The 142,529-nt window shown below is 46.2% G+C and overlaps 2 protein-coding genes across 6 annotated transcripts in view; both read left to right on the plus strand.

Annotated features, from left to right (window-relative positions):
- Positions 1–28,795: 28,795 nt before the first annotated feature.
- ADAMTS9 (ADAM metallopeptidase with thrombospondin type 1 motif 9) lies at positions 28,796–114,307 on the plus strand. Of its 5 annotated transcripts, none has more exons than XM_064453554.1 (40): positions 28,796–29,291; positions 29,412–29,800; positions 31,124–31,286; positions 44,475–44,761; positions 45,743–45,826; positions 45,929–46,050; positions 46,461–46,501; positions 46,621–46,726; positions 48,705–48,851; positions 49,706–49,847; positions 50,058–50,165; positions 54,812–54,957; positions 61,571–61,752; positions 61,855–61,991; positions 62,614–62,731; positions 62,996–63,091; positions 65,869–66,035; positions 66,144–66,273; positions 66,850–66,976; positions 68,714–68,924; positions 69,692–69,856; positions 71,032–71,196; positions 72,042–72,161; positions 73,915–74,019; positions 74,160–74,327; positions 74,514–74,798; positions 75,441–75,602; positions 76,199–76,375; positions 90,049–90,216; positions 94,826–94,999; positions 100,755–100,925; positions 102,208–102,402; positions 104,336–104,468; positions 104,715–104,809; positions 104,968–105,062; positions 105,157–105,290; positions 106,749–106,840; positions 108,814–108,918; positions 111,011–111,105; positions 111,436–114,307. In XM_064453554.1, the coding sequence occupies exons 1-39, from the start codon at positions 29,198–29,200 to the stop codon at positions 111,098–111,100; spliced, it is 5,796 nt and encodes a 1,931-aa protein (XP_064309624.1). In that variant the 5' UTR covers positions 28,796–29,197; the 3' UTR covers positions 111,101–111,105; positions 111,436–114,307. The 5 variants fall into 5 exon arrangements, 4 of the variants coding, with proteins under 4 accessions (XP_064309624.1, XP_064309625.1, XP_064309626.1 ...); XM_064453555.1 differs by having other exon boundaries at positions 50,061–50,165; XR_010373299.1 differs by lacking the exon at positions 111,436–114,307 and having other exon boundaries at positions 105,157–105,256.
- Positions 114,308–124,994: 10,687 nt separating this feature from the next.
- The window catches only part of PRICKLE2 (prickle planar cell polarity protein 2), a 108,423-nt gene continuing 90,888 nt past the window's right edge, over positions 124,995–142,529 (plus strand). The window contains exons 1-2 of the mRNA XM_064453558.1: positions 124,995–125,114; positions 125,438–125,523. Coding sequence (XP_064309628.1) covers positions 125,073–125,114; positions 125,438–125,523 — 128 coding nt within the window. The 5' untranslated portion in view covers positions 124,995–125,072. The remainder of the gene's footprint in view (positions 125,115–125,437; positions 125,524–142,529) is intronic.

Raw genomic sequence — 142,529 nt, forward strand, 5'->3', positions numbered from 1 at the left:
ACAAGGTCTGGGGAGATAAAAATGGGAAGGTAGTGAATTCACAACTAGAGGAGAGGCATCGTTTGCTAATGGCTTTCAGTAGGAGGTGGTGTGCTCACAATGTTTTCTCTTGGGGAAGTCTTCTTCAGGAGCATATTTCAGTGCTCCTGAGACTTGCAACCCCGGTTTGTTTTCCTAGATCTATTTGGCAAATGAATAATGCTTCCAGTAGCCAACAGTGCTGCAAATTTGATACAGCAGGGAGCCCTCTCATTAGGTAGCAGAGATCCAGACTACACTGGTTAAATCCTAGCACTGTAGTCCCAGTCCAGTGCTGCGGAAGGCCACTCTTAAGAAAAGCTTGTTTGCCAAAGGCTGACGGATGACTGTCTCTTCCTCAACAGCTAAACTCTTGTTTAGCTTTATTTCAAATGTTTACTTTTCTTCTGGGATTTCAATAAAAGACCCTTGTCTTGCAGCAGCAGCAAGTCATCCAGCACAAGAATGGGGTCTGTAAAACTGTCCTTGTTTTGTGCTTGTAAAGCTCTTTGAAAGAGAGTGCGCTACCCATCCTGTGTTTTTCTTTTGGAAGGAAGTTAAACATACATTATTTAAGTTATTTGTGTTATTGTTAGATCATCAGGACGAAGGGGCTGACTGGTAGCAAGCAAAAAACAGTTGAAATATATGCCCCTATGATGCTTTTTCCAAAAAAAAAAAAACCAAAGCAAAGCCCCAAAACAGGAACAGAAAAAGACATTAAGATCACTTGTTAGGTTTTGAGCTGCTTTGGTTTCTGAGTTGTCTTTTTTTCTTCTGAGCTCCTATTAGCCTATTGCATCTCAAGCTATCTCCAGTCCCCAGAAATAAGGCCACTTATTCAGTTTCTCTGGTAGAATAACTGCTCTTGAAAAGGAAATGCTGCAGATAGATCATTGGTATGTCAGGGCCACTGAGGAAAAGTACATCCAGCACAGCAATGTGCAATTGCTCCTCTTTGTGACTTTCCCTTCTGCTGCTGCACAGTGATCATCTCCCCATCACTAAACTAATGCTACAGCAGCTCTGGACAGGAGCAGAAATCTGTATTTTAAATTTCAATTTGCCCTTTTCCATTTCAAGATTTAAATGGAAAGTGAAAAAAGCAAGCTTGGCAGGCAGGCAGGAATAGCTCTCAAGCCCACATGCACTGCAGATGCAGCCCCGGGTACCTGTTGGGTGCACTCGGTGTTCATAGTTTCTGGAACTTTTTGGCAGCTTCCACCGCATCCAGCCCAAGTGCAATACTGAATTCATCTCTTCTCCTTGACCTCTGAAGAGCGGGGAGACGTGGAGGCAAAACCTGTGGGTCGTTCTCCCCCACTGGTGTTGACTAAGTCATGTGAGAGGAATTAAGAAGACCAGTGAAGCATTTTAACCCTGCTCTCGCTGCAAGAGCAGTGGCGACCTGGTGTGTTCACTTAATAACCAAGCATGTGTATCAAAGAGGCTGGTGTATGAGAGGGGGAACAAGGCGGAGTTTAACAAACAGCCCTTAATCCAGTTAGCTCTTGATGCTGATGGCGGGGTCAACGCTTGGAACTAAAAAGTTTGTGCTCCAGGGTCTCCTTTATGGGACTGTAAGAGCAATGTATTCCCTCTGGATGGCAAGCATTAAGGATCCTTTGCTGCTTTTTAGGAAGGCAGCAGTGCTGCAGCAGATTTGTGTGGCGCTCCCACAGCCATTCCCGCTCCTCCCTGGAGCTTTCTGAAACCCCTCTGTCTTTTGATAGTGGCCCAGCTCCCCAGTTCAGTGCCTCGTCTTTGTGCAGGCACCACAGAGTCCGTGCTGGAAGGGAGATAATACTTCCTGAAGTGCTCATTTAGCCCAGCGGGAGAGAGGCGGCTAGCAGCATCCACACGGGTTATTAAGCTGCACTGGAAAGAAAGAGCAAACTGCAGAGTTGTATTAGTTTATGTATTATCAGCATTTGTAAGGTACCTGTCGCCTTAGTAACGAGGAACAATGTATATAGCTTTGACCAGGCAAAATCACCCTCTGGTCAGGGAAATAAGAAATTCACGGCCTTTCCTCTGGAGCCACTCCTCCTGTGCTTAGGGAGGGGAGCTTAGGAGGCAAAAGAAACTGAGCTGGTTGTTACGATCATACAATCCCGGTTGCTGTTCATTCACTGCTCCCGGGAACCCTGCAGAGCTGCTAACAAGCTGTGTGTATACTGAGAGCACGTAGGGATATGTTGAAGGCGGGGGACAGAGGGGTGCGCAGGCTCGTGTAAGCGTGCATAGTGCCTTTGAGCGCAATGGGCTTGGGGTTATCCTGAGCTGTCCTTTAGGTGTCCCTCCTGCCCTCATCTCCAATGGACCTGTGCCTGGCTAGGGAGCATGTTAGTGATGCTTCTCCTGGACCCATCCACCCTGGGAACTGGACTTTCTCCACATGAGACGAGTGACGGGCTCTGCTATTTGTGTGGCAATTGCATGTGTTGCACTGTCCTTACTTCTCTGGGCTTAGTGTTTCATCATTAAATGGGAATAATAGTATTACCCTACCTGAAAGGCTACCATAGGTCTCACGGTAGCAATTACTCTTCTAATGTGGGCTGAATGAGTGCCTGCATTAGATACTGTTTGGTATCACAGGAAGGTCATCGTGCCATCGTGCTGGGCACCAGGAGCTCAGTGCTGGCATGGTGGTCCCACTGAGGTACAACAGGGTCACCCCACCTCTGGAGCAGTGAGCCTGGCCCAAGTATATGGCCCTCTGGACTTTCAGATGCTTGACACTTGGTATTTCCCTTACGGAAAAATAGTCTGCTCTGTACAAATAGTATAACAAGATAAACATTGCGCTCAGCATGACAACGAAGAAAAATACTGCAAGGTCAACTTAAAGGCTGAGATGGGTTCAGAAGACAATGCTGACTTTGTGTCAAAATTGGGGGAGACTCATCGCACAGGTCCTGGCAGTCGCGAGAGATAAAGCAGCACTTTCTATCACATGTGGGTCAGCTAACATGGGCTTGTTTCTTTTATTTATTCTATATGCTGGCTAATGACAATACAGTTATTGTTCTTACACCTGTTTGCAAAGGGAAATGAACTGATGACAGAATTTTAGTGCCTCTCCATGAGGCAAATGGATCAGGTTTTGGTTTTTTTGGTTTAGTTGGTTTTTTTTTTAACCATTTAGTGCAGTACATCTGGTGTCACAGATCTGAGATGCAGCCCAAGATATATATAAGCAATTCAGAGCTTTGTTTTATCATCTTCTAAAGGATGATAAAGTAATTAAAATCTCCACCAGGGTGAAATAGGAGGTGAGATTCTGATAGTTGTAAACCAGGCAGCCAGCTAAGATGAATCCAATTATTTGTGGCATTGCAGGTTTTTGCTGCAGGAACATCTCACATGCGGTAGCCAGCAGCACAAAACTTACTTCCCTTTGGCTCGACACTTGTTTTCACAATTGCTATACAAACAATGAAAATGCACCACCTATTACTGTTCCACCCTCCTATCACTCTCCTTTCGTTACATCAGAAGAGATTTATCTTCACCCTGTAGGAGCCACCACAGTGGTTGCTGCCACTATTACTTTGACTGTAATTTTAATTGCCTATAGATGCTGCACTGATCTTCTTTCTGACACTGAAAGATTTAACAGTGGTGTTAAGCTCCAAAATCGATGTTAGCAAGTCTTTGTTTGGGACTATTTAATAGACTTTTATAGCTACTAGGGGTGATTTACAAAAGTGACCTTCACTGACTGTCTCGAAAATCAGAGAATCAGCAAATATGTTTCTTCAGCAAGTAATGGATCCTCCCTTATTGGGAATCACCCCGGCCCCTAAGTCACAGCTACAGCTTTACCTGCCCCAAAGCATTACTGCTCTAACTTTTAACCAGATGATTTATTGCCCTGTGAAGGGCAAATTAAAACTAAACTTCTTGGTCAATACACTTTAAGATGAGGCAGCAGAGATGGAAGCAGCTGATTACTTGCAGTGCAGAGCCTCTTCCCGTATCTAGCCGGGCTGATAGTGTAGTTTTAAACATCCCAAGAAATAGGAGTCTGAACCAAACACTGTAAAAGCTATGGTATGGAACAGCTAGGCTTTGATGGAGACATGACTGGCTAACCTAACACACATTCCTTGGCTTTAATAACCCTGCCACAATGTGCAATGATTTATGTGGCTTTGAGTTCAATATGAAGGTTTCTGCTTTAAAAAGTGAATGACAAAAAAAATTGCATTGGCATTCTGTTCTGACAGACAATATGCCATTGGGACTGTGCTCCCCAGTGAAAATGACATAGGGACAATCTGTCTGCTCCTACCCACCACATTTCTTTCCACGCCAGTGGCTGGCAGGGCACTTCCATCCATATGCAAAATCCAGGCTGTCGACTGCAGCGGTATTTGCAAAATTTGCTCCAGATCAGAAAAGTCGATGAGCATTTTATGGCTGATAGGGTTGGGTGGTTCTTCTGAAGTGACTCAGCTGTGCTTCCTTTTGCCCTCTGATTTGACTGCTGTAGATGCTGTATGTACTTCAAAGTAAATGATATAATAAAGGGTTATTAAGCGATAGAAGTGTGTTAAGAAGTGCTAGCCACAAATCAGTATAAAATATTTCAGGTTATTATAAGACCCTATTACAAGAAAATTGAAGGGGTTTGCATCAGTTGATTAACCAGTTATGAAACTGTGCCTCTTATTAAACTTTCATATGACATATTAAATGTACAGTTGTAAATGAAAGGTGACTAGGCCATTTATTGCAAAACAAATGGATTGATATGATAAAAAGGGGGTTGTGCTTTTGTGTGGGGACACTGCCAAAAGGAATAGGAAGAGCAGTCCCAATCATAATGTGCTTTTACTCCAAAACTGAGTCCTGAATTTGCCCTGTTAGAAAAATCTATCGCGGGGACTTGAGTGAAATATTATCTAACCATCTGAGACACAGCCCTATAATTCATGGGTCATTGACACAGTAGGGAAGATCAGTTCTGTCTATTGTAGCAGCAGAGGGACTCTTAATCCATGGATTATTAACGTGGAAAATTGAAGGGGCTGTTACAGGCTTGTGGTTTATTAGACTATTGTGGATTTAGGGAGCTTTAATTTGAAGATTATGGACACAATGGAGTGCAACAGATCCCTTGACAATGTCAGTGGCAAGGCTTTTGTACAGGAGAAAGCTTCTGTCTGAATTCTGGCCTTCCCCATCCCACAGGATACTGCTTAGAGAAACACTTATGGAGCTGTAATCACCTTTGAAACTCATCTGATCACAGCAACTCAGAAACCCACTTCTCTGAAGATAATGTTCCCTGAGCTCTCAAGTCTGGAAATTCTTTTGTTCTAGGGTGTCTTTTCTTGCTAGTGCTTGATCTGTGTCCACTGTTGCTGTTTTGTCCTACAGATATTTGATGCTATTACATCGTTAGGTCCATGGGATGTTTTGCAGTACTAGTGAGCTCCATGTATGTCACATGTTAGGGAAGGACCAAGGAGTGAAACCTTGGACTTTTACTACCAACTGCTTTAAGAAATATTCTCCTGCCCCTGAGCACCACCTCCAAGGAACTGGGTAAGGTTATCTCTGCTTCCCATCCACCATGAAGGACAAACAGAGATGTGAGGATTTTCTGGGTATGGAAAGGCACAGTCAGGCTTGAACACAACCGTAGTTCAAAAGACAATCAGCCTGCTCTGTAACGGCCACCAGTGAGAGTTTCTCCCCTGCCCAAGTATTTTGTAGTTTGCATGTTCTCCTTTTATCCTCCTCTTTTCCAGAAGCAGGGAAGGGAACCAGAAGTTGTTACAGGAAACACTGCAAGGAGGGTTGGGCTCAAAGTGTCGTGATGGAGACTCAAAGCTGGCATTGGGGTAAGCTTTGTAACTCCAAATTTGCAAAAACTTGCAAACTGGAAATAGTTTACCTCTGGAGGGCATGATTCTATGTCACTGGCAGTATATGAGAGCAGGTAAAACATCTGCTGGGAAGGTCTCAGCAGTAACATGCTCTGCCGCAGAGCAAAGGTATGAACTGGATGGCATTCCTGCTTGATTCTCTGATTTATGTTTATGATAGAAGAGGAGGAAGCTGTGGACAGAACTAACAGAATGTGGCTCATTGGATTAAGGGTCTTGATGTGTCCTCTGAGAACATGCTCCGCTCGGGGTGTCTGTGTTTGCACAGATGGGATTTGTGGCTCTTGCATGAATATCTGCAGATGTGGGTGGACTGAGGGGGAGCAGGGAGGAAAGCCAAAATGCCATCTGTCCCTGGCATTGTTTGGTTTATTGTGCTGTTGTCCAGAAAACCACGATTCAGTTGTGGAGCTCCTTGCTGCTGGAAGTCAAGGAAACCAAAGCATGAATGTGATCAAAAGGAACTACACAAATCCATGGGAAATGGCTCATGAATGGCTTTTGAACGATGGCTCAGACACAACCTTGGGACCAAGATTTCTAGATATTGGGAGGATGGCAGGAGGAATAGGCCATGCTTGTCCTCCTGTCTAGATTATTTCCTTAAGCTGGGCACTGCCTACTGTTTCTACTTTTCATTTTAGGGCCAGACAAAACCTTAAAAGTCTTCCCAATAGATAAAAGACTGAAGAAAAAAAAGAAAACTGCAAAATAAACTATAGGGTACGTGAACTGGGAAAGTGGAAGAGAAGGGAAGTGGGGAGCTCTCCCAGGCCAAGCGAGGAGCAGAGGAGTGAATTGAATACTCCTCTTTCTGTCCCATTGATGTTGGGCAAGGAGTCATAGGCGCTATGTGATGGAGTTCATAGCATGAAGACAGGCTTAAGTCAGAAAAACTCTGTTTCTCATATTTGTGTCTATTTCACAAGAAGTGGATGCTGGAGGAGAAAGCATGTGCAGGACTTCAGAGACTAGCTCACGAGGGTTTCTAGCAGCAGCCCTGGGCACTAGGACAGGCTCTGTCCTCTGATGCTCCAATGTGCACCAAAAAGCTTGGTTTCTATGCAAAATCCTAGCAGTGATGTAGAGTCTTGATTAAATAGTTGTAAAATTGATTGAGGGATTTCACTATCTTAAGTGATTATTTTAATTGAAAAAATATATATTTATTTGAAATAAACTCTTGTTTCTTACTATGCTTACCTTACATATATAGCTTGGTTTATATTTAAATAGAAAATGTTTAATATTCAGGCTGGGAGTAGTTGTTTAGCACAAATAACTACTTCTTCAATATTAATTTCTACTTCAAGTATTTACATTTGCTTGCTTTCCCTCCCTTCCCTCTCTTCCATTCCCTTCCCCCACCAAAATTTACTTATATTTCCCAGGGAATATACGTGGTTTAGAGTAATGTAAAACAAATGATGGATTGAGTGTATTTGCAGTGGCCTTTGAAAGCTGTCCCAGTGTCCAAAGACTGCTCAGTTGTATTCCTAAGTGTTCTGTACTTACTGCTGCAACATGTCATCTACACAGCCAGGAAGTTGTACAAGACATTCAAGATTCAAGCCAACAGGATAAAATCCAAGTGATCTTTTAACCAGCTTTTGAAATGAATAGAATTTTGTGACCCAGAACTCCAGAAATTAATATTAACTGAGTGGTCAAACACAGATGGCCCATATAAAGTTTTCTGTGTAACTTCTAATTTGACACTGGAAATATTTTATATAATTTTAACATATATTGGGACTTTGAGCACTATGTTATTTGAGGAAGTGCATATTGTTGCAAGGGAATAAGAACTTTCTGAGAAGCTCTTTGTTTTAGAAGATAGCTAGGTTTAAACAGCTTTCAGAATTTAATATAGTTACTGAGTCAACATTCTAGCCTAATCTATGGATGTACCAGCAGTGAGGTATTCTGAAACTGCAGACTGTAAAATCTGCTCAGTTTGAAGATGTCTTACAAACTTTAAAAAAAAAATCTGATGTTTGGATTTGTGAAGGTAGGACATGGCTGCTAATGGTTTTGCAAACTCAGGTCTGTAGTCAGGCATCAAACTGTTCAACATTAAGCTAGGGATGTGGGCTAGGGCTCTTGCTGGTAAGGGTGCTGAATCAATACCAGGAAGTCAACTTGTGTGTACAGACCTCTCCAAAGGGAGGGAGAAGGCTCGTATCACATTGTGCCTGAGCCCCCTCTGACCTGCTCTGCTGAGCACACACATCTTCTGCTCAATCTAAACATGCCTGAACTTTTGGTAAGCATTGTACGTACAAGTCCATCAAATTCAAGCACCCCTTTTACTGGTGATGCACTGGACACCTACGAGGTGTTATGAAAACTTTGGTTGCTCTGAGGTCTTAAAATAGTGGGAACCTTTCCTTTGACTTCAGCAGATGTCTGCCACAAGTATGCAACAAAATGTTTGTCTTAATGTTAGAAGTAGTTTCTAGGTTACAAAATAGAAGAAGGTCAGAACTTCGTAGTATGGTGCTGAATGAACAATAGCTGAATAACTTTTATTTGGTGTTTGCAGTCACTTATTACTCTCCCTTAAGATATTCTCACAATTGCTTTTTCTTCCAGTTCTGCCTCATAAAGTGGCTGGAGTTTGGTAAACAGCTGAAGAGAAATGGATGTAGGAGGTAAAAACACTGTAAAACTGAGGTAGGTGAGATGTTCTGGTGAGTATATGAAAGAAGGAAGGGCACTGAGTTTCTGGAGCTCCAGGCATCACTCTCCCTGTGAGAAGATTGCGAAGTAATGCATATTTTAGTTATTTGTTTGTTAACATTCAGAGCAGAATTATATCCTAGTTGTAAGGTTTTTGCCAGCAGATGAAGCTTTCTTACTGCAGTCTAGAAAGCAGAGTGGTCCATTTCGACACTCACCTTCAGAGGAGGTACCTGGGGCTGTTTGTTGGACACAGACTCCCCACGTGGTGAATAGGGGCTCCCCTTGCCATTACGGTGTAAAACACTGAAACTTGTCCCCAGGGGTGCAGGGGAATAATGCTGCCTGGACATCTTCACCAAATTCCTCCTCCTCGGGCTGCTGCTCTCCTCTGTCTCGTGGCTTTCCTGTACAGCAAGGTCAGACGGAGAGCCATCAGGAGACTGCTGACACTGATTCAGAGCAAGCCTAGCCATTTCTTCTCCTCAGCTTTGCCAAGACAACCATCTCTGCTGTGGAAAGACAAGGTGGGAATTTCTTCTTTCTTCACTTGATCAAAGCAGTCAAATTACATCCTTTTGGAGCTTTACATATTAGCATTGCATAACATCTCTTTTCATTTAACTACTCCAGCCATTCATTATCCATTCAAATGGAACCTGTCAGCACTTTCTGTATTCAAGTTTTTTGGATCAGTAGTTAATATCTGTTGTCGGTCCAGAACTTGTCAGCTTTCATCTGTACTCACCCTTGCATGGAGCTTTTCCTTTTAAACCAGAATTTTTGTTTAAATATTTAAGCATATATTTATTTAAGTAGCAAACTGATGCATCCTCTGCTCATGTCAGATTTCACTAGACTGCATTTCTCTGGCTTTGCTTGTTGTCTTATGGCTTAGCAGATAACATATTAATGGCCTGTAAGAAAACTCAGCAGGATGTATCCTGGGGAGAAAATGGACTATGTCTGGACTTCTTGATGGTCCTTCACTTGGAATTGTTACTCAGAAACATGTTGTGACTCTGATGGAACAAATACAGCTGCTTCTTTGCATGTACTACATCCACAAGGAAAGATCTTCCATGGTCGCTTGTCTTGCATCAAAAGTTGTTGGCGTTTCCTACAGGAACACTAAGCTCTGTGTTTATTAGTCCAATAAGTGGCTGTCATTTAATGCTCCAACCAATCCTCCTTGTAATTACAATCAGCAGGGTTCCCGTGCTGTGCATCAATGATGGTTCGTGAACTTGCTTCAGTAACTTCCCATGAGTCATCAATAGAGTTGACACAGCTGAAGCAGACAAAGTCAAACTACAACTACATAGTTTGGCTTTTTGGGGGGTGGTGGTTTGTTGTGTTTTTTTTGGGGGGGGAAGGGTGTGTGTGTGGTGTGTTAAGCCTGGTTTCCTAAAGAGAAGGTTTCCACCATCACACTGTAAGTCAGGCTCTACATCTGAATATGTGGCTAAGTTTTATCCAAATTTGACAGACAGCTAGATATGTCAGTAATAGCAAGATAAGCAACTGAAGAAAGGAGAGATTAAATTCATGCCCCCGATCAGGAACAAAGGTGCCCTGTAATCTACAGTAAATCTCCAGACCCCACAAACTACTCATAGGAAAAGTATTTCCGCTATAGGAGATGTTCTGATTTGATTTTTGTGTGTTGCTACCCAGAGACTGGCCCAACCCTGAGCCAGGGAGCCAAAGGAAACAAGCCTTTGCTGCTTCTGTTGCTTACAGCTTGGCTTCTAAAATGCTTTCCTAACTTCACCATCATAGGTGCATATCAGCTTTTGGGTTTTTGTTTTAAATATACAAAGATGGTTATTCCATTAAATATTGTGCAACTGTCCTGGGAGATACATTTCCAGTACTTTCTTTACTAATAATTCTTGAGCGCAGGACCTGAGGGCAGAGGGCACAGAAAGCTTTATTGTATTAGATAGGATTGCAACTTGAGAACATCTCTGGTGTGGGACAGAGGCTTGCATAAGATGAAAATGCAAACATGCCAGATTCATATGGCATGGTACGATGCCTCCATGACCCCAGAACTCTGCCTGGAACATTGGCATTTGGACCATAATGGTCTTCTGATGAATACCGATAAAACAGTGAGTTTCTGCAGGACACCAGGAGTGTTACATGGTGGGGAACAAATGGGGGCTGTTTTTCAGGTCTGTGGTCTTGGTAGACCCTCATGACCAACTGCACAGCCTGTCATTGCTCAGAAAAGGTGTTGGAGCCGAGCCCCATTTTTCTCTTAAGCTTTCCTCCATGTCTGCACAAGCATTTGTTGCTACATGTAGAAGAAGGAAAGCAATGTATAGGGAGCAATGACACTGTATAGGCTCTAGGTAGCATTGCCTAACATGAGGACAATGGTTCTGATGATCAATATTTCATAGGTCATTCATGTCTGGTAAAGGTGAGAAGGAATACCTTCAACTTTTCATATTCCTTCCTCTATCTCCTTTTTTCAGCTGGCTTGTTTGTTGGAGCATCGCACTCCCCTGATCCTTCCTGATGAGGGAGAAAATCACTGGTTTTGCCATTTTCTAAATAGGAAGAGCTGAGGCAGGGAAAGCTACATCTCTTGAAACAAATTAGGAGAGAAAGAGGCACACAGAGCTATTCTCAAAATTCTCCCCAGATGTCCAGCTCCCCTTGGCACCAGGCATTAAAGAAATTCCTATAAGTTTTCTGTCTGCATCTTTGCAAACGTAAATCCCTCTGAATGTCTGGCACTAAATCATCTACCCATGGTTACAGAAGGAATTTGAAGTATCACAGGGAACTGATCCTTCTTCAGCAACAAAAATGGGGTTTAATTGCTGCCCTTTCCATCTCGTGTGGTGCGTTCTAGAGTTTGTCAGCTTGAATTGCAGTTCAGCTGTCAGTTCCTTCTTGAGGGAAAATCCCAAACTGGTTTGCATCAGGAATAAGTGTGTATATATATATATATAAAAAAAATACATGCTCTGTATACGCGCCTCTGTGTGTGTGTACAAAATATATTTACAGCATCAAGAAAATAAGACTTGAAGGAGCTTCTGAGATTCCCAATTCTCCTCCAGAGGACAATTATGCCTGTTGCAAGTGGATCATGAAAACATTTGAAGTGCAAGTGTTAGGTTGCACTATGTTCCTCCTAAAGCTTAAAGGTGGCAAATGAACACTAGTAAATTCCAAGTAGCTGCTTTTTTTTAAACTTATTTAATTTTTCCAGTAAACTCCCTCCCACCAGAAGCTCAGCTGGGACTGCTTACTTAAATTTATTTTGCTTAAAACAGGAACTGAGCCTTAAAACCATTATTAATAAACAGTTTATTTTTTACTGTGAGGCATTCAATGTAATTCATAAATTATTGTCCATTTAATTAAACATACTCACCTTTCCAGCTGTTTCTCTAATCAGCCTAATCCAAAGGCAATAAATTCAATGGGTGCTTTGCCAGTAATATCAGGGACTTCGGTGCAGGCACAAGCACAGGCACTTTCAGGGCTCCTCCCCTCGTCACCCCGGGTGTTACCAGTCCTGTGCTGCTCATTTGCAGAGGCCCTGAGACACGCTTGAGCTTGAGGACTCTGCCTCTTCATCAGCAGGTTGTCCAAGGCGGGGGCTACCATGCCTGGCCAATACAGTCAGCCCACCTCTCCTCTTTACTTTTTTCTTCTTCTCCTTGAATTCAAAAGTGGACCTGTGAGAAATTAAAGTATGTTAGACACAGCTATGCTAGAAGACCAAGTCTGCCATTGATGTAGCTGGCAACTCGCTCAATGACACTTCAAGCTAACAAGATCATTTCCTATGAAATGGAGTGAGATGTTTCAGGCAGCTGGTTGGAGAGTGAAGCCTGTCTGTGACTATTACTCACAGAAAAAAAAATAAATCTCATTTTCAGTCCTTTCTCCAGCTGGGTCTCTGTGAGCCTCCTGAGTTCAGCAGTAACCAAATGAGTTCATGGAAAATAATTCTACTGAGGGCTATGAAATACAAATATAAAGATACCACTCTGATTCCAGAAATCACCCATGAAGATTGTTAGAGAGGCTTCAGGAGAAATGAGATGGGAAAGAGAAGATAAAGGTAGCTGGGTTGGTAAAATTCATCCCGCTTTCAGTGACCTATAAAAGAGGGGAAAGTGGGTTAACCTTTGTTTATAGAGATGTGCATTTTTATTCTCTGCATCTCCTCTTTAATTGACTTCTATTTCCAGTCCTCGTATGCTCCAGTGGCTTCTGTGACATGATTCAAAGCAGGGTGAGAGACCCTGTGATGCCTGCAGATAGGAGAAACCAAGACATGTCAGTAACTATAGGTAGCTAGGTATTATTCTGAAATCATACAGAATACAACCATGTGACTCTCTCTGTGATCATCTCTAACTTTGTCAAGCATCAGAAAGCTGCCGTGATCCTGTGTTTATGTGTGCAGGGCAGAGAGAAAAAGGATTAAATGCTCATTATTCAATGTTTTTTCCAAGTGTTTGAGCCATCTTTGCTGACCAAGTAGCTGCACTTTGGTGACCATATCATCTGTACGGTGACATGAGCAGCATTTCTCGTTAGACTACATTTCCCTTTCTGAGAAGTATTATCTATTGGATTATTTCTCCAAGTAATTGGGAGGAAAAATACAAACAGGGAAGCTTTGCAAGGCTAGAGTTTGTTTTTACTTATGACATCCTTTAAAACAAAGGTTAACCATCTGGTCAGACAAGTCCTTGTAGGACTAAGGTTCAAAACTGAAAGTAACAGCCTGGCAGAGATGTGCTAATAGTAGACATAAGCGAGAGTTGTGTAGCAAGTCAGGGGATATGATAAATCTGAATTGTTACAAGAATCCATGAGGGTTTGGTTGTTGGCTATTTTGGGTTACTTTCACACTTTCTAAATTTTTTTATGTTATTTACTATTGCAGTCAGTCCAGTTGAGTGGTTTATTTATTCTTTATGAACCCTATAAAATAAAACAAAACGTTTTTAGGTTGGTGAAAGCTGGAAGAGAAGGATGAAGGCAGTCTGGGTGGCTGTCGCCAGCCCCTCCATCCGGGGGGTAGATTTCCTCTCTGCCATTTGACCTGGTTCGGGATTTTTCCCCTCGGCAGCCCTGCCCAGGGGCCATTCCCATGAGGCAGGATCACTAACAAAAGCCTGAAGGACTGTGTTGGGACCAGGGACTTGCTTTGCAAACATCCCCTTCATATACTGCAGCAAAACTGGAGCTGGTGCCACTTGACTGAATCGGGTCCTGCGTTTGTGGATTTAACTTTATTTTCTGCTACGGGCCTCCTGGTATGCAAGAAAGCAAATTCAAGCATGCCACTGTGTTCACTGAGGCAGCAGACTTCGGGGGGGGTGGGGAAGAAAATTCCCCTCCTTCTGCAGTTCATGGTGTTCTTCTAAACTATTTATAAATAGGTCTACTGTAGCCAGTGTTTGCATTTGGACGGCTTCACTGTTCTCATTTTCAAGGCTTCTCTCAGATCTGAAAGAAAAGGTCGGGTTGACTCCCCTCATTTGAAATAAAGAGGGGAAGAAAGTTAACCCTGTAGGCAGGTGGCTCTAATGCAGTAATTCCCAGGAACATGAGCGAGTCCTCTCTCGTGCGTGGCAGTGGCAGACTGAGCCCGCTCTCCCTTTTGCTCCGTTTTCATTTCCCTGCCCTCTTCATTAGCTGATGATAGTTCTCACTTCCTGCATCCTTTTAAAGAGATCCCCCTGCACATCATCTGGGATTCATGAAATGCAGAGATCTGGTAAGCAGCACAAATCGCACGCTTCTGGCCTGCGCTTGCCAGAAGCCCTGGATAAGTTTTCGGCCGAGTTTATACTTTACCTCCCTCCACTCTACAGAAGAATAATATATGGTTCCATTTGCTCCAGAAGAAGTTGCACCAAAACCCAACAATTTATTTTGTGAAGGATTATTGTTTGCTGATTGAGAGGTGCTTGGAGATGACAGGCATCTGATCTCATCTTAAGCCTTAAATTGCAGTAAATCCTGTATTTATTTACTTTTTACTTCAACCAAATAGGACATTATCCTGTCTTTGAGTTAACGCTTTCAGTGCTTGCCTTAGCTGAGTGCTGCACAGTAAAGTCATTATTATCTACCATCACTGGACAAGGAACAGCGCAGCACCACCAATTAATGTATGAACCAGCTAAAACACTAAATAGGATTACGTGGCTCATAAGACACAGAATCAGAACCAGCCTGATAAGCAGTCTTGAAGTTGTACTACGTGTATGTAACAATCATTTTGCTTCTGCACGGGGCAGCTGCAGGACATCTAAACCACTGTGAAATGGCCTGAGATACTGCGATGTGTGTATGGGCACAGGATGCCATGCCTCATCATCTTCTGGATGTTGGCATCCAAAGGCTGGGAGTAAGAAGGTTTTGGTGGATATTTTTTTGAGGTCGCAACCTTATCTGAATGAAGAAAACATAGCTTTGAATAAGGCTGTGCAAAAATTCACTTCTGAAATGGAAAACACCTCAGAATATATTATTTTTTACTTAAATAGATTATTTTTGACATTTACTTTGGGATGGTTACTAATAAATAAGAGGTTTTTAGGTGTTCTGAATGTGGGGAATGTATATAGTAGGTTGGTACATTATGAACCTAAACAAAGAAGACTTACATGACTAAATATTGCTTTATTGCCTATTTAAGACTTTAAGATGAAATGTTTGTGTAAAGAAGGTGCATTATCCCAAGACAGTGGTTTTATTTCTGCTATTACTAACACAGTGTTACAAAGACCCAAAAGGTATCTGTAAACTCTCTGCTCTGAGCTATGAATTAAGGCCAAGATGAACTTCTCCCAGTAAGTCCCAACCACTGAGACAAGGCACTCACCCTCAGAGAGGCGTCCTGGGCAATAAAGCTAGAGGTGGTCTGATCAACAACAGAGCTAGCTCATATGCATTTTTACTGATGTATGGGGGGGGGTTCACCCAACAATAATGTGTGCAGGTGTAATTTCTTTTAGCATAGAAGCACTAAAAAATCAATTGCTGTTCTCCTTGAATGTGTTCAGCGCCTCCTTGTTCTGAACATCCCACGGGCTCCGAGGGATGGTTTCTGTGAAGGCAGTAGCTGTTACTCTGGCAAATAAGTGCTCATACTCTGCTTAGAAATCAAATTTTCTTCCCTTATTTGTTGTGGGAAAAATTGCATGGCATTCTTGTCATAGAATTCCTTTCCTAGTTTTCCTGTGTTTTGCACTCTCGCAATTTCTGCAATTATCCTTGGCACAGCAATTATTATTGTACCAGCTCTAATTCTTGCAATAGGTGATCCTAATGAAATATTGCTGGGTCTCTTGTGAAATTCCAGCACTGGTAAGCACAGACCCCACCAGAGCTTTTATTATGGACTTTTGCTAAGTAGTTTGGGTATGCACATGAAAGCTTTGATGTAATTTACCTCACATGCTATAGCAGTGTGAATTGCCAGAATTATTTACCTCTGAACTGTGATATTTTATTGAGAAAAGTGCAGTTTATGGCAGGTGTTTAGGGGTGAGTTTCTGCAGTGTGTTTTTTCAATTGGTTAATGCCTCAGCTGAATGGCACAGGGTTTACTTTTATACATCGCTGACAAAAGCAAACTTATAAAGCACTCCTCATGAGAACTATCTCTGTATTTCGACAACAGTTTTAAATATTATAAAATGATTTTTTAATATATTATTTCAGATTTAATATTTTGTAGATCTATTTCAATTATAGAGCCTCATTATATATTTATGGAAGCCTTAAAATTTGGATTTGCTTTTATATTTCTTCTATTTACATTGACTAAATGTCATATACTAAATAATTCCCATTCCCATTAACATATGATTTGCCCACTAGTAATTACTTTGTCATCCTTACTTCCTCAGGCTATTTTCAACTTTAAGCCACTGTTAATCCATGACCTTAGCGCTTTTGTCTCCAGGTCTGAATTATATAAGTATTATGGAACAAGGATTGAAATGAACTACTTTTGGCTTTATTGTACAATTACAGTCAGCTGATTGGCTTTTCTATTTCCACTAACTAAAATAATAGAGTAAATTTAATTCCTTTATGAAAGGATCATAAGATTTTTTTTTTCCAATGTGGCAAGGCCAAATAAGAAGTATTTCTAAGGGGAAACTAAAAATGTCTGCTTTTCTGCATGTTCAGGATCGCTGCCAAGTAGACACAAAGACAGCTGAAGCAGGAGCGTACCCCGCACTCTGCAGTGGCCGCTGCAACGGTAATGGAATAAAATCCACTGAAAGTGGAGAGACAAAAAAAAAAAGGCACTTTGGTCATGGAGCTGAAATGGAAAAGTAGGTGCCTTTAAAGGACCTTTTTGTAGTGTGTCTCCTCAAACTCCTTCTTCCTCCATGAGACTACCCAAACAGTGTAACACCTGTTGAATGTCAGGTTTCTTTTTGGATGCAGAAGTGCAGCATCATATAGCATGGTCATGCCTCTAACAGGCTGGGCAGTTTGCTATTGCTCCTGTTCCAGGCAAGCCGACTGATTCTTGTTTGAAATGCTATCTTTAAGCAGCTTTTGTTCAATTCCTTATTTTCATGAAAGGTTATAATCAAAAGGCCAGACTTCTGGAAGAGTTTGGCTCCCTTATATGATACTGGTTACCAAATGGCATGTAAATAAGGGGTCACGTTTTCCAAAGAGAGTACTGCCCCACCATCAGTGCTGTGAGAAATCTGCTTTGCAGCTCCATGGCTGTATTTAGGGGGAAACATTGCTGACAGGCTGAGTCAGTGGCCCAAATTCTCCTCCCTTTATCCATATAACCACATGAAAGCTTGTGCCTCCTATCCACAGAGTGTGCATGAATAATTTGCTTGGCATGGGACTGGAGCTAGCTAGCACAATAACTATGCTTTTGTAGGCTCCATATGTCCCTTGCCTTGGAGCTTTTCAAATGATACAAAACTCTGGTACTGTGACTAAAATGAGAAAAGCCTGGGCAATGACTTCAGAAGCAATTGGGAGTGACCTAAAGCTCATGAAAGGACTCTTGGCTTGAATGGATATTGACCCAAATCCATTAGAGACTTAAGACTTATGTCCAGACCCAGTGGAGATCCTGGAATGACCCCTGTAGTCTGCAAAGGGATTGGTTTTTCCAATCAGTGCAAGGGAGTCTTAATTTCCAAACACTTCAGAAACACCAGATTCTTTAACTGTACTTCTTGAAATATGCTTAAGAAATATGTGTCCACACACATTGCTGATCCCTCTCCTCCTCTATGCACTGAACATTTTTAGTGTAAGAGTTCAGTAACGGAAGCGTAAACCTTCTGTTTACATCTATAAACAAGATAAGGTACAAATTGCTGCAATACAAACTTCCTTGCTCTGGCCCTCCACTGACCTCAGCTATAAACGAACAAGAAGCCTCCCTTCTCACAGTTGCGGGAGACTCCAGCCTCTAGGACAAAGTTTCACTCAGCAAATGTGCTTGCAAAATCTTCTGTGTGAATTTTACCAACTGCTATGCTATTCATACACCACCCAGGGCCGGGGGGCTCATGGCTGTGGCATGAAGGCCAGACACTGCTGCACCCACACTTGCAGGGCGCTCCAGACACCTCCAACTGCGGGGAGAGGCTGTTGCATTCACATGTATTTTCTGAAATCAAGAAACGAGCTACATGCCCTTTTGCCAAAGGGCTTGGGTAGAGAAGTGAACGCTTGTACCGCATTTCAGACTGACAGCAGACAACCATGTCACTGTATCACGTGCTCGTGTCTTCTCCTGGAAGCACTTCGCTGGGTCAAATAAATTGGTTGCAAAATATCTAAGATTCTGCCAACTAAACACAAGTATAATTAGATTAAAAAGCTAGTCATGCATTGTCTTATTTTTATAGATTTCAAAGGATGCAGAAAGAGATCTGTTGATAAGACAAGAGCTGGTTTCTAGGGAAAAGGAACCCAACTCCTTGGTGACCTGGACAGATGACACATGGCCTGAATCAAGGACACAAGGAGAGGTCCGGGGCATGAGAAAAGTCTTATGGAATGGGACAGAAAAACGAAAGGGACTTCTGTCCTTGACAGCTGCAATTATAGCTCCACACACTGAAAGATCTCACAGCCCTTTCTGCTAAAAGCTCACAGCCATTGGCAATCCTAATCCGGTTGCACATGCATGCCACTGACACTACGGTGGGTTTATTTTAATCAGAATTTCTTAATCTGGGATTTCCGCAGCCATATCTGTTCTGGGTGCTTGGTGGAAGCTATCATGCTTGGTATCAATGTCAGACCATAAGGCAGTGCAAGGTTGAGCTTTTCACCACCGACGCTGCATTTGCAAAAGGGCGAGAGTGACGATGATGTTTGTACCTCCCCAGGCAGGACTCGGGTCCCTCTCTTCCTGGAGCAGGTCAGCAGAAGGGCACAAGGACACCACCTCTGGTGCGAGTCACCCAGCGGCAGATCCCCGGAAGGTGGACGGGTGCTCAGGTGAGGCACTGCTGCAATCTTTCCTTGTTCTTACCCTGCCACCATTGAATGGTCACCATTGGCGTGCCCTGGAGATGGCATGACACGGCCCTAACAGGGCAGCAGTTCTTATATGTTTAAGCAACGCAGAAGCTCTTATTTCGTTCCTTGTGCTGTGCGGTGGATTGCAGGAGAGTGGCTCAGGGATAGCTGCAACAGAGAAGGGCCATGGGGACAGTTCTTGCTCAAAGCTGTTACGAGGCTGCCAAAGCAGCAGAGAGGTGGTAACTCTGAATCCCTCCTGGTGCTCTCAGCAGAAGCATGTCACATCTTGAAAACTGCTGACTCCTGGCCCAGAGGCCTTTTTTCTATTCATAGTGGTGTCCAAAAAAATGTCATGCAGTCAATTAGATACTGCTGCTCTAAACCAGGTGGTTTTATGTATACATAACCAGGGCTCTAAAATTACATTCTCACTGTTCAGAGGGGTTGGTTAATCCACAGAATCAAACAGGATAAGCATGCATTTGTTCTAATAAGCCCAGTACTACACATCTGTTCAGGGTGTGTGTGTGTGTGTGTGTGTGTGTGCCCTTTTGAGGTGTTCGGTTCACCTGTGGGTGCTGGGAGATGCCAGCGTGGCTCACAAGCTATGACAGGTCTAGGGCTCAGCCATGGGCCAGCATCTCCCTGTCCTGGTGTTGCATGAACACAAACCTTGTTGGCTGATTAAATGGCTCAGATTTGGACAATTCTCTGTTTTGAATATAGGCTTTGATTTACAAAGGGCTGTGGGGAGGAACCTGCTATGAAAACAGCATAGAGAAACAATGCTGCTGCTATGTACTAGTTTTCCCTCTTCCTGTAACAAATGCCACTCTTAGCTGGCCAGCTAGCATGGGGTAACGCATTAACTGAGTGTGATAAGGCAGCTGATACCAGCTCCATTTTCAGTCCTGTGTTTGTTCTGCAGTTAGCACAAAGGGGTCTTGGTCCCTCGGTAGGCCCTGTCATGTCAAAACAATGTCAGTTAAGTCAACAAATCCATTCATGCTACAGTCATTTCCAAGTCATGCTTCCTCCCTTTAAAAATTCTGGATGGAAACGTTAGGGATATTTAAGAATTAAGCTGATAAAATGTGGGGAGAAAATGTGGGAACAGCTGGCTCACAAACATGAGCCTGATTCCCATCACCAACATTCAGTAATGTTATTTATATTCTAGTGTATACAGAAAGTAGAGAGGCCTGAAAAATATGACATGTATATCCGAATATGCATGCATCATAGGACAGGAAATAACGTCCTTGGCAGAGCTGCCATTTCTTCAGGCATACAAGATGTGCTGTCCATGTGCACATCTCCTGGGGTCTGCCATGCACCTGCAGGCGACGAGGAACTCCAGTGGGGTTGTGGTTATCAGGAAGGCCCAAATGGTCCAAATCCTCTAAATATCTCTGACTAACACTTACAGCTGGGAAAGAAATGTCATGGCCTCAAACTAGGTATATGGGAGCTCTGTTCCTGGGGTCATCAAATTCAGCCCCTGATATTATAGGTAGTAGTGCTATAATCCTTATTGCAAACTGATCACGCTTTGTTTTAGAGAAGAGTTGGCTGTATGAAAGCAACATCTATATTACTGGCAGGTTGCTAGCTAACTCTTTCAGCCACACCACTTACTCCTACTGACATCCTTATGGATCCTGTCCCAGCTTATCCCTCCTTGCAACCAAAAGACAAAGTAAGGCTTGGTTTAAAAGTCTCAGGAATTTTGAGGACTGATCCTTGGTTTTATGTGCTTAGAGTTGACAAAATTAGCTGTTTGGTCCATTGACTGAAAACAGAAAAAAAGAAATACCTGCTCGTGCAATGAAAAATTCGTCAGTGAAAGAAAGAGTCGCAGGGAACTATTTGGGATGAAAACCGCTTAATGTTAATCTCTGTGAGTCAATCTGCTACCTATAAAGTTAAAGGAAGGGATTCCTGCTGGCTTTCCTCTCTTCAGGAAAAAAAATGAAGACAAAAAACCCCACTCCTCTTAACACTGCCTGCATTTAGAAACACCCTACATTTTAAGTAATTAAAACTGATGATCCTGACAAACATTCGCCTCCAAAGAAATAGTCTATTGTAAACGTAAACTCTCAAGATCCTTCCAGGCATACCAGCACAACTGTCTCCTAAAAATTCTTCCCAAGCCATCTGGTGCCTTATCTTTGTAGCCAAACCATACAATAACTTTAAAAGAGGATTGTTGCTAGCAGGCTTTAGTCTCAGGACTACGGATTCCCTTAGAAGTATCACAGCTAACTCTGAACCCATCAGCCAGGCAGCTCTGGCTGTGTGAATACTCCATTTCTTTTTTTCATGACCCAAAATGTCCAGCTGTGGTTCTTTGGGGAGATCCCTTCCTCATGTGGTTTGTAAAGGGAATGAAGGAGTTACAGGGAGAAGCTGGAGATGCTGTGTACTTCCAAGCAGGGATTTACACTCCATTAATTGTCTCTACAGTGGCCCAGTCTGAATGGCATGACATGAATGTGGTTACGAAGGCTGCAGCCAATTCACATCATCCGGGCAGCTCTCCCTGTACCTGTGAGAGGAATGTATGGATGCCAGGTTCGCCCCTACATGGCCTTTGCCATCAAAAAAAGGTATTTAGTGAGTGAGAAGGCAAAAAGGCATGGAGCAGAGATGGCTGATGGGAACAGCTGGGAAACAGGACAACTCTGTTTCAGCTTTGCAGATCATCTAGAGTTTGCTCTCCTTTGGTTGCATCCCACTACTTCTAATCTTGTTCCTTCACATCTCACCTAAACTCCATCCTGTAAGAAACACTGAATTCCTACTGTTAAGTGCCCTATTTTGGTTGCACAAGCAGAGCTTGACAGTGAAGTTAAGCAACAAAGCCAAGGCTGCAGGCACCTGACAGCAAAGCAATGATCCAGGCACAAACAGGAGCAAGGGATCCTGTGTTAGCTGTGCCCAGCTGCTCTGGCGGGGCGATGGTGATTGTGAGAGACAGGCAGGTTGTTGCAGACTGCATGGCTGAAAACAGAACATGCTCACTGCTCGCTCATCCAGGGCAAACACGACATAACTGTGGAGAAACTGAATCATGTGGTTTTATGCCGACTCTCCACCACCAAAGCATCCCTAGTCTGTTCCTTGTCAATGCTGGTTTCAGAGGAAATGAGGAAACTGGGTGCAAGAGCGGAGGAGCACATGTAGGAGGAAAGCTCCTTCCTCAGCACTCAGTAAGTTGGAGACTTGCTGGAAGTTGCATTCACGTTATCACATCTAAGCAGCGTCTCTTATTCCTTTAGCATGCAGGGGAGCAACCCCACATCGCTGCTCCGGTCTGGTGCACCTTCCGGCTGTAGCAGCGGTGCGACGCCAGCAGTTGTACTGAGTGATGGAGCTACCATGAGATTATCTTCTCCTCCCTGTGCCAGTCTGCGCTGGCAACCCTCAGCTACCGGGGCAGCATTTTAAAATGCTCTGGTTCTTGGTGATGCACCTTAGGGAGCAGAGATATTTTTCAAAGTTAGAAATGTTTTTTCAAGCTGTTGCATCTTGGTAATGAAATACAGGGGTGTATACATGCTTGTCAGGTGGGTATTAATGAGCATGATGTGATGCTGTAAAATAGCTCCTGGAGATGACAGAGGCCCTGATTCTGCACTTCTCTAAGTCAGTGGAAGTTTTATTGATGAATTTTCACAGGAGCTGGATTAGGCCTAAAACATTCACATTGTTTAGCCATCGACCATTTTTTTGTGTGTGTGTGTGACGGTTTTATAACCGGTACAGAGTTCCTACCACTATACAAATACAACAACATCTCAGAGATTTCCCCTAGGGAGATGTCTTTGCTTTTAGCTAGCTACCTTGTGATACCTCTAGGGAAATCAAACAGTTTAGGGAAAAAGAACTTGGTATCTGTAAAGCTGCTTAGCTTTTTTCCCTACTCTAATGGATATTTGTATTTTATTATCTCTGGAGACAATCCACTATTTGGGGAAAGAATGAAAACAACCCTCCTAAAATAGAGTTTTACAGTTTAATGATCCCTGCACTGAAATATTACATTGTACGCTTACAGTGCATGCAAGCTTGAGCGGGAGGGTAGAACTGATCACAGGGTCAGAGCTCCACGACTTGCGTCCTTTGCCAAACCGACCACCTCAGCCTCCTCTTCATAAGGTGATGGTGATACCTCACAGAGCTGTTATGATAATTAGTTTATATGAACACAAGTACATGGCTCGAGGGGTAAAGCTTTTGGTACCTGCAGAATTTCCAACATTCCCAGGTTGCCTTTTGGTGTGGGATTACAGAACATCTGCTCTATTTAGTCCTCCTAGTATTACTGTTAATGTTTGGCAAAGGCGCTTGGAACACAGCATAGATGCACATGCACATAACATCACAAGTCAAAAGGAGCGTATTCAGGTCCTGTTTGATTTATAGCATGTCAAACACAAAAGATAAACCAATATAATGTTTAGCTTGATGGCTTAATTTGCATAAAAATGGGAAGATCCAGAATTAAGTGTTTCTCAGCTACTTTAGGACCTGTCCCAGACTTCTACCTGTGGTAAAAAGGGTAGGGGATGGGGTCTATACATGCTTGTCAGGCCAAAGGTACTGCCAGGCTGCAGTGAGACCCAAAAGTTGGGATACTCTGAGCATGCATTTTCCAGTAGGCAGATAAGAGGTGTAAGCATAAGGAGCAGTGTGCAAACAGTCTGCGGCAATGCTGGGAGCAGGGGAGGGGTGAGCTGGAACCAGCAGTTTTAACTGGAAAGCCTCAAGGGATCATTATGTCCATCCATGCTGACCTGAAACCGAAAATCCCACACATTTGCTCTGTCTACGTGGGCTTTGCTGTTCCTCCCACCCAGTCCCTAGTTCCTACTCATGTATCTGTTTTCCAGGGTCAAAGTTGTTTCTAAGGCAAACTGAGAGCCAGTTTTCTCGCATGTGAGCAGAGCAATATGAGAGACTTGTTTGCTTTTCCTCTTTCACCTTCTTTTCGCAAATGGTGGTTCCCCACCCAGGCAAGGAGCAGGGATGATGTCTGCAAGGACAAGGTTATACTTGCATTTCCACCGCACCCAGCTTGCGCCTCTCTGCAGAGGGATGGCTCCCACAGGACACAGCTCCCGCTGCAGTGCACTGGGTGAGAAGACATTTATGTTGCACAGTTTGACCCAGGTACAAGCTGAGGGACATTTGGGTCTTATTTGATTGGGTGACCTTGGATTAGTCACTTCAATGTGCACATCTCAGTATTCAGGGGAGCAGGGGTGGGACCAAGAGCTGAATTCTGCTCTGCAGCATCCAGGCACATAATTGCACACCTCCCTCTGCCACCGGCCCTAAAATGGGGGCCAGGATGCGGGCCTGCAGAGGGCAAGTTGTGGCAGCAGTGGCAGAATTGCTGTGCTGGTATTGCCGTTCATCAGGGGTACCGCTTTCCAGCCCTCTCTGGGTTGGAGGAGCAAACTCCAAAGCAACCAAGCGATTCAGACCTCAGTGGCAGCAGCATGCTACACAGGACATGGCACGGGTTAAGAACAGAGGCCCCCAGGGTGGAAGCAGGAGCTTAAATGGCTACTGTAGATGAGTTAAACTGTATATTTAAATCCTTTTAACCCAGATCAAAAAGAGTGGGCTTGGCACAGATAAAAAGTTTGAAAATGAAGTATAAACCAAGAACCTGCAAGTCTCAGCCCCTCCAAACAAAGGGAAAAGGCTTAAAACAATTTGAAAATCTAGCCTTGACACAATTGCTGAAAACGTTCTTTTAAAGAGAAGCCTTTATGTGAGCAGAACAGCTTCCCAAACTGAGAGAAAGGCAGCACAGAGCAGTATCCTTGTTACCAGCATAGGCAGATGAGCAAGAAAGGCTGAAATCCAGCCAGCTAGCAGCTGTCTGTTTGAAAGGGAAAGAAATCTTTCACTTTCTGACCACACAGATTAGACACAAGGAGAAAATGTTTGCCGTCTTCGGTTATCTTGTGGCATTGAAGAGCAACCATCAAAGGGAAACGGTCTGCCTCTGGGATAATCGTTGGGCAAGCGAGTGGATGCAGCAGATAAAGGAAGATGACGCTTACCCGGAGAGGCCGAGCGGCGAAGAACAAAGACTAGTGACTGGGGATTGCCCTCACCTATGGGGAAAAGGAAATGGAAACGAGGGAGAAAAGCAGCGCAAAAACCGCAGGAAATTTTGGTTCCCTCAGCGTATTCTTTCAAGGGTGTGTACTGCCTTAAATTTCCCACTGAAGTTTTGCTACTGTGGTCAAGTTCTTGTTTTGTAGTTTATAGAAGAGGCATTTGCAACTCAACTTTTGCAGTATTTATATAGGCAAAATTCCCAGTGTTTTAAGGGGATTTTTCCATGGGTAGGTATGGACTCTTAGGGGTTACTTTTGACTGGGTGAGGACTTGGAGCCTGCACAATTACCATACCGTAAGTATTAATAGATCCTTCCTAATAGGAAAGTTATTTGAATTTAAGATTTGTAGCTTAGTTTCTCTAAACTGCACGTAATCTATTTACTTATGCTAGAGCTTTCCTTCTGCACTTCCTAATCTCCAGCTGTAAAGGTTCAAAATGCTGCACAACACACAACTTTTCTGTATATCAGTGGTCATGGCATTGTAAGTAGGTAATGCCATGCTCCTAGGATGTATTTAGTGCCATTGCAAAGCCAAGATATTGTCCACTTCAGTCCACTCCCAACTCTGCCCCACTGAGACCTAATTAGTCCCTCCACGGGTCAGCTCCCCTCTTCCAAAAGATGGAGGGGTTTTGTTTCTTGCCTACCCTCATGTCAGTAAGTGCCAAGGTTTCCAATCAGTGAGCAAGCCCGTGAGGGCGCTCCTCTACAAGACGGCCTCACTCCATTCAGCTCAGGGCCAAAAAGAAAAGGGTCCAACCTACCCAAGTCACAGGTATGCACAGCCTCTTCTCACACCATGCCAGGTCCTGAGCATCTTTGAATCCCACCCCAGAGCCAAATTAACTGGTTACCTTGTAGAAAACTAACTAAGGAAAAAAAGCAAAGCTTTGCTAGGTTTTCCTGTGTCAGTGAGCTGAACAGGAGCAAGGCAGCTCCTGCCAGCACCAGACCCGGCACAAGGGGATGCTGAGGCTCGGAGCAGTGGGATGCAGGGCGCTTGTGAAACAGGGGTGGTGGCTGCCCTGGGGCACTCTGCAACCCAGATAAAACAGCAGCAGACCTGTTTCCCAACACCATCCTGATCCAAGGATGAAGAGATGAGTGAAGGCTGCACCCCTCTGCCCCAGAACACTGGCAGGACTAGCTCCACGTAAGCCTCCTCCCCTCCCCTCTGACTCAGCTCTAATGCTACACTCAGCTTTTCACTCTCCTTCCTCAGGCAACTCAGTTCACTTTTCTTCACTCCCCCTTTGCTGACCGGCAGCTTGATATCGCTCAACACGCCCAACTGGCAGCACCGGCTTGCGCCAGTGCTCCTGGGATACGTGTCCGCACCCACCTGAGCACAGCATACAGCCTCCCTTTCTGGGGCCGTATCCCAAGCTCAAGCACCCTCTATCCCTCTCCCCATGAAGTCCAAAAAGTTTGGGGCACATGTAGAAGTTGTGGGAAGGTGCTGGAAGACTGTCAGGGGTCAGTAACGTACAGGGTGCTCCCACTAACCCAGTGGAGCAGCACCACAGCTCAGGGAACACATATTACTCCTACTATGAGTTAAGTCATTTGTTTGACGATGAGACAGAGAAAGCCCGAAGAAAAAAAACTGAGCAAGAAAATACGCCTGGAGGGAAGCTTGGGCTGCTATGCAATGATGTGATGAGATTCCTCTTTTTGTTCATCCAGAAGCCCAAGGACCTTGGTGGCTTCTTCAACTCAGTCAGGACACAATTCAGTGTGGGACGGGTGGGGATGCCACGCTCTTTCATGCTGAGCCAGGAAAGGCCATGCAAGCCAGGGGTTTGCGTGGAAGCCCCTGCAGGCTTTGCAGATTGAAGTTATTTTAGAATAGTTTGGTCTTTCTCCTCTTCTGAGGATTTCTTTCTTAATGTGTGTGCATGAGCAAACAATTAGCTGCTAGGACAGGAAGATGTTCCTGTGCAGGCCCTTTGCAGCATTAAAAGCAAATCTGGTCCAGGTTCAGTCATAAACAGGTCAGTGCATGGAGATACCACCGCGTTTGGTTATTGGGAAGAGCTGCTCCTAGCAGTAGATGGCACCTACCAGCATGGGCACGTCACTGCTCCTACACACCCACAATGGAAGCAGGGAGACTCCGCTGCTCCCCAGAACTGGGGGACATCGGGCAGCCATGGCTGTGCTCACACCAGCCCTCAGGCTTCTAAGGCTGAGAAGACCCAACACCGTTGTTGGAGCTGACTGGACATAAGGCAACTCAAGTCCGGAAGCAGCCTGGCTTTGCCAAGCCCCCGAAGCCAATACGGGTGAGTTATTTTTTTGTAAGCATCCTAGACTTAAATTAAACATGGTTTATAAGTGTGGGCACAGTGCCACGCTGGGAGGTTGTGTGCCATTACGCCTTGCCCTGAAGGTGTGCTGACTTGGGCCTCCACCAGTGTGGAGATTCTTGCACGGTGCTGAGCTGAGGGCCTGCCCGGCAGCCCTCCCAGCCCTGGCCAGCCGGCCGCAGAGTTAGGCTTTGCAGGTGGTGCTTTGCTTACTTTGACTTTTATATTCATTGTACAAAATTAATAATTTACTGCTAATGGTTGAGGGTTGTAAGGCTTTACCAGTTAGTTTAGAAGGCTCAGGAGGTGCTATCCTGCCCAGAAGTGGATTCTGAATTGATTTTTTAAAAAAACAACTTTCCCTTTCTGCAGAAAATACTGGTATTCCTGTTCTTTGTCCCAAAGTTGAGTGGAGAAAGTACACAACTTTGAAATTTTCTATGGAAGTGCAAATCCAAATTTCCAACCGTTTATTTTCTTTTGCCTTGCCTACAGGCTTTAAATTTCATTGCATCTCTTTCCCCATTTTGAAAAAAAAATAATAAATGGAAATCCAAGGTTTTGGGGTTTGGTTTGAGGAAGGGTAGAAGACAATGCTTAATTACATCTAGCATTAAAGGATGTCTTAATTTTTTATAGAAAACTTCCAAATTGTAAAACAAACCAAAATAAACTCAGATAAGGCAATAATCTTTCCTCCCCCTCTGCGTGCCTGAAAACTGCACAACATAAAAATAACCCTGAAGTTGCTTTAAGTGCCTCGTATCTGAGAAATGCCCATGAAAACAACCGCTATAAAAAGTGTCACACGGGGATTCTTCGATTGTTGGTACGGTGCTTTGAGCTGTCTTTAGGAGAAAAAAAGAAAAAAAAAGAAAAAAGAAAACCATCAATTATGTAAGAAAACTCGGCTCTCCTCCCGGGGAGTGACAAAGCGGCTCCTGCCCCCGGACCGGGCAGCAGCCGGTGCCGCTCTGCCCCGGCCACTTCGCGGCTTTAAAGCCCCTTTGCCAAGGGGCGGCGGGGCCACAGCGAGGGCTTTTCTTGGCGAAAACTGGCGATTCCGGCGTTCCTCGGGAATGAAAGAAAGTGACATGTTGGGAGCGGGGGGGGGGGGGGGGGTGGGAGGAGGAGGAGGAGGAAGGGCTGTCCCTGCTCCTGCAGGGCGGGATCTTTCCTCCTGCTTGATCTATGGAGCCCGCCCCCTTAAATTGGCTCCCGGGAGCGCCCCGTCCACCAGCCCGACGGGGGGAGAGGCGGAAAGCGAGGGAGAGCAGGCAGGCGGGCGGCCGGCCGGCGTCCCCCGTCCCGGCCCGTCGGTCCCGGCCCGTCCGCCCCCGCGCACCATGCGCGGCCCCCGGCGCCCCGCGCCCCGCCGGCCCGCCCGCCCCTAACGCCGCCCGGCTCCGGCGCCTTCCCCCGGCAGCGCTCCGGGGGCGGGCAGCGGGGGGAAAGGGGGCGAAAGGGAAGAAAAAAAACCCCAAAACAAACAAACAAAACCCAACCCACCAAAAGGAAAAAAAAGGGAAAGGGAGGCAAGAAGAAGGAGGAGAAGAAGAGTGCGAGGGAAGCGGGGGAAGGCTGCTCTCCTCTGAGGACTGCGCGCAGCACCATGCAGCTGGCGCCGCTGGCGCTGGCACTCACCACGCTCTTCATCGACGGCTTGAGGATAGGAGCGAGGAGGCAGAAGCTGCACCCCAGGCAAGGTAAGGGGGTGCTGGGGTGGGGGGGGGGCCGGGGGGTGCTGGGCCACCGCCCCCCCCCCCCCGAGGGGGCGGGGGGCTCGGCCTCCCCGCTCAGGGGCATGTGCTTCTCCTCCCTTGCAGCCAAGCTGCTGGAGAAGCTCAGCGAGTACGAGATCGTGACTCCTACCCGGGTGAATGAGTTTGGCGAGCCCTTCCCCACCGATGTCCACTTCAGGCGGCGGCGGCGGAGCACCAGCGCGGCCCCCGACGCCTGGACGGCCGCCGCCGCCGCCTCCCCCAAGGCGCACTACAGGCTCTCCGCCTTCGGGCAGCAGTTCCTCTTCAACCTGACGGCCAGCTCGGCCTTCATCGCCCCGCTCTTCACCGTCAGCCTCCTGGGAGAGCCCGCCGCCGACCAGCGGCGCCTCTACGCCGAGGCGGCCGACGCCGACGTGAAGCACTGCTTCTACCGGGGGCACGTCAACGCCCGCCCGCGGCACACCGCCGTCATCAGCCTCTGCTCCGGGATGGTGAGACCCGGGAGGGTGTCCCGGCCCCGGCCCCGGCCCCGGCGGGCGCCCAGCGGCGGCGCGGCGGGGCGGAAGCGCGGAGGAGGAGGAGGAGCAGGGCGAGGGAGGGTGGGCAGAGGGATGGGGACGGCCCCTTTCCCCCGCCTCCCGGCTGAGGGATGGGGCTGGCGGCTGCGGATCCCCCCGGTCGGGGGGTTTCTCCTACCCCGCTTTTATTATTCCGTCGGGTTCCGGCAGCGGGGAGAACCCCCCGTGCTCCGAGGGTTTTGGGGGAAAAACTACCACCCAGAGGCACCCCGCATGGGGGCGGGGGGAGATCAGCAGGTGGGAGCAGCGGGCGCAGAGCCCGGGCATGGATACCCTCCTGCCCCCGGGGTGCCGACCAGGGCTGCAAAGGGATGACTGGGGGCTCCCCAGCAGCGCTGACCCCAGAGCCGCTCTGCATCCTGGGGCAGGAGCATGGCCCGAGGAGAGATGAAGGCGGGCCTCCTGGCAGCCCTTCCTGCCGTCCTGGTGCCCTTCTGTGCAGGGGGATATTGGCAAAGGGCAGAGCAGAAGCTCCCAGCAGGGCTGACCTGCCTCTCTGCCCTGGTGTCTTCCAGCACCCCGGGGTGCCTGTCCCAGGGGCTCCTCTGGGAGGTCTCTACTGGTCTCCATCTGGTCCAGGAGCTCTCCCGCATGAGCGTGTTCACCCACGCTAGTGCACATGTGTGTGGCCAGGCAGGCATCCCTCCCAGTTACTGGTCATGCTTCCCATCCAGGATGGGATTCCCATCTAGGATGGCTGCAGGATGTTTCTTGTCTTGGATATCTTTTATTTACGTGCCAAATTTCTAAGTTCATAGTTGCGTGCAACTAGGAGCGTTGGTGTCTTCTCATAAGCAGCTGTTTCACTGGCTGGATACCTTCCTCTGGTCCTTACATATGGGTTTAAAGCTTGTCTCGGGAGAGCTGCTGCATGGAAACCAGCCAATGTGATGGGGCTGTACTGAGGCCTTCAGCACGCTGCAGGGGTGGCTTGCTAAATGTCACTGGCATAGGGACAGGGTCTGGCAGGCATCCTCCACTTGTGCTCCCTGCCTACGGGTTAGTAATTTGCTTTCCATACGTTCCAGGGGGATGGCTGCAGGGAGCAGAGCAGCCTGGCATGGGTGCAAGCAGTGTGACGGGAGCTAGAGCTCCAGCCCATGCCTTCGCCGGGGTCGCTGCAGAGCTGGGCACTCACACACCTCCCTCATTAACCACTCATTGTGTTGGGTAGTCCTGCTCTGTGGTTTGTTGTCACCTGAAGTTGACCGCCTGTTCTTCTCTGGTCCCTCTCAGCTAGGCACGTTCAAATCTGATGATGGGGACTATTTCGTAGAGCCGCTGCTGTCGCTCGAAGAACAGGAGTTTGAAGAAGAGCACAATAAACCACATCTAGTCTACCGGCACCGGACACCTCCAACCAACTCTTCAGGGGACCGGCAGACTTGCAATACTCCAGGTACTCATTTTGTTACTGCCCTTGATGTCTTGGCATGTAAGAAAGGGAACTAATTTGTAGTAATTAGTAGGCTTGTGTGGGGCGGAAGGGACGTGGAGTTGAGGGACCCCTCTAGAAATGGTACCACGTGCCTAGGACTGGGCTTTTGGTGGTGCTGCTGTCCTCGAGGGACGTGATGTGCCTGTACTTTCTAGTAATTGGTTATGAGGAAGCTGTGGCCAGGAAAAATGTTATGGTTTCCATTTCATCCCTGCTGTAAGGCTGGCAAGAGATCCTTTGCGCTGTCTTGCCTTAAGCATCCCATGAGCCTTTAAACTTGCTTTCTGTCTTCTCCTACGTGTAATTCCTAACTATCCTAATCTGATTTGCTCTCTGTCTAAAATTCTGTTACTGTCCTTTGAATTACATCCTCTGTCTTGGTCTTGATGTGCTCCTGGTCTTCCCTCCCCAAATCTGGCTGTTAGTTGCAATGTCTTATTTTTTTCTAGTGAAAATGAGAAGGTCCTCATGCCAACCCTGGCAGTTCTTCCCTTATTAATCACTTTTCCATGGTTCATTTTCAAAGGCTTTTTTTTCTCATGGCCCTTCCTCTGCCAGCACCATCTCCCTGACCTCCTCGCTCCCTCTTTCTAGTCTTTGCACATATGAAAGAGCACAAGCCTTTTTATCTCCCCTTCACATGCCTTGGTGAGCAATAGCCTTGCTCCTACTGTCCCTATTATCTGCAGCGGTCTCCTGCTGCTCTCTGCTTCGTTGACTTCCTGATTTTCACAACTAATTCTCTCCTTTGGCAAGGAAATACCTAAGTTGTCTCTGAAGAAGCTTATTCTTTCAGTCTCCTGTTTTAGTTGCTGTTTTGTCCTCCTCCTTTGGCCTGCAGCTAGATCTACAGGAGTTTTAAAACCTAAACAGAGTAGAGCTTGACTGGCTTCCCTTGCGTGGGCTGCAAGCCGCTCACGTGCTGCAAAGTAGGAGGAGTTGCTCAGGGAGTGAAAGTACCACTGACAGAGAAGCATGGTGCCAAACTTAGACTGCATTTAGCACGCGTGACTTGTTCCAATGACTGGATCATGACCATGCTGTTGAGCTGTTGGTCTATTCAGCTTACACTCATCACGTGCTAAGTCAGAAGATGCTCTGGTGCTCTGTGTCCAACCAGAGCTGATGCACTAGCAACACGTGTTTCTTCTAGGAGACATGTGGATACATGTCCACATGCAAGCATATGTGCTGGGGGACAATGGTACCTCTCACAAGGCTGTCGTTGTTTGTTCTTCCAAGGGTTGCTGCTGGACTATGCCATTCTGGTTTCTCTCTTCCAGCTGTTTCTGCTCCCTTCTTTGAGATCAGATGCAGGAGACTCAGAACAGTTGGAAAGAAACACGGAATCTGGCACATTGCATCAGTAGCCCTTGGAGGAACGGAGCAGCAGATCACAGGACTCATTGAATCAAAGGTAGCTGGGAGGGCTCTGACATTTGCTTGTGGACTTTACTCTGTGCAGTTATAACAGTCTGCTATATTTCACCCTACTTATGTATATCATAGCTTCTATTTAGAGTATTATTCTTCTGGATCGTGATTCACAAGAATGATACTCATTCCATGATATTACCTACGTGGTGTACATCTCTTCCTCCTCTTGTCCAACATGCTTTGCCTTTGGCTTATCTTTGTTTCTTTGCTCATCTCAGTTGCTTCATGTAGTGGAGGGAGGAGGTCTTGCCTCTCAAATACAAGCTTAAGGGTTCCAGATAGGCATGACAGTCTTACTTGTCCTCCTGTCCTTTTCTCCATCTCTCCCTCTCCCTTTTACCGTTGTCCAAGTTTTTGAAAGGGAATGATGCTTTGGTCATTTGTGTATGGTGAACAAGTCTTGGTCGCTTCATTTAAGGAGCAAGTGCAGGGCAGCTTGGGCAGTGCTGAACCTTGGCATTCCTCCTGGGGTTACATCTAGTGGAGAGAAGGTGTCTCATGTCTTTGGAGCAGAGGGGAAAACACAATCTAGCAGCATTTGCTGTTTTGGATGGGGTGTATCTGTCACTCCTGCCAGAGGAGAATGGTTTTGTCAGGATCTGAGAGTTCGTTATAGCTGTAGGGTGTTGTGCGAATCCAGCCTTTTATCAGAAGAACATGTGAAAAGGTGTGTTTTTATTGCACACTTCTGGCAGGGATTGAAATTTGCTCAAAGAGGGAATTCATGTGAAGGAAATCTTAAGTACCCACCCTGCAGTGAGCAAGGGAGCCCACATTGCCAAGCAGTGGTGCTATTAAGAATGGCTTTCTGATAGTCTTCTTCCTGGAAATGATTAATAAGCAACATACTGGTATGCCCTTGCCGTGATGATGTAATTATAGACTTCTTGCGGTGTCCGGGAAAAGTTTCTCTTGTGAGCTGATTAGCAGACTGAGTAAAAGCTTTCATTTCCAGCGGTCTCCTGGTGTTACTTTTAGTTTTCAGCATCCTCAGGTCAGCTTAGAAAAACAGGTATTTGATTTTTGTTAAGTTTTAATTAGCAGTTTTTGATAACAGCTTTAGGTCCTCTGACATATGAGATACTCTGCAGATGTTCTGGAAAAAGATCCTTCTCCTCTGAATGCTGATGGATATCAAATGCAAACTGTGCTCTGCACATGAACTTTCACAGCACAACACCAGGGTCTCCTGGCAATGTACTTCAGGTGTCTGGTGTATAGCTCAACCACCGCAATAAAAACTTTTGACACAGTTTTCCTTGGGGTAACAGGCTAATGTAGTTTCAGCCATAGGAAATGGTGCAATTTCTCCTCCTTCCCTTCTTTTAGTTAGTTCCGTGAATCAATTTGTCATCTGGTCGAGGATCTGGTAGAATAATTAGTTGTGTTTTACTGAATAGCCCTGACGGGATGAAGACTTGGCCAGGCTGACAGCATGATGTCACTAGGTGCAGCACCGCTACCACCCATCGCTTCATGATAGCAAGCTCTTCCGATCCAAATTATTAAATGTCCACTTTTTTGAGGTGGAGGAGGAAGAGAAAAGAAATTCTGATCCTAAAAAAAGAAAAAAAGGAAGTGGCTTATTGCGAAGCTGGAGAGCGGAGCTTTCCTGCTCCCCGCGGAGGAACAATCTGACTCCAGTGATAAAAGGCGCGTAGCTGCATCCTGCAGCGTTGCGGGGAGCTGTGTCGCCATGCTGGCCGGCTCTGGGAGGCCGGCAGCAGCTCTCCAACCCTCCCATCCAGTCTGACTTCCTTCCAGGAGCAGACCAGAGAGCCCTACCCACTGGTTTCCATGTGAAACCCCGAAGGTTTGCAGGGAGATGTCCAGGTCCAAGTGCCAACAGGACACTGCCTCTGGTCATCGCCTAAATAAACCACTTCAGGCCACCTCTTGCTCTGGGTCTTGTGTCCCTTTCTGCTGCCTCTCCTTTTTCCCACATTTCCCATGTTTTTGTCATTGATATGTTTATGCATATATTTTGGTTGTGGGCTTCTCTGGAGCTCTTCCCTTCCAGTTTTGTTGGGTTTTGGAATAGCTTCAGCCTTTTACTGAAGATTTACCCAATCAATCTGTCTCTTGGCCACCCCTTGGTCTGAGACAGACATGGCCTCCACCTGCCTGGTGGCACTGAGCCACAGTTGCCCTCTGGCCATGAGTATAAGTGCAAGAGTTGGGCTCTCTTGTCTCCCCACTTCTGCTGCATGCTCAGCTATTTCATTGCTCCAAACATTGCAGGTTCCTTGCAGCTTTTACTGTGACCCTGGTGCAGGACTCCTGAATGAACTCTTTTGGGCAGCTCCTTCTTTGTTGCCACTGCGTTCATTTTCTGCTCTCCTGATCTGTGCTTTCCATTTCCTTCCCAGCTTCATTAGTCAAACACCTCCCTGTTCGTGCCTCATTTTTCATAATTTCTTTATATTCAAGACCCATCTGTGGCCGGGATGAATAAATCAAGGACCGAATATATGACAAGTGCTAGCTGTTCCCATGACTTGTTGCTGGTCAGCCATGCCTGTCCTGCGGCTGGTGTCAGATGTGGGCTCTGGGGCTGCGTGTGAGGATCTTGCACAAAGTCCTGGCTCATTAATAGGAGCGCTTAAAGCGGGAATATCCACCACGGGCAAAACTCCTCATGCAGAAGCAGCAATAACACTCTGACAATGCCAAACTAGTAGGAAGATGATTAGAGCTTTTTCTGTTTCTGGAGGAGAGCCAAAGGGCCGCAGCCAGCAAAGAGGCCTTCCAGCAATTCGTGCTGCTGTGGCGAGGTTTTGGAAGTGGGCTCGGATGAGTGCAGATCTTACCTGTGCAGAGTGGGCTGTGCCCCCACCCGCTGCTGGCAGAGGTGGGAAGGCCCAGTGATTCAGCTGCTGAGGTTGCTTTCCAAAAACCACCAAGCATTACCAGCACAGATGGCCGCTGGGCACAGCCTGGAGGCTTAGCATCTCCCAGTACCTGCCAGAAATGGACACAAAAGGGTCTCAAATTTACAACCAGGTATTTAGTTGCAAGGCATTAAAGCAGTTTGAGTACTCGGGAGGCAGCATGTGTGCAGCCAGGCACAGCAGCTCCAAAAAGGCAAGGCCCATGTACTCATCCAGGTGACAAGGAGAAAAGCAGCTGTGTGTAAGTTGTGTTGAGAAGGTTGCTATAAGAAGCACAGGACAAAGCGTTAGCATGAACCAAGTCTTGCCACTGAACTAGTGTGACACAGGCATAATCAGTAATATGTCACTGATTTTTTCAGTTGCATTAATGAGTAATTTGTAATAGATTACGCTTTCATAGTAACTTTAACAACCCTTCCCACTGAATGTGGCACTGAGGAACCACCAGAACAGAGGAGTGCTGCCCTATGTATTGAGCAAGCAAATGCCTGGTGCTGCCAGCTCAATGCTTGCAATCCTGTTGCTGCATGACAGCTAGCACCAGCCAACTCAGCCCTTACAGATGGTTGTCATCTCTCTCCCAGTGCTACTCAGCTGCACGGGAAGTCATTGGTGAACCCGTGGCACAAGCAGGAGCTGGTCCTGCCACTGTGTTCTCACATGCTTGGGAAAGGGTGGCCAGGGTGTGGATTTCGTAAGGTGTTATCAGTGTTGTGACCAGGGAGGTGACCTGGGGGGAAGCGTCGAGGGTCTGGCACCGTGGCTAAAGCCTGACTTTGTCCCTTTCCAAGTAAGGTGGCCTCTTGTTGGCGCAAGGTGGGTGATGAGCTCTTGCTGCTGCCTGAGCCGTGGTTTGAGGTATATACCCAGGGTTAGAAATGGCAATGGTCAGGAATGGGGCCAAACAGGCCACAGATGGAGAATATCATACTTGTTTTATGAGTATTTATATATGTTACATTCTTATTTTATAGCAGTTTTGAAGCAGAATCTTTGAATGCCATTTCCACTGGACTTGATGTTTGTACTCTTGTGAGTGGTCCATGATGAAATCCCAGATCCTTTGCAGTCAAGCTGTTGGTCTAGAGCCCTTTTGTATTTTTGCTATTTCTTTTGTACTGTTTGTCTTGCTTCCAACTGTGACCTTATTTTGGTTTTCAAGTCCTTCATCCAGCAGTATTTCACATTCTAGGTGTCTGGTTTCCAGGCAGGTCTTCAGGCAAATTCTGTACTGCTGGGTCTCAAGTAGCTGTGGGGTTGCAAAAGATCTGCAGGGAGCTTTTCCTAAGCCTTTACTTCCAGGTTGAGCAATCCTTGAGCTCTTTGAAAAATCTGTTTAAGCTGTCAGCTTTGGTTTTGGCCTCAGGGTAAAACATTGACTTCGTTCTTTCCCGCAGAAAAGTTTCTCATTTTAAGGAAGTGAATTGTAATTTATAGTCAGATAGTAATTATTTCAGGTTTCCTTCCCTCCCAAAAACAGCAAACGAGAGAGTTACGTCACAAGTCCCATATGCTAATGTAATTAATTCTATTTCTGGCTTCCTATTGAGGTAACAGCACAGTAACAGCCAACTAGTACTTGGTCAAGTGGGCCTGGGATGTCAAACACAATCTTTTCCCATACTGAGTTGGGAAAGGGACCAGGCTGTAATGTTTATGCTATCTTGCTGTGGTGTTGGCAAGTGAAATAAGATACTAGACAGGCTTCAGTTAAAAAAATTGTTTGCAGCCAATGATACGCATCCCATAATTGCAGCTTTGTGTGAAAATTTCTCAGTGTGAGTTATAAGGAAGGTGCATGCATTTTGTTGTTGTTACTTTGAGTCTTGAAAATGTGTCAAGCATCTATCTGGCAAGAAAGTTTGAGTCCGTAAGGGTGGAAGATCAAGATTGTGTCTAAACAAATTATTATTGATTGGTTATTGTTTTGCAACTTGGACATGGTAAATGAATGGAGTTAAATTGTTCTCCTGAAATCAGAATGGATATATTTGCGGTTTGCAGTTCTGCAACTACTTTTACATTGTGTGGACATGTGCTGAAGGGCAGGTGGGAGAAGCAGGGAGGAGTCACTCTGGTACTTTTCATCTGTACCCCATGGCATAGGCTACTGAAAATAAACAGCCTGACTGTTCTGTGACTTCTCTTCCCATGTGCCTGTATTGTCATTATCAGTATCCCTGTGGCCAATTGCTAGGCAAAGTTTCTTTCTTTCTAATCGGATATTTTTTCTCATCTTTTACTGAGTCCGAAGATGTGGTGATCTCAGTGTTGTTCTTGTTGGCATGGTACTTCATAGTTATCACTGGATATGAGTGCCGATAACATGTCAGAGTGCTTGCGACTGTTATGCATTGGAAGTTGCATTAAGAGCAAGCAAAGAAGCACAGGAGCTTGGGTGCTCAGGTGGCTCGCAAGGCAGAAGTCAGGTTCAGCAAGTGCAGCCTCCAGAGCTCTGCAGGCAAGCAGGTTCAGTTAGCCCAGGCAGCACACAAGGCAGCAGCCCTGGCTGTTTCCCTGATGTGCCGAAATACCACCGGTGCATGTCAGTGTGCCTGTGGTGTATCTGTACTGGTTTGACCCACAGCCTGGCTCAGATGTGTGTCTTCTCATAGGTGAAACACTGGGATATGCTTTAACAAACTGTTCCTTAGTGTCAGGATGGTTTTCACAGGTATATTGCCATAGGGTTTTTTTAGTTATTGTACAGGTCTAGTTTATTTTTCCTCCCAAACCACTGGATCATGGAACTGTATTGGTGATTTTTCAGCACTGTGACTTTCTGTCAGCCTTACCTTAAACCAATTTTGTATCAATTCAATGGTGCTTTTGTGCCTTGCAGTTATGAGATGAGTTATTTAGTTATCTTGTCTATAAGATGATTTTGAATCATTTTCCACCACATGCACTGCTCGCATGTTACTATCTGCTTTCTTAAAGAGGCAATTTATTGTTTTGTTCATTAATCTAGTTTCTGTCTGCTGTGCAAAATTGATAGCCTTCACATACAACTTTTTACCTTAGGCAGAAAACAATTCTTTAAACCTAGAGTGCATTCTCACATACATCATCAGGAAAGGAAACATCTAGTGTGTGTGTGGCCTTTGGTGTTTGTGTGTTATAAAGACAGAATATTTTCTTACTAAGGGAAGTTGATTGGTGCCAACTGCAAGTCCACGGTTCTCAAGCACTCTGGTTCAAGCAGCAGGAAGATAGGCAGGACTATCCTGAAAGACATGGGTGGATTCAGCATCACCTTGAGCTTTGGCACCTCCAAGGATGGAGCCACCATAGCCAAAGACAGCACCCAGTTTGCTCTGGTGCACTGGCTGCAGTGGGTGAATGGAGGTGGGACTGCTGATTTTGGTATCAGCGATGCTTCATGCCAGTCTAAACTGCTCATGTTGCAGTTGTTGCTTGCCTTGCTTGCTGGTCTTAGAGTACTTTCACATATTACAAACACAAATCCCAGTCTCTGTGCTTCAGCTGACTTCAGCAGCAGGTGTTCCTGGACATGGACCTTGCTGAGGATCTGAACATTGCTCCAGTCAGACATCTGGGAAGCTACTAAGAAAAGTGTATGTGCAAATTCAAAGTGGAGGAAGGCAAGAAAATTAACGAGCAGGTGTGCCTGGGTCAGGAGGGCAAACGTTTCTCGTAGTAGCAAAGAAAACTTTTTTGTAGAAGCCCAATATTTTGATTCTCCTTTGGGAGGGAACCCTTTTGAGCCCAGATTGTTTCCTAATTCAAAGGGAATTGTGAACAATGTGTGGAAAATTAAAGTTTCTCTCCTTCATATTGCTCTAATAGTGGCACCTTTGAAAGGTTTGATATTTCACTGCATTTTCTTTAGTTCCAACCGTGAAAGTTTGATGTATGCCGTTTTGTCCAGCTCCTGCCGATGAAGGTTGAAACTCCAGTTGATCTCTCTGTTAAGTGGGTTCAAATTGATTTGTATTTGAATACTTTCCAGTTTGGAGATCAGATAAACTGAGCAAACTTTCATTTTTACCCTCAGTGCAAAATACCTTTCTCTTTGGATCCTGGCTGGCCCAGATCCTTCATTCCCCTTCTGATGTAGGTCATTGATCTCACCTCTATCAATAAAGAGAATTTTCCCTTTCTAGCTATAGCAGCAGCCCCAGTGGCACAGTCAAGGAGCTATCCAGAGGGAAGGCAGGACTGGTCCTGCTCGTAGGACTGGTTGTCTCAGTCTGGTGCAGAGCAAGACAGTCGCTGCTTCCCCATTACGTTACCTGGCTGTTGTCCGAGCAGGGTGAGAAGTTGCTGGCAGCAGAGGAGTGTTCAGCTCTGGGTTATGCTGGCCACAACAGCATACCGACAGTAACAGAGGTGAGAATTTGCCCTCTTGCAAATATATCTGTAGATATATTGAAAGATAGGTAGAGATATAAAACTTACAACTATATACTTAAAACAGACCCAAGGCTAGAAAAATCCTCTAGTCCAGCTTAGGACCTGTTTGGGTCCTAAAGAGGAACCAGTTTCCATCCCATTTCCTGGCAAGAAGGGCCTAAAAATGTGTTTTGACTTCAGCCAGTCTGACCTCTGCATGAAGAAAATCCATTTTGCCTCTTGCCTCTCTTTTCAAAGTGATGGCAGTCACTTCAGTGGCCGCTGTTGTACCAGCTACAGGCAGCAAATTCGGACCAGCTGACTGTAGATGGAGCTTGTACCAAACCATTTGGGCAGGTTTTGCTGCCATGGCTCCTGCTCGACTCGAGGTAGGCAGGTCACATGCCGACTGACTGCCTGGAGGGAGCTCAACTGCATTTTGAACTGCTTTATGGAGGTGTGCAATAAATAATTAACTTCCAAACTTCCTTATCATCTGTGCAGCTGGATCAGAGTAGGTCTAGGATTGTTACAGGCCAACCACTGAGCAGCAAACTTTGTGTTAAAAACCCTAGGTTGCACATTCAGAAAACCTATGATAGTAAGTTGGTTTGGAAGGACCGTGCTCATTTTCTAGCAGGGTGAGGTTGTTAATGTTGTTAGCTCAAAAAATAGATTTTAATTTTTTCCCTTTCTTGCTTTCTCTCTTTTGCTTCTTTGTTGTTTGTTTTTTTTTTGCCCTGCTATGTGCAGCTCTCCTGAACTTGGAGCTGAACTGGAATTGCTTGCATTGTCACATGTCTTATTTAATTGTACAAATTGCTTTCTATTCCAAGGACAAGTTAATGTAGAAATGGAAAGGATTAGAACTGTTGGGATAAGCGATCGCTCTTTCTTTATATTTTTGGTTTTAGCATAACAATAGCTACTATTTCAAAAGCAGTCCCTGGCTCTGCCCTGTTACCCTTTCATGCAGGCAAAGTGGTTGCGTAGGGCCTGAGTCTCCCCTGCCCTCTCCCTTGGGATAGATCCAAAGTCCATTAATCAGCAGGAATCATCCATAAATCAGCTCAATGGGCCCTGGGCTGAGGCTTCTTGCGCAAGCAAATATAAATGGCATGGGTGGGAAGATGCCATCAGGAAGGGATATCCCTATCTCAGGACTGAGTCTCCTTTTCAAGTGCCACGTAACAAAGAAGAAACCAAGCAGAAAAAAAAAAGAACATACACCTCCATGTCTGTCTAAGACACCATAGGCTGTCTTGGTAAAGCAAGCAGTAAAATAGACAATATTCTAGCACCCTTTTAGCCACCTCTTAAATGAATATTAACTGTTGAATCAGTACAGAGGTTCGCCTAGTACTTGAGTTATTGATCTGTAGCTTGCGTGGTTTTAAAGTTTTGTCTCCTCGTTGGGGTTTTGTTTTTCCTGCAAATTAGAGAAAATGTTTTGTTACGTACACCCATCTGATTACTGCCATGGGTAGGTAGATGTTTTTCAGGTTATTTGCAGAGGCTGAGAGCTTGCCAAGCAAACCGTTTTCATTCCCGATTTCTGTTAATATAGTAAGACAATAGAAAAAAACAGTAAAGCCAGGTGGAAAAATGTCACACTCTGTTTTGGTGTTGTGTGTGGCAGCAGGAAACTGTCATTGTAAAACTGCAGTTTTCTTGTGTAACATCAGAGATTTTCACTTCTGCTTGATTAAATGACAATATGCAACACCCTTTAGTAAGAGCATTTCTGGTGTGGCCGTTGTAATGGAGCAAGTTATCAACAGCATCAGGCACATGGAGTACTGGCAGTGCCTGTATGCAACTCCCATTAATGCTGGTGGGGGTTTTATGGATGGGTTGAGAGGAGTGCACTGCCATTAGTGTTTAATTTTTTACAGTTGAATGTGCACCATCTCTGAGTGTAGTTATATGCAAGAAAGATGGGTGAAGATAACAGTTCACTCCTATCAAAGTCCAGGAGTGGCTTTACATGCGATATATCCCTGCTTGCTTGTGCTTGGTTTTACAGTAACTTGGCTGGCAAACATCCTATATGTGACTTGTCCAAATAGCGTGGTGTTAAGTGTTGGAGTGACTTCATACGTGGAAAAAATATGTTGGTTTTTGAAGGGATGATGTGGCCGACTTGATCTGTGTGCTGGACAGTGGAAGCGCAGAGAGACTGTACCAATGCTTGGCAGTGTTATGTTAACAATTGGGCTTGATGACCTTAAGGGTCTTTTCCAGCCTAAATGCATCTATGATTCCATGACACCATGCCAGCTCTCTGCAACAGAAAGAAAGGTAGTTTTCCCTCTGTGCTGTACCTGGCTGTGCTGGGCTCTCGTTCTCCTGTGTGGTGGGTCAGGTGGGGACTCTCAGAACCAGACCTGGCATTTCATGTGGACCTCTCTGGTTTTGGGGTAGTTTTTTTTTTTTTTGAGTGTGTGACAACACTAGCTGCAGGATATCAGTGCAAGCCTGGTGAATGTCAATTAATTTCTTTAAACACCTCCTGTGTAACAGGTGTCTCTTCAAAGAATCCTTTGCATTTCCCTCTTCTTTTGCTATCTAACCTCCCCATGCAAGGCTGGCTGGAGGAGAAGACACCTGAGCCCCATGGTCCCATTTGGGGCTCTGCAGAGCCACAGTGGCTGATGGTGCAGAGCTCTGCCTTCGCACAGCATCCTTGCCTTCAGCCTTGCTCGAACCCTGTTGAGCATCTCCCCATCCTTAACGCATTTTCCCTTAAGCACCTGCTTCTTTTGGAAGTTAGTTATTTAAAAGGGAAATTTAAGTGACTGGCTGAAGGCGCAGAGAGGAGGGAAACCGGGTGAAGGGCTGAGGCACTTTCTCCTCGGTCTGGTCGTCTTCTCACCTTTAAGTTATTTGTATGCATAGTTGGCTTCCCGCGCTGACTGGCACTGAATGAGTCGGGATAATGTCACGGTTGCCCACAAAACTGTGCCAGCATGAGAGCACAACCTTGCCAACGCAAGGGCATTGATTAGTGCAGAGGAACTAGGGCAATCCAATTATAACCACAAATGCCATTGGCTTTCTCAAATTCTTACTGAAATAACTGCAGACTCTCAGCTGTATTAAGGTGGTCTGGACTATATCAAGAAAGGGGAATTCGTAGGACTTGGGTAGCACAGAGTAAACAGGATTTAATTCTTAAATGCTCTATTGCCTATTTACATATAGGGCAAAAGGATAGCATTTTTCAGATAGGTAGAGGCTGGCTGACCCTGTTTGCTTGCCTTGATATTAAAGAATGTATTAATATTTCTTTTTGTGGAAATTATTACAAAATATCCTGAAAGGAAACTATACAGGAAAAATAGTTAAGAAGTTTCCTATCGTTTCAATCTTGTTTGAGCATTGAATATTCCTTTGTTCCCTAATATTGTGCTTCCTCTAACCTACTCAGTGGGTCAGATAAGGAAATGTGATATTTTTCACCACCATGACAATATTAAACTAAAGCTACAAAGAGCATGAGGGTTGTAGCCTGGAGTCTTAGATGAGTAGTTCAGATCTGGCTTTATATTAAATGCAGAAGCGAACAGTCTCTCATGGATGAATCACATTCAATTAGCTACTTCCTATGATGAACTGATTAAAAATTAAGTGCCATCAAATAAGACTGATTTTGCTCTTACATTTAAATAATGCTATAATTACATACTAATCAGATGGTAAATCTTAATTGTACACGTTCCATATGTTTTATTTGCCTGTTCTCCCTCTTCACTTTGTCGTCTTTGTATCAGCATGGAGTATATTTTCAGGCTGCTTTTATGTTTGGCCTAATTGAATATCAAAAGCGGTATATGTGAAACTTCCTGAATTCTATTCTTTAGCCAGTGGCAGCTGTGCTATTAGATGACCTTTACCATTCCCGTAGCACAGAATAATAAAGGGAGGGGGGGAATTGAAGCCCAGCCATGTTATTGTTAGAGACAGAAATAAATCATATATAATTGCTTCGCTATGAAGGCCAAATCCTGCCGTCCTTCATGCCTGACTTAGAAATACAGGATTTGGACCTTTGTTTCCTGTGGTTTCCTGGCCACCTTGGACGTGCCCAGAATCCTCACGCTGCCGCTGCGGTGGCTAATTACCATCACTGGGCTCGCGTTGCGTTGAACTGAACTGCAGCCCAGGCACCGTCCCTCCTGCCTGGGCAAGGGGACAGCTCTGCTGCAGGGAAGCCTTTACGTGAACGTCCGCCTCTGAGTGCCATTGGCTTCTGTAAGATTACTTCCAAAATTAAGAAAAGTCTTAGGTGTTGGACTACATGGTGGGCTTCCACCGAGTGCTTCTGTGTCGGTTAGCTGTTTGGAGCAAGCCTGCTAACTCTTCACTGAAGTAGATAGGTATTTTGACATAACATGCATGTGGTGTTAACTTTATTCCCTCCAGAATGTGCTTTATGTTTTTGTCTGCTTTTTATTCATAGATCATGAACACAGTCACAAAAAGAACAAGCGGAAACACTGGAGAAGGCAGTGGGCAGAAGGCAGCATATTATCTGACATAGAGATGTTGAAGCACAGCCTGGAAGTGAATTCGTTTTCTGCGGATAGCAACAAGACTGGGAACATCAGCGAAAAGAAGAGCCACAAACGAACAAAGAGGTTTCTCTCCTACCCTCGGTTTGTGGAAGTGATGGTGGTGGCTGACAGCAGGATGGTCGCCTACCATGGAGCTAATCTACAGCACTATGTCTTAACGTTAATGTCAATAGTGAGTATTCAACTAGGGGGAGTAGATTCACCCACAGATCGTTTTTGAGTGGTCACAGAGCACCCTTTATGCTACGTTCTTATACAATACCATAAGTTTGTCTTGGCCAGGCATGGCAATAATGCTGGCATTCGAGTAAAGCTTGGTAAAACTTGGCTGGGGAACACTGGTTTGGGTCGTCTTCTTTCCTAGCCCCATCACATTTCCTGATCCTTCCCACACCTCTTCCTTCCAGCTTTCTGAACCCCAGGCAGCACAAGAAATATCACTGGCCCTTTAGTCCACACCCTGTACTCTTTTTATTTAAGCCCGTGTGAAATAGCAGCTGAATTAAAAAGGTACTTCGAGGGGACTGTGCCTTCCGAGAGGCTGATGCTAGTAGGTTATGCAGTTGCCTGCCTTCCCTTGCTGCTGCAAGGAGAAGGAGCCTGTGGTCACCTTGATCCTTAGTGTAGTGCTAGGGTTGGCTTTCCAGGCTGAGGACAAGCGTTTTAGTAGCTGCTGGTACTAGGATGCAGTCGTGCAGTCCCCAGACAGGCAACTCCATGGTTAAAGAGTGACTGAAAGTGAGTATCCAGCATAGTTGTGTCCCTGGAGGGATTCTCATCCTATTCAAAGGTAGAAGTACCGTGAATGTGGTCTAAAACTGTCCATGTCAAAATGAGGCACTTGAGAGAATAAGTTGCCTTTGAGAGTCTTTTTGGTGGTCATTTTATCCCAGAGCAACATGATCCTGTAATTTGGTGAAATTTGTGCTAAAGCAAAAGGAAATATTGGGCTTCTGTGATTCTGGCAGATCTGTTTCATTCTAAAATTTTGCTTCAGGCAGGAGGTCTCTCCAAGTAGCATCTGAGAATTGAGTGGTGCAGAAGAGAAGCTCAGGAGAAAAACAGTCGCAAAACAGAAAGCATGCATGTTTTGTCTTGATCGGTTGTTTCCTTGAATATTAGCAATAATTATGAATATTTCTTTTTGAAACAGGTGGCTTCTATCTACAAAGACCCAAGCATTGGAAATTTAATTAATATTGTTATTGTGAAATTGGTCGTGATACATAACGAACAGGTAATGGAAGTGGTTTTCTTCACCTTCTGTTTGACAGTGGCATTTCTGGTGAGCATTGCGATGATTAATTCAAATACCTGCTTTCTGTGTGTTGCTTATTAGGATGGTCCTGCAATATCTTACAATGCCCAGACAACATTAAAAAACTTTTGCCAATGGCAGCAATCCCAGAACCACCCTGAAGGAAGCCACCTTCAACATGATACCGCCGTGCTTGTTACCAGGTATGGTGAATATTCTCATGAAAACTGTAGCCAAGTCGTGTGTGAGAGGCTGTGAGCATGTAATGTATCCAGCTATGAGAAATGTTCATTGTTTGATGTGGGTGCAATGACATTTGCAATTGTGGGAGCAGTGTAACTGTGAACAGAATTGGGATAATGTGTCCACCATAGTGGTAGATGACTTTCAGAGGTTCAGGACTGTCCAAGGTCTGCCCATGGTTCAACATAAAATGAAAAACCCTGACTATGGTAGCAAGTTGGTTCAGACTCTGACTGGGCAATGTGGCAAACAGGCATGAGAAGGTCTGTTGGAGGACCAAGAATTGCTTTTGGATGTTGTTATTTTTGTGCTTGTATTCTAACTCACTGCTGTATTGAAAATTAATGTGTCAGGTCTGTTCTGCTTTCAGACAGGATATTTGCAGAGCGCACGACAAATGTGATACTCTGGGTAAGGAAAACCTTTTCTTTGTCTTTAATCACTTTCTTTGTAGTGACATTGTTAGTTGCCTGTGCTGAACCGTGGACAACGTTTCTTTTTCTATCATAAACCTCTTTGTTCTCTCCTAGGTCTGGCAGAGCTGGGCACTGTCTGTGACCCGTACAGGAGCTGTTCAATTAGTGAAGATAACGGACTGAGCACTGCTTTCACAATAGCACATGAACTTGGCCATGTGTATGTTTTATGTAAATACACTTATATTTAAATAGCCCAAGATTTATACTAGCTAGGGCTTGCCAGCCAGGCTAGGACTTGGTACCTGCTGAGCCTAATTATCTGAGAAGAGATAAATGTACTTGGGTAGGAGATGCACCACCAAGGAAGATTAAGCTGTGGTGTGACTCTGGGAGGTGGTGGGGTGCTCCAGAGCCTATCTGACAGCAGCAAAACCAGCAGACCCACATTTTGGGGGGGAGCAACTAAGCAAGAGAGGAGAGCTAACAAAATGTCCATTATTACTGCATCTTCTCACATCTACGTGTGGACGTCAGCAGGACCTGCCCCAGCAGCCATGATGTCCTGGCCAAGCCACTGGGACTGGCCAGGATTTTGGCTGGAGCTGGGAGGTGCTGGGTGCCTCAGGAGGACCAGGCTGAGGGGCACGGGCACGTCTCACCTGGCCTTCGGGACTGAAGTCTCCTCCAAAAGCAGGTCCTCAGCCTGCCACAGCTTGTCCCACCATAGCATGCGTGGTGCTACTGAAGGCAGCACAGCAGCTGCATGTGAAGGGAGGAATTTACCCAGGGCATCTGGCAGGTGATCAGGAGGTATAAGTGAGCCTGACCCACCTCCTGAACTATTTCATGAGGGAAAATCTCATGCTGCTGGACATCCTCAGAAAAGATGCTGTCATTCAAGATGCACCTTCTCCAGTACAAGTTTCTTTTAACCGATTTTGACTTTTTTTGAAAGTGGTAGTGAGAAAAATCAGCTCCGATCACATAGTCCTTTACCTGCCAGCTACAACTCTTAGGCAGCTGGTTCGGTCCCAAACCACCTCATGCCTAGTTTGCAGTGGAGGTCTGTAGGTGTAGGATGGATAAGTGCTCAGGAACAGATCTCATTGTTTTAAATTCCTTTTTTTTTTCACGGAGAGCTGGCTGAAATGGTCTATTTTTAACCACAGTAGTATTTGTTTAAATGAGATTTCCTGACAGAAAGTCCCGGAAGGTTTGGTGTTCCCCACACCTAACCTGTGGCTAATTCCTTCGCTAATGCTGCCCCAGAGCTGCTGGAGGGGTTAGCGGCGCTCCCGAGCAGGAAATGCCTCTTTGCTCTTTTACAGGGAGCAGAGTGAAAAGGTGGTTCATTGGAAGTAATCTTAATGGGATATAAACTCCCCAGCCTTCGAACGCAGGATCACACCGGGTCATTTCCCCTTCTCCACTTCAAACAGCAAAGCGCTTTAAGCTGTTCTGTCTCCGTTAGCGTATTTGCTGCATTCTTCAATGTCATGTGCTGCAAACTTCGCGTGGGTTTCTGCTGATATTGATGCTTGGTGGCATTTTGTAAACTTACCACATAAAGTATAGGAGCCAAGTCTATCCCAGGTGCAACCCTATTTAGGCAACAGCATGAGGGATCAGCGTGGCCCAAGGTATTCGACTGCGTTAGAGAACATTTTGCAGCCAATGTAGGGTGCTGCCTATGTACACGAGGGACTTCAGGCAGCGGTGGTCGGTGGGCTCAAGTAATTTTTCCCCTTCAGAAACATATTTCCCCCAGATCAACTTGTGGCTTTTTGGCTCAGTTCCAGAGAATTTGCCATGTTTATGAAGGTGGGGCCAAACTCCAGCCTGCCCGTAGGATCACAACCATCAGCTGAAAAGGAAACTGCAGCTGGAATTGCATCTTACTCCAGGCTCTCTCAAGCACTTGTCTGGCTAAATATATGCAGTCGTGGTGTGGAGAGCTTACCGGGGTCCTGCGTAGCTTTTTGGAGACAAGTGTTAGGAACTCAGTTTGAGCAATGCTTGTTGACACATGAATATGTGCATATTAATACTTGTATTCTGTAATAGATGTCAGTAGCATATCTAGCAAAAATTCTTGGGTTTGCTTACATTTAGTTCCTGCTGTTGCGCTTGCTATATTCAATACTTGACATTTGCCTCTTAACCGACTGTACTTTTCGCTGCCGTTTTTCTCTCAGATTTAACATGCCACACGATGACAATCATAAGTGCAAAGAAGACGGAGGTAAAAATCAACAGCACGTCATGGCACCAACACTGAACTTCTACACCAATCCCTGGATGTGGTCAAAATGCAGTAGGAAATACATCACTGAATTTCTGGAGTAAGGCCTTGCATATGCACGTGTTAGGCTGTTTTGACATGTGCATGCATCCCATGGGGCTCATCAGTTAATCTGAAATCGTAGCATGCAGCGTTTGGATGAAATCAGAGGGATTTGTGTACGCACACATCCTTTACATAGAGCAGGAATGCACCCCTGGCATCCAGTCCCTGCCAGTTCAGCCCTGTGATAAGCTGGCAAGGACCAGCCTCTATGGCAAAGAATAAGTCTTCCCCCATGGTCATTGCTTTTAAGAAATTTGCGTTCTTCTTGAACCTGAAGAGTGAGTTTTCCAAGCCCTGTGGCCTATATACAGAGCTGTGTTTTAGGAGGCAGATTGAATCTGCCTTTCTGCTCCACAGGTCAAGATTAAGCCCTGGCACTAGTCCATGGTGGGAACACTGCTCCAGGAGCTCATGGGTCGGTCTGATGCACAGTGATCAGCCATTTTGCCATGATGCTTTCCCAGGTGTTGTGATGGGGATCAGAGTGAGCCGCGATGGTGTCCTGGCAAATCCAGGAGCTCAGTCCCTCTGGCAGTTCTACTAATCAATGATTTTCTTTCTAAATATATGCCATAGCATGCTCAGTAACTAAATGCATGCTCAGAAATGCTTTTGCCAGGGTAGCTGACTGCACTGTGGTGGATGGTCATTGGCACAGCACGGGGGTGGTGGTGAGTGGGTAACGCAGTCTCCTGCCCTTCTGTGCTTGAGTCTTCAGTAGCTGTTGTAGTGCTTGTTAAATATGGCAAATGTGGGGTGCATCTGTCCTAAACCTGACTCAGGTAAACACCAGTGGGTTCTAGTCTCATCGCCTCCTGTTTAACACCATTTTTCTGCTTTGCGTTATAGCACTGGTTATGGGGAGTGTTTGCTTGATGAACCTTCATCCAGAACTTACACGTTGCCTCAGCAGCTCCCGGGGCTGATTTATGATGTCAACAAACAATGTGAGTTAATTTTTGGACCCGGATCTCAAGTGTGCCCATACATGGTAAGTAAAATTCCACACCTTATTTTTCCTGGTCTTGCCAGGGCAAAATAAGGCCTCCTGGGGTTGGATGAATGGGAGGCTCACAAGCCATCAATTTATTGTCAAGCTGTGAGTTGTTGATCTTAGGGGGATAATTTTATAAAGGATCATCTATCTGGTAAGGCATGTAGCACATTTGTTTTAATATTTTGATCTTTTCAATAACTTAAGCAGATGCAGTGTCGGCGACTTTGGTGCATTAACGTTGATGGCGCGCACAAGGGATGCCGTACCCAGCACACACCTTGGGCTGATGGGACAGAATGTGAGCCTGGAAAGGTCTGTAATACCTGGTGGTTTGTGCCTTGTAGCTATTTTTCCCAGGGCTCAGGCTAAGCCTATCAGTGAAAATTGTCCTATCCCAATGGCCAGTTGTATGGGGCACAGCTTCTGACTGCAAGGGTGGAAGCCCAAAGCAGCTCTGTGTGTTTTAAGCCTGGTATGCATAGGTCACCTCTACGCCAGATAATGTGGTTAAAATCAACTGCTTGGCATAATGTTGTTTAAAGCAGGTATTCCTTCTCGAGTGCTTATCTTTTTAAATTAATGCCCTTGAGTGAACTCCTGAGCAAAACTTCTGCAAAGCTTCCCTAGGCTTCTATTATAAATTTCCTATTTGATGTAAGCAATTAGTAATTTTGTGTAACATAAACTTGCCAACTGGCTTCTCATCTTGACAGCCTCAGAGTAAAATATAGAACTAGTTGACATTTTCTGTATGGAACGGTTTTGGCAGTAATTCATAGAAACTTTCAATTTCCACATGCAATGTTGGTTTCCAGCTAGCATTGTGGTTCCTAGAATAAGTATTTAGTTTTTAGTTGTCCAGATCTGGAGAAAAATAGTTGAGAGGATTTTTCTTTTTATTTTATTGAGATGCTGAAACTTTTGAAGAAGAATGCTAGCTAGTATTCAGAATTTTTGTCTGAAAAAATATATTCTCCTTCTAGGTCTAGTAAAAAAAGTGTGATGTTATTCTACAAGGTATAGCCTAAAAATTTGCTTTTCTGGTTATTAATGAACAACAGTTAAAGTTTAATTTAGAAAGAGTCAACATTTTAATTCATAGTCTTTCAAATATATTTTAATAAAAATACCTGGATGCTATTTTAGATATAATTTTCCATGAAGGCTTGGTAATTAATCTTCTGTTGCACGTGTCTGAAAAGTCAATTGTTCAACAACACTTGAATGACTTCCTTCAAGACAATGGGCATAATGTATCAATTTGCCTTCCTTTCTTAGGGAAAAGCTCAGTCAACTCGTTTCTTTTTACTGTTGAGAATGTGCATTAGAGATGTGGTTGGAAATCCTATTCCTGTGCTACTCTTTGCAGCCAGTGGTGCACCAATATTTAACGTTTTTATGTAAAATCCTCCCTGTTTGAGATTCAGGATAAAGCTTAGGCATCTGTGGAGTCCCCTTGACTTGAGAACCCTCTGTTGTCAGCTTCTCCATTTGTGAGCTTGGGGTCTGCTCAACTCTGGAAGATCAGAAATAACTATTTTCTTGAAATTCAAAAAACCTGGGCTGCCATTTCGTTCCGACAAACCTGCAGTTACCCCTGGATATGGCCAGAGTGATATGCAAACAACTGCAGTTGAGCAGATGAGCACCTCCTCAGAGTTACCATGTCATCTAAGAGGCAGTGTCCAGCTGCCCGGCTCTTAATAAAGACCGTGTAAGCAAAAACATTTCAGTCCACAGATTGCCTAAATTTGACAAGTTTAGACAAATCAAACAAGTGTGAAGTGAACTTCTTAGCTGAGACCTGATGGGCTTTTAAGAAAAGCTAAGGCAGTCCTCTTGTGTTCAGGCATTTGAATGTATTCTCACAAAAAGGCTTTACAGAGTAATTCTTGTATCTCTGTGTTGGTCTAATTCAAGCTTAAGGCTTGGATCATCATAAACTCTTCTCAGTGTTTACTTGGGCTTGTGAAGTGCTGAGGTGCGAGTCTGAAGTACTTTTCACTGGAATAAATCACTATTTTGGTACTCTGCTGTGGCCAGGAGCCCCACCAAGCTGCTGCTTGCTGACTAATGCCTTGCCTGAGCCTGCATGTTTAAAGCCCATGATATATGGGTTGGCAGATGGAGAAAATACCATGCCATTTTTTATGGAGATATCTTTGGAAATTAGGGAGCCTGAATAGCTAAGAAAAATCTAGCTGAAACTACTGGGATGTAGATTTAACCAGGCTCTAAATTTATTCTTAAATCAAAGACACTAAAACAACATGGGAGCATTAGCTTATGCATATTTTGCATGTGAGGACAATGAATTTGATATCGCTACATCAAATAATAAGCCCAGCCCAGAGTTTGGCCTTTCCTGGGTGAGCACCAGTCGTGATGGTTTACAGTGTTTCACAGCACCAGTGCATTGTTGGGTAGAAATAAATCACTGAAAGAAAATAATGAGGGTTGTAAACTTGGGCCTCTATCTCTTGTGGTCTTCAGGGTTGTTTAAAGAATGGTAAAAGAAGAGTAGATGAATAGTAATCATTTCTGTCTCCTGCCGTATGGCAGCAGGTAGCGCATATGTTATGCATGCATGAAGCTTCACAGCACTTGTCTGCCCCCTGCTAATCTATTCAGCCAAAGTCAGCCCAAGGATGGGAGCTGGATTTGGGGAATTATCTGGGACTCCTGTGGCAAGACAAAGGAAAGGAAAGTCTGTTGTTGTAGTGTCTCCCGTCCCTGCCATTTCTCTCCTGCTCAGCTGTGTGTCTAAGTTATTTTGAACTTGCTCCAAACAAAAACTCTTTCATTCTCTACATTCTCTGATCTGTAAGCTCATAGGAAAGAGAACCCTGGCAGGCTTTTTAGTTTTTCTGTTGTAACTCAACATAGAAATTATTTTTAAAATACAAAAGGCATGACGGTTGCACAGCCAGACTATGCACAGTGTGGTTCCAAGAAACACCATTGCGTTTCCATAAGATAATCTTGCTGTTTATTTTAAATGGCTGCTCTTCCCACCCACACACCCCCCCCCGATTTACCATCAACTCCAAACTCTCAGTTTTTAATAAAATCAGGGGATGTAGGTGATTTCCTGGTTAATTCTCAACTATCCGATGGGAGACATATAGGTCATGTCACGGTCTGTTAGCTGTGTACATTCACTAGTTAGCTATTCAGTCGTCTTCTCTGGGTCAGTGGTGCCAAGCATGACTGCGGTTATATATTTAGCTGTGAGCATCAACATTGCTGCAAGTAGTTCTCCACCAGGAGAGCACTGTTGGATTGGCATCATGTATTTTTGTACGTTGGTGATAGCTGTCGCACCTCTTTGTCCCTGTACAGGAGTCCCCGTCCTGCGGTTTTTCAACCCTTTAAATGCTAGGAAGAGTTACGCATTCCAAGGGTTTGTCCTGCAGTAAAGAAATAGGCGTTCCAGCTCTTTTTTATTCCTGTCCTTTACTGTAGCAGATATTTTTCAGCCAGTTTCTATCTGGGGGATCAATTCTTCAGCTGAAAGCAAATCCAGAGCTCATTGCAGCCTAGAGACTGTGGTCATCTCTGAGCAAACACCACGTTTAGGGCCCAAGCTATGAGTTGTTTAGCTGTCTTGCAAACCATGCCCATAGGTAAATGCACCTGAGATCAGCTTTCTTCATCTGCAAAGCAACGAGGCAAGCTGGTCATCGTGGGCAAAAGGTGTTAAATGTGCTGCGGAGCCAGTGTCCTATGAGCTGGATGCACAACCCCCGTAATGGCTTGATTTTGCTCTGTTTTCCTCAATAGCTTTCTCTAAGGTGAGTCATAAGGATGTCTAAAAAGAGGGGTGAGCTTATGGTGTGTCTTGATACAACCTTGTTCTGGTTTTAGTGAAAGGGCTGGAAAAACATGACACATCAGTAAATTCGACCCCATTGCCATGAAGATTGTCAGGTGTTTCCCTGCCTCAACAGCATCTGGTGCAGAGAAATATTGCAAGGGAATATTTTAATGATGCACTGCATGTTTTCTTCTTTAAGTCTGTAACCTCTTCTAGCCTGTGAGCCATCAGCAATGTCTGAGCTTCCTATAATTGCAAACATTTAGGCATCCACCAGCAGATGAGCACGTCACTGGGTTTAAATCTGCTATAGGGAGCACTGTTCAGTGAGAGGGAAGCCCTGCTCTCACGGGTGTTGGGGGACATCTTTCCATCCACTCTGGTGGGGCCAGAAGGTGACTCTACCCTAGATCTCACTCCTCCACAAGTCTGTGTAGTCAAACTAGCAAACATACCCCAAAGGGACAGAATTTATACCATAAAAATGGGGGACAGGGGCTTGCCAAGATAATTTAAGCCAGTTTTCCAAACAAAAGAAAACAAGAATTATAGCTGGAAAACAGAAGTGTAGGCCAGGCCTTGGCAAGTCCCATGTTATGGCTGAGTGGAAAAAAGTTACTTTGGACTAAGGAATTCATTTTTCTATTTTATTTGCCCTTTTGATTTGGAAGTTTCCTTTCCTGCTTTGTACAGCTGTGGGGAGGTTTGAGTTTTCCCTGGTGTTTCCATTGCTGGCTCTTCCCCTGACATGGTGCGGTTTCTGCTGCTCTCCAGTAAATTAGATAAGCAGCTTTTTGAAAAGCCGGTGCCGCGAGCGTTGCTGTGCTGTTCGGCACCAGTAAACAGGCAATATTCAGTGGCTGCTGTTGTCCTCGGTCTTCTTCCCATAAATCACTCCTGTGGACTCAGCACCTTGCCTTTGCTTCTCCATTTCAGGGTGCAGATAAGGGAAAATATAGAGGTGGCAGACAAAAAGTAAAGAAGTTCAATTTTATCTGATCACAAAATCTTTGCTGCATTTTGCATGTGGTTGAGAAATACGCCAGCCTGAGTCTTGTCATCCACGCTGGTCACTGTTGGTGGGCTCATAATGCAAAAGCAATGCGATCCCACCTTTCCCATCTCTCTCCTCTGCATGCAGCACTGCCGGTTTGGGATGTGTGTGCCCAAGGAGCGAGAGGCGCCAGTGACAGACGGAGCCTGGGGTACGTGGAGCCCCTTCGGGACCTGCTCAAGAACCTGCGGTGGTGGCATAAAGACGGCGATACGAGAGTGCAACAGGCCTGAGTAAGTGCACAGAAGGGAGGCACCAGTGGGTGAAATGGGGAAAGCAGCTGGGTTGCCCAAGTGGGCTGAAATGCCTTTTGACTGTTCCCGGCCCATCTATGCCATGGTGGCTTTGACTTGCATGGATGAGACAGCATGGGAACCCAGGAGGAGCCAGTCACAGGTTTGGTTTATGGGTAAAGTGCACTAAAAAGGGATCCGTTCAATGGAAAGAGAAGGAAAAAGCTAATATCTGCATGGGTTTATTGCCTCCTGTTTTCTGGGGGAGGCACGGTTGGGGTCCTACTTCCAAAGGTGTTTTTCTTCCTCCAACGTTGTGGATCAGAAAGGAGGGAGAAAGGAAAGAGCCATGTTTTTAACCATTTTTCACCTGATTTGGCTGCTTTTGCAGCTATTCCTACAGACCAGATCCTTATACAGTTTTCTACCATTTTACTCCTACTTTGGCTGGTTTTGCAGCTTTTGGCTGCCTTTGCAGACAATCCTTTATACAGTTACATGTCGGCTGGTGCAGACTAGCCAAACCTCAGGAGAAGTCTGTGCCCCATTAAAAAGTGGCACTCAAAAATGTTCGCTGTCAGCCTGGAATGTACAATCCTGCACCCTTTGAAATGGCAGGGAATTTTGCTGTGGGCTTCAAGGAGACAAATGTGTGGCTGGCGAAATATTAGTAATAGGTTGAGCAACTGGTATGAAAGCAGCCTGTTTACATAAATCGTGAACTGTGCTGGTTTCTGTTTAACTGCCTCCTTTCAGCCCACGAGAGCAAGGGGTGGGCAGGATGCTTTCCAGGCTCTTATATGGGACTGAGAGAGAGAAGAGGGGTCTGTGGAGCTGGTTGGACCAAGGCATCTTAAAAAGATTGAGCAGGCTCATTCCACTTTCTTGTCATCGGTGTTGGATGGCTTATTGCCAAGGAAATTGCCATTAGTGATGTGCTAGTGACAGTTTCATCACTGCTAATGGGAGAAGGGAGAGCTTGTACCTGCGGCGGCCAAGTGACAGGAGAGGCTGGCTCAGCACGGCTGGGCAAGTGTTGAAAGAGGAGAGAAGGGTTGAGACTAGGGGAGTCAAACACCAGCACGTTAATTAAAACAATGCTGAGAAACACACAAGCACAAAGGAGTTCTCATCTCACTATGCTGAGTCAGCACTCGCCATATGGTCTTCCAGTAGCCATGGAGACAAAAAAATAAAATATCTTCCCTCACGCAAAAATAGCTATGCTGCCGAAACTTTGGATGCTGTCAGTGAGACGTATTCCCATCTTCTGGAGAGGCATCTGTTTGGACTGACAGCTTTTTGTGATAGAAAATCTCCTTTATCCTAAAGGCTAGCCAAGGGATTTGAAATCCCATCTTCTCTTATAGCTGGCGTTTTGTATCTTGGTGTTTTGTAAGGCGTATTATTTTGGCTGGGATTTGCAAAAACACCTAAATATACTAGGTACCAAGCCACCTGTGAAATCCCCTGCGCTTATCATTAATAGTGGTTATTTTCCAGGCCCCCTTTTGAGAAGGGGCCATGTAGCTGGCACTGGTCTCTTCTCCAGCCCCTCATGAGGTCTCCGTGGGGAGTCGTCAGCCCTAGCATCGTCCTCAGGCCTTTACATTGACTCTGTTGGTTTGTCCCTGTAATTTGACATCATAGCGTGGGCTCCCATCATCTGTGTCCCTGTTATCACGGGGCCGCTGAGATGATGCAAGTGGATGAGACACTGCTGGGTACTCTCGTGGCTCTCTCCCACTTTTCAAAGTACTTCAAAAATGTACACATTAGGTCTAGTCTCTGCTTCTCTGTTGTAGAAGGCAGGAAAACCAACACAGGTACCTTGAGTAAGGTCTGAAATAGTTTTCAGTAAGTCTTTTATATTTGAAGGTTTAGCTTTTTAAAGCTGCTTCTGTGCATGAGGATCTGGGGCAGTATCTTGCATGCCAATAAAACAATGTGTTAAATCTGACATTGAAAATGAACCCCCCTGCCATGGTACAGAAAATAAGGCTGCAGCTCCTGCCTCTGTTTGTAATGTGCTCTGACACCTCTGTGGAGGAGTATCTTGCAGGGCTGTAGGAAGAGCCGTAAGCCTCTGAAATGGCAGCAGACTGTGTTTTGACATACACTGAAGGAATGTGTTAGCTAACCAGACCAGACCCTTCCCACCAAGATTGCCCACTTGGGAATTTGAGGCTGGCTGGTACAGACAAAGCCCACGGCTGCGGCGCGTCACGTAGAGGGTCTGTGGTGCAAGCCCTGGTTTTCAAAGCAAGGCATAGCTGCAGAATTATGAGGAAAAGGCATATTTCATAAGATGTCAATACCAGCAGCCCTGTTTTCAGGAATGGCTTTCTGGATGAGGGAGTGTTATCTCTGGATGCGAGTCTGATCACGTCTGCATTTTGGTCCATCACAAAAGATACACCTGTGCTGAAAGCTGTCTTAGCTTGGCATGTAAATACATCTATAGATAACTGTGTTGGCCACTGGCAGCACATGTACCAATTCCTGGTCCCAGGGCTTCCCAGGATGCTGCGTAGGGGATCTCAAACTGATCTGTGCACGCTAGGGCTTCACAGATTTTTCTGTGGTCGCTGCACGAGCACAGGCACATAGGCAGGCGTGCAGATGAACACAAATGCCCCATAGCTGGTCTCCAGGGTCCTTTTGTTGTGGCAGCCTGAGTGCTCCTGGACAGAGCTGCTGCCCTTGGGGCTGAGCTCGTGCAAAGCACCCCCAAGACTGCGCTTCTCGGTGAGGTGCCTCTACCTGGCACTCCTGGGGCGCTAAGAGTTGGGTGCTGCCTGAAGTTCTGCACGTGAAAATATTCAAGGTGCAATATTCAATTGCAGGTGATGCATTAAGCATTGCATATTTAAGGTATGCTGGGAGGAATGCAGCAAAGCCAGGTTGTGCGCAGGCATTTGTAAGGGGAACAATGCTAGATAGAAAGCGGGTCCACACTAGCCATTTGCTGATGAAATAAACAATTCAGAGAGAAGGGAAGTCAAGAGAGACCAAGGCAGTTTCTATGCATGCAATGCTTTTCCCTCCATCTCTGCAGTACATCATTGATGATTATCCATAAAAATGTTACGTAGTGTGAAGTATCCCATATTTCTTCACGACACTGAAAATCGATGTTATATGAGGCTGACTTATTTTTCAGGGTCAGCTCTTTCTGTTTACTCAGACTCTGTGAAAAGCAATGCTGATTCAAAAACACCCTACAACTGTCAGGGTGGTTTGGGGCTGTTTTGAAGTGTTGGTGTGCTTCAGCCCTGAACGCAGGGAGATTTACTGCCACAGTTACAAAGCTGACAGTTTGCGACACAATGGCAAGTTTTAGCATCCTTCAGTTTTAGTGTGTCCATGTGTTCAGTGTTATCTCAACCTATACAATAGCTTGGGACCTTTGGATTCTGTTAGACACACCCTTAAAAAAAAAAAAAGGCTCCTGCAAGTTCTTCTTAACTAAGTTAATATTTAAAAGTGTCATTTTAATTAAATTGATTTATATTGGAAGCAATGTGTTTTCCATAAAAATTGTTGTAATTGCAGCTTTTTTAAAGAAATGCCTTGCTAGAGGTTTGCATAATTTAGAACCTTTGTCAAACTGCAGCTGTCCTGCTGTGGTATAAATGCTTACAAAGTGAAAATGATGAATCCTGTTAACTCTCCCATGAATGAAAGAAGCTTCCCCATGCACTCTGTAGTGAGATGGTCAGGATGTCCCTTTGTAGCTGGAGGTAGATAATATAATGTGCCTTCATGGGAATAGTCCACAGGATGGGCTCCGGCAGTGGGAAGCCCCCAGCAATCCCCACTGAGCCTTTGAGGCAGGAGGAGTCCAGGATGCATCCACAGGGGCCGCTGCACTGGGTTAGCTCTGGCGCCGACCCAAGTATAATCAGTTAAATGAATCCAAGTTGTTTGTCATACCAAGGTGGAGAATAGGCTAAATCGGTACAAACCAGGTTTAGACTTGCTCCGCTGGGAACTGGTGTGAAATCAGCCTGAGAACTGAAATCTGCACGGGTGCTGTGTGGTTGGTTGGGCGTTTTAGCACTGTTACTTTAGCATTGCAAGCACCAGAAACCTTTGCAAGTGACGCATGTTTAGTTTCCAGATGGCATGTGAGAGTTGCCCTCGGAGCAGGTAGAGCTGATGTAATGGCTCCAGGCTATGGCTCCGGGCTGTACCTAAAGACAAATTGTACCCTTCGGCACTTAGGATAGGACTCGAATGGTCTGCACCACGGCAGTGCATGTCTCAGAGAGGAGAGGATGCTGGCAGGAAAAATCCTATCTCACCCATGGTTCTAGAGGAAGAAACTCCTACTGCCAAACCTGTGAGCATCCCTAGCATGGTGCTGATGGGGTGGTGGGAAGCCTGCCCACCCTTCCCCACTTTGCAGGTATTCTTTTTTGCAAGCGCAATCCCGTCTGTGTACCTCTGTCTCCCCATTTATTTCACAGGAACTCTGATACTTGGGTCACAAATAGTTTTCAAATGTAAGAGTAAGGGATTGTTATTTGTGGGAAAAAAGACACTGCTGGGCTTCCTAGGTGGCTGATGTGCAGAAATGCTAAAAAAATGTGTTCAGCTGTAGAAGCTTGTTGACTCACTGTGTTTAGAGACCCTTGTACATGTGCAGGGGGTTTCTGTCTCTGCTATGTTAGGAAACGCTGGCTGCATGCAGTGTGGAGAGCTTGCAGCGGGCATCTCCGTCCTAAGGACGGGGTGGCTCCCATTTATCACTCATTGGTTCACATTTTGGAGGGTTTCCAAGTGTGTAAACGAGCTTCGTTCCTGAGGAGGCTCAAAGGAAATATGTGCTCTGCCAGCATCCCTGGGGCACCGATGGGCATCTGGTCCCAGGGCAGAGCAGAGCTGATCCTGAAAAAGAGCCCTGAAAGGCAGGAGGTGTGAGTGCCAGGACTCCGGCGCCTGGCAAGTCGCTTTTGTGATCTGCACTTCTTGCTAGTGGGGTCACTTCTTTTGTTCAGGGGTTGGGTGGAAGATGTAGGTTTAGTGGTTATTTTGCAGCAGAGGCTGGAGCAGGGCACAGACATTGTCCTGAGCTTCGAGGACCACTCTCTGTACACATGCCCCGGCACAGCGTCGTCAGGACACGCTGGCTCTGGCCACTTAGGATGCTTTTACCCTCCACTGGCTTCTCTGAAATGGTCTGTTAAAGGGAGAGGCTGGGGCTAACCTCATCCAGTGGAGGCTTTCCCGTGCTGATAGCTGAGATGCATGTTAACTTCATCTTCCTTGAGTGCAGGTCTTAGTTGGTATAATTTTTCCTTTTTGGATAATTACAGCTTTGCCCAAGTTGACCCTGGCAATGTTTCATCCAGATTGCAATATCTCTCTTTCTGTAACATCAGGGAAATGCAAAGCTGCTTGGGTGGTATTACAGTTTTTATTATGTTTATTAATGGTGGTAGCTTGTAGAAGCCGCCACCATGACCTCTTAATTTCATTTGAAGTTTCAGGAAAGGGCAGTAGAGACGGTGGGGGTTTTTTGAACATTTAAAGCACAGTGAATATTTTTTATTTTATTATACCAATTTATTATATACATAGAAGGCTGCATCTAGATGGGCATATGAAATCTTACCCAAGCTCCTAGAAGAAATGACCTTTGAACAGGCAGTAAATAGGATAGCTTGTAGCCCAAGGGTACCTTCCTCACAGCATTACCATAGCTGAAAATGAGTCCTCACCAGAAAAGTGCCTTCTACTGGTCTCCTCTGATGCCATCCACGTGCAGCTCACTCCCGCACTGCTGCTGACAGCGGCTGGAGAGGGAGAGGCTTTTTCGGTCCCCAAAGTGAGCTGTTATCTGGGAAAGGCTTCGTTTACCTACGAGGACAAAAAAAGTTTCATGACTACAGCCTGGAACCTGGGAGTTGGGAAATTGGCAATTTCGCCTAGGCTTATCTGCTGGCTTTTATGTGGCTTGGATGATATCGCTTTCCTCAGTTTATACCAGAGTCATCCTACTATAAAATGGGGGTAAAGTAGTTATTGGCCGTCTTTGGCACTTTCTGGAATACATGGAGATAAAGTTGTTTGCAAGTGTCTAGCATTACCATTTCTACCATTCTGGGCTAGAAATCCTCAAGGGCTAAGTGCTGCCTGGCCTTTCAGCCTCTGCAGGAAAGCCTTTCCTCCTTTCTGCCATGATGTTTTGTTATTTGCAACTCGCTAGATTAGATGTAAACTTCAGCCACCAAATCTATAGGACTGATGGGGTTGTGGAGGGATTGTCCCCCTGTATGGGGTCCCTCAGTGTGGAACTAAATCCTCAGATGGGGAAGATGATGTTGCTCTTACTCTCTGGCTTCTCTCACTACTGCTGCTTTCATCAGAGAGCAAATATTCCCCTTTTTATCCCCTTTTATCATCTCATATATAGTCTTTTTTATTAGACACCGGCATAATCTGTCCTGCTTCTCAGCCTGAGGTATTAATTAGAGACATGCATAGAAGTAGACAGAGCCGCAAAAGTGGTTTCGCAAATACTGACTGTGCTGAACAGGTTGCAGAACTGTAATTGCATCTCATTTCCAGCCTGATGCCAGCTGGCTTCTCTTTCTTGTTTTTGCAGGCCTAAAAATGGTGGGAAATACTGCGTGGGTCGTCGCATGAAGTTTAAATCCTGCAACACCGAACCATGCTCGAAGCTGAAAAAGGATTTCCGGGACGAGCAGTGTGCCGACTTCGATGGGAAACACTTTAACATCAATGGGCTACCCACGAACGTGCGCTGGGTTCCCAAATACAGTGGCAGTAAGTGGCGGGGGGGGATGCAGATCCTGCCTCCTGCATCACCACGTCAAGGTGATGGCATTCAGGTAACATCGTTCTGGTTTTCCTCCCTCCCATCCCCAGTCCTGATGAAGGATCGGTGCAAGTTGTTCTGCCGAGTGGCGGGAAACACAGCCTATTACCAGCTGCGGGATCGTGTCATCGACGGGACGCCCTGCGGCCCCGACACGAATGACATCTGTGTGCAGGGCCTTTGCCGGGTAAGTGTTTTCCTTTCTCTTTAGGGAGGTGGTTGCATTTTTGCATGGCAGGAGGGCACTTCTGCACCTTGCTCCACCCAATTGTCAGCGTACCGTCTGCTCAGGGGCTGCCAGCCGCATCCGCAGGCTCCACAAGCCCCGGCTGGTGTGAAGCTTGGGCCAACCTACAGATTTGCAGAAGAGCCACGCGTGGAGGATGTCTGTATGTCTGCCCTGAGTTACTGAGGGCTGTGGAGGTCCAAGCCTGAATCCAAATGATGCCTCCTTCTGTGCTCTGCCCTGGTTCTTCCCAGTCAGATCCTGGAGCACTTTACATTTCCATTCACAATTACTTTTTACACTTTTCTCTATGGGAACAACCAATGCAAGAAGTTTTCTCTATTGAAGGCATCGCCTGGTGCAAACGGCTGTTCTGATTTTTGCTTTGTAAAACAGCCTTTTCTTTGAAAATGGTGTGGGATGGCCACACTGTAAATTAGCAGAAAAATGTGGGGAAGCAAAACAATTTGTCTCACAACAGCCTTTTGCATACAAAGCTTTTGTGTGCCTTAATTTGGAGGTTTGTAAATGCTGTTCTGGTCCGTATTCGCTCAATCTAGTTTTTTCAATTTTTCTCTTAAAGCAAGCTGGATGCGATCATGTGCTGAATTCAAAAGCAAGAAGAGATAAATGTGGTGTTTGTGGTGGGGATAATTCTTCATGCAAAACTGTTGCAGGCACATTTAACACGGTGCATTATGGTAAGAATCTGTTGCTAAAAACTTTATAGTGAAAAATGCAGGTCTATAAAAGCCATTACCACACTTAATCTACAAAAGCACTGATGTAAAATGCAAAATCCTTCTAGCTATAGCATATTCCATTTTGTAACTATTTATGCTATCCCTAAATGAAAAGTATCAGCTTGTGTAATGTGAGGTAATTTTGCTCATTTCCCTTCCCCATGTAAAAAGCAAATGAAATGTCTGCGTAATAGCCTTGACTTTCTGTTAAATCTTTTCTAGGCTATAACGTTGTGGTCCGCATCCCAGCTGGTGCAACTAATATTGATGTGCGTCAGCACAGTTACTCAGGGAAACCAGAGGATGACAACTACCTGGGTGAGTTGCAGTCCTTGTTTCAGTCTTGAACTCTGCTTTATTGTCTGGTTGCGGTGATACATCTACTGGCTGGTCTCTGCTAGGAAGGATGAAGAATTCATTTAAGGGGGATGTTTTCTTATCAAGAATTTATCTCTTATGTCTACCAGCCTTATCTTGTTCCTTTTTGTTCATGCCATCCTTGATACAAAGTCTGACATCTTCACAGATTATAAGAAATATCCCCTTAGAGTATCTTGGGGGCTGGGAAGGACTGTCAAGCCTGGGCTGTGGGTGGGAGCTGAGGCACAAAGCTGGGAAGCAAACAGGCTTCTGAGTTCTGCTGGAGTCTCCTCATCGCAACTTAACACGTCCTTGCTGTCACCGTGCCTTGGCTGGAGAGTGAATATGCCATACCCTGAAAGACGTGCGTACAAACAAATCCAAAGAGAAATTATTTTCTATTCCTCTGAGAATAATAATTCTGAATTCACTTAGACTGAGCCCTTCTTGTCCCTGCCTGACAGTGATATGAACTGTAAAATACCCTGCACCAAAGATGTTGGTTTGATTTAAATGTAACAATAACTTGGTCTTTGGCTGTTGGACATTCATAGTCACTGTTTCCCCTAATCTGTGAGTATGTCTCTAGAGGCAGACGAAAATGTTTGTGGTGCTGTGTTAGGCCAGTCTGCTGCATGCACATAGGATTTTAGCATGGCCGTGTGTCTCTCTTCCTCCATGCTGATCATTAATTCACCCCATAAAGAGTTCTGTTTGGGCTCAATAGCAGTGGTAACACAAATGCACATTACGACTGATGTTATACCTCCCCGCCAAAGGCTGGTTTTGCCATTAAGTCCTGTTTAGGTCCCTCAGAGTCTGTTCGAGCTGCTGACAGAGCAGGTGCTCAGGCTATGGCCCCTTGCAGCCCCAGGATGACGGCTGCTCTCCCGGCTCTGTTCCTCCTGTTGCACACCCCATGCCTGGCACTGCCAGCTCCACTCTGGTCGCACGGGGTCCTGTATTTTCATCCCTGAGCAGGGACTTCATCTCACAAAATCCCCAAGTTGTTGAGTGTTTTTGCAGATATGGGGCTTAGCCTAAGTGCTTGCTCTAACTGGGTATGTTAAAGACGGGACTAGGCTGGTGGTTCCTAGCCCATTCAAGGTAAAGGAACTCACTTGAGAAACAAGTAGGGGAGACTGTCGTGCACCAAAGGTAAATGGTGCTGACAGCTTTGGCTGTCGCTCTGAAATGCCGTCCATGTGGCTGGACCCTTCATTGAAGCAAAAAGTTGAGCGGGTCCTCCCTGTCCTCATTGCCAGACTGGGATCATGCAAGGCTGGCTGTCCCTGCACGCACGCGGCCATTCACTTACAGCTGCGTTGCATCGTTTCTGCACATTTGCAGCAGTGAAATGAGATGGTGCAACATGAATGCACATCAGCACCAAGAAAACCTTACTGAGGTGTGATAGTTTTCCATCCTGGTGGAGGGAGGTACATTTCATTATTCCTCTTTTCTAGAAAAACAGTCATCCCCCTGTTGTGCCTATTCAACCTGGTTCACCCCAAAAGGAGCCCCAAAGAACTTCTCAGCTCTTCTTGGAGGGCCTTTAATCTTCTTGGGAAGCAACAAAGTCAAATCTTCTTTAATGTTGCTTTAATATTGCTGGGAAAGCATCTCTTCACATTAGGCCTGACTAGAAGCAAATGAGAAGTGTGCATGTGTCCACTCATTTTGCAGCTCACTGAGTGTGAAATCTTGGGCCCTCGGTACTGTGAACCTTGTAGTTGCTTAACAATTTAGGAGGAATTTGATGTTGTCATCAACTCCAAGACATGTACCTACTGTTGTAGGAGATACAGTAAATGGCAAGGAATCCTTTAATGAGTTTTACTAGTGCCTAATGACATTAAAGCCTCCAAAGTGTGGAATTTGGTTGAGTATAGCGTGTGCTTTGTGAGTTTTTCTCCATCTATATCTGTTGCTACCGAACAGTGTTTTGCTTCATTATCTCTCCGCATTCAGTGTAAAAACCTTCCCTTTGGTGTTTTGGTGTTAAGTTTAGATTTTTCAGTACAGAGGCTTTGTAGTAATGTAGCTGTGATGGGTGAAATGGTGGGGAAACTAACTTAGGAAATTAGCTACATAATCGCATTAGTGTGAAGTTGTGCAGCAGACTGCTGTTTTCAGGAAACTGTTCCTTTTATAAAGCATTTAGGCTTTAAGCCTTCAGTGCTTTCACATACCTTAAGATCTGGAATAATAAAAAGTACGGGGGGAGGCAGGAGAGGGAGAGACGGGGAGATATTGACCAAACTCTCTGTAATTATCTACTGGAAAATGACGTTTGGGCAATTAGGGTACGTACATTTACCCTACAAACACACCTGGAAACAACAGAGAAGGCACCCTTTCCGCATGGCTAACACAAAGATTCGGGCAGGATTATTTCTGCAGTGGGCGAGGGGATACGGACTGTGTGTTCTGCATTCAGCAGCCAGCCCGGCATGCCTTTTGGGTATCTCTCTGCCCTGGGTTATGGGTGAACTATTTAGCAACAACTTCAGGCATTCAGCCTTCATTTTAATGAGGCTCTCCGGTGGAAAAAGGAGAAGGCACAATGTCTGTAAGAGCTCTGCTGCTCTCTTTACATCCTATCTGTTTTGGAGTGCCAGAGGGCTTTTCCTCCCACCCCAATGAAAAGGAGCACTGAGAGCGCATGACCCACGTTATTATGTACGTATGAGTTAATTCTGCGTCTTTAGTTCTTGTTTTTTGCACCTATGCAGCCTTATCTAACAGTCAAGGAGACTTTATATTAAATGGAGACTTTGTCGTCAGTATGTTTAAAAGGGAAATCAAAGTTGGGAATGCTGTGATCGAATACAGTGGATCGGATAATGCTATTGAAAGGATTAATTCTACAGATCGGATTGAGCAAGAAATAACTCTTCAGGTGAAGTATATGTTGTGCGTGTGGAAAAGTCTGCCCAGCATTACTGGACTGAAAACAGTGGGCAATGAAGTCTGTTGGTTTACTGTGCTTCGTCTTTTTTTCTCTCAGGTTTTATCTGTGGGCAATTTGTACAATCCCGACGTTCGTTACACATTTAATATCCCCATTGAGGACAAACCTCAGCAGTTTTACTGGAATGCATATGGCCCGTGGCAGCCCTGCAGTAAGCTCTGCCAAGGTGGGTGCTTGGGAAGGCTTGGTTTTCTCCTGGATTCATCTGGGATCTGGGCAGTGCTGTCAAGTCCCTCTCCGTTTGATTTCTTTGAGATTCTCACATTATGGGCATGATTGTTTCCCTGGATTGTAGAAGCAGATAACATTGTACGAGGTGTAGCACTGCTCTGCTGCTTCTCGGTTTCAGAACAGGGCACCTTTACAGCCCCTCTGAGCCAGGTAAGCCTTGCAACCTCGTTTGCAGGTGAGGAAGCTCAGGCACAGAAAAGGTTATGTGGCATTTCCTAAGGCTGTAAAATGTATCAGTGTCTGGTTTTGGGTCTGATGTCCAGCTGTTCCCACCTGCAAAACACACAGAGCCCGTCCTTGCAGGTGCGCTGCAGCTCTCTGCCTGCACCCATCTCATCTGCATTAAACCCCTTCTGCTCTTCTTAAGGAGTCTTAACCCTCTCCCTGTTTCTGAAAGACTTAAAAGCATAATTAAATGTCTATTAATTGCTACTCAAAAAAGGAAGAAGAGAAATAAGTGATGTGATCGGTTTCCCATATGACTCAAACAACACATTTTTTTTCTGTGTAGGAGAACGAAAAAGGAAACCCGTGTGTACGAGAGAGTCGGATCAACTCACAGTGTCGGACCAAAGATGTGATCGAATTCCCCAGCCTGACCCCATCACTGAGCCTTGCAGCACAGAATGTGAATTAAGGTGCACTCTATTCACCCGTGTATATACATTACATCATATATTTATTGTTTACTTCTCTTTCACCTCTCACCATAACTCCTTTTCTCACCAGCCTATATTAGATTTAAAAAACAGAAAAGGATTAGCAGTTGCCTCTTTGTCAACCAAGAGGGATTTACATCCACCAGCTGTGTTTTGAGACACTTTTCTACATTTTCACATTTCTCTTGTTGGATTAAACTAGTGCTAACTATAAAAAAAATTCACCTAAAGTTGAAAAATCTCCCTGTGCAATACAGTGCCTGAAATTCACATCTGCCTGGATCAGAGATGCTCAGCACTATCATACAAACAGCCTGCAAAGAGGGAAAAGCATATGTTCAAAGCAAAAGAGTAACTAAGACTTGGATTTATCATCATTTGCTTAAAGCGAAGAATAGGCTTAAGTGCAGAATGGGTTTGAGGCTGTCCTCAGACAACTCCTGGCGAGCTAGAATTGGTGGAGCACGGCCTAAATCATTACAACCCATTTTCCTTTAAAAAACAATCTGTTTTCCTTTCTGGAGCTTAAATATGGTAGCATTAAAGGGCTGCTGGTAAAGCAATTCAGACGGCCATGTCTCCTGAGGGGATTCTCTGGCTGCGCTAAACCTGGGGCTGTGTAGGGGCTATATAGGGGCCGTAGGTCGGGTTGTCGCGGTAACAGCTGTTGCCATTGCAACAGGTTGGAAACTTGAGAAGGGCAAATGCAGGAGTTTGAAAAGCGGGCAGGGATGTGAGGGCTTTCGCCATTCAGGAGCTATTGACTCCAAATCCCCTTGATCTTATTCTTCTAGCTGTGCTGAAGCTTGCTCTCTCGGCTTTGGGAGCTGGGCTCTGCGCTCCCCGCACAAGGGCTGGTAACAGCCCAGGGGTCTGCAGGACCCGCAGGGGACATCGCTGCCTCCTTCCCCAGGAGCCACCCCTGCCAGGCACGGGGGGCAGTCAGATCCCCCCAACACCTCCCTGCACCAGGCCTCCTGTCCAGCACCTCTTGCCAGAGCTGGGGCCAGGGCTGATGTAAAACAGGGTTGTATCCCCAGGTGGGTCCTTGAGGGCCACCAGTGCCAGCCCTTGCTGCCCATTTCAGGAAGGATTCTCCAGGGTGGGAGTCTGTCTGTCCAGAGGGAGCACCCTAATCCCCGCTGACACCTCTGGGGCTCATGTGTGTCGGAGCAAGTCATTCACTCGTGCTTTGGAGAGCTAAAAATGTTTTGTAGGCATCCTGCCATGTTGAATACCTTGTCACACCTTTCAAGCCTGTGCAGATCATTTTCTGATGCTGTATTTTTCAGTTTTTACTTTTTAGAGGCCTAGGTGGCACTCCTGCAGGGGGATGTGGGGTGGAAAGCCTTCAAAGCACTGTTCCTTGCTTGGCCACGGACTCCCACCACCACCTTGCATGGTCCCGCAGGGTCGCAGTGTGGCTTTGCTGCCCATAAGAGGGACCTGGTGACAGTTCCTTCCCCCCAAGAAGCAATGCCAGGGTTAATTACTTTGTATTTTTGGAAGCTTTGGGAAGTCCTGTAAACAGCCAAAACATCCAGGTCAAGAGCGTATATTTCCTATGTATGTCAAATGCCCCCGAGCATGTTACCTTGCAGTCCCAGAGCCCCACAGCTCTTTCCATCTCTTCTGATCCTCTCCAAGGCAGGCGCCTTCACGTGGGGTCGTGGGTTTTTGCCGCACTAGGGCTGACATTTGCTCTCCTGGGCTCAGGTGGCACATTGCGAGGAAGAGCGAGTGCACGGCCCAGTGCGGGCTGGGGTACCGCACCCTGGAGATCTACTGCTCCAAGTACAGCAGGCTGGAGGGGAAGATAGAGAAGGTCGATGATCGCTTCTGCAGCAGCCACCCCAAGCCAAGCACGAGGGAGAAGTGCACTGGAGACTGTAACGTGGGAGGGTGGCGGTACTCAGCCTGGACCGAGGTAAGGGGTGCTCAGCGATACAGCAGACGCTGTCTCCTTCTGGCATGGGGCTGTCGGGCTGTTTAGGTTGCATTCAGCATATAAAAATTGGCTACAGCAATTCTGCTTCCATTGCCTTCTCTGGAGCCTGCTGTAGTCCAGATCAGCCTGGTACTCCTCATTTTCCACTGCAATGAATTTACACTTTTAAGCATCCCGAGGTCTGTCTTTGTTAGGCTGAGTCCTGTTGGTTGTCTTCTCCCATCACAGCCAGCCCCGCTGGCAGGAGCCAAGAGGAGATGTTGCCATCAGTGGAGGACTTCTGAAATCTCTTTTCTTTACACTTTTTAGCAGAATACTTTTCCATGGCCAAGAATATTCCTGCATGCAGACCTAGCACCAAGAGAATGACGAGCCTGGAACTTTCCAGGGAAGGCACAGTGAAGGGGGGCTGGCTGGTTATAGAGAATTAATCTCTCCTAAAATGAGAACAAGCAACATCATTTGGGAGAACTGAAAAGCAACACTTGTAAAAGTAATAATGGTGTTATAACCCGAAATGAATTTGTGAAACTCATCGCCGTGAGATTTTATTAAGCTTAGCAAGATTGGATTTTTAAAGGAATATATAAAGTAACTGCCTGTTACTTAAACTACAAATTGTTCTTCCGGAGGTTTTCTGCAGTCTCTTCATAGTCCTGACTGCAAGGAGGGCTAAGGCAATAAATGGGCTTTCGGCCTGTAATAGAGTGGCAGAAAAGTATTTACTCAGTGTCTCTCCTTCCCAGTGCTCCAAGAGCTGTGGCGGGGGCACGCGGCGGCGGCGAGCCATGTGTGTGAACACCTACAACGACATTCTGGACGACAGCAAGTGCAGTCAGCAGGAGAAGCTGACGGTGCAGCGATGCAGCGACTTCTTGTGCCCCCAGTGGAAAACTGGTGACTGGTCCGAGGTAGGTGCTGGTCACCACAGTGGGCTCACCCTGCTGGTGCCCCACCTGGAGGGGCTGGTGCCTGCAAGGAGATATCTCTGTCCCTGCTCATCCTTTGTGTTTTGTTTGCATAGCCTGCGAGTGCCGTGCCCTGGGGTGTGGTGGCACTGTGCCTCCTGCAGAAGGTCTCCCCAAACCTGTGCATAGGGAGGCTTGAGACAGGCAACAGTCACTGGCCTTGTCAGCACTGGTCAAGTGGCTGAATCCCTCTCTGCAGAGCCAGAGGGTTAATTCCTCTCCAATCCTGCAGCAATTTCTCCCCAGTTTTTCCACGGATCCCTTGCAGTTTTGGGAAGAAAAGTACCTTCTACCCTCATTTTCCCTTGAGATTGTCCTCACAAGCCCTGGCAGCTCTGGCTGTCGCTGGAGGGCAGGATTTCACCCTACTAATGTCTTGCTCAGCCCTATCCCTGCTGTTTATTACTACTACCTCTTCCACTGCTGCTGGTATCTTTTGCAATGCAACAAAACCATATCTTGATAGCCTTTTCCCTGCAGCAGTACCAGAGATGCTGGAGAACAGTCTTCAAAGGCTGCTCATCACCTTTGTGGCCAAATAGCTCTTGTTTCTGTGAATCACATTCTTTTAGGAAATAATGAAAGCAATTAAATGGGAACGGGGATTTCTCTCTGCAAAATATCTGTCTCTGGGTCGAGCTGCTGCCAGCCCGAGTCATGCTGGGGCAGCGGAAGAGGCGCTTACAGCCCACGTGAGCAGAGACCCTTATTGCACACTCAGAGCCGAGCAAGTTTTTCTGCAAGCCTTTGGCACCCCGTTGTGCACAGCTAAAGCCCTGTCAGGGCAAAGCCACAGCACTGCCTAACTCTCACAGCTGCTGGAGATAAAGAGCCTTCGTGGTCTTGCTTTGCCCGTGCTAAAGGGTCCCAGCCTGGCTGTGCTCTCTGCACTCCAGCCTCTGCCCTGGACCTGCTCCCGAGAGCAGTCCCGTCTCATTGCAAGACACTCACGTGTTTTCCAGAGCACGTGGTCATTAGCTAAATAGCCACCTCTCGGCACCAGTTTTTTAAGCAGCGATTTGTAGTGTGTCTCCAGGTTTCTTTTTCAGTGCCGGGGCAGGTGCTGAGCTGGCAGCGCGTCCCCGGCACCTCCTGAGCTTGTGCTTTACTCCTCACAGTGCCTGGTCACCTGTGGAAAAGGGCACAAACACCGCCAGACCTGGTGCCAGTTTGGAGAAGATCGATTAAACGACAGGTTTTGCGATCCCGAAGCAAAGCCGGAGTCAGTGCAGACGTGCCAGCAGCCAGAGTGTGCTTCGTGGCAAGTGGGGCCGTGGGGCCAGGTACCGCAGAGCCAGTGGGACCTGGGTGCTGGTGGCCGAGGCTGGGCACTACCCTTTCATCCGCATTCAGCGGCAAAACTGTTAATTGATTTGCACACCAAAGCAGCCTTCTGTTCACTTGGGTTCAGTGGATGGGCAACAATAACAGTACCTGCCCTTTGTGCTAAATTTAATCTGTGTCATACTAAATTGCCATGATTTTCAAAAAAAGGGGTTTCCAAGGTTACGCTCCTAAATCCATATTTAGGCACGTAAATACATGGCCTAATTTTCACAGAAATCTGCTCCCATTGAATAGCTTTTGACACTTTTAATGTTTTCCGGTTTCTGGGTTGGTGAGGTTTTTTTCTGTTAAGATACAAGTTGCTCGTTTCTCCCGGAGTGCTCTGGCATTAGCTTTTCCACAAAGCTGTTAGCTCTTGACTTAGGAAAAAAGGCAACAAACCCAGACCAGTTGTCCCAGTCAGACTTATTTCCCATCAGCAAAATTATTCGTCAGCCGCTTATGCTACCGTGGAGCTGAACAACCAGTTTTAAAGGAGGGTATGATGCAGGTTCTACCAGACTGAGTTACTGTGTGCAGCAAAGTAAATCATTTAAATGCTCGCACCTTCATTCCCAAGGAAGCAAGTGAAGCATGCGAGGCTCTGGTGGGCATAGTGAATTAAGGCTTTGACCTAATTTAAAGCTGAAATGCATGAAGTAGAGAGAAACCAGAAGGGAAGCTGGGTTTTATTTTTGCTGCTCATGCTGCGTGCCTAAACACAGGCTGGGCTGATTAATACTTTCTAACTGAAGCAGCTACTCAGACCCAACACTTCTCTCTACCATCTGTCCTCTCCCAGTGCACGATGACCTGCGGCCAAGGCTACCAGATGAGAGCGGTGAAGTGTGTCGTGGGCACCTACGTGTCAGTGGTGGATGATAATGAGTGTAATGCTGCAACCAGGCCAACAGACACCCAGGTAAATCCTGCTGTCCTGTCTCCGTCTTTTGCCCGCGTGCGTATGGAGGCACCCCGGCTGCAGCTTCGGGGGACGTCTTGCTGCAGCAAAGGGTCCTCCTGAACATCAGGCCATGCAGAGCAGTATCTTAGCCTGCTCTGTGGCTGTTGGAAAGGTGCAGCACAGCAGCCCCTTTTGGTAGAGGTGGGACAGAGAAGCTGTATTCAGGGAGTTCCCATCAGACTCCTCTCCGGGTAGTTAACCTTAGGCTCTGAAGCACCAGGTTGCCAAAAAGGCAAAGGACAGCTCGTTATGAGGGCATCAAGACTTCATGGGGTAAAGATTACCTTTGCTTATGATTTGAATCCACGGAGCTCTAGTCATAGGGTGGGATGTGTGAGGGGTTGTCCAGATTCGGAGCTAAAGATGGTCTCTAAGAGCCCGTGAGCTAAAAAAATGGCAGTAGATGAATATGGGTAGACAACTAGAGAGTAGAAGGGTACACCTCCTTTGGCTTGCACAGGGTCTGGCATGCCTGCCTGCAGTCTGGGCTCACTTGGCTGCAGCACTGTTGCTATGTGGTACTAGTGATGACCAGGGGCCATCGTTTCTTGTCTGCTGCACGTGACAGTACAGTGTATGTGCCAGCTACAGTTCCAGACACACCCCCACTGGCCAGATAAATTGAGGAATGTTGCATACCCTTTGCAAATTTGCTGAAGACGCTTTCCATGCTGTGTTCACTGGTACCTGGAAGCAAACGTGTAAATTCTGATTTCAAGCAGAGGAGGTGCCCGTGGTGTCTGAAGGAGCTGAATAAAGCAGAACGTTACCATCAATCTGTCATCTAGGGAAGTCATAGTGCTGATGTCCTGCCCAGCTTCAGTCCTGCATGACTTCACAGAGTTTAGCTAAGGCCACAACATTCAGGAAAGGGCTGTTTTTCCCATGTACGGAGACCAATTGCACTGCAGTCAAGGGGTAGCAAACCCACTTGTCATCAGCCATCGCTTGGCATGTGCCTCTCCAGTGTAAGTAAAATCACAGCAATGCGGAAATCGTTTATGCCATTTGTCAAGAGCCGCTCTCTCCTCTGCAGTGACGATCAGTATTAATTTCCTTTTTGGCAATGACTGCTTGTAGGCTCACGGAGTACAGTCATGGCTATTCATCATTTCTGTTGCCAGACCTCCCACAAGGTCCAGACAGGACCAGAACCCTCCTGTTAGGTACCATAGCAAGGCTGAGCAGAATGACATGCCTGTGCCGAAAACCTTGCGTGCTTAGTGTGTGGTGAAGATCAGCACATGGGTATAGGTGGTCGGGTGGGCTGCAGAGAATCAAAGGGCTGCAATCAGCTCAGCAGCATAACCGCTATTAAGTGGGCTGCAGGTCTTGCACTGAAGGAAGGGAGCTTTGAAGGGAGATAAAGTTGCTGCTTTGCAGATGTGTGTTCATACCAGAACTCTCTTAATGAACTTTCATCTTTTGCCTCAAAAACATCTGGTTTTAATACATGGAGATGGCACATGGCTATAGGGGTCCCTATTGTAGAGTTCCTAAGAAGTCAAAAGTCCACCAAGGTTCTGTATATGAAGCCCTTGGGGTACTGATACCAAATTTTGCTGATTCACCAGGAGGACGCAAGGAGAAAGCCTGCCAACACACAAGTGTGCAGGTCACAGATTTTCACATTTTGAAGAGGAGGTGGTTTAACTGAAATGCCTGCAGATTCTTTAATTCCCTCTTTTCCCTCATGTATTTCATGTTACAGGACTGTGAAATAGCAGCATGTCCTCCCCATCCAAATAGTCCCGAAGCCAAGAGATCCATATCAGGCATTCACAGGACGCAGTGGAGATTTGGATCCTGGACACCGGTAAGCATGTATTTTAATACTTCCAGCATTATTTTACAGTAGACAGTGTGATATTTTTAAGAGCATTTGACCGACTCTTCACTCCAAAGCCCTTGTAATATATATCAGGAAACTTCTTAGTGCTTGTTGCTCTTCCCTAGTGCTCCGCGACGTGCGGGAAGGGCACCCGGATGAGATACGTCAGCTGTCGGGATGATCAGGGCTCGGTGGCTGATGAGTCAGCTTGTTTCCACCTCCCGAAGCCATCAGCCACAGAAATGTGCACCGTGACACCGTGCGGGCAGTGGAAGGCCTTGGAGTGGAGCTCTGTAAGCATCACACTGTTTCTTGCAGGAGAGCCTCATTGCTGGAAATGTGTTTCATTAATCTGTCACGCTTGCCCTTTTATAACTGGGGAGATTAAGGGTTTCTGCTGTTCGTTATTAGCAATAGCTGTCTGCCTGATTTTCAAAGCTGGAAATGTGACACTCTCTCCTTTTCCCACTGTAATGCAGTGCTCGGTGACTTGTGGTCAAGGTAAGGCAACGCGACAAGTGATCTGCATCAATTACAGTGACCAGCTGGTGGATAGGAGTGAGTGCGATCCAGACGACCTCCCTGCCACCGAGCAAGACTGCTCCATGTCTCCTTGTCATCCAAACAGCCATGACTACGGCAGGGCCATCCACCCTTTCCTCTATCCGGATCATCGCCTGAAACTGCACCCTGGAGGCAGCCCGAACCGAAACCGTGCACATATACCAGGAGGCAATCAGTGGAGGATTGGCCCCTGGGGTGCTGTAAGTGCCCTGATTTTCTTACTGCCTTTTTTTTTTTTTTCCTGGGCTAATCCAGGCTTTTCTGAATGTCATCACACAGGGAAAAGAGGGACCCTTCTCCCTGCATTCTGCTCTCTGCTCACATAAGCAAGTGTTGCAGTAGGGTGTAGGCATCATTCTCAGCCTTTCACACCTCACATCTTCAAGGCTTTCCAGGCAGAAAGCTGACAGCATCATTTTCCGTGAGGCAAAAGCCAACCTCTGCTTCTTGGCCCTCTCCCGGGACATTTACAGCTGTACAGAGCTGTTGCCAAAGCACAGCAGAGCCTTAATGCCAGCTGCTCTCACCCCAACCAGTTTGCAGTGCTTTATCACGGAAGTCCCTAAAGGGAATTAAGCACAAACGGGATGTCAAACACTGCATTGAAGGCGGTGGGGATTACTCACCTGCTTAAAGTTAGGCTTGTGTTTATTTTCTTTGCTTAGTCAGCACCAAAGTCATTGCACTGCTATTAGTAATAGCTGGGTTTTGAAGTTAATAATGCCTGTTAGCTGTATTAAATTTCTAGCGGTGCATTCCCACGGTGCAAGGCACTGGAAAGGAGCTGGGAATGCAAAATTATTCCTGGACTCAGTGAAGCTGTGGGCAATTGTGTCTTCCAGTGCTCTAGCACGTGTGCGGGGGGGTTCCAGCGGCGCGTTGTGGTGTGCCAGGATGAAAACGGATACACCGCAAATAACTGCGATGAGAAAAGCAAACCCATGGAGCAGAGATCGTGCGAATCTGGCCCCTGTCCTCAGTGGGTTTATGGCAACTGGGGAGAGGTGAGTGCACCATTCATCCTGGGCTCCCTGCGCAGGGGAAGGCTTTCATTAGTGGGTGGCTGAAAAATGAGAGAAGAGGGGGATATTGCAGTGACATTTATTAGAAAGACTGGAGCATGAAAGGCAGCCTCTGATAAATGAGTGAACCCTTGCAACTGCTTGGTGGTGTTTTCCTTTCCATTTCTCATGGGAAAATTTTCTTCCCAGGCAAAAGCAAAGTCTACAAAAATCAAGATTTTTTTTTCGTCTTCTTTTCAAGAGAAGTCTAGTTTAAGTATAGGCTGTTTTTCTTCATAAAAACAGTACTCCCTTCTTAAAATTTGTCTGACACAAGCAATTAGAGACATTAACCTCCAGTGTCACATTGGGCCTGGCAGCACCGTTGTGGAGCACCACAAATAGCTTTGGGAAGAGAGAAGCTGAGGCGGCTGATGACCCGTCCAAGGCTCATGGCATTTGGGGAGATCTGGCTGGAGTGGGTTGGTTGGGAACAGAAACAGCCACCGGGTCTTGAGAGGTGCTAGTGCTTCAAGCGACCGGTCGGCAGTATTGTTGCTGCCCAGACGGTGACTCCTCTGTCCTCTGCTGACTTCCAGTGCACAAAGCCATGCGGGGCAGGGACAAGAACACGGCTGGTGGTGTGCCAGCGCCCTAACGGAGAAAGGTTTACGGATCTGAGCTGTGAAATCCTTGACAAGCCACCGGACAGAGAGCAGTGCAATGTGCAGGACTGTCCTAGAGATGCTGCCTGGAGCGCTGGTCCTTGGAGCTCGGTACGACCATAAACTCTTTCTCTTTGTGAACCATTTTGTGGATATCCCGTAACAACAGATTTAATTTGCTTCAAACCAAGGTGCTAATGCTTCATGTCTTAAAACTGCACTTAAAGAGGATTACTGACAATATATTCAGAATAACACCTGTTCAGGAAGGGCTTACATTAGGGGAGCTCGAGTCCTTTAATTTAAAAGGCACTTGTTGCTAAGTAGCCACCTTTGTCTGTTTTATTACACTCTGTGAGCGCTGTGCATTGTGAGTCTTGGTTCTGACTGACTTCTTTGCATGTGGATTTAAACCTGGCATTTAAGCAGTACATTTCCATTGAAGTCAAATTGTTCTGATATTTAATGGTAATGCTGCACTGTACACCTACTGGTTTACCAGTCACATGTTCTCTGCCAAAAGCAAGATGACAGGGGAAAATGTGTACTAAATTGCATCAACTCCCAAGCATGTACAAGTATGTATAGATGTGTGTTTGTGTCCCTACCTGCCCACACACACAGCTATACAGAAACACGTGTGCATTCACACCTGTGCTCTATTTCTGTTCCCGTGTATATGTAATATGAGTGCGATGTACTGTGCAAAGGCACCTCTAAGCTATTCTCATGCATCTCTCTGGTTCTGGAGAGTTATTGTCTGGCCTGCTCTCCAACTGCTGCTCTAGATATCAAGTCAGCAAGGGATCAGCATGGTGGTGGAAGGCTTTGAAACCTTGCAAGTTTTTTAAAAACAAAATAATATTTGGAGCAGAGGTGTATTATGCTGCTCTTTTGCTGCTGGAGGAGTCTGCTACAGAGATGCTCTTGCGAGGGCAGAGCAGTCCTGAACCAGGGCCTGGGATGCTATTCTGGGTCCAGCAGCTCTGAAATTCTCCTTGCCCAGAGCAGCACCTTCTGCTTGGCATGGAGCCCCGGCGCTCGCCAAGGCAAGTGCCACCTGGGGTGCTTCCGGCATGCTGGAAACCACAGACCTGCTGGTTTTAGAGTGGCCTTCAAACAAATGTTGACCTTTATTGTGTATTTTGTTATAAAAGCATTTGAAGAAGGTTTAAAAAAGGTTAATTTGACTCAAAAGCACTTTATAGGGGGGGAAAAATAAGGCCTATTAATAATGTATTGGTCTTCCTTAATTGTCATGGTTTGAAAAGTCATCTTGCTAAAACGTAACCGCACTCTGGTTTCTGCGGGTGCTTTCAGTAACGTGGATGCCTTCAGTAACGCTCCTCAGTATTTTTATCATACCTCAGTGAGTTATGCAATAGCCATAAAACTGCTGAACTGGTGTTTATATGGTGCTTCACCAGGACAAGGGACAGTGATATGAAATCTTTCATTTGAGGTGCTAATGTATCACTTGTACGCTGATATAGTTGGTGCTAAAAATGAACAAGGTGAGCTAAGCAGAGCTAGCAACCCGTGCAGTGGCTTCCCCGCAGAACTACCAGCTGGGAGTTGCTGCCAACCTTTGTTACCTGTGCTGGACCATTTGCAAGAACCAAAGGTGCGGACAGAGTTGTGTTGCATTTTGGTGTCACTCAGCGTTCAGCCTCTTCACAGCTGTTCAGGAGCAGGCTCCAGGGCTGCAGCTGCTCTTCTGTGTTGGAAATGCAGGGCGCAGTCCTGTATTTTGTTTTGGGTTGTTTTTTTCACCCAGGAAAATTTCCTTTAACTCTACTAAAAATCGTACTAACTTTGTGGGTTGTCCCTTACTTTGTCTCCTGGGAGCGGGTGAGATGTCGGGGAAGCAGGCAGAGGGCAGGGGCATCCTGTCCTGCTGCAGCATCTCCTCCCGGCTGCCCGTGGGGCTCGCAGCCCCCTGGCCTCCCGCAGGTGAAGGGGCTGCAGAGCTGAGCCCCAACTGTTGCCACGAAGTGACTTGATTTTTCAGGTCTTATTACTGAGGTGTCATTTGGCTCTGACGTAGGGGACCCCAGAGCTGTTTGAAAACTGAATTGTGTCTATGGGGTCAACAGGGCTTCATGTCCCTCCTGCAAAATACTCCCCATATATGTCTACCTCGTGCTACTACTGTAGGTAGTAACGTCCAAATTTTTTTTCTTTAGTGTGGTATCACCTGGATTTGCTTTAGCTCTGTCATCGGTTGCAAACACCATTCTGTAGCTGTACATACTTCATCTGTTGGGATGGAGTGTCACTACCATATTTTTTTGGTCACTTTTGAAACAAGAGTATAGTATTAGCTGAAACTTTTCAGCAGTATGGATTTATGTATTTATGTAAAAGTGTATTTATTTTTCCAATATTGTTATTTAATTTTATATAAATATTGCATACATTTATGATGTTTAATGTTAATGTTGAACAGTGAAAATTAAAGACAAGTAGAATCTAATCATAAATGAATTTGTATAATGATTTCTTGAGTCTTTCGCTAAATTAAGATCATATACTTAGTTTGGGTAACTTTTACTAAATTTTCTGAAATGGTACTGCAGTGTTCCATCTTTTGACTCACTTTTATTTTACTTGCTTTGTTCTCCTACAGAAACTGTCATTCTCAATAATTAAACAAACACAGTTAAAAGTGTATCAATTACGAGGTTTGGATAACTAATTTCTTGCAAGCATCTGATTGGCTTAGCTTCACTCAAGTTTCAGTGAAATTAGTACTATAAAATACATACAAATTAAAGCAGAGAGAGTCTGAAGAGTCCAACCCTCAGTCCTCAGGCAAAATTCCACTGGGATTTTATACGGTAAACAAGTGATATTATCTGGCTGGTTAAATCCAAGTTTTAAAGAGATAATTAAATGAATAAACAGATTCTGTATGTAAATGATAATTTTCTAACAGGAGACTGGTGAGACGCCTTGTCATTATAATGTATGTTCAAAGAGGACTAAGAGGAGGTGACACTTTTATTTCCTTGTTTATTTAACAACATGTATTTAAACACCGCAGAATTGTATGCCATGTGGTAGACCTGACCTTTTTATTAAAATAATGCTTTAGAAAACATGCAGAGGCTGTCACCAGGATACAGAGAGTGTTTTTTCTCCTCTGAATGCCTTATGGTATGAATGCAGATCTCCATACACGCTCTCAAGTACCGAGAGGAAATCTCACCGTGTTCTCCAGAGCAGGGGAGATGTTCACAGAGAGCATTATCCATCACTTCACTTAAAACCCAAGGCTGAACCCACTTCTCTCAGAGCACATCTGCTCCTTGCAATAAGCTCTGAAATTCTGAATTTACCATAATATCCAGCTGTATCCTGATACAATTTATGAATAACGCTGAATTCACTTGTGGTGAGCTTATCATTCTTTCCAAGTTAGGAAATGGTCACAGATAAGGTAAAACAATTATATCTCACAGCACCCTGTCCTAGTTCAGACGGGTGAGTGATTTGGGCTTCACTGCACTGGGACAGTAATCATCTGAATTTGACCTTTGGAAAATGGATGGGTGGCGTTTGGGGTTTGGTTGTTCGGGTTTTTTCCTAAAGAATATTATAGTTTTAAAAGTAATCTACTTTGTCATGTACTTATTGCTCTTGGGTGTCAAACGTTCTAGCTGCTAATACAATAGTTGTGTAGCTCTTAGTGCCTGCAAAACAGCGGTGTGTGCTTCCCAGCTCTTTATCAAATGGGCTGAAATGCTGGTATCTTAGTCTTTGAGGGCCTTTTGATCTAACAATAAAGTTCTGGAGGCTTAGCGAAAAATAATTAGAACATTAACTGTCTAAATGCCAAACTCTATTATGTCAATGTGAAGTCGGTTTTGGGTCAGGACGATGATGCCGTATCCCCTTAGCCAGAGCTAGAAGCTGCTGGCATTGATGGCTTTGCAGGGCTGTTCAGCTGCACGCAGGGTCGTAGGTAGTGGCGAAGGGGCTCTGGACTCTGTGGGAAGTGGGAGGACTGCCTGGCCAGCATCCATGTCAGGGAGCTGGCACTCAGGAATTTTAATCTTAAAATTGGTGTCAATAGGAAGTTCAGGATCTTTGTATTTAATTCTGTCAAAGCCCCAACATGTTGTTTACAAAATGCCTTCCCCGTGAACTTGGCTGAAAATAGGCTGTTCAACAGCAATATTCTCTATGTCGTTGTTCTGATAATATTTTTAGCAGGCAGGATGTAAGCTCTTGCTAAGGCAGAACTGATAACCAGGGGCAGATTTGGATGCAAGTGTATATAACTCTGCTGTTCTCTTCCTCTCTTCTGCAGAAGATGAATATGCTGTGACAGCAGCGTTACAGAGCTGCTGTGTGATTATTTACACGTGTTTTTGCAGTAACAAAGCCATCCTTGAAAATGAAGCGATAGGCATGCTGAACTCTCCAGTCACTCAGTGATTCACATTGCTTTTTCTGTCCTTCATTCATATGATGTAGGTTCAGGCGCTGAAGCTGCGACAGCAAGTCTGTATTTCTCTGTAGTGCCAGGTGTTAGCAGAAAACTAATAAAAAGAAGCCTACCCTGAGAGCCTGTGGGGGGAAGGACAAATGTTGCTGCAGCAGAGGAGGGCTGCACGTGTGGTCCCAGCACCCATAACCCAAGCAGAGGGATGCACTGGGTGGCTTGCATGCCTTTAGAAAAACAGATAGAAATAGATGCCTTGGTGAAGATTGAATAAAGCTGATCCAGACCAAAATGAGAACTTGGTAGCCTATGGATATCCCCAGCCATCTGTCTGAAGCTGTTTCTGTCTCAGAGCTGTTTACTCTCAGAGCTGGCCCATCAAGGCTGTTGTCCTGCTTGGGCTCCTGGCTGTCTCCCCTCTAGGATCACTCAGACCAACTGACTCCAGGGACGGCCTGTTTGGTGTGCTGATGAAGGGCAAGGAGTTGTCTGTTTTGGTTCCCCAGTCAGAAAAAAGGCTTTTGACAGTGCAGACCTCCTTTGCTTTGTTTAAAAAAGAAAACCAGACCTGTTTCAGCCCTTCCCTGTACTCCCTGCTCTGTGTCACCCGTACAGAGCATCCCAGCACCAGTGCCCAGCTTCAGCAACCCTCTGCTGAAGCTGGAATGGGTAGAGCCATGCCAGCTGTCTTACTATCCACCTGTTCACTGTCTCATGCCCTCTCGGAGCTCATCCCAGAGGCTAAATGCAGTTGGGATTTTGTTTGTAGAGTTTCAGCCCCTTGCTTCTCCAGGGCAACAATGATGGATGCTTCTGTGGCTCTTTCCTCAGCTCAATGCCCACCATCCCTGCTAAGACTCAGAGCTGCAGCTGCTGGCTCTAAGCTGGTTACAGGTGGGTGAAGCCAGTGGTGCCCAGTTGCCTGGCAGAGGAACATGACTTTATTCCTCTTTTGCTACCCTAAAATCTCCAACTGTTTTTTTCCTTTCCATTTTTGTTGTTTGCCTATCATCACCAGGCATCTTTCATTGCCGCTTCTGTTTCTCCTTAAATAAGGAGAACTATAGAGGTATACTTTTGCTATCGGTTCAGCTGTCTCCTGTTTGCTAGTGTTGATGCTCCATGAGCAGGAAAACAACCACAGAAGCCCATTTGCTACGCTGCAGGTGAGGGACCACCCTGCGGCACTGTGTGCTTAACACTGTGCTTGCACTTAAGTGCTGGATCAACTCCTTGCAGGACTGATTCCCTGCAACTTAATGCTCAGCTGTCACAAGCCATGCTCCTCCCTTGCAGGCACCCGTTAGTCTTCGCACCCGTTGTGATCTGATCTGGTGGTTAAATCTAGCGTCTTTTAGTCTGATGGAGAAGTAAAAGGAGTGCCACCTCTAATCTACCCTAATCCAATGACCGAATGCTGGGGAAGTGCCAGGGTAATGAGCTGCAGAGAAGGGCCAATCTCATCTGCTCTGCTGCCGCTGCCAGGGCAGATGTGAGTTGGACTCACAAAGGTTATTTTCTTGTATCTTGAAACTTTTCTCTTTCCCTGCCCCCAGATGTTGCATCTTTCCCCAAGTTCCTCAGTGCACTTTCCCAGTCAGAGCAGGCAACTCCATTAGTATTCACTGATGTTTCTTACCATGTATAGTCCAACCCATGTTTCTGTCTAACTTACTGTAAAATACTTGCCTTTCTCCTCCCAAAGTACAGCAGCTGTTTGGCTGCATTTTGTGTGCTTCTGTGGTTGCCCTTTTGCACCTCCCCTCTTACACATTTTCTCAAGGAGATGGTAATTTTCTAGGCTGCACACAGCTGGCCTGAACTTGAACAACAAGTGATGATGCGACTGCTGCCTTCAGTCTTGGTTGACCCATCCATGGCTGCTGGCTTCGTAAAGTCTGCAGACCTGTGCACACACTCACACACACGGGAGAAATAAAGCAGTAAATAAAGGTGAATTGCTGGGCACATTTGTATCCCCAAGCACTGGCTTTGGGTGCAGTAACTGAAATACGTGTTAGACTGCAGGAGACGCATAAGAGTTAGTCACAGGATGAGCTGTGAAGTTCAGCATCTTCAAGCAGACCCCTGAGCAGGGCGTTGGGAGGTCTGCCTGCATTTTTGTCCCCATTCCACATTCACACTAGGTACCCCAAATTGCAATAATTGTTGTTCCTCAGATCTTAGGGATTGCAGCTTTTAGAAACAAGGATATGTGATGATGAGGGATGCTAAACACAAAGACATTTACTGTGTTTCTAACTTTCCTGGTGACTGATTTGTGCAGTCATTACGGAAAAACAATGTAGACAATCTTGTTCCAAAGGCACTTAATACTCTATTCATGTTTTAATTTTTACATGCTCACAGGGAAGGCGAGTGAGCCAGCAGCATGGATGAAAATCTGTCTGATGCCCAAGACCATATGCAGGCTGACAAACAGTATTTGATCCTTAGTGCATTAAGCCAAGATTTTTTGTTATAAAATCAGGGAGCAAGAAGCAGCCCAGTGCTCCTACAAACCCCAAAGTGATGCACACCTGTGCAATAGGGCTGACATTCCTTGGAGAGCTCTTTACTCTGTGTTTTACTCCATTCAACATGGAGAAATCCTATTCTTGAATGGGACTTCTAAATGGCATTAAAATACAACTCTTCACTAAAAATATGAAGTGTCAGTTAGCCTAGGCCGCTTGCTGCTTCAATTGCTACTTTCTTAAAAGTGCCACAGCATGGAAAATAGGCTTCATCAGTGCCTTCCACATCCCATTATACTGGCGTCCTTGGGTAGCCCACACATCTCCTCTTGATCTGAGGAAATGCCGTCTAACGTGTCCTTCCCTGGAGAGACCTGCAGTGGCTGTCTGGGGGTTTTGCTTGTTTGTTGTTCAAGTTAAATAGTGTGGAGCAGGGCAGGGATGCAGTTTTTAAGGCATCTTTGTGTTTTCACAGCCCTGCTAATTTATGCACTTGGTGAAGTCTTTGTATGGGTTGTAACAACAGGTCAGGGGAAAGAGGGGAAGGTGCTTCTTACTAGGTGGACGCCATAGGAGAGGAAATGCATGGCTTCTCCTCCTGCTGCAGTTACCCGCTTTCCTCGCATATATCTTGTGAGGCTTCCCAGGTCAGGGAAATTATTGTATTGACTTCAGTGCTCAGAACCTTAAATCTTGCAGGAGTTAAAGAGCCCAAGACCATCCTTTCCTCTGGAGCAGTCTGTGCTGCTGGAGGAGCAGGCTCCAGTGTTGTCTTGCTGCTGCAGCAACACATCAAGTTGTACCCTTCTCTTTGAGAAATTCCTCCCCCCTTTTTTTTTTCTTCTTTTTTTTTTTTTTAACCCTGTTGTGGGACATCATCCCAGGTCCCTGGCCAGCCTCTGCAGCTTGCTTTGGCAGCAGAAAGGTGAAAGTTTAGGGAATTGTTTTGTTTTCCTCCCTTTTGCAAATAATCACTTGGGAAACTGTGCCTCTGCCGCAGAGCTGAGAGCAGAGCAGCCAGAGGCCGGAGACCCCGCGTGCACTGCCCCGTGAGCCAGCATGGACGTTCCCTCTTGCCCGTGCCCGGGGCGAGGAGCACTTCTCAGGGACACGGGGTCAAAGCCTGCTCTTGTGCATGCCAAGGGCTGCCCTCCAGCCCCAGAAGGGCTCTTGGGGCATCTCCGCAGGGATTCTGGACAATGCTCACAGATATACTTGGAGCATACACTCCAAAATCCCTGATGTTCTTGTCTTTTTTTTCAATCTTCCCATGTCTCTGGGAAGTCAGAATGTATTAAGCATATCTAAAGCCTCTTCCAAACTACAGTGCGGTGTTTTGCATTGTTTTGCTCAGGTCTCTGGTCCAGTTGTCCTCCCTTGAATGTAGAGACCACTCTTTCCTTTGTACAAAAATCAGATGTATTTTCTGGCCTTGTGCCAGCTATAAAATCACCATGACCGTGCACTCTTGGCAGCTGCGTGTGTTAAGGTATGGCTTCCTGTTACAGTTCTGCAGGAAAAGAAAGCCCAGCTGGGTGAATCCTGCCCTGTGCGCCACACTCCCGCCCTGCAGGCATGGTCTTCACCGTGCTGATGCAGCCAGTCGTGAGATCGTGCTAAAGGTGGAAGGAACAAGGCTTCAAAGCAGATAGGAACAAATATTTCCTACAAATCTCCTGAAGTGCTACAGCCACTGGAGAAAATATAGCGTGGAGCTGCACCCTTATTTCAAGCCTGTTGCTTGTCTCACAGAATCCAGGGGAGCTACCTGCTAAAATACCTTGCATGTTGAGAAGCTGATTAAGTTAATTTTGCTGCCATAGAGCCTCTGTCACCGGATAACACACAAAGCCTCAGGCATTTTAAGGCTTCTAGTAAAGGTTCAGCTGGCGAGGAATGATCCAGGCTTTCCTTGGTGGTCTGGTGTCCTTCGTGCTCGAGAGACTTCAGAGGTGCAGATGTCATACGGCTGTGATTTCAGCATCTGATAGCAGCAGTGAGAGTTACAGTAAGAGCTGATGTAGACTAATAGGATGCTGAAATGTAACTATGAGTGTGCATGGTTGGGCTCTGCTTGTAGCTGGAGAAGTTTGCTGACATCCAGGAGCACAGCCCCTCATGGAAAGGGGGTGTAAAGCATTGTAGGGCTCTGTCGATTCTCTGTTTTATTTCATCTAGCACATGTTTCAGCTCAGATTGTTGGAAAGGATGAACGAGGGCTTACTTACAAGCACTTACTTTCCATATAATCCTTAATGTGTGGAAATCTAAACCTACAAGGATTGATTTTAATTTCCTCCAAAAAGCTGCTCCTGGCAGAATCTGATAAAGCCATTTTTAGTCTAATTCTTCCCAGCCCTGCCCTTGGTGAGCTATTGGAGCATACCTATCTTTGGGAATTCATTTGGTGATCACCGCAGCTTGCATTCATTATCTCACATACCTCCCAAATCGCCGGCTGATGCACCAGAGCCTGGAAAAGTGGTCTGACAGCATTTTCTGAAACTTTTCACTTTTGGGGAAGACACCCCCAGATTCTTGCTAGTGGTTTGCTTTTCTGCCCCGTGTTGATCTTGCCTGTTCAGTACAGAAAATTAAAGAGAAGCCGAGCTGCTTCACAGCTCTTGTTTGCTCTGTGCTGCCTCTTTCTTTTCACCAAGATTTGCTCATTTGTGCCAAGGGTTGTTGAGTCCTTTCGGTGCCAGACTGACCTCGCTCCCAGCCCTCAGCCTGGCAGCAGCACGGCCACAGCACGAGCTCCCTGTGCAGAAGAGCAGGTCACAGTCTCCTGCAGGAGAGTCTGAACCTGGACCCAACCAGCCAGAAGTTTTGTACAAATTTTTAAGGGCTTTTGGGGTACATACTCTGGTTTCTTCCTTCTACCAGCCCAGTGAATCCAGCCTTCCTATGTTAGAGAGGTCTTAATGAGCAAGACGTACCTTCATCTTCCAAAATATCAGAACAGAAAATGCAGAAAGAGTTAGTTTAAAGCAATCTGCACATACTTGGTAAAACAGAATGACCTTCACCATTCCTGAACTCTGAAACAGAAAACAAATTTCTGTGGAAACAAAAACACAAGCTTGCCGTGTCGCTGGAGCACAGCGATGCATTGCAGGAGAGATTTAGCATCGTGTTATGACCTTTCTGGAAACAGTTGATATGGAAATATTTTTGTCATATTTATTTAAACATTTTTCTTGCATTTATTTAAACTAGGTAGTATATTTATTTGAAAAAATCAGCAGCATGCCGATCCCCAGTTCTTGGCATCTTAACAAAACTAGTCATGCAATGTGTAATACCCTTAAATCTGTGCTTAAATGCTTTGATCCTAATGCTATTAAGAAACTCCTTTTGTTCTTATTCTCTATGTAGAGCACCAGGTGTAACTGTGGTAGTTTTTAGGAGATAACAAAGATAATAACCAGAGGAAGGTTTACTAGAGCCTTTAGTGTAATGGCTATAGCTGATTTTTGAAATAGTACTTCTCTACTGTTTTATGTGCCACAATATTCTTGGATTTTTTTTAAGGAACAGCACAATGTGTTGTTTTCACACCATCCTCCATGCCTGGCTATCCTCCCAGGTTCACCCAAGGTGCTATTTGCTGCTGTGCCTCTACCACAGGCTGGAAACGGCATTTCAGAGACACATTTTCAAGCACTTGAGGGGCGGCAGAGGCGGGTTGACCATGGGCATGCCCAAATGCATGTGACTCTCAACTCTAGGAAGCTGGTGAGTGAAAAAAGTCAATACAATACCTTGGCAAAAACTTCAGGGCTGGATCCAGAGGCGATTAAAACCAGCAGAAGTCTTTCTGTTGACTTCAAAGAGCCTTGGATGAGGCTGTTATTCCACAGATAGGACAAAAATTAAGAAAAAGAAAGATGAATATGCAAGGAGTGGTTTTATCTGTGCTTTTCAAATGTTTTAAAGAAGGCAAGGTCAAATCTTGCCTCACTGTGGCACTGTTATTGATAGATACTGTAAGTGGGAGGCAGCATTTGCACCAACGAAGAGTTCTGCTAAGAAAATACAAAGTTTCTTCAGGGTCCGAAATAAATGATGAGGCTGATGGCAGTAGCTAGGTGTATTGCTTCCCTAAGTCACATGGCACTGAGATGAAGCCCACTATTAAATTATTTTCTCTGCGTGGCTCACATATGCTTAAAATCTACATGCCAAATAAAAATTGTAAATACCTGAGACGAATTAGAAGGCAGTTATGAATTAGACTCTTTGCAAAGGCATTTTCAGTCTTTGATACTTGGTTACATTAGATTATTCAACCTCTTTGTTCTGTCAGTGCAAATGAGATCATAACTCACATGTGCATGAAAGCAAATGAGTGGTGCAAATGAGTGGTTTAGATCTAAAAATGCACAGCTGCCTAACTTTGATTTATATTAAAGACAGACATAGAAATTATTAATTCCAGTGTCTTGGGAATTATATTTTAGTAATAACAAAATTAGGCAAATTATGCTTCAACCTCTAAGTGCACCAAGGTGTGTATGCAGTCTTGTTGTTTGATGGTGGGATGGTGAGATAAACGTCAGGATCAGGCTCGAAGCCAAAGTTAAGCAATTTGTAGAAGGGGGATAACAATTTTGGAAATGACTAGTACCACATTAATTGTGAGATCAAATATTTATCAACCAACTTCGGGTCCCCAGAAACATCCTTGCTGTCTTGCACAGTGTGGTTATTCTTTCTTTAGAACAAGTAGTGGATCTAATGTATTTTTTTAAATTAGATAAAAGGTGCGTTTGGCTGTACTGACTCAGGATGCAGGGCAAGAGAGTCCTGATCGAGTGTGTGAATTTACTCTGTAGCTTTGGCTGCCACAGCAAAGTGGCATCAACCTGCAAGGAGAGTGCTTACTGAGGAGCACTTGACTTTTTGCTAAAGTATCAGTGTTGGCCTTTCATCCAAAGACAGTAAATGGATCAAAGTATTAGAACAGCTGGGTTTGGTAGGATTTGACATGTCCTTCTTGACGCTGATGTTCACTGCCTGGGGAGAGATGTAGAAAAAATGAAAAAATGAACTTCTGATGAAATTTGAAGGCTTATAAAAGTAGGATAACATTAATCCTAATTTTTTTCTGTTGATATGAAAGAAAAACAGTGACATTTGTGAATCTGAGTTACTCATTAAAGTCTTCTTTTAGAACAAGGGACAGTATTTCCTCTGTTTCTCAGTGCAAGGTTGAATGTTGCTTTATGGGTTTTTTGGCCTATCTTGAAATTGGAGCTGGACTCAGGAAAACTCAGAGGCGGCCATCCCTGCCGCAGGCTCGTCTGGCTTCCTGCCTCTCATGGAGGAGCATCGTTAATGGCCCTTAAACCTTATTGATCACAAGGGACCCCGGCCTACCTTTTGTCGATCTGTAACAGTCTTGCAGCAGGAAAAGAGCCTTTTTCGGGATGTTGCTTATACAAGCTTTTAAGCAGCACCATCTGATCTTATGAGTTACATCCCTTTCTCTCCACGATGGTCTGAACTTTTCCATTTTGGAGCAAGTTACTGCTCTCTCGCTTGTTCTTTGTATACCTCTTAACAAAACAGGGGCTGAATGAGTGGGAAGTAATGCTGTAATTTAAAATAATCACAGCTGTCAATGTATATGCCAATTTCTATTCTAATGGATCTTCCAGAGCTGCTACATATATAAATTGTAGTGTTTTAGGTTTCGGATATATTCATGGGCTGGGAAGAGCTTGGGCTGTAATTTATTTCTTAGGAAATATACTGATGGAGTGGCTCCAAAACGAAGGAAGAATCCTCATCTCTGAAAAGAAAGCAGAACATTTTATACTGAGAGATGGTTGAAACAGTGTGTTTGTGCTCAAGGATTAAACCAGGATGCTTGTGACATAGAATGTAACGACTTTCATAACATGTAATGAAGAAATTGAAGCTGAGTCTCTGGGTGCATCATGCTGAGTAAGAGGCTTGTTCTACACGAAACTGTCATATTAAATTCTTGTCGTGACTCCAGACCCCTTTGATTCCTAAATCTTTTGGAGGAGACTAATCTGAAATCAAAGTGAAGTTGCTTGGGGTTTGCATGCCAGAAGTGGTCACATTTGAAAAAGTTCAGTGAACCTGCAGAGGGAGGTTGAAATTAGTTGCTTCACTACAAAGCTTACAGCTAACATACCTGCTGATTTGCTTTTTGCTTTGATTCTTCAGGCTCTGCCTTCTTGCCACCTTCTGAGTTGTTTTCAAACTGCATAAATCTTAAGGATGAGCATGTCCTGGTTTCAGTCTGTTTAGCAAAAAAATATTTTTAAAAAGTAAATCAGTCTACACTGGTAAAACAAACATGAGCTTTAATACCAAGGACATGGAAAAACTTGTTTTTCTCTTCTGCCTTGTCCTTTGTGCAGTTATTTCCCTCTGTGAAGGTGTATATCGTGCTTTACTCTCCTGATTTACCAACATTTGACCTCCCTTTGTATCAAGGTAAAAGGAAATGGTTCCTTTCAAGCTCTTCTAAATAGATGAAGATCCCTGTAAGATGACTCTGCTCCATTGAAACTACTGGAGCGGTGCCAGGAACCCAGCCTGTTATCCCTGCTGAACGTCAGCTGCTTTCTCTATTTTAATACTGGAATTCTGTGGGGCTTTGACCAAGAATATAATGCAATATTAAGTGAAAATGGGAGCATTTCCAGTGGTTAAATTCTGCCCATCCGTATCCCCCTCAAGTTTTGTGTAGGCTGCCAGGGACCTGCGAAAGTGCTTTTTGGTCCAGCTAAAAGAAAATGCCCGAGGTAGCCATGGCCCGTATATAACCATGTAGATGGCCCCTGTGACAGCTGATCTTTGTTACTTTATATTTACAGTGTTCTGTCTCCTGTGGAAGGGGCCAAAAGCACCGCGATGTGTACTGTTTGTCAAAGGAAGGGAGGCATGTAGAAGAAGATTATTGCAAGCACCTTGCTAAGCCCAATGTGCAAAAGAAATGCAGAGGGGGCAGATGTCCGAAGTGGAAAGCAGGAGACTGGGGACAGGTGAGACACGTTGTGTACCCTTTTGCACCCTTTGATATTCTTCTTCCATCCAGTTGGTTAGAAGCTGGTTTTCCCATCACTTCCGTCCTCTTGAACTTTTCAAGGGTAAAAGTTTTGGGCCAGATCCTCAGGTGGCGTAAACCAGTGTAGCTTCATGGATAGCAGTGGCGCAACACTGATTTGTACCAGCTGAAAACATGGCGACTTGCTTTTAGTATCTAACTGAAAGCAAATTCCTCAGTATATAATGTTAAAGAGAATCTACTATTTATTAATATTTTAAATATTGTTATTATTTAACTGTGTCACATCCCAAAGAAAATTTTCCTTAGTTTTGAGAAATCTGAAATTAAATTTCTTATCAGTTCCCTGGGAAAGCCTAAAGAACAATCCAAGCTGTTGATTAAGAATGCTTTTCACTACCTTTTGTTTCTTAACAAGCTCATCAGTTAATTCTGCTTCATTAAAAAGTCAGACGCTGATGCATAGAGCAGAGGCTGCTGGAAATGTGAAAGTGCTTGGAGTTATTAAGCATCTTGTTTGCTGAAAGCATAGCTTGAATCCTTGTTTTCTTGAAAATAATGTCTTTATCATCACCTTGAATCTTCTGCATCACATTTTTATCTCTGAACCTTGCTCTTCCCTCTACCTCATTAGCGTGCTAATCAGCAGAATTATTGAAAATCCCAGACTAAATGAACTGTTACTTGTAAAACATCATGTTCTTTTGCGGTCTGTCTTCCAAATTAAGGTATAAAACACCGATTCTCACTGTATGTGAGTTCCCTGACAGATAAACCATTAACATTGCTACAGGCACCCATGCAAATGTTAGGTCTAGGACAGCGTACTCTCATTTAATGTCGACTATTAAAAAAGACAAAAAAACTACTGATGTTCTATGATTGTTTTCAGACTTGGGGGTTCTTTTAATGCTTACCTTTGCATTTATAGGATAGCAGCGTTTGCCATTATGTCTGTGCATTCACCATGGAGGTTCAGTTACTGAGGTCTGGGCCTTTCACCTTCCCAACGTATGGCTGGGAGCACCTAGGTAGCCCTGCATAGCCCTGTGAAATGCACAGTACTGCTCCTGCACTTGAAATTAAATTAGTATTATTACTTTTATTACCTGCAGGACTTAAACCTCAATTTTATACAGGAAGCTAGACTGAAAAGAGGCGTGAGGCCATTAGATAGTGTTGTCATATCTGATTTGCACCTTATTTAAAGTGACTGCTCCTGAAAGCAATTTTTTACAGCTAATAATTGTAAGCATAATAATGTAATGGTCTGTTGATTGTGTTAAAATACGCTAATGTTAGTTGATAAAAGTAAGTGTTTTAAAATTCCCAACATTCCACTGCAAGAACAGAGTTCATTTTATGCAAGTGGGGAAAGAAACCCAAGTTAATAGGAGGATGAGGTGATTTATGGCCTGAGTTAATCTCTTGTGACTAGGCAATTAAGGAATATTTGTACGCTAATGATAAGACTAAGAATAGGCAGCGTATTTCCAGCATGCGGGCAGCTCCTCAGACCAGGTCCCTGATGCTGTATGTGCTCAGCCAGACAGTGTCTTGCTTGGGGAAAAAATAAAGGGGTAGAAACACCTGTTCTGCAATATCAAACTGGGCTTTTTAAAGCCACATGAAATGCTCTGACATGGCTTCCTTGCGTCCTGATCCTCACTCATGCTGGCAGTGTTTCTTTGCCTGCGACAGATGAAAAGCAGGGCTGTCAGAAGTTTGGAGCACCGCCGTGGCCGTCTCTGCCAGAGGTGTGCAGGGCTTGCACAGCTTTGCAAAAGATTTAATGCCTCAAAGCCAAGGTGGATTTAGGTGCTGAACTTCTCATTAGGACTATGAAACAGGCAGGGATTTGGCACTCTGAATACCCTGTAAGACAGGATCTAAATGGGCACGGAAACCCTGTGTCACCTTCCCCATCACCAGTGACACTGTTGAAAATAGGCAGCCACGATCAGTTTGCGTTTAGATACTATCAAAAAAGCTTTCTGAAGATCTAATTGCCTCTGAAAGATAATTCCAAAGCTGAGCTGCTGTGAGCTGGGTACCTTTTGTCCTGGGTAAACCAACAAAAGTCTGCCTGAGAAATAAAGCAAGGGTTTCCATAGAAGTGCATCCTCCTTCTCACCATATATGCACAGGACCTGTTGCGTGTGCCTTTAGGGTTCTTTTCCTTTTGAGAAAAGGAATAACGAAAAAAAATCAGGATTAAAAAAATACAGGAATGATTTAAAAATGAATCCCAGCTAGCTGAGCTAAGTGCTCCGCTCCCAAGTTCTTTCCTCTCTGGATGTTTTGTATTCAGAGGCTGGGTAATTCTTTTCTAGATTGTTGTGAATCCACTTCCCTGCAGCAAAGCATTTTTAATATATCTGTAATAATCAGAAGGGAAGAAAAAAGGCTTTTTCTCCAAGCTTTAAATGTGCTTGTGTCTGCACTGAAATGTCAGATTTAATGTGTTTGCATCTCCTAAGTAGTATCAATTATGGCCATTTACCTTTCACTTAGCAAAAACACCAATATTTATTCTGCTGTCTGGCATTTACATGTTTCAGCTACAGGCTGAAATCCAGCCCTGTCTAAAAACACAGGTAGAGCTTCTCCATAGCCAAGCTGTCAGTCAGCAGTTCGGTGATTGATTTTCCCAGTGGAGAAAGGAGCACTCCTGGGAAGACATATAGACTCTGTAGAAAGGACAAACATGCTGCCTGGCTCGTGGCATCCCTTAGGAGAATATGTAAGTACAGCACAAGTTGGCTGCCCCCAGACTTAATATCTTCTGGCAGCGTCAGCCAGCTGTATTTCCCCAAGGTAGGCAGAGGTTGGCTGACCAGATTTCTGGATTAAAATAGCCAGGATGAAAATGATGTTAAAACCTACCTTTTCTTGCCTCTGTAATAGAGCATAATGATGCCACTTCGAAGCCAGCCATAAATCCAGCCAGAGCCACAGCAATACTGATGCTGCAGGGCAAAGATTCACCACAAGCATGCAGTTAAATGAATCTAGAGCTTTGCCCAGTGCCCTGCTTTGCCTGGCATGGCCAGGGGCCAGCATCCCCCTCCCCAGACCCGCTCTGCCCAGTGTCACATGCGGCACAGCCCCCGGTGAAAGAGCCATGGCCTGACTCGCTCTCCCTTGTCATAACATACCCGGGCATGTGCTTTTTAGGTGGGTGATAAATGTAAACCAAAAGGCATTTTAGAGCATGGTATGCATCCTGGAGTATATGTTTCTCCAAGTTTGTGGCCATTATTCACTTTAACTGTCCCCTATGGAATGCATAGGACAAACAGCACTGTTAATCACAGGGAGGCAGCACGGCATATGGGAAGCATTTGCATCACCAGTGACAGAAATCTCACTGCTACTTTCAAGAGTTACACAGAAAACTTCCCACCCTCTTACAAATATCTGAAGCCAAGCAAATATTCAGAGTCAGCTTTTCTTTGGTCCTTTTGGCTTTATGGGATGTTCGGGTAGTAAAGCAAACGGAGCGTTACGGAGGAACACTCTGCAGAAGAGAGAATTTCTTCCCTGTTAGGCACCACTTAATTCCCCGCCTTAAGAAGGCTCGCTTTTATGGGTATTGCAATAACAGGCTGTAAAATTGTTTTCTTAGTTCCTGATGTATTACTAAAGTTGCTTATATTAATTGTTAATTCAGCAAATGGTTAATCATAATAGCTGTGTTTTAAATGTATACCTTTGATTTTTACACGCTTTCCTCTATAAATGCGAGTTCTTTTTATTCCAAATCTATATTATATCCTTTAAGATCTAGCCAGGAAGATTCCATACCAGTGAGAAGTTAAGTACTGCTGAACATATTACAGTGTACAGTCACAACAATAAATACTGTGGAAAGAAAAATTAAGCTGTTAAAAAGCATTGTAGTGTAAATAATAATTTGAAGAAGTCTGAGAAACAGAGAAATTCAGGCTTTTCTTGCTGTGCCTAGGAGTGGGGAGAAACGTGCCCACAGGGTGATAAAGGAAATGTGAAATGCAGTTAATTTAAAATAGGGCATTTATTTTCACAAACTTAACAGTACGCCCTGGCTTATGTGCATGCGCGTGTTCCGCTGCATGCTGAAAGACATCCCGCCGTATCATCCCTTCACCTCCCTGTTGCTCCAGACTTTCTCCTATATAATTCAAGTTTGCCTTTCATTAAAGTCCGCTCCAGTGACACTTGTGGCATTTGATATATTTTGAACTATTACTTTTTTGAGACGAGTAATACTCAGAGCCTTGCCGCTTCTGGCGTGTTGCGATGGTTTAGCAGAGCCGCTATCTCCAGAGGTTTTTGCAATATAAATCCTGTCAGGAAATCCTGACCCCACTGAAGCCAACAGCGAAAATTCCCTCTGGCTTCAGCAGAGCAGGGATTTCAGCCTGTCTGCTCTGCCCTTGCAAAATTTTTCCCTTGTGCAATGAAGAGCCTCACCTGGAAGTTTAAACGGCGGTGTTAGAGCCTTGCTATCGCTGCCGTTGAGCACAGAGCAGAGGGCAAACCCCGGGAACTTACCGTGACGGCTGCGATAGGGACCACCACTCACCTTTTGTCCCTTCCTCCAGTGCTCGGTGTCCTGCGGCCGGGGCGTCCAGCGGCGCGCTGTGCACTGCCACAGCGGCACCCCGAAGGCAGCCGAGGAGGCAGAGTGTGACCCGGCCGGCCGGCCCCCTCCGCAGCGGGACTGCCACCTCCCCGAGTGCCCCACGCACCGCTGGGCAGCTGGCGAATGGCAAGCGGTAAGCGGGGTCCCCCCCTCCGCCCTTCCCCAGGGTCACGTCACTTGTGCTCTCAAGCGTGCAGTGCGGGATCATGCTGGACACGGGGGGCCGCCGGTGCCCGAGATCGCTGCCGGAGGGCTGGGGTTTTGGGGTTGCAGCCTGGGCTTGCCAAAAAAGAAGCAGAGGAAATGCTCATGCAAGCTGGCTGGAAGGGGGAGCTGAGAAATACCTCCACGGGGTTAATTTATTGCTTTGTGCTGCCCTGTGTTTGGCTGGGACCTATGCAAATGTTGAGCAGGTTTTGGATAGGGTGGATTTGGGTCTGTTCCCGGAGGCTGAGCAGTAACCCAACTCGGACTGAGCCTTGCCACGCTGCTCCAGCAGTGACCCCCGTGCATGAGAGTTTGAAGGAATTGGGGAACATCAGTAATTCCCACTCTTCTGCCCCGTTACCCCGGCTCCTTCTGACAGCTCTCTCCTTTCGCTGTGCTCTGGGTCCATGCTTTTTGCCAAGCCATGAGCAGTGCTGAGGTGATATCTCCCACGGGAGACAGTGCTTTTCTGAGTGACCAGGATCCAGATCCCAGCAAAACCAACCCCTTAGGCTGGAGCAGGAGATATAGCTGCTGTTCGAGTGGTTCAGGGAGTGTCTCTGACTCACCTGCACTGCAGGCGATGGATGGGCCCGAGACTGGTGGGTGGCAGGAGGACAAGGGGACTCTGGGCAGGAGGAGGGGGTCCAGCAGCTGCCCACAAGGTGCCGTTGCTTGCTTTGAGTGTGCAACAGGTTTTGGCAGAGTAAGTTCAGACCAGGCACCAAAATCATTATTTCCATTCTAGTTTCATTCTGTTTTCAGCCATCCGTGGGTGAAAGAGTCTTGCCCCAGGTGTCCTCCATCCCTGTCCCACTGTCCTGGGCTCTTCCCTGCAGTGCAGGGACTGCCAGCCTTGGAAATGGGAAAGGTGATGGAGCTGCCAGCTCTGGGGAGCTGACTGCTGTGTCACACAGCCCACAGAAGAGGCCACCACTCCTATGGAAAGGATGTCCTTGTCACACAGGGGAAGGGGATTGCCCCTCATGGGCCCTCCATGGGGATGCAGGGTTGGAAAGGAGCAAAAACCCCCTGGCCAGGTGCATCAGCCTCCCTGCAAAACCATCGCTGGCCCCGGTGGCAGGGCAGCAGGAGCTCGATCCTGCACCCTTTGAACAGCAAAGATCCCACTGACTTTGGCGGTGCATGATCAGAGCCTGATCCTGGTCACCCAGGTGCCTGCAGTGCGCAGCTCCAGGGAGCAAGAAAAAATATTAATCAAACAGGGGCCTGGCATTCATTGGCAGCCAGGCTGCTTTTATATTGCTGCTGCGTGGCCCCAGGCAGTCTTGAAGGTGGACAAAATTGGTCAAGATCCCTTCCACTGTTGAGACAGTGTAAAGAAGCTGTAAATGCAAAGCAGGGTCTCCTGCTCTGGTAACACAAGATGAGGAGGCACCGCCAGCTTCCTGCTCAAAGTCTTGGTGTTTGCAGACACTCCCAGAGCCTGCCTTTATCGTGTCACTAAAGAAAAAAAAGAAAAAAGGAAGAAAAAGTGGAGGCGATTAAGAAAAACAATTTTACTGGTGAGAGAAAAAGCATTTCATGCATACAGAGGCTGCACAACTTTTCTGCTGCAGCAAGAAAACATTAACAGTTAAGGCAGCACATGCTTTCCTCTGATCTTTCCTTCCCAACAAGCTTGTCCTTGGCTCACACCTGCGTGGAGCACCCCAGACTGCAGGCAGCCACATGTGTGACATTATCCAATATCCCCACACCTGCTGTACCTCAGCCTGACGGGAACAAACAAGTTTAGCTTCACTTCCCTGGTCTTGGCGGTGCTGGGAAGTTGTAAAGGGTTTATAATCCTATGTAACGTGGCCACAAGCACAAGAGGCTGGAGGGGACCGTTTCCCGTTCCCACCTGCTGGGGAGCCAAGGTGTGATGGGATGCAGCAGGAGGCAAAGGTGAGCTGACCATGCAGTGGTACCTTATGGAAATATCCCACCCTGGAAAAGAAGTGTAGGAATGGCTGAAGAGACTCCAGCAAATTCCTCCAATGAACTTTTGCTTTTACAGACCCTGTTAAATTTCTTCAGCTAATAATTTTAGAGGTAACCAAACAGCATGCAGTTGTAGTCCTTACCCAAAAGTGTGATTATCCCTGAAAAGCCACGGCTCCTACCCCATCCTTTCACCGTCTTTCCCTTATTTTTGCACCTTTTCAAACCAGCAGCGAGAGGCCCCTGCCTGCCTCCAGCCTGCCAAGCCTTTGGTGGGCAGTGGTTGCTGGCGTTTTCCTTAGTTTTCCAGGGCTCCCCATTGCACTGGGGAAATTTTTAACATGTTACAGAGACATTTTTTTCCCCAGGAGATCTTTGCTAGGAGGGTGGGCTGGAAGTTTCCTCACCCATAAATAACCATAAATAAGAACACGCAGGAGATGCCCAATGTGAGCTCACCCCTTTGGCCGACTCCACACAGTTCTTCTGAGCACATCTTATTTTGTTCTGATGTACCCAGTGAAAAAAAGCAATAGGACCTTCGCGCCAGCCACAAGTACTGGTTGCATGTTATTTATAGTGAGGAGGGACAGATTGCATTAGTATTCTTTGAGCAGGGAGCAGCAATGAACCCTAATTGACATGAAAGGGGGGATGTAAAATAACATACCAGCACTGTCTTGTTCTTGATTTCTTATCTTTAAAGGGAATCTGTTGAGAGGGGGATTTTGATTGTTCCTTTTTGTTGTTGTTTTTATTTAGAAAAAAAGTTGGTCTTGCCAACAAAAAGGAACAGGGAACTTACTGGAAACTGTTTATTGCTCTGTTGGTGTATCACCATTAATTAGCTGTTCTTAGTACCCACATCAGGGAGAAGAAAGTCAATAGAAAGGGCCTTGCTAATGTCCAAGTGAAACCCAGACCAGGGTCACAAAGAAAAAGGGAAAACTGGGAGAGAGAAGGGGATTTTTTAATATGAACCTCTGTGGAAGGACATCGCAGAGCTCTGGAAGCTGCAATGCAATTCTTGATTCTTTGACATTTGCTGTTTGGGGGAATATTGTACCATCCGTGCCTGGTTTGGATTGCAGAGTTACCCAAGGCATGTTTGAAGTGTTTGTGGCATGGGGTTTCATTTCATCACTGTGTCAGATTTTGATTTGAAAAAAACCCCAATGAATGCTTTCGCAAAGCAATGCCTGAGACAAATATTTTCAAATGCCTGACCTGTTTTTGAGCTCTTGCTATCAATGGCCATTATCCCCTGGCCCTGCTGTTTTATGTGAGATTTAGATCAGTCGTGAACATGAGATTTCATACAAAATATATCACCATATTAAAAGGAAAAATAGCTTTTTCATGCTAGCTGAACAGTCCACTTCCTATGTGAATAATGCTTTATAACCTTGGGGTGGCTGGTTGGAACCTCTGCGGTGTTTCTCTTTGATCTGTTTTTTGATGGTCTTACTGTCTTTGAGCCATATTTTATATCTCAGTGGGATTATTTTAATTGCCAGTTATCCCCAAAAATACAAATAATCAAACTTTAATTTACTGATGATGACAAAAAGCACAGAGAAGGCTCAGGTTTATTTGGCCACACAACCATTATTTGCAGGGAAACCCAAAGCAGGCTGGCATGTGTTTGCGAGCCTCAATCTCATCAGCAACTACTCATTTTAAATGAGGGTGGGCTCTTGATATGATAGCTCTTCATGGCCAATGTCAGAAGACCCATTGATAGTATAGAGGTTATTCACTCTCCTAAAGTTAACTGTAAGTCAATGTACTTGCAAATTTAGGCTTAAATATACGTCAAGGGGAGAAGACTAAATCAGCCTTGTTTCTTCCCACTCCTTGTGACGTGCCTCATTTGGCTGTGAGCTGGAATGATTCACCCTGCACTGGTGACCACATGCTGGGCTGGTGGATGCCAAACCAGGGACAAGGGGAGCTTTGAGCATCCCATAGCCCCACTCCCACTGTGCTGGAGAGCCCCTCGTTAGGAGGGAGCAGGAGCATCGGGGTTCGTGCTGCCCCTGAAAGGTGCTGCTCAGGGAAGCTACGTGACGATGGAGCATTTCTGATGCACTGCAATAACCCCCTTTCAGATTTTACTTATATAATAGGGAGGTATCAGAGAAGGGCAAATATAACACAGTTTGTTTGCTCTCCGGGGAAATTACACTCCAGCAAATTCCTGCTGTGTTTCAGCACAGACCTAGAAGGAGCTTCCACTCCAAGGACTTAAAGCAAGAGAGTAAATAAGGTTGAAAGCACACGAAGCCCTTGGGGTCTGCTGGCAGACTGCGGATTTTGCAATGTTGACTGTTGCCTAAGAGCTCCTAAGTTATTCCTTCTGAATAAATGCTGCTTTGTGGGGCTGCCTTTCCTTCCCTGTCCCCCTCCACTTTGCATGGTTACTAAATATTTACAACCAACGAGACGTTACGCTTGTGGCAACTCTCTTGGTTTGCTTCTCCTGCCATGGATTGATCCGATTTTTGAAGTTCTCACATAATTTGCAGTCTCGGTTCTGACAGCTAATTACAGAAACGGGGGCCTGACAGTGCCTGCGTTTTGCAATTAGGTGAACCCACTAAGATCTTGCTAATTGGGGGCCAGCCAAGAGAGCAGGAGCTGCATCGGGGAGGCTGGAAACGATGTTCGGACAGTGAGACTTTTAACAAGATTAAACTGGCACGGTCCTCCGAGCCTAGGTGACTTCAAACGGTGTTTCCGTACAGATAGGGATGGTCTGATTGAATGTTTCATCCTTTTCCTTAGGGGAAGACATTTCCTGCACATTATATAAAATGATTATTTTCATGCATTTTTTCCTCCTTGTTAATCCAGTTAGTTGAAAGTGTTAGAAGTCCATTACAGGCAATAACTTTAAGAAAATATGCTTTTATCCAGACGGCTGCTCTTATGCTGATTTATTTTGTTTTATGTGCATGTTTTGTAAGATGGGTTCTGAGCACAGACTCACTCCCAGGAGCGCCGCCTCACGGCCAGGATGGTTCTTCCAAGATGAGCAGAGAAAGAACCGAGTCCTTAAAGTCTCCAGAAGCCCCTGGGGAGCAGTTGCACTCAGCTAGCAGGGGTTGCAGGCAGGGCAGCTTTTAAAAGAGAATAAATCCATAGGGCCCCCTCTGCTGCAGCAGTTGCAGAGATGTGCCCCGAGTTGTGTGGGCAGAGCACTGCTACTTGCCCCCTGGCCAGGACTAGGAAAGGGGCTCCCCCCATTCCAGCCAAGTGTGCATCAGTGTGCATTTTGGAAGGGGGATAGATAGCAAGGCTGTCGTTCTACCAGAAGCTGTATTTACTGGGGGCTGAAATTATGGGGGTTAGGCCTTTTCTTTCCCCCTTGCCCCATCTCCTGACCCAGCATGCCCACCCCTGTATCTTTTGATCTCACCACAGCTGGACCCCACATCCACCCCATCCCAATACCTGCTGCCTCAGTTTCTCGTCTCTCCCTGTGCCTGCAATTTGGCTTGGTACCTCCAGAGGATGGGAGCAGTTTGTCACTGGATGCTCCCACAGCGCCTGGCAGAGAATGGCCCTGGTCTTAAATTTGCCCCCAGGTGATAGCAATGAGATGCCAACATGGGGCACAGAGCCATCAGCTCACTCAGGCTGCTGGGAGGAGGGCCTGCTCCCTTTGCAGATGCAGATTAATTTGCTGAAGTCCTTCGTGGACTACATGAGCCGATGTTTCTTGCAAACAGTGCATGAAGACGTGCGGGGAGGCATCCCGGTACCGCAAGGTGGTCTGCGTGGATGAGAATAAGCAAGTGCAGAACAGCGGCTACTGCGACGCCAGCAAACGCCCCCCTGAAATCGAGAGCTGTGGGCTGCCGCCCTGCGAGTACATCTGGATCACCGGGGAGTGGTCGGAGGTGAGTCCCCATCCCCACGCGGGGACCCGGCCGCGCTGCGCCACTCGGCACCGGGCCACGCTCTCCTCCTCTCGCCGCCAGCCTCGCTGAGATATTGCAACCCAAATCAACAGTGGCAGGGCAGTACTGCGTGGTTTAATTATTATTTTTTAGTTTGTTTCTGTGTTTCTCTGCTGGAGAGAAAGGAGCAGGGCTGTGGGAGAAGACCAGGATATTAAAGAGTAAATGCCAGCATGCTCAGAGTCCTAGCTAATATCAGAGGCAATTTTCGTCCAAAGCACATTGTATCTAGCAGACATCCTCTTTGGTTTTGTGCCATTTTATTTCACTTACTTTTTTGGTTTTATTGCCATCCCCTCCTGGGGGGCTCTGGGGCCCCGAGTGTTGTGCAAGTGTCCAGGTGAGCATCCCGGGGGAAAGGTGAGCCTGGATGTGACTGCAGGGACCCGTCCTTCCTCGGTGCCCTCTTTGGCAGGAGCGAGGACCCGGCGTGAGCGAAGGCAGCAGGTTTGCCCTCGTGGCTGGCAGCAAGCGCTGCATGCGGGAGGACCCGGGCTAATCTCAGCCTGTTTCCTTCAGCTAGTGAAGGATTACTTTCTACTTGGAGGAGCAGCAGTGGGAAATGACAAGGCAGCTGCTGACACAGCACTGATTAAAAAGAAAGAACAAGAAAAGGGAGAAAAGAAAACATGCTGGGACTGAGGGGGAGGAGATACAAGCCACCCAAGATAGCACAGGAGAGAGAAATGTGGAAAGATGAGAAGTTCTCGGAGCAGCCTGGTCTCCTGGGTAGTTTCCAAAGAGAAATATTAGGGTGCCTGTGAGGCTGGAGACCTGGCCACCTCTTGCCCAGACACCCTGTACCTGCTCCCACTGCCTGTGACCCTCTGGGAGCACTGACCAATTCAGGGTCAGTCTTGACCATTTTCTTTCTCTGTGCCTCCCATGGAAAAAAAAAAAAAAGAAAACAGCAGAGGCATTTCTGAGTTCCCAAGGATCTTCTGCTCCTTTCTTCACCCTTGGGGAGAGATAACTTATGCCCAGAGTAGGGGGTCCTGAAGCAACTGTAGGAGGAGCAGAGGGGGGAATTGGGTGCTCAAAGGCAGTGTCAGGCACCAGCCCACTTGTAGCCACTCACAATACTTGTGGCTGGCTTAAATAGTTACTAGTGATCCCTCAGAATAGCTTACAGTGTTAAAAGCTGGCAAGACTGCTTTTCCTCCCCATTTCGGCCAATCTTCCCAAAGCGTGCGGTGCTAACAGGCACCTCCTCTGTCTGCAGTGCTCCGTCACGTGTGGGAAGGGATACAGGCAGCGCCTGGTGTCCTGCAGCGAGATTTACACCGGGAAGGACCACTATGAGTACGGGTACCAGAACACGGTCAACTGCCCAGGCACACAGCCACCCAACATCCAGCCCTGCTACCTCGGGGAGTGTCCTGTCTCGGCGTCCTGGCGCGTCGGCAACTGGGGAAGCGTAAGTTTGGCAAACTTCTTTTTTTTAACCAAAAAAAAAAAATGGAATAAAGGGGACACAGCTTGAAGGTTTGGCGGGGGAATCTTTAAAAACTGCATAAATTAATCCAATTAATACCCTCGTGGAGTGGCAGCCCCAGTGTGTGTAGGGCTCCATGCTCCAGATGGAACCCCCTCATAGGGGGCAGTCCCAGCAGCCACAAGCAGAATCATGATCTCTATAAAAATTTGGATGTAGCTAAAATTTGTGGCACTGTTGATGGTCATGCTGAATGCTTAGTCAGAAAGTAGGGTCACTGCCAGAAAACAAGGGCTTGAAAGCCTTGTGCTAGAGGGATCAATGGATAGCTGACAGCTGCTGGGGTGGATCTCGCTTGGCCATGTGTATGAGCAAGACTTGGGAATCACCAAAAGGCAAAAAACACCGGTAGTTTGAGCCTTAAAAGGATTTATCTTTCTCACCGCTCCTTCCCAATGCTGGGACAGGGCAGGGGAAAGAACTTAGCCTTTCTGCTAAAGTTATTTATGTTGAGCCTCTTCTGGGGCCTGAACTACAAGATCAAATTTTAGTTAAGGTGATAACATTTCACGTCTTTGGGCTTCTGACATTCTTTGAAATGTGGTGTTTCGCCCATAAATTTGATTTATTAACCCAGCTCAGGCATTTGTAGGAATTTGTCAAACCTTTACAAGGCAACGAGGGTCAAGTCAAGCAAAATGTAGTAGAAGTTGTCGCAGTAAATGGTAGAGCTGTTTGAAACCTAAGTTCATTCTGCTTCAGATCCACTCTGCAAGTCAAGGCAGAGGAATTAACAGCAAAGAGCTCAGCCTCAATTAATTGGTGTTTTCCCCCAGAATTTTAGTGCAAAATGTCCAACTCATTAATACAACTTCATTGTGAAGAGTGTCCATTTCAGAGAGCAAGATCTTTCTCCTCACTTTGGGGTGCTGAACATCCCAATGACTACCAAGTGCCACGACCCTTCTCTGATTTTCAAAGGGATTTAATGTAAAATACCATCACCCTTGATGGACAACAAGAGTCCTGCTCAGCTCCTTAGTTAAGTTTTGTGGATTTAGACCTGATAAAGAGTAAATGCCAAGTTGTGAATACCATGAGCCCTTGAAGACATCTACTTTATGGTGTGCTCCTTTAGGCTAATAATTTCTAAATAGATGAGCAGCATCATATTCTTGGCAGCCTAACCTGGTGCCTGTAGGAAGAGTGATCTTCATTTCTCAAGTACTGAAAGAACAAGTTGTGGAGGGGGAGCAAGATGCTCCCACCTCCCATCACCTGTGCTTAGCAGCAGCCAGTGCAGACAAGCTGCTGCTCAGTAGCTCCAGTAATGTGTGTAGTTTTAGCCTTAAGATCACCCTTGATTTGGCCTGTTTGAGCATGACCCAGTGTTTGCACAGATTTAGCCATTTTTCCAGAGGGTGAGGGGGAGAGAGGGTTTGGAGGCTGTGGGTTTTTTGGTGCAATTTGAATAGAAAACAACAAACCATGTCATGTTTGTTCAGAGGCCCCTCTGAGTCCCAAGCAATGCCTCCCAGACACCAGGAGGGGTTTTCTGCCATTCAGGCCTTCCAGTGAACGTTTCTTTCTTGTACAACCTTTTTAGTGTGAAAAATAAACAATTTCACATGAGCATATGGTTCACCTTTTCCAATACTGCCTCATCCTGTAAAGTGTTTAAACGCTAAGCAAAGTTCAGTAGTCTTCTTGAAATAATTAGTGATGACGATAATAATGAAGGGATTAATAATAAAAGAGATTACTTGTCTGATTAAAATTAAGCCTGTGCTTGAACACTTTGCAGGATTGGGGCCTTTCGTGCTGTGCCTTGACACAAGGGAAACAGGCTGTCTCTGTTCTTCTGGAGCCCAGAAACCCTTGAGATAAATACAAATCTCTGTCTTCTGTCTTGCAGTGCTCCGTCACCTGTGGAGTTGGAGTCATGCACCGGTCGGTGCAATGTTTGACGAACGATGACCAGATCAGCAGCTTGTGCCATGCAGATCTGAAACCTGAAGAGAGGAGGACATGCCACAACGTCCATGACTGTAAGTCTGTGGATTTGCACCTTCCTTTGCCTTTCTCGTGGCTTGAGCATCTGTTCCCACCAAACTCCTAGAGATGTGCAGTGTTTCCAGGCATTGGGAGCCATTCAGCTAAGCACTAAGGCACTTCAGGGAGACCTCTTAAAAATAAACAAGGTGTTTTGATGCTTTGGATGCCACACAAGTGTTACAAAAGAAATTTGGATGTACAGTTGCTCCGTGACTACAAGTATCTCTGTTTTGTTTCAGGTGAATTACCCAGGAGCTGCAAAGATGTTAAAAATCTCAATGGTGTCACTGAAGATGGCGAATACTTCCTTCAGGTCAAAGGAAAGCTCTTAAAGGTGCATTTCAGCAACAGATTGATAGTTAATGCATTTCTCAAAGGTGAAGAGGACCCTGCATGTGCTTTTCACTTCCACTCCTGGATTTTCTACCTTTGGTTTTCTTGGCCATCCCTTTGCACATGATACCTGACAAAATTCTGGCTTCTTTCTCTCAGGTGTTTTGCTCCGGGATGCAGACTGACAGCCCAAAGGAGTATGTGACCCTCGTAAATGGGGATGCAGAGAATTTTTCAGAAGTGTATGGATACAGGTAAGAAATCCCTTAATCCTGAACTTCACAATATTTTTGTTTTCCATGGCAATATTTTCCGGTCATGAGTAGAAAGGGTTTTCTTTTGATTTAGATTGCATAACCCGACTGAATGTCCATATAACGGGAGCAGACGAGAAGACTGCCAGTGTAGGAAAGATTACACAGCAGCTGGGTTTTCCACCTTCAGCAAAGTAAGGCTGGACCTGAACACTATGCAAATAATAAGTGAGTAAAAACAGGGCCTTGCCATTAAAAGAAAAATGTTTTTTACACAAATATAGCTGTCACTACAAACAAGCAGTAGTACTCTAGTGGGCAATATTCCTGAGCATTCCTGTTAAAAGCTGCTTTTAAACTTGGTTACCTATTTGCTGCTTTACACTTAGAGACTGCATCTCCAGTGTATCAGAGATGCTCATACTATTTATCTGTAATACTGGAAAGTATTAAGAGAGTCGCTGGTGCATCTGCTATACAGAATGAATATTTGTGTGCTCCTGGCAGGCCAGAGTATTTTTTGAAGGATTTTATTTCATTTGGTCTCCTATTTTCAGACTAGGCTCAGGCAGAAAGCTTAACCAGGATGGAGCTGGCCCCCCATTTTACACACAGCCGTGTCAGGAGATCCCAGTGCAGGGGACTCCACTGGGATAGGGATGCTGCTCCTGCCGGGCCAGGGTGGAGGCGGCTCTTGGCAGAGCCAGACCATGGGGGAATAACTTGTGTTGAGATTGATGGAGCTGGGGCCGTGGATTTGTAGGGGAGGAGGGGACTCTCTTGTCATTCATGGGAGCTGGGACCGGTCCTGCCATTGGAGAGCCCCCAGCATCCCATAGGGTTATGGTTTCAGTCCCCCTAACTCCAGGGATGCTATCAGTTTCCAGCAAATGTTTTAGAAATACAGCATGTTGTTGGGGGTTCATTCAGTAAATAGCAGAGATTTTTTAGCAAATCAAAATCCTTCCTTGTAAAATGACTCTTTATCTGATAAGGTTTTTTTCATCACTTAATTTCCAAGCCATGAGACCTCCCAGTCTATCAATCTGTAAAAAGCTACTAATAGTCTGTAAAAGCTCCTAGGTAAAGATCTGAAAGGAACCACCCTCAGGGAATTTGATACCAGCTTCCTTTGAATTTCAAAAGGAGCTGGGCACCTACCTCTGTCAGGCAGGAGCTATCTCACATCCCCATCTAAATGAGTCTCGATTACTTCAGATACCTCCAGAGCAAAATACCCCAATTTCCTTTGAAACCCCGACCTCTGGGCTGGGGCAGCCAGGAGAGCACAGAGATAGTTGCTTGCCTTTGTTTAAAAGGGAGATTTAGGAGGTTCCATGGGCTCCTTGAAAGTGGGGAATTTTCTGATAGAGAAATAAAACCCAAGTCATGGGTTTGAGTTTTGGTGTTATTGATACCTAGGCCCTAAAGCGCCAATGTAGTTAAAGTGAGCTGTGAATGTTGAGCGTGTAAGTGTCCTGTTAAATTCAGTGCTCACATGCTGCGTGTCACATGTGGGGTGAACTGGGGGATTTAGTATTAAAAATCCAGCAGTCTTGACTCTCAAGATTAATGTATGAAACCAGCTTTAGTGAATTTAAACATTAGGAAGGAGCATGTTTACGTTTATTTTGTCTCTCTCCCTGCATCTTTCTTTCCATGTTATTCACCAACTATTCTCCACAGCGACTGATTTACAGTTTGCACGGACACATGATGGACGACCCGTTCCTTATGCCACTGCTGGGGACTGCTACAGTGCGGCCAAATGTCCACAGGTATTTGACAATAGCATTTCATAAGAATTGCTGCCATTTGTTTTGTTCAGGCCCTCTATTAATTACTGCTGATCGCATCAGCCCAACACCAGTGAGTGTCACATTCTCATCTAAGTGGTTGGAAACTTTTCCCTTTGTCTGTGTAGAAAGCACTGTCCATTTTCTATATGGGAAAACATCAGGTTATTATCAGACCAGCATTGGGACTGGCTAAGAATGTTCCCCAGGGCTCCCGCGGTCCCCCATGGGTGCTCAAACAGTCAACAGTAAAGGAGAAAAGGAAGAAGAAATAAGCTAAGGGAGAAGAACTGGGCTTTCCATGTGTAGTTAGAGGTAGGGCTTGGTGCAAATGCTGGGCAGGGAGAGCAGTAGTGAATCAGGCCATTGGGATGCCCTGGGACCCTGCCTCTGCACTCCACAGTCTCATATCTGCTGAAACTGCTGTTTGCAGGGGAGCAGGAAGGTGGGTGAGATATAACCCTTCTGGGTGGAGAAGGCAGCAGACAGGCAGCAGGGCTCCTGCCAAGCCAGCTCAGGGGCGAGATGCCTGAGAAGGAGAGGGCATTTGCAGGGGAGGAATAGGATGGGTTTCTGCTGCTGGACCAATGGACTCCATTATTCAGAGACTGAAATGGTACCCGCCAGCCACTCTTCCACCATCCCCACACCCTGCTGCTTATATTCACAGGAGCCCGCTGGGACCATCACTCACTCCACTTTGGGGCTGGGAAAACACTGACAAAATGAAGGCAGTGCCTGTGTATCAGGGCAAATCCAGCCTGTCTCAGCACTGCAAGGTGCCCAGCCACAAAAGCACAGACCTGGGCACAGGCTAAGTCACATCCTCATTAGCTTCAGGAGACGATGTAGGGTGCCTAGCCCAGTCACTTTGAAGAAATATGCTTTCTTGAAAGTCTTTAGGAGGCTAATTAACACTCTGCTACAGGTGGCTTGCTCCGTGTCTCTAGCACACCTAGTTTTTGTGGAGGTGGGAGACAGATGATAAGTGGTATGTTTGGATAGTCCAAGGTATTGGGTAGACCAGATTTTCAAAGGGCATTAAGTAGGGAGCTGCAGCAACAGATGGCAGAGGGCAAACCTCTCCATCTCCTTCCCTCCCTACTTTCAGAGCTGACACCTTTCTGCACAGCTCAGCAGCTTAGGGATGGACTTCTTACCTCGGGAAGGCTTATGAATGTTAATATCCATCCACCTGACCCAGACAGTTTGCGCCTTGCAGAAAATCAACATTCCCAAGGCAGCAAGTGCAGGGAGCAAAGCTAAACAGCCATCTGGTACTGCATGGCTGTGCTGGGCTGCAGTCAGCCTGGGGATGTGGCCACAGGATCCACCCCTCCTCGGGTCCTGAAACAGGCAGGGCTAGGGTCTGCCGTGGGGTAAGAGGAAGGCTGGGGGAATCTGTGTTGGAAGCAGACATAGCCCTTAATTTTCCACAGGTTTTTTGCATTTTGAGACAGGGTGGAATGAAGTGAAGGACATTTTTAAGAAATAAATGAATGAAAGAGTTTTGATTTTACTGAAGTCGGGGGGGGGGAAAAAAGCCCAGTGAAAAATATGGAAAACAAGGACAAGTGTGCCCTCTCCAGTTGAGGAGGGAGCAGCGAGAGGAGCTGCAGCGCATCCCTGGGGTACCTCTCCAATCAGCTGCTGGAGCACGTCAGGCTCCGCAGCTTACCATGGAAAAGCCAAGAATGCCCTCAGCCGGCAAACTGTGAAAAAGCAGTGCAAAACCGAGAAAAAGCAGTGAAAAACCAAGACCTCATTCCTTGCAGCCACCAACAAGAAGAAAATTCTTAATCCGAGACATGCTGTGATTTGTACAATATGTGCTAATCACTGTCAGAGCAAAGGAAAAAATTGAAAACATTGCTGGAAAGATCCTGGTAGAAAAGTGATACCATGGAAAAAGCACAGCATTTCAGGATAACCAGGCTCGTCTGCTTGTTTTATAGGGGCGCTTCAGCATAGACCTGTATGGGACAGGCCTGTCCTTAACGGGAACAGCAAAGTGGCTCTCACAAGGGAATTACGCAGTGTCGGAAATTCAAAAATCCCCAGTAAGTTGTAATTTTAATTATGGTTATACCCCGTCATGAGAAGTTTCTAATTGTTTTCTTTCATGGCAGCATCTTCCATGTAGAGACTAATGAAAATCTAACCTCTGCCATAAGAAATTAAGTATTGCCCATAATTGTGTGTGAGGTGGGGGGGTCCTGGCAGGTTTAACTTGATTTGAGTTATTACAATTAAATAGTGAGCCTGCTTAACTGTGAAGCTGAAAACACTGAGTGCTGGGGGGCAGACGTATCCTAAATTAGTTGTCTGAGATGTCCGGCACGGAGCATGCATCACATGGCAGGAAGGACCAGGGTCAGGATCGCAGAGTGGGGCTTGACCTGCTGGAAAGGGTCTGGGTGTCAGTCAAGTGCCCTGAGTAGGAATTGTTCCCAAAATGTTGCTAATAAAGTGTGGAAGATGTGAACCTTCCCAATGGGCTGGTCTGGGTTTATCTCCTTGGGAGAGTCAGCCGAGCTCCAGGGGGCTGGGGCTGCCCCACAGCACGCTGCACCCCGGGGCACTGTCCCCTGCGGCTGCCCATGGCTCTGCTGACCCTGAGGCCTCCAGGTAAGCCAGGCAGGCCTTCAGAATCACTCCACAGCCAAATTTGGACTTGTACAGCTTAATTTGCCTGCCCATTAACCCCTCTGCCACTGTGTGCCTTCACATATTTGCTCCTGTGTTATGTTCTGAAATTGGAGAAACCCGGGATCAATTTTTTTGTCTGTTACTTCATGTGAGTCATCCCGATTGCCCCTGTTAAAACTCTCCTAAGGAGGTCACCATAATCATTTAACCAAAGCAATTTGCAAAATATGCTGCTTTCAATCTCCCTAGCTCTGGGGAGCCCCTTGAGCCCATGAGCCTCATCAGTGCTGGAGGGCTCTTAAAAGAGAATTAAATACTACTGTCCAGCAATGCTGCAGCAAAGTATCCTCCCATACAGGTAGCAGACAGCACAGACCCCTTGTATTAGTTCTGGCAGGTGCTTTGCTATTCTTCTCCCCTTCCAAAAGGAGAAGCCTGGGCAGTTGACTTTGGGCTTGCAGAGAGCAGCCACAATCAAGGCTGGCAGAATTAAAACAAACTTTAAGGGATGGGCAGTCTAAGAGACAACTCTTACCTCCATCACCCAGTGGCATCTGTCAGTGCTGTTCCAGGGGTGTAATTGCCCACAGGAACAGAAGAAAGAAAAGCATAGTGAGAAGAGAAGATAGCAGGCTGCTGCAATCACAGATCAATAGTGTCAAGGGCAGGATGGAGCTCGTTTAAAAATAAATGCTTTGTGCTACCTTGTCCTGCACTTAAGTCCAATTTTCTGGTAATTGAGGGTTGAATTCCCCTCAAGGACTGTCTGTCCGTTGAAATGATCAAGAGGCAAAAGACTCTGCAGAGGTGGGATAAGGAAGGCCAGATGGAGGTATTAATCTGTCTCAAGACTGGAGTTGCACCACGCTTGCTGGGGCTCTCCTGGAGACCAGGCCAACCCCAGGATCGCTCTGCCTCTTCCTTTTCTATTCTGGCTGTGGAAAAGCAGAGCGGAGGGGGAACGGCACCTTAGCAAGTGGCATAGCCTCACCCCATCTCTTTCCCTCTCATCTTGGCTCGGGAGCCACTCCAGGCCTTTCCCTTCCAAACGGATGTTTGTTGGTATTGTCTGCAAATATCCTTCCTGTGCCCTTCACATGCGCAGGCACAGCTGAGGTGCTGTTGTTGTCTAGATGTGGTTTTGCTCTTGCATGATCCAAGTTTTCCACTCATTACATTTATTTACTCTGGGGCAAATTGGAGAAAGCAGATACCCTTGAGATATCCCTCCAAATGGCCTCCTCCTTGGGCACCTCTCACTGTAATAAATCAAAACTACCCTTTCTTATTTGTGTTCACCGTCTGACCTGGTAGCACCGAAGGGAATTACATTTGCATATATTTAAATATAATGGTGATTTTGTAGATTGATTTAGCATATTTTGTTTTCCTTCCAAGACACTTTCTATTAAAATCCTGGCTAGAATAACCCAGATCTGGCCCTTTCACAGCATGGAGTTCCTGAGCGCTTACGTGAGATGTTATTTCTGATTTTGCCTGCAGGATGGTACCAAAGTAGTAGGAAAATGTGGTGGTTACTGTGGGAAATGTACTCCATCGTCTGGAACAGGCCTCGATGTTCAGGTGTTATAGCGATGGTGAGTTCCCAGCTGCTTCTGCACGAAGAGAAATCTTCCTGAAAACATCCTGAAGGAGCAGATCAAGCCACACTTGCAAAAACACTTGTGTCGAGTGCATCGGTGACGGCCACCCACCCCAGCAGCTTCCGGGGAGTGATGGGATCCAGTGCTCCCAGTCCTTGCTTCCCCCAGTAACACTTGAGAGTGTAACACTGTCAACTGGAAACGCACTTCCCACCTCGCTGGCTCCTGCTTTGGCTCCGTTCTTATGCTGATGTCTTTAGTTACAGGTTTCAGTGGCAAAGATGATGATCTGACTCTAATGGGCCCCTTGTCTGTATTTTCCAGGTTCTCTGACAGCAGCCAGCAGAGATGAGACGGATGAAGGATAGCGATGCAATACCTCTGCCTTCCACTTTTTTATCTGTTCATGGGTGTATATAGATCGCATATTCTTAATGTACAGTATAATATTTATGTTTGGAATTATTTATTTTGATTTAATATTTTTGTACGTAAAATCATTATATTAAGGCTGCTTTTACTATTTTTATTTTTTATTGTTAAATCCTGCAGTCAAACCACTGCATTTTGCGTACTCTACATTATATGTAGCATTATGACAAGTGATACTTTATTGTCACTGTATTCAGTTGTTTACTTTCAATCAATAATTTTCCTTCAGTTACAGGCTGCTTTGGCCCTCTATGGTGCTACACAATCTGCATAGGGGTATTTTTGGCATTTCAATCTGTCTTTATGTAAGGAAAATACACAAGATGTGCTTAAATTTTATTTTTAGGGATTAGGCCGACAGCACTCAAGGAAAACATGACAATGAATACAGTGCTAGTTGCATTAGCAATCTTTATCTTTTAGGTATGTTTTGAATTTCACATGACCTCTGTGGCCAGTGCTAAAAGCACTGGTTTGGTGCTAACAGGATATTTATTAATGCTCTGTAGTTTTAGTTAATCCAGTGCCTTTATCAGTGAAAAAAGGAAGAAGGCAGAAAAAATTGTCAGGCGATTCAAATAAATTAAGATCTACCCCAGGTTTAGGAAAATTCCTGCAGATGGGTCTTCAGCTCAAGCTCCTTTTTCATAGGGCTCTGAAGTGAACTCGCTTTTCAAAAAAAACATATATTTGTCTCCTAATTGCATGTGCCACTGTGCTTCCTGGCTCCATCTGGAAGCGGGGTATAACATATCCCAGACAGGCTGATCAGGCCATATGTTTCCCTGGGCTGTGTGCTGAGAAGTGCTGCAGTTTCTTTTGGACATTGTCACAAAATCCTAATGTGAAGCCAAAATCATCCCTGCCGTGTTATCCCGCCACAGGGCTGGTAAGGACCATGGGGTCTGTAGCAGAGGTTGGGGGACAGCACACCCAGCCAAGCCGCCCCTTCGTTTTGGCTGGGGGACTCCATTGCAGGCACCTGCACCATTCCCCTGGCTTCCTACTCACTCATGGACCATCTGCAAAGGATGGCTTCAGCACCGGCTCTGCCTCATTTCAACAAGATCACTCTGTACTTACAGATAACTCTGCCCCCCCCTTCAAAAACAGGCTGCTTTACGCCTACTTCTGTGTTGCTTCAGATCTTCCTGGTAAGGCATCTGCGCTTCTTGCCTCTCAGCCATCCCGTGTACAACCAGACCTTTAGCGCTGGCTTTTTTTTGTCTTAAATTGAGGAGACAGCTCCCATAGGCGCAGAACGCGGCTGTGCGGTGGCTCCCGCCTGTACATAGCCCGCCGCTTGCGGCACGCCACGTTTTCACAGAGCTTCGTAGCACGTTGAACGGGGGTGATGTGACCAGATTATTTTTGTAGTCTGTGACTATGTCCCTTCTCTCTCTCTCTCTCCCCACAATTTTACTTAGCGATAGGAAGATGCTGCCCCATCGCCTTATGTGTCAGGGCAGCCAGGAGCACAAAGTACACGGAAAGAAAGCTTTTCAGCACAAAATGACCAGCAGTTTGGAAAACTAAAGAGGTTTCTCTGCTACTTCAGTAAAAGTAACTACTTCTCTGCTACTTGCAATTTTGGATGCACATAGTTAACAAACCGAGCCTTGGGATCTTGTGTGAGTCTTTTGCAGAGCTCCCCGAAGGATGTGTAATTAGTCTGTTACAAAACAGTCAGATCAATAGTGATAAATGATCTGATCCCTGGATTCATAACCCATGCGTGCACCGGGCTGTGTTCGGCCTTCAGAGTGAAAGCTGTCAGCCTGACAGTCGGGGATCAACACATTCACATCAGCTGGGAGACAGGCAAGCAGGGCTGTCTTACAGTCCAGCAGCTAAAGAACTGGTGCTCTATTATTCTGTGTGTGCCTCTGTTGCTCTTATTAATATTCAGACTTAGAGGAAAGAATGAGACTCGTACCCGTAATTTGGGTGTTTTGGCTTAATAGCGCGTAAGTAGATACAATCATATCTTAGAAGACTAATTTTTCACCTATGTTGTATGTCTATGCATAACAATAACAAATTCTACCTTTCTGAGAAAAATGCCAAAAATACCGTTTCAAAGGTGAAAGAAAAGAAAAGGGAAAAAGGGAAAGGGAAAAGGGAAAGAGAAAGAGGAAAAAGGGGAAGGGGAAAGGAGTAGTAATGGAATAGTGATTTTTTTAAATGATATTTGCTTATGTATAACTTCTGTAGGGGAAAAGGGAAAATTGCACTATGAACTTTAGAAAGAAACAGTGGTGCTTAGAAAGTACAGGCTTATTATATTTTCTCTAATGAAGTGAATGGGTATTTAGAAAAAGAAATATTATTTTGACCTGTACACGTTCGTTTCAACGTATAATTTCATAGCAGCTATTAACAGAGCAAGGGAAACCTAAAAAAATATGAAATAAACTATAAGGGAAAAAAATGATAGAGCACTGATCCTGTGGTTCATTAATGGGCTTCATTAAATAGGAACAGACTTTGAGGACCAGAGACATTAGACATTTCTTGTTCAGGAACAACTCTGGGTTTTGTATATCAATGCCATTATTTTTCTACAAACTGGGGTTTTTTTGCAAGCACTTTCCTGTACAATGTTTCTTTTCTTTCTGCTTATACTCAAAAGGAAATGAAAAGACCCATAAGACATGTCTGTATGGTCTTTCTGCATTTGCCATCGTATTTCAATACCTGTGTGCTATTATAGAGGCAAAATACTTTGTACACAAGGGAATAATACATTGAATGGTAAACATTCCTTCCTGTGCTGGTGTTTATTTCCAAGCTTTGGGTTCCTTGTTTGATTGTCACATGCAAAAGGAATGAGGGAAGGCAGTAATGTTGTTTGTATGGAGCCCTGCCCCATGCTCGTGTTGGAGCCTGTGGTCCAGGGACCATCCTGGAGAACGGCCACAGCCATCCACTCCATGCCCTGCTGGTCGGATGGACTGATGCTTCCCAATTTCAGTCCAGAGGAAGAATGGCCTGAGGTACAGAACGTACACGAGCGTATCTCAGAGGTGCCCTGTGTGCTACTCGGAGGTGCCTGGTGACCAGCTGGCACCGCCAGCCACACAACAGGGACGTCCCTTGCCATGGAATGATAAGGGAGCCAAATGGTTCATTTTGCAAATGTTTTTGAAGGATGAGCTGGGATACTGGACCAGGTCCACACCGCTGGCAGTGCTATTTAGAGATACCTGCAAAAAAAATAAAATCAACTTTCTGAAGTTTGAAAAAATAATATCAAATATACAAGAAAATTCAGGTAGAAGAAATTTGGGTTAAAAGGAAGCAAACGTGGGGACCAGCTCCCAGGAGTGCAACCAAGTGGCAAACTGTAGCCAGAGTCTTACATCGCCTCTGCCCCAGAGGCTACAGGTAAGAGTGAAGAAGATGCATTTTTCTGTCCGCTGTATGTTCCTCTTGCTTTGTCTCAGAAAATGCAGCAGATCTCTTAGAGCTGGCAGCTCCAGCCTTTTTCAGTTTCTATGTTTTTAATCCAAAAGGAGAGACGATACCTTCCTCATGCTGCCTAAAATGCTGTTAAATGCAGAAAACAGAACATGCGCTATTTTAGAACCTTGAGTCTTAGTTTAAAAGACCAGTGTCTTAAAGGTGTCTTTCTTTTCCACCATTTACCATTAATAAATTATTACAAAAGCTTTAAATGTGGGCTGCTGCGGAATTAGGCCAACAGGGGGTCTGTGCACAGCCCCTGAATCATATTTAACCTTCCAGCCCTATACAATGAAAGTATCATTTTAACACTTTTGATGCTTAGGTCCAGTTATTCTATGAAAATTACACCACCTTTCTTCAGCCTTGTTTTATGGCCTATCGGGACTAATTGCTCCAGAGACAGAGGTGATTGCTTCATCTCTTCAATGTTCCCTTCTGCCCCAGTAATGGGCATTTTTTTTCCTCTATAGGAAAATAAAATGCATTTTACTGAAGGCTGTTGGAAACACACATCTCAAGGAGCTAATATTGAATCAGGACATTTGCTAGAAAACCTTCTTCTCCTGCATAGTCGTGCTTTGAAAATCAAATTGAAAACTGGGGAAAGGCAGAAAACACAAAGGAGGGCAGCCTGGGCTTGAAAGACAATTTTCCACTGAGGCACTTCCAGACCTGGTCTGTTGGCTTTTTCCAATCTGACTCCTCAAACAGACAATTGAGAGCTGGCTTAGAGAAAGCATTTCTGCCAGGGGAGCAGCACTGAGGCAAGGCAGTTCTACCTACCAGGCAAAGGCACAGAAATTCAACCAAACCCAGGAGTCATTAACAGCTGAAGCAGCTCAGCCCACGTGGCAAATTCTCCCATCGCTTGAACTCTTCAAATCGAGACCTCATAAAATCACATCTTTTTAAGAAATACATTCGAGTTCATCCAGAAGTCACTAACCTTAGTAGCTGTTGGTCATTTAGTGGGAGGGGATGAGTCCCTTTGCAGCGCAAATTCCTGGAGGCAGCTCTCCAGCTTGCATTGTGCAGGAGGAAGGAGTCAATGGCCAAAAGCGGGGCTTGTCGGCCTCACTCTGGTATTTTCCAAGTATTTTTGCCTGCACTGGAGTAATCCAGGCAATCAGAATTGTAGCCTTCCAGAAGCAGATTTAGTTAACAAGTTTCTGACCTCTCTTTGCAACAGCAAGACAAAGAATGCTATGAAGTTATTTTTGGCCTTCACAGAAGAGTCTGGGTTTCCACTTCAAAGTTGGCTTAATTTTTCAGCTATTTTATATTACCAAACATAAGGCACAGTTTTTGAAAAATCAAAATGAGAAGAGAATAGTGTCTTGACCTAATGCATATGCTTTTTATACTTTATTTCCTGGGGGTTTTTTGGTTTGTTTGTTCCAATATAAAAAAAAAACAAACAACCAAAACACCCACCCAACCAAAAAAAAAACCAAAAGAAACAAACAAACAAACAAAAGAAAACAAAAAGAAAAACCAACAAACCTGTGAAATTTTCCATGAAATTACTTCTGCCTCTCTCTGGTTATAAATATTTCTTCTGAAGCATTTGGAGACATGATCTGTTGACTGTAAGTACAGGGAGATCTGATATAGGTACCATTTTAAGCAGAGGGAAGGTAGAAATACATTTCTCCTTTGTAAAGTTGATTCAGGTCCTTCAAGGCAGTGGCTGGATACAAAGTGCAGAGGCTGAGGCCATGCACATCAATTCTTTTCCACCAGGAAAACTTCAGTTCTGCTGGGAGTGTAAGAGCCCAGATGGGTTCCACATTGCATCTCCTCGCAGGCTCGGGCACATGCCGAGCTTTAATGCTCCTGCTCAAACTGAGCCGCCAGCAGTGATACCAAGCTGCAGCTACTTAAACATTTGTTGGTAGTCCGTGTCTCCATTTCTGAGAAGACAGCATGAGGGCAAGAGCCAGAAGTCTGGAGTAATCGCTGAATACAAACCCCTTTGTATGCAGGGCAGAGGGTGCAGGGGGACGGCAGGGCTCTGAGTATTTTCTCCCTTAAAATCATTACTTGGCTCCATTCATATGCTTATAATTTCTTCATCCTGCTTTAATCTGTGACTACACTTCAGATGAGCAATTAAATTAATCAGGTCTTTGCTGCATTGTCCCTTACTAATCCATCCTCGCTGGCTTGCTGACCTTTCTCTGAAGCTATTCACTGCTTACTGCCTGCCTTCCCCCACGCAGAAAGGAGTATTTGCTGTGAAATGCTTTAATTGCTCCTACTCATGGTAGCAGGGAATTGGGGATGCTCCCTGCAAACTGGCAAGAACAAACGTGTCCAGGTTAGCTGCTGTGCAGGCAGACCTGCAGTAAAGGACTTAGTGACTGGCAAATGTGAGTGGGGGCTTATTTGCTCCCGTGCCTCTGTAATCCCCCCAGCAGGCGTGAGTGAAGCCGCCTGCAGCCAAGGATGCAAGCAGGTACCAGATGCTGCCAGTGGCTGGAGCTCTGGCCTCGTGCATGGCTTGGGCTCCCCGGATGAAATTGTCTCAACTTCAGGTCTCGGGTTTGACCAGCCTTTTGGAGCAGGGGCCAGATTTGTGGTGTTGGGAGCACACAACTGTGCACTTGCCCCTGAGGCTGGCACATTGCCGGAGCCTAGCTAGAACAAACACGCACCCACCGGTGGCAATCCAGCCCTGCTGGAGAAAATGCAGCTACAGATAAAACATACCCGCATTAGCTGAACCGGCAAATAACTGAGCTCTGAAATAATAAACCGCATATGGCGTGGGCCAAGCTGCTGGAAGGAGGCGTCGTTCAGCAGTTGCCACGGAGGTTTGCTTCTTGGCAGCAGCAGGGAATAACACGGTGAGTCTGAGCCTTGCCTGGTGAGAGCAGAAGCCAGTGGCCTTTCTTCCCGTCTGTGCTGGGGCTCAGCTGCTGAAAGACTTTGCTGTCTTCCTCTCTCCTTCACTGCTCTCTTCCCAGGGGATCCCTGAGCATACCAGATCTCTTCAAACCCAGGTGTCTCTGGGGACAACCCACCCGGATCAGTGGCACAGATGATCTAAGGAAACCTCAGCCAAGGGCATTAGAGCAGACTGCTCTGCTGTCTCTTGCTTGAGCTGCTGTCCTCATCCAATTGGGGCAAATGGAGAGATGCTGCCTTTTAGATAGTTTTTTTAGCAACATTCCTAAATTCTGCTGACTGAATTGCATTGAGTGGGGTTTCCTAAAGTCCTTCTAACAGCTCCTGTCAACGTCTACAGCTTCCTCCCACTCTATGTGGAAAATGCAGCGGGTGTGCTCTGTGCTGGTGCGTATCTCACCTGCAATAACCCCTGAAAGCTGCATTCCCGCCCCAGGAGAGGCTGCCTTCCTTTGGCGCCTGAGATAATCTGATTATATTCTCCTCTTCATCAGCTTTCATCCACATTGTGCAAGTGGTATGTAAAGCTTTCCAGATATGATTTGCATTGAGATTTCACTAATGGTATTTTCCCATTTGATCATCCCTAATGGCCTTGGCCTTTCAAGGGCCTAGATGTATGGAAGCATTTAACTTAGGAATATCAGAAGCTTTAGACGGCAGGTATGTCCTGGGCTGTTTGCCTTGGCCAAGGAATCAGTGTCTCCAGCAGGTAAAAGAATCACACAAATGTAAAACCTGACAGCATTGGTGACCAGAAGAGAAACCATTTCTGGCATCTCAGGGACCATAGACAGAGTTTTCTGAATTTTCCCTTAGAGCTTGTACCTAACTTCTGCCTGATTTGAGCTACAGCCCTGCCACAGCCACTGGCAGTCTGCTTTTGTCAGGTATCTCACTCCCCTATTTATGAGCAGGTTTCAACCCTGTGAAACGGGAAGAAAAAGGCTATTTTCTTTTTCCTCAATGAGAAGAGACAATCAAACAGCTTTAAAAAGAAGAATAAAAGGACCTTTTCACCTGCAGGATGGCAAATGCATGATTAATGTGGGGGACTGGACAACATCTGTGGTGCTTCCAGTGCTGTCACAAGAGAAGGGCAGGATGGCTTCACTCCTGACAGCTCACCTCCTGCCTTGGCTGCTGACACTTGCTTTTCTGTGAGTTACCCCAGATCGGTTTGGTTTTTCTCATCTTCAGGAATGGTCCTGAAAAGTAAAAGTAGCATGGAAGGAGTGTGAATATACAGTGTAAAGCAAATAATTCTGCTGGATTGTGAGAGAGCTCTAGGGATTGAGGGGGGGATAGTAGAAAATTACTTGTTGCTATAGCGCAAGGAGGTTTTGTGCAAATTGGCAGAGGCCCACTTGATTGCTTTGTTTAGCCTCAAATTGAGAAGCATTAAGGGACTGCATGAACCAGGGCCATCTACCACCCACCTCTCCTCAGAGAGGTGAGGTAGAGCTGTGCCTGGGGAGTCTTGAGCTTGACAGCAAAGAAATCCAGTTCTGGGAAAAAGCTGCAGCACTGTCATTTCAGGGAGTGAGTAACAGCCTGCAAGGACAAAGAGGGGGCTGGAAGAGGAGCAGGAGCCCAGCACTGACACTTTGCTGTGCTGGCACCAGAGGCCAGGGGAGCCCAGGGTCCCTCCAGCACCCGGCAGTGCACAGCCTGCCTGGTTTGAGAGGTGCTGGGCCCTTTTTTTTTGTGGGGGATAAGCTTTATGTATCTGCTTGGCTCCACATTTCATAGCAGGTGCTCCTCTCCACGTGTGGGACTGGGCTGCAAGTTTTTATTGGTGTGGACTCCAACTCCCAAATGCTATTTACAGGGAAATTGAAGACTGCCTTCAAAATTAACAATAGATGGCTATAAATCTTACTCAGTTACCTAGCAACTAACGCAACAAAATCCTAAGGTTAAAAGGAGAAGGGTTATTTGGAGATACCTTGGAGAGCACATAATGGCCACTTGCATTCCTGGGTGGGAGAACAAAAAAAAAATTCCTGGGATATTTACAAATTACTGTATTGATGAAGGAAAAAAGGTGAAATTACTCAGTGCGGTTTTAATCAAAATACCTCAGAACTGACAACTCTAAGAAAAAAATAGTAGTCAAATGGCTGTGATAAAGAGCACTCGGAAAATGTATGGCGATCTACAGAAATGATGGAAGGGTTTTGTTAAGTTGCTAAGCCCACTTTGTTACTGTTTCTGACAGCTGAAGTGTGTATACCGCAAACTAAGAGTGTAATAACTGTTCGAAGTGAATTTGACCGGTATGTGCCTGATGGAATATGCCCTAGAAAAACCTACGCAGTGCAAAAAAAATTTAAAACTGAAGTAACACAGCATGATTCATCCCGGCCTGGGTTCCTGTTATGCACAGCACAGATTGAAATTCCATATCCCCACCTCAAACTGGGGTTTATGCACAGCCTTTTCTGCCTGCAGTAATTGCAAATCTTGAAGCCAAAATGAGCGGAAACACTGAATTGTTTCCCTCCTAAGAGACCCTCATGAGGGCATGTTTACCCAGGAAGGAGGAGGCTTGGTTGAAGAACCACGCAGTGAAATAGATGCCTGGTCCCTAGCACACTCCTTCAGCAGCTGTGGCACTTAGAGGCATATTTTAAGTCCTCCTTTTGTTGTTGAAGGGTTTCAGACAATAACTGCCTAGTAACAGTCAGACATTTATTACCTGCAGGGTACTAGATGGCTACAGGATTCATGTTGAGTTGTAATTCACCTGCACAGGCTGCTGGGAGGAGGAACCACGAGGGGACTGACTTGGGTTGCAACAGCCAAATTCACCTTTGCATGGCAGAGGGGAGAAATGTATGGTTCCAGCAGAAAAAATGAGAGCCATATTCTGCCTTACTCCAGTGTTTTCCATTGCTGGTACTGCTGCCCAGGTGCTGACAGTTAGGGCAAGACCGTAGGAGGCACAGGGGTGCCAGAGATGATGGAGCGATGCTAAGAGTTTTCTGCAGATATTCTGGAGGACATTTCCTAACATGAGACATGGTTTGCAGGATAGAGGAGCTGGGGGCACTTTCCTGGACAGACTACCAAATTTTCCTGGCTCCATACATGGAAGTGTTGTGTCTGCCAGGTAACTCCCATCCAGAAGTGCTGGGCCAAAGCTGGAGGCACAAGTTGTCCCCGTATTTCCCATCCCCTGGTTGTAGCTACTGCTGTGGACCTGCAGCTCCTCCTGGGTGGTAAGAACTGCCTGCTGCGCTTGAGCACAAGTGACTTTGCTGCTATTGCTCAAGGGGGTGTCCCAAAGGGGATGGAGGTTCCTGGAAGAGCAGACCCCTAATGGCATCTCCTTTCCTCCATGTGCAGTGGTGGGGCATGTTACAAGGCATGGCCTAAAGCTGCATTAGGGGAGGTTTAGACTGGATATTAGGAAAGATTTCTTCACTGAAAGAGTGGTCAGGCATTGGAACAGGCTGCCCAGAGAGGTGGTGGAGTCATTGTCCCTGGAGGTGTTCAAAAAACATGTAGACATGGCACTCCAGGGCATGGTTTGGGAGACATGGTAGAGTTGGGCTGACGGTTGGACTTGATCCTGGAGGTCTTTTCCAACCTTAATGATTCTATGATTCTAAGGTGGGACTCACCAGACCTGTGAGGTTGGGCACATACACTGGGACCAGGCAAGCAGAACAGCTCTTCTGCGTTTCTTCTTTCCCCTTTCTGCTGCCAGAGACTGAATTTGCTTGAGAAAGGGCATTTATCTGACTAGCAGACATAGCACAATGTGTATGTTGGACTAAGATACTCCTGTGATCATACCTTCTGTGCCATGGGATCTAACGCAGCCTGGGTACACTGTGGCCACGGCAGTGCCTGCCCTGCATCCAGGGCTGCTTTCCTGCACAGATCCCACTTCAGCCCCTGCACCACCTACCTAGTCAGTGGGAACTAACACAGGAGCTGCATTTTACCTTTCCCTGAGCTCTCTGATTTTAATCATAATTATTTCTGTAACATCAGGTACAACAGGGAGCAGGAAAAGAAGAATATTTCTCTCATTTCTCTCCTCTTGGCCATCCATAACTTCAAAAGGGAACACGGTCCTTCTCATGGTGCATGAATGGAGAAAACTGGGTTTTAAACTGGTTTAGTCATGAGAAGGACTGGAATAAGTGTCATCTCTAGGCAGGTTTGGTTGAAACAGAAATGGGAGGGGAAGATGACGTACGGAACAATTTAAGTGACAGCAGAAACAATAATTTGTCAGACAAACTGTCTGGCATACATTATCCACGTGTCTTTTTCTGAGCCTATTTGACAGCAGTATCTGACACCCCCCACCTCCAAGCTGAGTCTGTCTCCTCTTGAGAGGAAGATCTACATGTTTATAAAAACAAAAATATCAGAACCCCTTTTGAAAGCACCTCTCGTGGTAGCACAGGTAGGGCTGGAGCTCTGTTGCTGTGCCATGCCAGGATATGTGCATCATCCCCTTTGAACATGGTGAGAACAAGGGAGTGGGAGTTTATTTCCTGAGAGATCTTTACCTTTGGCAGCTTTTCTGGGGGAGGAAAGAGAAGAGGAGCATTCAGGCCAGTGAGATAATGTCTCCCCTCCCTTTCCCAAGTACATCCCAGAGATGATGTTCTGGCCTGGCTGTTTCCTTATGTAGGTGCAGCATCTAGGCATCCCTAAAATGTGGATCAAGTCCTCCTGACTAGCCCTTCATTTGCCCTGGATGTCTTGGGCCAGAGGGAAACTACTGTCCCCGTGAGATATTTAGATGCCTAGGAGTCACTAAGGACTTGACTCCATCAGGGTCTTTGGTACCTGAATATTTTTATGGCTCTGGGTGTATGTGATTTCCCCAAATCGCCCAGCAGGCACACCAGGGCAGAAGCGGTGAGCAGCCTCTTATCTGCACCTTCTGCACAGCCAGGCTGAGCGCTCCCCTTCCCTCTCCTTTTGAACACACTGGTGCAAGTCTCCAGGCTCAGACCCCTCCCTGACTTTTGCCTGTATATTGAGGAGACACCCATCAGAGCCTGCAGTACCTACTGAAATGCTGGAGGATACAAGCCGTGCAGGGCAGCAGGCAAGTTTGGTGGCCCCACGGACAGCTTGGGATGGAGGGAGGGGATCAGCTTGCCTTGTTTTAAGAAGTGATTTAGGTCCTGCCTCTTCATCAGAAGACTGGAGCCATGATTCAGCACAGCCACACCTCCAAGGAATTTACCCTCCAACTTTGACTTACTTTTGCTGTTTTAAACTTAGAGCAGATGTCCTCACCAGCCCTGTTATTGAGGGCACACTGCTTCTCTTGCAACAGCAAAGCAATTAAAAAGGATTTGCAGGTCACCTTTAAAGCATTTCCCACAGCACGTTCAGTCTTGTTATAAGTCCTGTATCCAATAATGCTTTTATTTCAGCAGTTTTAATTGGAGTTTTAAATATTCTGAATCTTATGCAAGATACTCAAAGTGCTCGAGAATTTCAGGCCCTCTCTTGCACGATGCTAGTTCCCTGAAATCCCGTTGACCTTCAGTAGAGATAACAGTAACTCAGCACCCTGATTTTACTGTATCCGATGTTAGATACGTAGAGGTAGGGATGTTTTAATCTGAAGTTAAACCCCAGCCTGCAAGCTGTTTCCCACCATGCAATGAAACATGTATGTATTTGAAGAGATCACCTCCTCCCCTGAGAGTTTCAAACACATTCATCCATTCATACGAGCTGAAAACTGGGAGAGAAACCGAGAAGGAAAATGATGAGGAAATTTGGCAGAAGGGAGCAACAGAGGGAAGCTGGAGGGTTTCAGAAGGGTAAAAATAGCAACCACAGGAAAACAGGGCAGGGAGGCATGTCAATATTTTCCCACTGACATGAAGAAAGCCCATGAAAAAGAAAATATTCTCCATGATAAAATTCTCCCCCCCTTTTTTTTTTATAAGAAAGCTCAACATTTATGGGAGGAAAGAGTGAAAATCTCCCTGAAACTTTTTGCCTGAGACTCTTCAAATGGCAACCACACACCTCCCAGCCTCATTTCAGAAGATACAAGTGAAAAACTGACAAAACCCAGAACTGATTAAGTGAAAAAAATTATCAAAGTGCTACGGTTTTAACCAGCTGTGAGGCAGAAAGGCAAAGGAACAAAGAGGCAGGGAAGGAGGGGAAGGAGATGACAGGATCTGCGAACAACCGCAACTACAGGGTGAACCTGTGAAATGCTAATGGTGAAACTGCTCCTTCCCCACTGGGGACAAATTTCTGAGGACCCCTGTGCTCCGTGAAGCATGTTTTCTGCTCCCCCTTCTCCTGCCCCCGTGTTTCATTTTGCTCTGCCTTGTGCCAGATGTGCTGTTTGATGGCAATTCCCCAGGGCTAGAGGCTGGTTGTTGGCCTTGGGGATCCTTTGTATAAATGACAAGAGCGGGCTGGTGGATGTGCTGCCCCACGGCTGCTGGCCCCATGGACCCCGGCCCCACGGCTCCCGGCCCTGATGGCCCACGTGTAGCTCCGGGAGGACCGTGAGCTCCAGGAGTGTAACAGGTGCTTTGTGTCCCGGCCCGGCATCTCAGGCTGCAAATATATTTCACATTACTCTTTTTCCCCTGCACCCCGCTAGTGTGTCTGACTAAATCTGTTCTCCGTGAGGACGGGAATAGAAAGAAGCCCAGCAGGAACCCGGGCTGTTTGCTCCCCGACTTTGCCCATGCCGGTAAAAGCCCCCTGTGCAGCGCAGGCTGCAACACGCTCAGAGCTGTAACTGCACCGCGGGTCCCTTCAGCGCTGCGCGATCCCATCTCTGCTCTTTTCGAGCTCAGGGCTTTTTTATTAACACTCGTGCTCTGTGCTGCCGGGCGTGGCGGGACAACAGTCAGTGCCGGGAAGGGCCCGGGGAGGGTCGTTAACTCTGAAGCGGAGTGATGACAGCCGGCGCCGCGGTGCAGCTGGGCGGTGGGAGCCGCCGGCCCGGGGCGAGCCGGGGCGGGGGGCTGGCCGGGCTCTCCCGGGGCGGTGCCTGCCGGGCGGAGGGGCGGGCTGAGGGGGCGGGAGCGCGGCGGAGGGGCGGCCGCCGGGCCGGGCCGGGGCGGCCGCAGCCGCGCACTCGGGCTGGGCTGCGCTGGGCTCCGCTCGGCTCCGCGGCGCGCGGCGCTGCCATGTTCGGCCGCGGGTCCCGCAAGCGGCTCTCCGGCCGGTCGGTGAGTGCCGGGGACTGGGGGGGGGGGCGGCGGTTCTCCCTTCACCCCCGCCCCGCTCCAACCTGTGGCTCCGTCCCGCCGCCCGACTGCGCCCTCGGTGCGGTGCCCGACCCCGTGCCCCCCGCCACCCCCAAGCGCCCCTTTCTCGGTGTGCGTCCCCCCTCCAGCCCCGCCGTCCTCCCTCCCCGCCCCTTCTCCTAGCCATGCGGCTACCCCCCTTCCCCCGGGCGTGCCCCTCGCCCCTGGGTGCGTGTCCCCTGTCCCCCAGGCATCCCCTATCCCCCCGTTGGGGGGCCGGGGCTGACCTCCGCCGTTTGTTGCAGCTGACGGCGTCCGGGGAGCCGGAGCGGGGCCAGCCCTGCACCACCTGCGGGGACCAGTGTCCCGGCTTCGCCCTGCACAAGTGGAGGTAAGACGCGGCGGGAGCCCCCTCCTCTCAACTCGTCCTCCCGCCCCCTCCCCTCGCCCCGTCCCCGCGAGGGCAGTGGGACCCCGATGGATGACCCTCCGGCTCTCCCTTTGCAGAGTTTTGTGGCCCCCTCCCAGCTCTGGGCATGTTCAGGATGCAGATGGGGCTTTTTTGGAGGATCACTTGTGTTGGTCTGAAAGTGTTACCCACCCTGGCTGGTGGTTCTCGAGACACGGGTGGGTTTTTCAGCCTTGCCAAGCAGCACGCAGGTGTGCCTGTGGCACGCAGGATCCAGGCCTGGGACTGGGGTAACTGGTTTGCTAATTACCACCTCGCAGTCGGTCCATTCCCCGCTGTGGTCAGGGGCTCGTCCCGCTGCCCTGGGTTGTGCCGGAGGCCAAAGCTGCCCTCACCCAGTGGGGACAGCCTGGGTGGGGTGGGAAGATGGGATTGGGGCAGAAGGGACTCTGAATGGTCTGCACCAAACCGCTGTGTGAAACTCCTGCCTCCCCCTGTGACCCCACGATGGGTTTATCCCCTCTCAGTGATGCCAAGAATAAATTCAGCCATTAAAATGGATGGAGTGTGTGTAAGAACGAACAAGCATTTTTTGATATTTCTGTTGCGTCCCTTTACGAAAACGATGGTGCCAGTGTCTCCGAGGAACAGCAAGCCCTGGCCTCGTGCCGGATCAGCCCCTTCTCCCTTCCCCACGTTGTGCTGTCTAGAAATGGGTCCCTGCCCATGGGTGATCTGGGACTTGGCGATATTAAATCTGGGCTGTGGGCTCTGGGAGCTGGTGCACAGACTTAGTAGGCCAGGGAGCCCTTGGCGACCTTTTAACCTTATTTTATAGGGTATACCCTTTTCCTGAGCATCTGCTGCGTTCGGCGCTTCTCCCAGCTTCTGCCCTACTTCTTGGAGCTGCGTCTCAGCAGATTAAAGCACGGGTTCAGAGTGAGGAGGGGATTGATTTATTTGCATTGAGTTGTATCTTAAGCTTCAGCCTTGCAAATCATTGTGTCCAATGGCATTTGCTGTGAGGTGTGGTGGGATGGGGTCTGTGGGCTGCGGTCTGCCCCGAGGGATGCGTGGTGGCAGGTGGGGCTCGCTGTCATCCCCCAGCCTGGCCCTCTGCAGGTGCCGGCGGCACATCCTAGTGCACCATGTCCCACCTTAGCCCTTCAGAAGGTGAAGGTGTCTTCTCCTGGGCTGCTGGAGTTGTGGTCTCCTGATGCCCTCCCCATAACCTGAATCTGCCACGTGTGTATTAATAGATTTATAAAGTCACCCCTGAGTTGCCTTCTTTTCAGGGCGCTTAAATGCTTTCCTGAGCTGTCCCAGGTTTCCTTGCAGCTCAAGTTTGGGGTAGCAGGTGTTGTTGCAGAGGCACTTCATGATGCTTAAAAGTGTCAATAACTTTCAGCTCAAGATTAAGAAGAAAAGGGGTGGTCACCACAGCTATTTCTCCTCTGCTCCAAGGACTTAGGAGGTGCTATGGTTTGAGTTTTGGTATGTCAGAGGGTGCCATTTGAAAAATTAGGTGAATTTTGATAGCATCCCATCAAAGGCCAAATGGCCCAGCAGAAGAGGCATGCAGTTACTTGGGGAGCGTCAGGTGAGAGGCAGTGTCACGGCTCTGTTCATTTGTGCCCTCTGCACTGCACCCTGTGCCTCTTGCACTGGATCCTGCAAAACTCTGTGTGCAGGAGGAGGTGGAGCAGGAGGCTCCAGCCTGCTAGGACATCCCATAGCTGTCTCCTGGCTGCCCTTTTCTGAGGGACCCCAGACACGGGCAAGGATTTTGGCTAAAACCACGTGGATTGTTCCAGGATCCTTTCTCAGGAAGGAAGGGGTTACCTCCCCCAGGGCAGGAGAAGGATGGGGCGCTGTGGGTGCAGGTAGGGGTCAGCCCCCAGGGGCATTGCAGCTTGTGTGCTTTGGGCGTGCATCCTGCTGAGCGGGCAGGCAATGCCAAGTTAGACCTTACACTGAGTGACCTTACACTAGAGACTGGACAAGCCGAGAGCCCTCCTGCACACGCATTCACATTTAATTGCCTTGATGTAACAGTAATTAGGCAATTAAATAAAGGAAACCTATTTGCCAGAACACAATAGAGAGGAAGCATATTCATTTTTCACTAGCTGGTGGTCTATTAATGCTGGGGACGTGTAAGCAGGCAAATTATTAGTAGGAGTTCTGTAGGTTGAAAGCATGCTCAGGAGCCTGTGCCCTCTGCGCCCGGGGTGGTTTAGCCAGTTCCTGCTGGGGATGCTCACCGACACCTTAATGTTCAAAGTGAGATTGGAAGAAAACAGGGGTTTGCAAGGAAATCAGCAGATTAAGGACACAAACCCGGATCAATTAACCCCTAGAGATTTGTAAGCCTTTTCATAATCCTTTAATAGCAGAGTTTTGCTGATAAATGTAAATGGGACTTTTTTGCTTCGAAGATGGGGACTGCTGATGTGCTTTGGGGGGAAGAAAAAGAATTCATAAGCTTGCAGGCACTGAAACCATTGCTGATACAGGCATTGTCGTACACGTAATTACCCAGGACTGTGCATTTTCTCATTACCTGTGATTTTAGGTGTGATCTGTGCAGCTACTCCGTCAAGCAGGCAAATTGCTGTGTTAGACGCTGAAGATTTCTGTGCCCCTGCGTTCCCTTAAAAGCCACTTTTCTCAGATGGGGAGATGGCTTTGAGTGTTGGTTGAATTTGTCATTCCTGGAAGCACATGCATACTTCCTGAGCCAGGGAAGCCACTCGAAATAAATTGTATTCTGCAGAACTGTTTTCTTTTCATAATAAAACCGGTCTCTGTACTGTAGGTGATGTGCAAAAAGAAGATGAAAGGGGATTGCTAAGTAATCAAAAAATGCCCCTGGTTTTAGAGTTTGTTTTTGAATCTTAATTTTGCTCTGAAATTATAATCGCAAATTTAAGGTACTGGGTGAATTACACCGTAAAAGTGTTGGCATATTTAATACTATTTTGGTGGAAGCAAGGAATTGAAAACACCCCGTTACAGCCACAGTTAAACTGGAGCCCACTGCTGCGTCTTACCCCCTCGAAGATCTCCGATCTCCTGCGTGCCACAGACCTCTGCTTCTTGTAAGGCAGCAATTCAGTTTTCAGTTTTAAATCATTTAGCCCCAAAGAGAGGAAGTAAGTGGTTTGTCTGAAGAGACTGAAGACTGAATTCCATCATCCTTGGGTGTGAAGTCTGTGAGGATGCAGCTGTCAAGCTATAACCAGTATAACCCCAAATTTCTCATAGCCCAAACAGCAAAATGACTCCTTCCTCTAGTCCCATCGTTTTCTGTTATGGTAGGTCGCCAGTAAAGTACGTAAGGACTGAAAAGTTCATCTGTGTGGGCTGCAGTCTGGAGGATGGAAATTGGGTGTACATAACAAAATCCTCATTAATACAGGTCGATACTTGAAAGGTGGCTTTGTGTGGAAAAAGTGAAATCAAATTCAATAAAAATCTCCCGACTCCTTAGGAGCCCCATTGCTGTTTTCTAATCAGATCTGCATTACATTAAACTGTGTGCCATTCAGCTTGTTAACAAGCTTTGGCATTAAATAAAGCTGTCACTGGAGTTTGGTGAATGAATAGCCATTAGGAGTGTCTTTTGCATAATGTCTTGCAGAGAAAAGCCTGCGAGGGAGGTGGTCGGGGAGGAGAGAAGGGAATTCATAACCTAGTCCTGGTGCAATTAGCGTGAATATGCAAACCTTAAAGGTGACAAATGGTTGGCAGCTTCAGGAAGGGAGCGAGTGGCTTTTGCTGCTGTGAAGAACTAATTTTGGATTTACTCTGGGCAAAGTAAAATTACAGCCTTAGTACTGTATTTAAAATAGCGGATCCTTCGTGTTGGGAGATTGGCATGTGTTTAGCACACAGAGGCATGGCTTGTTTGCTCCTTGAGAAAGCCTTGCAAAAAAACAATACTCTTTCAATCCAGCAGACCTTGCCATTCCCTGCTCTCTACCTTCCCCTCCAAAAACACCAGCTAAACTGTAGATGCAGGACACCTAAATCTCAAGGCTGTGCTTGAACTCTTTTGAGGAGGGGGGATGTACCACCTGGTCTGCAAAGCCTGCAGAGGCAGTGGTGTGCGGCTGATTTCAGAGCGAAGGCATTCAGATGCTGTGACAGATAAGATAATTTTAAAAATAGTGTCTGAAAAACCTTTGGAGAAGTCCTTGTTGCCATAGTTATTCGTCTCGTTTGCAGAAGCATTTAAATAACAGTAATAAACATGACATAAAGACAAGAACTGTCTTACTGGGTTTTTTGTTTCAGTGTGAGATTGTGTTTTACATCTTTTCCTGGAGTCTCTTTTTTTCTTGCATACGCTGTGTAATCTTTGTCCCTCAAAACCATGTTTTGGTGGGGAAGAGATCTGCTTATCCTCATAAATCCCTGTCAGCAGCGTGTGTTTGTACAGCACGGAATGCCTGGCCCTCACCTTGCAGGGCAACTACTTACGTGACTGTTGACTTAACTTCACCTGTATAAATATGGAATATTCCTGAATATTTTGGTGCATACAATTGTTTCGAGCGTTTATTTGTTTCTATAACTCAGCATCTCATTATAATCTACTGTGGCCAGTCCCACAGAAGTCTGCTCACATCTGGCCTTGCGGGATCTGGGAGCACCTGCAAGGACAAACTTTCCAGCTTCCCAGGAGAGACCACCTGGAGATCCCAGATGATACAGGATCAGCCCAAAGGGTTGCAATTGACCACTGGATCACAGAAACCTATGGACAAGGCTAAGTTGATGGACACGGAAAAAGAGAAGTGTGTTGTGAGATGGCGACCTGGTAAATGAGGTGGTTGATCAGAAGCCTGGAGGTATTTGAGGTTGCTGGGTGGTGGTGGATAGGTTGCTTTGCAACTCACGTCTCTGCCGTGTTGACTGTAGGCAGGGAGTTGCTAGTGGCAGTGGATGTTTATTTTCTTCATGTGTTTGTCCAGTTCCCAACGCTTTGGACATTATCTGCTCATGTGTGGCAAGCAGCAGAAGGGATTGTCCGTGCAATGAGAAACTCTCCGTGTGTTTGCAGCCTCAATCTGCGTTGGCTTGGCACTGGCCCTGCCCGCAGGAGGGACATCCCAGCAGGCACGCATACGCGTCCCGGCGCACGTTTGGGTCTCCGGTTTGATGCCTAGTACCTCATCCAAAGAGCAGAAACAATAATATTTGTAACACAGCACGTGAATAACACCAAATTCTGAAGCATTTGTTTCTACTTTCCAAAAAGGAAAAAAAAGTACAGATTATTGCTTCCATATGTTTTCAGCATTTTTCGTAGGTTATGTATCTTTCACATACACGCTGCCAGCTTTCCCCTTTCATGAATAACATGCTTTGTGCCTCTCTGTCCTTTAGGATTCAGATATTCCACACTTCCTTGCATGATTATTTGAAAGGCTTTGGAGATGTGAGAATAACAGTACCTTATCTTGAATGGGCTTATGCTCACATCGCTGTTATGACGAGCTGCGCTGGGTCCGTTGGGTTTTATCAAGTTTTTCATTTTGCAACGGGGAACCTGCTGCAATAGGTAAAATTAAGCCGTGGCAGCCCATCCCACTCCGGAGGTGAGTCCCTGAGGGACCACGGAGGAGACAAGCAGGCTGCTGTCCCCAGGGGACCTGTGCCTGTCCCCAGGGGCGGGCAGGAGCCATTTGCCTCCCAAGGATGCTGTTGTCCTGGTGGAGGAGATGCAAAAAAATCAAAGGTGGGTTTTGGCTGCTGATTGTAAAGCCTCTCACAAATGGATTGGTATCATTTGCTTGTTTTTAATGTTTGGTTTTTGTTTTGTTTTGTCATAAGCAGTTCAGAAAGGAGAAGTCATTCCCTGCCAGGTTACTCATTGACAAAGTCCGTGTCCTTCAGCCTCTGTGCCCAGGGTGATTTGGGATGGGTGGCTGCTGCGCGCACTGAAGCTCAGCTCAGGAGGATGCTGGAGCATGCACTTTGCTTGGCATGAATGACTTTTGCTGTCTTATTTACTTCCAACTGTGAGATTAAGCACTTGTGTAAGTGTTGGAAAAATGAGGGTCAGCTTTTTGCTTTTGAGTTTTCAACCCCTGTGGCAGTAGGGAAAGAGCAGGGTAACTAGCGATGGCTTGTGCTGCTGCCAGTGTTCCCACAGCATCTTTGCCAAGGTGCAGCCAGGCCACTGCAATGGGAGTTTGGGTGGGTTTGAGAGTAGGGATCCCTGTGAGGTTTTCAACTTTGTCCTGCCCTGGGATGATTAATCCGTCTGTATGTAAGCACAGAGCGCACAGTTGCGTTTGAGGGACTCCCAACCAATTTTTTGACCTTTTCCTTCCATGTCTTCATGCCTGGCTGCTGAAACAGCACTTAAAACAGGCGAGACTGATAAGGTATCCTGTTTGTGTTGGCTGGGAGACACAATATCCATTTTAACAGAGCATTACAATATTGGAAGCAGTGTTGTCCCTGGCGAAAAGCCTAAAATAAATTCTTTAATTTTTTGTATGCAATATACAAAAGAGCAGGTGAGGTATGTACTTGTATCCGGGCAAGCCCAGGGAGCTTGTTTGAAGTCCTTTACAAGCCACTCCGGATTGTATTGCAAGAACTCAAAGGAGTTTGAGACGCTTCTTGATTAAATTTCAGCTGAACACAGAGCTCTAGTCTGCAGCTGCTGTAACTGGAGTTGCTCTGCTCCTGGGCTCTGCCCTGCTCCATCACAGCTGAGCTGCTGGCAAAAGCCAAAAAAGCAGAACTTCTCCTAGAGAGAGAGCAGCATGGATACGTTTTCTGTCTGTTTTGAAGCAGCCTTATGCAATTCGAGTTTTATGAATGGGGTGAAAAACCACTAATAAGCTGTTGCAGGTTTTGGGTTGGTTTGGGGGGTTTATTCTGTTTCTTGAGTGATTGTGAGTGACACCAGTGATGGAGGGGGCAGAGCAGACAAAGGCCAAATTCTGACTTTACCTGATGTTTTACTCCTAGACTAAACAAATCTTTTTAAAACTTGGTGGGGTTTTTTTTTTGCACTAAGTTTTTGGAAAAATGACTACAGCTGCTTCTTGGTATGCAAAGAGTGAAATGTTATCTGCCTGATGTGAGCAAGTGGGGTTTGCCATCCTGAAGGCAGAATGATGGCTGCGAGCACTTTCCTGGCTCCTCAGCCATGGGGCTGTGCTGCTGTGCACCAGCAAAGCACAGCTTCCCGGGATGGAATTGGCCAAGACAGACCCACAAAACTTGGAAGCAGGATGGATTAGCTTGCGGTGGGGATCTCCTTCAAGCAAACAGTGCTGGAAGCTGCAGTTATGGATTTGGGTGCTGCGTAGGGTGTGATTTAGTGGGACGGGGTGAACTGATTTAACAGCTCAGTGCTGCTGGATGCGGAAGGTCCTGTGCTCTCTGTGCATCCCCCCAAGCCCAGGATAGTGGGTTAAATCAGTGGTTGAAGCCTTTGCTGAGCTGGTGCAAGGAGAGGGGGAGAGGGAGGAGGTGGGGGATGAAGGGTTGCATTGGTCCAGCGGCATGCAAAGGTGGGATGTCATCCCTGCCCTCGGCATCCCCATCCACTTATTGGGTTTTGCTGCCTTGCCTCAGCTCTCTCAGTCCTCCTTGCTGCACCGGGCTGTGCGGAGTCTGTTTCCCCTGCAGGATGTGCCCCACTGACCCCTACTGAGCCCCAGAAGGGAGCCCTGGGGGGCCGCCTGCCATCGCCTGCTCGGGGCAGGCGGCACGTGTTCGGTGGGGAGGGAAAACTCCTACTCCTTTAATAGAGGGTTTGCAACAGGCCTTTGTCATGAGTGTGGTGCGGCGTGAAAGAAAAAGCTCCCGGCCACCGATTTGGAAAGAAAGCTGAATTGGGTGGATAAAGGCTGGTACCCGAGGTCCTCAGCTGGAGGGGGCCGGGGCGCAGCAATTCGGCTGACACCCACGGAGCACTGCCCTCCTCTTTGTTGCTCTCTCCTGTAGAGGGCTGTTCAGTGCTTTCAAGAGTTTTTCTTGGGTTTTGTTCCCTTTCTGTTTGCCTTTAAAAAGTCAATCTGCAGTCTTTGATTTTTGTCCAAAGACATTCTTCCCCCCCCCCCCCCGCCCCGCCCAGTAATCCATCCTTATTACACCAGTGAGTCACTCTTCAAATAATCAATTGCGTTTTCATTGTCTGGCTTGTAAGTCTATCACCGAGCTTAAGGACAGCCGATAGCATCAGCTGAGACCTTTGGCAGATGGTTTTGCAATTCATGATGCTCATTTGGATGTTTGCTTTTTTCTCCAATGAATAATCTCCCAGCCATGGCGGGGGAAAGCCGGGCTGCGGGCTCTTCCCCACGCGCGCAGCATCTCTGCGGTCACTATCTAATGTTGGAGGAATTTGTAGCATTAGCAGAATTGCCTGATGCGTGGAAAACTAATTTCAGGGTAAGCCTCGTGAGCGTGGCTGTAAAGAGCCTTTTTCTTGTGGGCTGTGGTGTCCTTGCGGGCTCTGGGCGTGCATCAGTGCAGCCCCAAGGCGGCCGATGGCCAGAGCCTTTCTCGGGTTCACTGATGCTAGGGCTGAGAGGTGTATGTAAAATTCAAGGTGCTCCTCTGTGCTGCTGGAGAGGCCGTTTCTTCCCGTGTGTGGCTCTTTGCTCTCTGCAGGGCCCTGATGCCAGAGCTTAACACTTTGAGGGCTAAGTATTACAATTATTATTCTTACTGCGAAGGGAGGCACTTTGTACTCAGCCATCACAGCAAATATTTCATCCCCTATCAATTGCCCTTGTGCAGATGCTGCCTCCACTGCGATAAAAGACATAATGGCTGCTCTTGCTGATAAGGGGAGTATATAAATATAATTATTGAAATCCCTATGCAGAGCCTGTGGATGGATGGAGGAGAGTCCCTCTCCCTGTGAGGGGTTTCTCTTGCTCCGGAGCCCATCGGGGAGGGCAGGAGCTGCAGCTCCTGGCAGCCGAAATGGGAGCTGCTTGGCCACAGCTGTGAGCAATTAGTAAAAGATGTCTTCCCCCCCTCCACTTTCTTTCCTCCTTTTCTCCTTGAAACCAAGCCATGGGCCCTGGGGGAGACGGGAGGAAAGCCCTGAGCAGCTTGGGTGTGAGATGCTCCTGGGCCAACTCAGAGGCAGCCGGTGCTCGATGCAGTTGCGCCCTGGTAGTGGGGCGCAGGTCTAAGGATCCAACCCAACCTTGCAGGCAGCGTACTGCAGCTCAGGAGCCAGATATTATTTAGATCAAGCCAACAAAAAAATATTTCCATAGCAGCAGTAACCATAGGAAACCTCCCCAGCGTGTCTTGGGTTGTTTGTGTTTCTTTGCCTTCAGCTGTTTGCTTTGCAAGTGGAGCAGCAGTTTCAGGCACTCTGTGCCCATGGTGCCACCAGGAGTGGCCAGTGAGCCCAGCTGTCCCCTCCACCGGCTGTCCCCAGGGGCTTGGCAGCTGCACTCCAGGATGCATCGTTGGTCCTGGTTTTTTCTTGCACTTCAGTTGGTAAAAAGATGCTTTCAGAGGCTTCTTTAGATGCCTTAAAGTCTCAAAGCCACCTTTTTACCTTGTGTCAGCTCACAAATGCGTGTTTGATCCTTAAATACCCAAGGCATGAAAGTGAATTGGCTCCCAGGGTCCAATTCTTCTTCCTTTCTATAGCGTCTTAGAAAGATGCTTTTATATTCCCTCTGGCTCAGCTAGTGATGCTTGGCCTTCAACCAAGATGGGGAATCTAGGACAAGAATCCCTGAGAATAGCAAGATGAGAAGTTATAAAAAAATACCAACATTTTGTTGGGAAAAAATGCTGGTAGAAGATTTCATTTAAAAAAATAAACTGGAATATTTTTGATCAGCTTCATGTGGACGCATTTACAGGAGGGCGTAAAAGGAAGCTTGTTTTCCTGGGTACTGCCTCCTCTAGGAAATCCAAGCTGTGAAGTGAATACAAATGCTGGAAATGGAGAATTTTTGCAGTGAGTCACTGGAAGGGATGGGGAACCAGTTTTGCCAGTGTGGCTGTGCTGGTCGGCAACCAGCTCATTGACCGATGGGGTCAGGGCGGCTGTGTGGGAGCACCTGGGGGCCTGGGCATCACTGGAGGCTGCACCCATCGGTGCTCCGGCCCCCTCCCACCCTCCGAGGGCAGTGTGGAGGTGTGCCTATGGAGCTCTGCGGAGCAGATTGGCCCCACTTGCAGAGCCGAGGTGTTGCAGAGACAGGTTAAAAAAAGACATCGTCTTCAGTGGTAGCATGAAGCAGAGGGAAAAAATTACATCATGATACCAATAACTGGGATTTTGATGTTTGCGTACCACGCAGCGCTGCTTCGTCCTCCCCGTGCCGTTGGGTGCTGCTTGTGGCAGGGTTTGCTCCATGGGGGAAGACCTGGTTGGTCTTAGACCCATCTGCCTTGGACGGAGGTGGACCCCTTTGCAGAGGTGCTGCTGCACTTGTCTCATAACCTGCCCTGACTCTTTGCAGATGATTTAATCCCTGTTTTTGCAAAATGCACAGTGCTACAGAAGTCAGGCTTTTGCTTAAGATGACACATTTGAAGAAGTGGCAGTGGGGCAGGGACAAGGCCCCTTTCTCTTCTCGCCTGCCAAACAAATGGGAACACTCACCACAGAGCTGTGCCCGTGCCATATTAAATCTGTGTTTGGTGCCATAAAGGCCACGTGCTGGAAATGCAGCCCCTTTAAATGTCAGATTTGAGGAAGGCTGGGACGTGAGAAGAGAATAAAAGTTAATATTCTTAAGTCAGGCTTGTGCAGTGTAGCTTGAATTTTTAATATCAAGTGCACAGCTTATTACAAGAAGTAGAGCTTTCAAATACATATATTTGAATACGTTTTAATATTGTCTTTCCTTCCAGTAGCAGGAACAATGCTGCTTTACAAAAGAAAAATGATTTCATGTTGCCACGTGATAGTTTCAGCTTGTACCTCTAATAGATGTGCGATCTGCTGAAGTGTGAAATCTATCTGATAAATGCCTGAATAATAAAGCTATATGGTTTGTTCTGATTGCCTTTTGCTGTTTTCAGACGTATAAATAAAACATTTTCACACTGTACCCCGTGTAGTTCCAGCCCAGACTATTTACTTTCTATTGATGCAACATATAGGAGACATGAATCTTTCAGTCTGACAGGAGAAATCTCATGGCATTAGTATTGCATGTTGCACTCAAAATGGTCAAACATAATTTTAATAAATATTTTGTCTGAAGTAAAATTATAAGTATTTAAAAAAAAATCTTTTTAAACAAAGAAGCATTTGTCTCCGTGTACAGCAGAGGGCACTCGGCATTGCTGCGCTGGGAGGTTGCTGCTCGGGGCTGCCTGTGCTTAAATTATATTTTGCAGAAATTAAATACTCTGTGTGTGTGTGTGTTTGCTTACATATGTGTGTGTGTGTGTATATAAAAAGACACAGGGTGGCATATATATAAAAATAATCCCAGCACATAATATAAAACTTAAATATTCGTAGTGGTTGCTGAAGTTGGATGAAGCGCACTTTGTGTTCATTAATGCTGAGCCTGGTGTTACGCTAAGCTTCAGAGGGGATTGAAGCATGCTGAGAGGCGAAAATGAAGAGGCCCCAGCTAGTGAAGGGTTGCAATCTTCATCTTCCTTGCAAAGAGCCAGGGCCTGGAGACATCTGATGACCTTGGGAACTACCCCAAGTCAAGGAGAGGTCTTGAAAAATGGATAATATTGGGGTATGTGGAATTATGAGTCCTTCTTTCTAAAAAAACCAGCCGCATATCTGGGGACTGGGTGGTTTTGTGCTGGAGTTTGCAGTGCTATGGTGTCGTTCCCAGCAGCACCAAAGCTGCTGGAGTTGCAGGGCTCTTGCAAAAGTCCTTGAGATGATTCTTATCACCAACTTAGAAGTTGTCAGCTGTTTAAGGAAATTTAAAATACTGAGTTGGGTGGATGGAGCAGGAAGCAAAGCAGCCCTGGTGCCAGGGGCGAGGCGGCAGGGCAGGGCGCTGGCGGGAGCAACGTTAGTTGCAAGATGAAAGCTAGGGAGGGACCCCATCCTGCAGGTATGGAGATATGTGCCTAATTGTCCAGAGCTAGTGAAGGAGATTGGGGCCTCACCTTCTGTAAAAAGGTTTTTCCAAGGGAAATGGACTTTTTTCTTTTCTTTTTCTTTTTTTTTTTTTAACTGTAGCTAATTGCACAGACACCACCAAGACATGTTTTTCATTGAACTCTTGGTGCACCTTGTGTTTCTTTTAAGAGGGAATAAAGAACTCCAGTGCCAAGTCCAGGCTCAGCTTTTGGCTTTGCTATGGTGCTGTTAAAATATTCAGGGCAGGTGGATTTTGTGCCATGCTTTGGGCAGTGTGTTTCCTGGTGAAACCGTAAGATGCCATGCTGAATTTTCAGATTTTGGTCATTAATTTGAGAGGAATTCAGATTTCCTCTGTCTCCCCCCCATGAGCTGCTTGGATTGGGCTTAATCTAAATCTCTCAAAGCAATGCTCCTGCAAGAGGCTGGAAGTGTCAACACTGTTGTATAAAATATGGAGCCAGTAACAAGAGTGAGAGGGCGTGTGGTTCAAGATAACCAGTTTATGCAAAATACACAGCTGGGTGGATTTTGCTGCTGAGTATCTGTGGACTGTAATGATCAGAGAAATATGGAAATGTTGGAGGGGCTTTATAATAATGGGTGCTAATTAAGATGAAATGGATTTGGGTGGTAGGGAGTAATCCAAGATTACAATAGTAAGGTTTTTTTTAAAATAGCCCCTGCTATTCGGGAGGGCAGCAGAGCTCCTTGTTATAGGGCTTAAAACTGAGTCTCCATGGGATTGTTGCAAGCAGCGTTCACCCTCGCCTGGTTATTTCACACGAGCTTGGTACAGCTAAGACGTGAAATATGTGAATAATTTCAAGGGTACGAGCTGGCCTGTGTGCTGTAAAGCACCTTCTCACTAGGGTAAAAAGACTGTTATATTGATGTGCCTGGATAATTGCTTTTCTGGAGGTCTTGCTGTGGCTGAGCTCTGGGAAGGGCCGTTTTGTTCCGTTACAGCGATTCCTGCATTGCACATTTTGGAGCTGTGAGAACAGCCTGGTGCTGCCACCACCGGTTAGATGCTCCTGCCTGGGCTGGTGGGCTGGGAGGTACTGGGAGAACACTACTGGGAATGAACTCTTGCAGCTCTGGGATTGGAACCAAAAGCAAAAAAGAGATACAACACCACAGCCTGGACTGTAGGACCCCGGTTCTGCCCCACCGGCTCCAGGCTTTTGGGCAGGAGCAGACACACGGAACCAGGCATGTTTCTGCTCCTGCTGCTTGGCTTTTCCTGTCCTGCAAGGCTTCACCGGTCTTTTTTCAGTGCTGACCATGCTGCAAAGCACTGGACGTAGCACACGGAGTGCTTCAGGCACCCGGTTCCTTGGGAAATGATGGTTATGAAATGTTTTGCAGGAGCTTGTCATTGTTAAAGGAGATTTGGCAATGCGTAGCTCAAAAGGCTGCGCTTGTGGGCAGCCCAGCATTGAGCTGGAGACCAGCGAGCCTTAGGACTCACCTCAGCCAATGTCAATAGAAATGAAACTACTTAAATACACAGTTAAAATATGTTGTTATGTTAGCATGTGGACCTCCATGCAAGATTGCTCTTTAACTGTAGCCATTAAAGGACCCCCATGGAAGAGGTATAGGAGGCTGGTAAAAAAAATTCCCAGTCTTAACCACTTACTTGCTGCCAAGTGGATTTTGGGCTGAGGTGAAAGATACCTGGTGTCGGGTATTTCTATCCAAGACAGTATGAAGAAGTGGTCTAAAAAGATGCTGCGTGCTTTGTTTCAGGTGATGAAATCCAGCTGCCCCGTCTGCTGGCTTTCCTCTTCCGTGCTTTCATGCACGGTGCCCAAGCCATGGTAGCAGAGAAGGTTGTTACCGATGGCTAGCACGTCGTTGTGGTTCAGATCAGCTGTCTTCCTGCGCTTTTCCAGATGATCTGGGAACTTAAGTAGTTCATAAAAGGAGCAAATAGCCAAATGGACCAATAAAAGGAGTTTGTGGAAAAGCCCAATATATTTTATGAAGAAAGAAATGGATCCTCTAATGTGAGGGTTGTGTCTTGTAAAATCTTGCAGGGCTGCAAGCACTGTTAAACACTGGCTTTCTGCTCCAGCCGCTCTCTTTGAGTGCATGCAGTAATTGTCTAAGCTTTCTTTTTGGCCTGAGCTATTCCAAGTTTGGGGTGAAATCGGGGCCCTGGGGAAGTCACTGGGAGATGTGCCATGAATTTCCCAGGGACCTGGAAAATGATCTCAGTGCGAGACCTGTGATGACAGACTTCAAATAAAAGCTATCTGGCCTTTGTGGGGCATTTTAGGCAAGGTAAAATATAGCTTTACATCTTATTAATGCTCTTCAGTGGGAACAACTGCAGCTAGAAGGCCAAAAGTTGGCTTGACTGTGATTCTCGATGGGAAATGCCTTTGTGCAATCCAGGAAAAGTTAAGCCATTTAGATCTGAGCAATGGACGAGTTTGCAGCAGCAGAACGGTGCACACACATGCGGCGTTTCTAACCACGGTAATCCAACGAGTGAAATTACAGCCCAGCACAGAGGGCAAACACAAGGCTGATCAATGATTTAAATCCCCCCCGCGCTGTTTAAACGGCTTGAAGAGGGCTGTGGTGCAGGGGGCTTGGGTGGATTTCATGCACTGTTCGTAGCTGCAGAGGTCTCATCTCCCTGTGCTGCCCTGAAGCCTTGTAGGGTGGGGAGGCAGCAAACAAGGCATGGCATCCTTGGAGGCTGAACCCCTTCGTATCATTGAAGGGACAGGCAGGGAGTTGCAGGAAAGCAGAAAACAGGGATCTTGCTACTGGTGGAACATTTTATATGTCTGTGCACAGGAGTGTCTGCAGCTTCGACCTTGATGCTACCTGACCTGTGATATTTTAAACTAAATCTTTTTAGTATTCTCCTTGTGCAGTGTGAATTTATTCCGATGGACTGCGGAGATGTGGTGGTGTTCAAGCTAGGCTTGAATTTCTCAGTTGATAAAAATTTGATATCATTCTTCTATCTTGGCCCCAATGGGCAAAGCTATAGAGCTCAGCTAATCTTATGAGATCTATGTCTTTCTGATCTGACAGTTCCTGAGAGCACTTTCTGCTGCACCCAGACTTTAAAATGGGGCAAAATCCCGATTTCCAACCTGCAATTAAAAATTTGGCTTAAAATCCAATTTCTCAGCACCTAAATGCTCAACAGAGACAAATTTCAGACTGTGTCCTCTCTGTGAAATGACGATGCCTGCCGGTGCACGGCCCTTCACTGAGCCAGGGTTGGGGTGACCCTGACTGCAACCAACTCTAAGAGAAGGGTCCAGATTTTAAAGAAATGGCATTACATTTCCCAGTCACCAGAAGGCTTTATGGTCAAGGGGGTTACCTTTGGAGATGGCTTGGTCATTCCCAGTTCTGGGGAGCTGGCTGTGCTGATCTCTCCTCCTCACTGGGGATGCTCAGCTTCCTGTCGGCCTCATGGGAACGTGACGGTGTCTCCTCTCATGGATAGTGATGCTCAGAAAAATAGGCTGTGGGGCTGGATGAAGCGCTGTGCCGACCGCCATGCTTTTGGCTACCGGGCCCCTGCCTGTCAGCATTCTCCAAGGTGAAGGTTGGTTTTCACTGCTGGAATTTGGCTGCTGCTCTCACTTTCCCCATGGCCACCTTTTGAGGGGATCAATGGTTGGTTTTGGCAGGAGCTGTTTTATTTCTTGCTTGCAAACATAGTGATCTCAGCTGTCTGCGGGTCTGCGTGAGGCTCGGTATTAGAGCTGCTTTGATGTCTGCACTGATACATCTTAAGGCAGCTCAAGATGATTTTATGCAGTAGCCCCAAGGTGCTTGCACAGAAAAAGGTGCTTTAGAAATGTAAATTTTGTTTGAGGACAGATTTTTCTCTGCAGCTCTCTCAGTTCAGGATGAGGTGGTAAAAATGTAGCATTTAATTAAAGTTTGTAAAGGTTTGGAAATGAATTGCTATAAACATAAAAGACATAATCAAATGCCTACCTAATCCCCACCTTAAGGGCACATTAAATGCGGAAAGAATATAATGTGTGGGAGACCAGGATTGAAAAGCGATGAGGATTTGGGAGCAGATCTTTTATAGCTGGAGCTTCTAAATTATTTTACTTCAGGCTTAGGGATTTAAATATCTACATATTCTAGATAAACATGAAGCAGCCCAATTCTCAGTCAGCACAGCCAGCATCATTCTACCGAGTCATTTTAGCTACAAATCCATACAACGTGGCCTTGTGACGTGTGTTACAGCGCGGTGTCTTGTCCTGATAGTGGATGGAATGGGAATCAGCTTCAGTTTATCACCGAGTCAAGGACTACTTCTCTGAAGTCGATAGCTATTTAGACAAAAGCACCTGAGACTTTTCCATTATTGGAATAGAATGGGGTGAAGAAGGGCATGTGGTGTTACACAGTGTCAGCCAGGGAGCTGGGCTTCCTCAGCTGCAGAGGTGCCTTCTGCCATCTCCAGCTCCAATTTAAGAAAAAAAGAAATTAATAAAAATTGAAACAATAAATAAAAGTAAATAAAATTGAAACAATCTTTTATCCAGAAAAACTCAGACAGCGGGAACCAAATGCTGCTATCTCTCTGGGTCTCTAGAGAAATAAAATCTGGGCGCCTTGGAGCTGCCTGGCTCCATCACCATCTCCCGCTTTCCCCCTTGTATCCCTGGGAGCCAGGCCTCCCGAAGAGCCGGTTTTCCCCATCGAACCACCGGGCCCTCCCGCTACCCTCCAGCAGCGCGTTATCGGCAGGGCCACGCCGTGGTTTTGTTCTGCAGTGAGTGATATTTGGCTTTGTTCAGTTCTGGGTAGAAACCAGGCTGCGTTCTGCGGTCTCGCTGTGATTCCTGTTGTTTAGAGCATTGTGATTCATATGGAAATCAGGAATATGTTGGTGGAGAAAGAA

The sequence above is a fragment of the Phalacrocorax carbo genome, chromosome 6 (genome assembly GCF_963921805.1).
Source record: "Phalacrocorax carbo chromosome 6, bPhaCar2.1, whole genome shotgun sequence".
NCBI classification, from domain to species: Eukaryota; Metazoa; Chordata; class Aves; order Suliformes; family Phalacrocoracidae; genus Phalacrocorax; species Phalacrocorax carbo.

Excerpts from the sequence above, each read along its gene's own strand:
- ADAMTS9 (XM_064453554.1), top strand. The coding sequence starts at position 29,198 with ATGCAGCTGGCGCCGCTGGCGCTGGCACTCACCACGCTCTTCATCGAC. Across the intron at positions 49,848-50,057 it reads CTCAAGTGTGCCCATACATG|CAGATGCAGTGTCGGCGACT; the intron begins GTAAGTAAAATT and ends CAATAACTTAAG. Across the intron at positions 74,328-74,513 it reads AGGCCTTGGAGTGGAGCTCT|TGCTCGGTGACTTGTGGTCA; the intron begins GTAAGCATCACA and ends ACTGTAATGCAG.